At 49.0% G+C, this 143260-nt stretch overlaps 3 protein-coding genes across 6 annotated transcripts; 1 reads left to right on the top strand and 2 right to left on the bottom strand.

Annotated features, from left to right (window-relative positions):
• Positions 1-2810: 2810 nt before the first annotated feature.
• Positions 2811-5355, bottom strand: LOC141981963 (GTPase IMAP family member 7-like). Its single transcript, XM_074943577.1, has 2 exons — positions 5313-5355; positions 2811-3862 (listed from the first exon to the last, which is right to left on the bottom strand). Exons 1-2 carry the CDS (start codon positions 5353-5355, stop codon positions 2811-2813), a joined length of 1095 nt encoding a protein of 364 aa, XP_074799678.1.
• Positions 5356-58194: 52839 nt separating this feature from the next.
• LOC141981962 (GTPase IMAP family member 2-like) lies at positions 58195-109083 on the bottom strand. The gene is made up of 2 exons (XM_074943576.1): positions 108981-109083; positions 58195-58991 (listed from the first exon to the last, which is right to left on the bottom strand). Exons 1-2 carry the CDS (start codon positions 109081-109083, stop codon positions 58195-58197), a joined length of 900 nt encoding a protein of 299 aa, XP_074799677.1.
• Positions 103635-125706, top strand: LOC141983430 (GTPase IMAP family member 9-like). Of its 4 annotated transcripts, XM_074946559.1 has the most exons (4): positions 103635-103822; positions 108485-108520; positions 113108-113157; positions 124585-125706. In XM_074946559.1, the coding sequence occupies exons 3-4, from the start codon at positions 113115-113117 to the stop codon at positions 125493-125495; spliced, it is 954 nt and encodes a 317-aa protein (XP_074802660.1). In that variant the 5' UTR covers positions 103635-103822; positions 108485-108520; positions 113108-113114; the 3' UTR covers positions 125496-125706. The 4 variants fall into 4 exon arrangements, with proteins under 4 accessions (XP_074802660.1, XP_074802662.1, XP_074802664.1 ...); XM_074946561.1 differs by lacking the exon at positions 108485-108520; XM_074946563.1 differs by lacking the exons at positions 103635-103822; positions 108485-108520 and adding an exon at positions 104155-104249.
• The last annotated feature ends 17554 nt before the right edge of the window (positions 125707-143260 follow it).

Here is a 143260-nt window from a genome sequence, read left to right as displayed (position 1 = left end):
GAGGCCTAAGGAGGGTACTGGGGGTTAGGCAAAGGCAGCTGGTCCGAACCCCCCTTGCCTATGATGATTGGCTCTTACCCTGCAGTCTGCCCCAGGGAGCGGGGGCTCGTTGCTGACTGGCAGTAGCTGCAGACTGAGGAAAGGTGGGATTAGAGGGTTGGGGGTTCCCCAGGAAGGGGAGACCCAGAGGCAGAGTGTGGAGGTTGCCAGGGAGCAGCACCCCAGGAAAAAGGGCACCAGGGTCTGGGAGGGACACGGGGCCAGCGGACACCGGCCTGCAGAGAGCGCTCCGAAGGCAAGTGAGCTAATTCCCAGACAGCCATCAGGAGGCGCTGCTGGGTGAGTCGGCGCACCACTACACACCCCTTCCCCAAGTCCCTGCCCTGCCTCTTCCCACCCCTGCTCCGCCCCCACCCACCCTCATTCCACCCCTTTCCCAAGTCCCTGCCCCACCTCTTCCCTCCCTCCTACCCCGAGCGCACCGCATCCCCACTCCTCCCCATCCCTCCCGGAGCATCCTGAGCACCGCCAAACAGTGGGGAGGAAGTGCTGGGATGGAGGGGGATGAGTTGGTCAGCAGGGCCGCCAGTAAGCCGCCAGCATGCGAGCTGGGGGGAGGGGAGCTTGGCTGCTGGTGGGTGCTAAACACCCACTAATTTTTCCTCACGGGTGCTCCAGGTGTACGCACAACCCCAATGGACAGAGCTAGTCAGAAGATTCTGGGCTTGTGCACAGGAGGTGGACATACTACACTGGGGTCTGTGTGGACAAATACTCAAAGAAGAATTCTCCTTGAGCCACCCAAAGAGGACTTTATGACTCTGTGAACTCCCACAAACGTGTCCAGGGGCTGTAGTAGAAGGGAGAATCCCTTCACTCATTTATAAAGGAAAGCAAATATTAATTTTAACTATAAGGGGGCAATCACTGCTCTACAACAAATTATATCTGAGTTAATGTGTCCAAAAATTCAGCATTAAGCTTAGATTGTGTCTACACTGGCAAGTTGCAGCCAGTAAATCAGCTCCCAGCTCTGTAACTCCCGACCTGTCCACATTGGCAAGGCACTTCATGCGCACTAACTCCACAGTTGCTGCGCTCTAGGTAATCCGCCTCAACAAGGGGCGTAGAGCTTTCTGCACCGTGGCTACAGCGCTGGGGCGTCAGTGTAGACTATGTGTTACATTACTGCGCTGTGACTGGCCTCCAGAAACATCCCAGAATCCCTTGAAGTCAAGTGGCCTCTCTGGTCATTGTTTTGAACTCCGCTGCAGGCGTGTGGATATCCCCTTTCAAAGCTCCGTTTCTGACAGCCGGCATGCTTACCTGCTCCGGGACACAAAGCAAACCATTCCTGTGGAATGCTCCTGCTGCAGAGGCAGGTGTCCATCCGTGCGTGTGTGTGTGGGGGGAGGGCTGATGTTGGAGTTTCCTCCTTCCCCCGCTGCTGTCTGACGCTACAAGACAGCGTGCTGACATGCTCTCTGCCCCCCAAAACACTGTCTGTCCCCCCACATACACACAGCACACTCCCTGTCACACTCTCCGCCTCCCCACTTCATTTGAAAAGCAGCTGGCAGTCTCGTAGGGGGCCCTAGAGCAATGGGATTGGGAAACCTGCATCATGTGACGCTGTGCCTGCCCCACAAGGCATTGCAAACCCTTCCCTAAGCACCCTGTCGCCACTTGCACGCTGGGATAGCTACCCACAATGCCCTGCTCTCTGTGGCGTTGCAAGAGCTGCTCATGTGGCCGTGCTCCACAGTCACAAGGAGCACAGTGTGAACACCCAACAGCGCTTTCCCTGCAGCGCTCTGTGAGCAGCGCAGTAACCGCAGCACTGCACACCTGCCAGTGTAGACGTCGCCGCAGTAGAGTCCTCACGTTCGAAACCCCCAAGTGCTGCCATACGGTTAAATACAAATAAGAGAATTTATTTTCATAGCATCATTCATAATTCATGGAAATCATCACATTTCACAGCAAATCAAAAGCTAAACAGGAAAATATAGGAGAACTAATTACATGATTACAGGCAGGCTATATCCATGGGTAAATGTGGGAGCACTGTGGGAGTTACACAGCAGTTAGAACTGGTTGAATATTTTAAAAACATTTAGTCACAAAGAGTTTAGCGAATAGACGTACTGAATTGAATGTAAAAAAATATTTGCACATTGTGAAGGTTTCACGAATTTCCAGATTATTGGTCTGAAAATTGACATCATGGATCATTTGTTATCTTCTTGTTTACAAAATTTCCCCCCAGAAGCAGAAACAATATCATGTGACTTGGGTGGTCAGTCACAACTTACAAATACCGAATACTGACTAGTCTGAATGAACTGCTTGCGAACAACCAATGAGCTGAGAACTGTTCATCCAAACTGATCAGTGAATACTTATGAATGGTTATTTTAATGAACAGATTCTGATGTTTGTAAATGATTCCTGAACAGAAATATGGTCTACATTTACCACCATATTGACAGCAATATTAGTCACAATTAATATAACACATCAACCCCAGCTTATTCCAACTCTTAGTCCAGAAGAGATCTAAGAGCTGTAACCAGAGTCTTCAATGGAAGCAACACACGTTGTTAATAAAGACCAAATGCTCAGAGCTTCATTTACTCATAGTTTGTATGCATTAGCTGTAGGGTATGACAGTACAAAGCTGACTAAGAAGCTGATACAACTGTAAACTTCTGTGAAGAAGAAAAGAGGAGGTGAAAGTGTTACAAAGCACAAACTCCATTCATCATAGTGGCAAAGTGGCAAGAGAAGGAGAAATTATAGTAAGTCAATCATTTAGGAAACCAGCCTTTGATTTCTGAAAATACAGAAGAGAATGCTTCTAAAATAGCTTCTATCAGAGTAACATCCTCAGCAGCTCTTTCCCTGAGTTCACGTAGCTGTTCCTGGTATTGAGTATTTATTTTCTCTAAAGCTTTTTTCTGTTCTTGTCTCTGGGTGTCTCTCTCTTTTTTCCAACAGTTTTCATTATGTAAGACTCCTTTCTTAAATTTCTCATCTATTTTCTTAATTTTTTCATCATACCAAGATTTCACTTCTCTTATATTTTTTTCCCTCTCTTCCTGATAGTATTTTCTCTGCTTCTCGATTTTTTCTTGAAGTTTCTTCTGAGCATATTCATACATCTCATTAGTATAATGTGAGCCTCCATTCTGTTGCACCATCTTATCAGTCATTGCAATCAGCTCTGAAATCTGGTCTTCCTTCTCCTTTCCTTCTGCTTTGTTGTTAAAAGCGCAGCATCGATTCTTGCACTTTTGCATCAACTTCTCAAGATCTTTGTCACCCAAATCTTTTAAATATTTTTCTAAAGTCGTGTCACCTAAGTCATCTTTTCTGGTGAACAAGAAGATCATGTACTGCACAGCTCTTTCCCCAAAAATGTCTTGTATTCTTTTAATTGTATTTTTCTCTTCTTCAGTGAAACGACTCAGCTGCATCACCAGAACTATAGCATGGGGTCCTGGGGCGGAGACTAGGACACAACGCCCTATTTCTTTCATAGTTTCTTTTAAAGGAATTTTTGTGTCAAAAAGACCAGGAGTATCAATGACCGCAATGTCCCTGCCGTTCCAAGCCCTGCTCTCCTTCTTACATGTCGCTGTTACTGATTGTGCTGTGATTTTAGACACAAACAGATTCTCCCGGAGGATGGAGTTTCCTGTTGCACTTTTCCCACATCCAGTTTTACCAACAAGAACAATCCGTAGTTCGGATGTCTCAGTGCACGGGCTGGCAGTTCTTGGGCCTGGAAGAAGTAAGTTTGACAATGTTATTGTAAAGATAATAAAGTAACAATGGGTGTGTTTGGGGATTTCCCTTTCTGTAATTATACCTATTGTAAGGCCTTAGCTAATCGGTGTGGAAACATTTTGCATGTTGGAGCGGAGCAGCAAAGTGGGTGGTTAGCACTGACAGCCTGTCACCTTTGGAGGCCTCAGTTCAGATTTGAGTGAGTTCTAAGCACCCAGCAGGCTTTGGGCTGGAGGGGGCAGCACAGGGATCAGGTGTTGTTTCTGGGAGGGATGCTGATCTGGATCCTTACTGTTCTGTTTTGGAATCACTCTCCATGGTGCGGTGTTGCCACCAGGTCTCATTAGCTCCCTGTCCAGCCTCTACTACACAGAGAGGAGCCGCAGTCACCAGGAGCCAGCCCAGCAATGTGGGAGCAGCAGAAAGAGCCCGGGGCAGGCTATAGAACGGGCTCCCTAGTTGGCAGAAGATGCCCAAGGAGTTTAACTTGGACCTGACTTCCCAGAGAAGTGGAGCATGCCCAGCTCCCCCTGACTTCAGCTGGAGTTTTGGGTGCTCAGCAGCTCTGCAAATCAGTCCCTGCTTTATTTTTTTTGGGCGATGAGGTAAAAAGAGAAAGGAAGGAGACTAGGGAGAGAAAGAATGGAATACAAAAAAGAGGAAAAAGGGAATGGGACAAATAATTGGGAGAGATGGATGAAAGGGGAAAAGAGTGGAGCCTGGGGAGCAGGAGAAGGAAAACAGGAGTGAGGAGGGAAAACAGTGAAGGAAAAGAGAGGAGGACAGGAAGAAAACACTGTAGGAGAGGTACAGACAGTAGAAGTAGATGGAGAGCATGCACCATGCCCACGATAGCAGCTCTTGTCACTCTCAGTTAGGGGAGCTGATGAACACATCCAGGGGAATAAATGCACCAGAGCTGCATTGCCCGGCTTTAGAGCCAAATCCCACTTTCTCCGTGACATGGAGCCCTTAGGACCTCCATGGGTAGCCGGTCTGCACAGCAGCAGAGGAGCAATGGGATCCCAGAGAGGAGCCCTCTCTCGGCAATGGCCACAGCATCCCCCGGCTCTTCCCCTCGCATGGAGTTTGCCTGGCACTCAGCTGGGAGGGGGTTACACCAGGGGAAATGGAGCCTTCCCAACTGTTTCAGCCAGTGAGGCCGTTCATCAGCTGGGTAACAGCCCAGGACACCGAATGGACGAGCAGCCCAGGGAAAGCCGCTCTGGCTGACAGGTGGTAAGTGGAGCTGCCAGCTGGGGAGGGTGGGCCTGGCAGGGTGAAGAACAGCCACCAAGGGCAACTGGCCTGGGAGATGGAGAAAATGGCCCTTTGTGATTTCACTAAAACTCCCCTTCCGGGTCCCCTCTCCCTGTGGTGCTGGGCTGCACTGGGTCATCAGTAACTGCCCTGGCCCCTGCATGGGGGAGAAATGGGGGTAGGATTGGTGGAAGGCTCATTGGAGGAAGGGAGCTAAGTTGCATGGGAGCAGCTGGCCTGCCCACAAGTGACACCCTCACTCTTGATCTGGAGGAGCTTCAGAACCTGTGTCCACATCGGCATGACTGTCCTCAGACCAGTTAGGCGGGTGCAGGGATGGGGTATGCCACAGACACAGACCATCCTTCCAACCCCGCCCAGGAAGCCAAGATTGTCTGTGGAGCTGGTCTAACTCACACACCTCCTGGGGGTGGTGTTCTGTCCCATCTAGTGGCCCTGAGACCACTTAGAGAGAGAGAAAATGAGTCTGCTCTCCAGCCTTAGCTAAGAGCCAACTGGCTTTTAGCTCTTGCGGTAGAGGCTCATACACTAAACTTCAGAGGTCCCCAGTTCGATCCTGCCTATTGACAACTGGGGTCTGTCAGCGTTACACCGGCAGTGCAGCCTGGGAAAAGTTCCCTGTTTGCAAAATCTGGAGAAATGCTGGGAGGGGGTATGGGGAATTTGGTTTTTTTTCAAGGCAGTTGTGGGACTTACTGCAGCCCCCAAAGGGGTGGGATTGAGAGAGAGAAAACCTTTAGCCCAGAACAGCTCTGTTGGGTGGGAGTGTGAACTGTCAGTTCCGGTGTAAGGACGGCTCTTCAGTGAACCACTTTTGGTGTTGTCCTGGACCATAGAAAACAATTTCCCACGTCACAAAACCACTGCAAGATTTGCCTTGGTTGCCAGACCATGTCTACACGACAGTTTACGTTGACATAACATTTGTCACTCAGAGGTGTGAATAAGTCACCCCCCCCCGAGCAATGTAAGTTACCCTGACCTAGGCACTGGTGTAGACGGCGAGATATTGGTGGGAGAAGCACAGCTACCGCAAGGCTGGAGTAAGTAAGTCGACAGGAGAGCTCTCGGCACTAGCAGCGCCATGGAGGCGCAGCTGCACCAATGCAGCTGGGCCGCCGTGAGCTCCGTAGTGGACCCATAGCCTGGGTCTTTGCTCAGGAGAGAACCGGGACTGACATACCAGGGTCTATCACAGGTCAGGACTGAGGTGCATTGGCAGAGATAGGAGGAGGCAGCTTAACACACACCAGCAGTCTCAAACCTTTATCTGCAGGAGCACAGAAATTTCAAACATTATCGTATCTAAAATGTAAGTATGTTCCTTCAACCCAAACAACAGAACCCCACCTGTACTGTCAGAGTAGAGCTGGGTGGAATTTACTGTTACTGAAAAATTTCAAATGTTCATACAAACAAAACACATAAAGTTTTCAGTCTAAATCCAGTTGCCAAAAGACAAGAAGTTCTTGGTTTTCTGATGGAAAGTCAAAACTAGCCATGGAAAGCACCCACTTCTTAGGAAAAGGTTTGTTCAGTAGAAAACCCAATTTTCCAAAAAAACCCAGCATTGACGGAAACTTTTTGACCAGTGCTAGTGAGAATTCCACACACGTGACCTAGCAACGCCTTCTCTTGTTTTTACAACGATTGCATCTGTCCTTGCAGCTGAGCAAAGAGGCCAAATTGGGGAGAGGGAACTACTGATCCCCATGCAAACCTGTTGAGTAAGAAGAGATATTTTGGGATTTTTGGATCAACCCTCCGTGCTAGCGAGGCTCTCAATTTCATTACGGAAAATCACGAGCTGACAATTCATACAGAAAGAAGGACAGCACAGGGGAATTGTCATTTTCTTACCCGTTTCGTCTTCAGTTTGCCTTCCTGGATGAAACTCTGGCTGAAATATTTGATTTTAAAAATGTGAATATTGCAAAATGATTAGAACATAGACATAAAGAACGCATGAAATAGCAACGCATCGACCTGAGCTCCCTTAGGCCACTTTGGGCATCGTTTGATTACATTTGGGAAAGTCACGTTGCAGAGGCAGCAGATCTGCAGACACGGAAGTGGCAGAGGAGTCACATTCAGGGTTAAGGATGATACCAAGGCCAGGGACACAGTAGGGAAATGGACCAAATATCTGGGTCGAGAAGCAGGCTGTAAGAGGGGTGCGGTTGTGGCAGAGGAGGCTTCTCTTGCCTAAGAGAAGCTGCTCTGCCTTTAGATACGTGTTGTTGGCTTCATCTCCTCTCTGCTCAGCTTAGTTTCCTAATCTCCCTGCGAATTATATATATGTAACCCAGAGGTACTGAGACCACTGTGAGAGAGATTAGCAAGTCTGGTCTACAGCCTTAGTTAAATGCCCGCTGGCTTTTGGTTCTTGCAGTAGAGGTTCATGCCTTTAGCGCCAAAGGTCCCAGGTTCAATCCCCCCTGCTGACGACCCAGGTCTCTCAGTGCTATATATACTTTGCACCAGAACATTTCATTTAGCTGGACTCTGAAACGATCCGTTTCTCATGATACTCACTGAACTTTGTTTTCCTCCCATAATGGATTCAGCCGTCTGCTAAAAAACAAAACAAAGCACGAATGAGACTCTCCTGCAGCTATTTACACAAGATACAGCAAGATTCTCCCCTGGCACACGCTGGTGTAAATCAGGAATAACTTCACTGAAGTCAATAGAGTTACACTGAGTAAAGCAACAACGACAGGCTGCCAGAACACAACAGTCAAGGAAATGCGATTTTCCCCTCACCAGAGAGGTTTGACAATGCGGAATGAGGAAGTAATAGTATTTCTAGGAAGTAAACACTAGTTTATTCAATCAATTATTTTGTTTTTATTTAAAAACAGTTACTGAGAATTTTTCATTCGTAATTTATTTTTGCATTCTTTATATATTCTTGAACACCTAATTCAGTAAAAGTCAAGAAAACCAGTTAATAACCATGAGACAGAGACCAAATTTAACACCATTTGTCTCATTGTTTTTGCCTGACCCTGAAACTAGGGATCACCTAATGAAATGAATAGGCAGCAGGTTTCAAACAAACAAAAGGAAGTTCTTCTTCACACAGCACAGAGTCAACCTATGGAACTCCTTGACAGGGGATGTTGTGAAGGCCAAGGCTATAACTAAAAGAGAGCTAGATAAGTTCCTGGAGGATAGGTCCATCAATGGCTATTAGCCAGGATGGGCAGGGATGGTGTCCCTAGCCTCTGTTTGCCAGAAATTGGGAATGAGCGACAAGGGATGGATCACTTGATGATTCCCTGTTCTGTTCATTCCCTCTGGGGCCCCTGGCATTGGCCACTCTCGGAAAACTACTTCCTAATAAAACCGGTCTCTGTGGAACTCCCATTTAACCATTGCACATTAGCCTCATGTAAGCAGGACATAAGGCTATCTGCACATGCTTCCTAGTGCCTCTGCCCCTGTTTTCCAGACCCAGCGAGAAGTAGGGCTTTCTGAGCTGGGCTGTATGAGGCAGGTGGGGGCAGGGGTGAGGTAGGAGGGTGTCATGGGCACACAGGCTCGGTGCCCTGGAACCACTTATGAATGAAGTTCACACAGGACCCTCTGGCAGGTTGACATCCCTCAGGGCACACACTCACTAGGGCAAGCCTCCTTGGCTTCAGCGCCTCTTGGGTCTGATAATGGAGCATTCAGAACCCCTGTTCCCACCATGAGCTCCCTGGATAGGACAGCTGGAGAAGACCTATACATCCCACCCCCTAAGGGGACATGCACCCAAATTCGCAGTCATCAGTGACTCTCAGCAGCGAGGTAAAACAGAAGATTTATTGGTTGACTGGGACACAGAGTAGAACAGATCTTGTTAGCTCATCAACTCAGCAAATTCCATGTTGGGGAATCCAGAGCCCAGAGCCCTAGATCTCCTTCCTGAGATTTAGTCCAGGAGACCGCCTCGCTTCCAGCAGCCCACGCTCAGTCATGCCCAGTTGCCCCTCCTCCATCCTTTGTCTCTTTCCCAGACAAACAGGTCACCTGGCCTCCACTTCTTGTTTTGTTTTCCAACACATCCAGCTGGCTCTTGCAGCGGATGGGCCCTGGTCATCAGTTGCCAGGATACAGTGTGTTGGCCATTGTCCGTGCCCAGGCAACTGGTGGCCTGGGCCCCTCCCTGCAAGGTGCCTACTGAAGGTGTTGGAGAACAAAGAGATCAGGTGGCCTCCTGGCCGGGGAAAGAGACAAAGGCCAGAGGAGGGGCTGGAGAGTTTCAGTTTGGAGCTGGCTGGGGAAAGAGAGGAAGGCCCAGACCTGGGGTCTGGCCTCCCTGGCCCCAAGATGGACCTGACTTAGGGGTCCGGTTTCCTGTACCTACAAGCAGTGGTGAACTGGAGCCGGTTTGCACCGGTTCGCGCGAACCGGTTGTTAAATTTTTAAGCCGTTTTAGAACCAGCTGTTAACCCGCTTCCCTGCAGGGGGCGCTGAGGTTTTGCTGGGCTCCGGCCAGGAAGTGATGTAATTCCTCCTCCGGCCAGCGGGGGTGCTGCGCTGCGGGAGCCACGTGGGCTGCCCCCCGGCCCTGGGCACGAGCCCTGGTGCTGCTGCTGCTCCCCCGGCCCTGGGGCTCCCGCTGCTGCCTGGGGGGTCCCCGGCTGCTCTGCTGGGCCGGGGCTGCGTCCTGCTGCTCGGGCTGCTCTGAGCCGCTCTGCCCGCGAGCACCCACCCCCCTGCCTGCAGCCAGCCCATCTCCAGCCACCCCCGCAACCCTGCCCGCAGCCACCTCCGCACCCCCTGCCTCCAGCCAGCCCCTGCCTCCAGCCACCCCCTGCCCTGCCTCCAGCCACCCCCGTACCCCTTGCCTCCAGCCAGCCCCTGCCGCACACACCCCCTGCCCTGCCCGCAGCCAGCCCATCTCCAGCCACCCCCTGCCTCCAGCCAGCCCCTGCCTCCAGCCACCCCCTGCCCTGCCTCCAGCCAGCCCCTGCCGCCCACACCCCCTGCCCTGCCTCCAGCCACCCCCGTACCCCTTGCCTCCAGCCAGCCCCTGCCGCACACACCCCCTGCCCTGCCCGCAGCCAGCCCATCTCCAGCCACCCCTGCACCCCCTGCCCTGCCCGCAGCCAGCCCCTCCCCTGCCTCCAGCCACCTCCGCACCCCCTGCCCACAGCCAGCCCGTCTCCAGACACTCCCACACCCCCTGCCCTGCCTGCAGCCAGCCCCTGCCGCACCCCCTGCCCTGTATCCAGCCAAACCCTGCCGCACGCACCCCCTGCCCTGCCCACAGCCAGCCCCTGCCTCCAGCCAGCCCCGCACCCACTGCCTGCAGCCAGCCCGTCTCTAGCCACCCCGTCCTGCCCACACCAGTCCGTCTCCATCTGCCCCAGCACCCCCTGCCCACAGCCAGCTGCTGTCTCCAGCCACCACCTGCCCTGCCCGCACCAGCCCTCCACCCCCTGCCCTGCCTGAAGCCAGGCCCTGTCTCCAGCCACCCCCACACCCCCTGCGCGCAGCCAGCCCCTGCCGCACCCCCTGCCCTGCCCGCAGCCTGCCCCTGCTGCACCCCCTGCCCTGTCTCCAGCCAGCCCCACACCCCCTGCCCACAGCCACCCCCGCACCTCCTGCCCTGCCCGCAACCAGCCCCTGCCACACCCCCTGCCCTGCCCGCACCAGCCCCTGCCGCACCCCCTGCCCTGTATCCAGCCAACCCCTGCCACACGAACCCCCTACCCTGTCTCCAGCCACCACTGCACCCTCTGCCTGCAGCCAGCCCCTGCTGCACACACCCCCTGCCCTGCCTGCAGTGAGCCCCGCACCCCCTGCCCTGTCCACACCAGCCCCGCACCCACCACCCTGCCCGCAGCCAGCCCCTTCCGCACCCCCTGCCCTGTCTCCAGCCAGCCCCGCACCCCCGTGCCCTGCTTCCAGCCAGCCCTGCACCCCCTTGCCTCCAGCCAACCCCACACCTTCCTGACTCCAGCCAGCTCCGCACCCCCTGCCCTGCCTGCAGCCAACCCCGCACCCCCTGCCTCCAGCAAGCCCTGCCCCACACCCCGGTCTGCAGCTGGCCCCATGTCCACTGGTGCCCTGCAGTTCCCAGGGCAGTAACCCTGCACACCTACTTCAATGAGGGGGGCAGGGAGCAGCTGGGACCCACACATGTGCACACCCTAGGGTGACCAGACAGCAAGTGTGAAAAATCAGGACGGGGTGGGGGGTAATAGGAGCCTACATAAGAAAAAGACCCAAAATCGGGACTGTCCCTATAAAATCAGGACATCTGGTCACCCTAGCACACCCCCAGGGCGTGGCGGGGACCCACACATGAAACGGAGCTCACTTCTAGCTCAGGCCCATCTTTTTAAAAAAGAACTTTAGGCAGGGTGAACATACATCCGTATTTTCCTGGACAGGTCAGGCTTTTTGGTTCTTCAATCGCCGTCCGGGAGGAATTTTTAAATTTAAAAAATTCCTCCCGGGAAAATACGGACGTATGGTAACCCTCTTGGTACAAAAAATACATACTGGGGCACATCCCTTAAATCAGAACTTTTTATTGGGAACCGGTTGTTAAGATTTTGGCAGCTCATCACTGCCTACAAGCTCTGTTTTGGACTGTGTTCCTGTCATCTAATAAACCTTCTGTTTTACTGGCTGGCTGAGAGTCCCGTCTGACTGCGGAATTGGGGGGCAGGACCCTCTGGCTTCCCCAGGACCCCGCCTGGGCGGACTCACTGTGGGAAGCACACGGTGAGGCAGGGGATGCTGAATGCGCTGAGGTCAGACCCAGGAAGGTGGAGTCGGGTGAGCTGTGTGTCCTGCAGACAGGCTGCTCAGAGAGAGGAGACTTCCCCAGAGTCCTGACTGGCTTCGTAGGGAGCAGTTCCAGAGCATCGCACAGGGACTCCATGACTTGGTAAGTCTCAGCCTGAGTTGACTCTCCACTGTAGTTAAGCCAGGGTTCATACGTCATTGAGAATCTACACAAGGTGAAGACAGGAACCAGATCTCTGATGTGGCAGACCCAAATCCCATCCACTTAACCATGCTGCTCCCCAGAGAGATCCTGCGATATTTGTCCCTACCTATAACATAGTGTTAAGCATCATCCTCTAGTGGCTGGTTCACACAAGATAACAGTCTTCTGCTGTCAGCTAATGTAGTTAGCCCTATAGCTCAAATGCTAGAACTCACTACTGAAGTCCAAGGTTCAGACTCTGATGAAGATGGGGGGTGGAAGGTGGAACTAGTCTATCCCCCCACCCCTCAGTAGCAGGTGCAAGGGGGTTGAGAAAGCCAGGGGCAGCTCAAGGGAGCCACAGTTATGGGAGGGGTTCAGGGAGCCAGGGGGGGCAGGTATCTGAGGGGCAGGGGTTGCTGCTGAAGGAGAAGGAGGGGAGTGAATCTGAGCGAGCTGTTTGAAGAAGGGCAGCAGAAGGTCCTGGAACAGTCTGGAGGGGTGGTGGTGTTTTGTTTGGATCAGCTTAATCCATGCTGCCCCTGTCCTGTTTCAGCCACTGCCCCTTATTCTGCTCCCATGTTCCCCTCTATGCAACTGCCCCTGCTGCTCATCCTGTTCCCCATTCTCTGTCACTCCCCCACCGGCCCCCATGCTCACCCCCTCCTCCTGACCCCAGTGCCTGCCCCTTCCTTCTGCCCTGCTCTCCTTCCTATCGTCCCCCTTGCCAGCAGGGCCCTGGGACAGCTGGGCACGGTCACTCCCCAGCTGCTCTGGGCCAGCTCGGCCCAGCAGGGGAGCAGCGAGAGCAGAGGAAGAGGCAGCTGGCCGGGAATCCGTCCATCACAGCGGACCTGTTAGCAAGGAGACGACCCTGTGCAGTCCCTGCAGCCTGTCGAATGGGAGAGATGCCTGCAGGCGTGGGGGCAGCAGCTGGGAAGGAGTTGTTAGATGTGGGAGGTTAAGCCAAGATGGCTGACACGGCAGTCCTGCCCTCCCACCCCCCATGACTGTACACCAGTGTGTCACACACACACCCCCCTCTGCTACTTCGGCATCAGACCGGGTTGCCCCCATAGCAAGATCTTTGCTCCCCCTGGGTTCCCGACACCCAGGCTGCAGCTCAGGGAAGTGCCAGGGTCGTCTCCTCCCAGCCTGCATGTCCAGACCCTGGCAGGGTGCCCGAGGGATGTGGGCACCCCAGCCTGTCACCCCCTGTCACTCACCTCGACCACAGCAGCCTCACCTTCCTCCCACCACCCCCATGCGACCGTGTGCCACTTGTGTGGTTCTGGGCATTAGTTCTCCAAATATGTGCCCAGGCCAACCAAGCATCCTCTGCTGCACTTTGAGAGTCACTGATCAACTTTTAACATCTCTATTATAAAATTATCAGTGAGTATGAAAAAAATGATACTAGAGATGAAAGCCTTTGTTACTTCTTCACATTAGATTTTTCAGCTTGAAAACCACCAGGCTTTACAGTCAGACCTGGTCATTCACATTTCATTTAGATAAATTAGCTTCAGTTAAACGATGAAACACTAAAAGTGTAATTCTTTTCAAGACTATTTTATTTTCCCCTGGTTTCAGTAAATTCCACAGACTGCAAGGAAGTATATTTGGAGGAAATTTACAAATCTAAATATTAGGCAATGTTAGCTTAAAACAGGACATTAAAACTCATCACTCTCTCTCTCTCTCTCTCTCACACACACACACACACACACACACTACCTCCTCTATGCTGTTGGTTTGTTTCGGCACTCTCCTCCCAGGCTGCTGGTGTCAGATGAGAACAGACACAATTCCCTGGGGTTGTCTCTTTGTCAATAGACTGGACACACTGAGGGCAGAGGTAAAGTTCGGAGGTGCAGATAGGAAGGCAGAGGGTGAGCGCAGTGCAGTTAAGTGCCTGCAGGCCGAGCACACTGAGCAGCAAATTGTGCCAAACAAGCAACCCTGGGAAACTTTTTTACAGAAACTGCCTGTAGCTTGATTGGCTGCTTGCAAAGAGGAGAAACACCTCAGACAAATGCACCCTGCAGCCAAAGCCCCAAACGCTCATGTGAGGAATAACACAGGCCAGGAGCAGCAGCACCAATAAGAGTTACCAGAGGTGCAACTCCAGGGGCAGGGGGAGGGGGTTAGACAAGAGGGACATTCCCCCACTTTCACTCCCCCCACCCAGTGAAGAGTCTGTTAAGAAGATAGCTGCCTCTTGCTCTATTACATGCAGCTAGTGATGGCCCCTGCAGGGATTAGCTGAGGCTGAGAGAAGGAGAGTGGCCAGGGCAGTAGGGTGCAGAGGGAGATTCTTCTCCCTCCTGCTAGCAGCAGCCCCCTCACTATCTCTCCACTTGCTGGCAGCCTCCTCCCCAGCTCCCAGTATCTGCTGCCAAGCTGGGCAAGGAGAGGAGGGATAAGGGAGTGAAGAGAGAGTGATGAGGCTGAATTATGCTGGTGGGGGGAGAGAGCCTGAGGGGATGAAAGAGCAGAGAATGGGGATGGTGAAGGATGCAGATGATACCACTTGCAAAGCAGTGGATTAAGGGGGAGAGAAGTAAAAAGACAATTATTAAACATTACAGGTGAAGTGAATTTAGGCTTTGTGTACACTGGAGTGATCAATCAACTCTTACGTCCCTCAATTGGCTGAAATGAATCTTGCATCTGTAACTCTGCTATTCACTGCAACAGACTTCATTAAAGCAGAGTTCAGGTTCCCCAGCCCTTTCCCAGCATGCCCTTCTAGAAAGTGAATGGTGAAGAAAAGTCAACCTTGAAAATCAGGAAATACTAGTGTCACCCATGGGTGGTGGGTGAACAAACTGTTGGGGGAGGCTAGTCCCTGGTTCCTTCCCCTATGCCTGAGGCCCTGCCCCTCCCGATCCCTTTCTGCCTCCCCCCGTCTCCGGAGCCCAGAGCACCCCCCTCCCACGGCCTCCAGCCTCAGAGCACTGGGCGAGCGGCTTGGCCCCAGTGCTCCCAACCCCAGAGTGTTGGGCAAGTGACACGTTATGGCCCCAGCATCCCCAGCCACGGGCCTTACAAGCACTGGCCCCAGCCTGCCCACCCCAGCCTCTGGGCCACGGAAGAGTGGGAAGGAAACTAGAAGCAGGCAGGAGGGAGTCTGGGGGCAGAGCATGGGCAGGACCATGCCAGGCTCTTCGGAGAGGCACAGCCTCCCCACGCCTATGATACCCACCATCCATGATGTCACCTACATCCCACCATCTCCACATACTCTTAACTCTGTCCCCCTGGAGTTGGCAATAGCCAGTGGGACCACACTGAACCTGTCCTGTCTCATCCCTAATACAATGTGCCATTGTTTCTTCTGTTGTATCCATCTAGTATTGGTCCAAAAATGTTTTCCTAACATGGAAAATGTTGATTTCGTTTATTTAAAAAAATTGACCAAAACCCAGAATAGTTCAGTTTGGCCATGCAGCTGTGGTGCCTCATGGGAGTTGTAGTTTGGATGACTTATGCTCACATTCTCCTCAACCGTCTGGGCTCCTTGGTTGGACTGCATCTCCTATGATGCATTGTGGCTTCCCTTTTTGGTAGAATCCTTGGCCATAGTGTATCCTGGATGATGTAGTCCAGCTGGGGAGCATGGCCTGGGGAGGAGAATGGGGACATGAGGAAACTGAACTACAACTCCCAGAGACCACAGCACCATTTCTGAACTGAAATATTTCAGTTTTCAAAATTTTCAATTTTGAGGTGTTCAGTTTTTTGATGAAAAACCAAAACTTTCAGAGGAAACAAGACAGTTTTCATGACAATTTTGTTCAGTTGAAAACCAAATAGCAGCTGAATAACAGTTGTGACAGGGCATTTTGACCAGTCCTATACCCATCACAATCTATTCTGTCACTCCTTCTCCTGCACTCTCACTGCCCCTCGCTAGGTGAAGCTGTGTTAACTAAGGAATTAGTGACAGCAAGTTGCCAGAGCTCACACCGTCATCTGCAGAGAGGTGCAGATGCAGCTAGAAGAAACAGGGATCCCTTTTCTCCTGGGCTGTGGTATGCAGGAGGTGAGACAGATGATCACACTATTGCCTCCAAGCTCTAAAATCAGAGAATGCATGAGAGCTTTAAAAGTGTATTCACAATTTCAGGGTCGCCAGAAAGGCTAATGCTGTCACCCCTAGAGGCTGATATTCCACTAGGTATGTCAAGAAGATAGGGGGATTTTGATGGGTTGGATCACAGAAACCCCCTTGGGGTTGCCAACTTATGTGCCAAGACTCCTTCTGCCCTGCTTTCCTGCCCTAGCAGCTTGGGACTTCAGTGCCCTACCTGGTATGAGCCAGACCCGCTAGCCTGCTGCAAACCCAGACCCAGATCTGAACCATGTCCCCTAACAGCTGTAGGTTTAACTGCTTCCAGTTAAAGTATTCCTGTCTTTAACACTCAGATGCCCAACTCCCAATGGCGTCCAAACCAAATAAATCCATTTTACCTTGTATAAAGCTTATACAGGGTAAACTCATAAACTGTTCACCCTTTATAACACTGATAGAGAGATATGTGCAGCTGTTTGCTCCCCCTCCTAGGTATTAATACATACTCTGGGTTAATTAATAAGAAAAAAGTGATTTTATTAAATACAGAAAGTAGGATTTAAGTGGTTCCAAGTAATAGCAGACAGAACAAAGTGAATTACCAAGCAAAATAAAATAGAACACGCAGGTCTATGTCTAATACAGTAAGAAAACTGAATACAGATAAAACCTCACCCTCAGAGGAGTTTCAGTAGGCTTCCTTTTACAGACTAGTCTCCTTCTAGTCTGGGTCCAGCAATCACTCACACCCCCTGTAGTTACTGTCCTTTGTTCAGTTTCTTTCAGGTATCCTTGGGGATGGAGAGGCTATCTCCTGAGCCAGCTGAAGACCAAATGGAGGGGTCTCCCAGGGGTTTAAATAGACTTTCTCTTGTTGGTGGACACCCCTCCCTCCCTCCCTCCCCCTGTGTAGAATCCAGCTACAAAATGGAGATTTGGAGTCACATGGGCAAGTCACATGTCCATGCATGACTTAGTTTTTATAGGCAGCAGCCGTTGCCCAGATGCTATCTTGAATGTCTCCAGGAAGGCTTCTTATGTGGATTGGAGTCTTCCAAGATCCATTGTTCATTAAGTGTTTCTTGATTGGGCACTTAATTTGCACATTCCTTTCTCAAGAAGCTGACCAAATGCTTCACTAAGGCTACTTAGAAATCAAGCAAGTACACAGCCAATATTCATAACTTTGGACACAAAAATTATACATGCATACAAATAGGAGGAATAGATTCAGTAGATCATAACCTTTACAGAGATAGTTACATGGCATATGTAGCATAAAACATATTCCAGTTACGTCATATGTATACATTCATAAGCATATTTCCATAAAGCCTGATGGGGTGCACCGTCACAGGGTTATCCAAGTGTTTCATCCCTAACACCCCTTCCCATAGTCTCAGTGCCCAGCAGAACTACACAGTCCTTTCATCTCTGACAGGCATCACTCAAAGCAGGGAGAACTAAGGTTATCTGCAGTGTGGTCTGGGGGACAATACTTTAATAACTCTGCATTTCCAGAGGTTTGCCTTTGTACCACAGATCTTGTGCATCACATCTAGTGCTGCCCAGTAGGGGTCCAGCAACCCACACCTGGAACAGAACGTGCCCTGACCAGGACTCTTGAGCTCATTCTCCTGGAGTCATTTTCATTCTGGCAACAAATTCCTCCTAATGCCCCTATGCTGGGCTTCATGCTGGACACAGAACTGCCCACTGACTCATCTCAGGGTGGGATCCAAGCAGTTGGGTAGATCTGATGGAGGTACAATTATGGGGACCTGAACTCACAAGTCACTCACATTTCCAGAAGGTTCCCCATTGTAGCCCCAGACACTGAGTCAAAGATAGGCTGAGTGCTGTTGTGCGTTGCATGCTAATCGCATAACAAATCATTTTGAACGGATGGTCCTTGAACACAACTGGTAGGACCTTATTCTCTGAACCATCAAGTGAACACACTGGTCGATCTATTCCTAAGAAGGTAACTCACCCAGCAGCGTGTGTGCTAATTACCCTGTAAGGTATCTACCATCCTGATTTTACAGAGGTGATTCTTTTTTACTTCTATTAAAAGTCTTCTTGTAAGGAAACTGAATGCTTTTTCATTGTTCTTAAGATCCAAGGGTTTGGGTCTGTGGTCACCTATGCAAATTGGTGAGGATTTTTACCAAACCTTCCCCAGGAAGTGGGGTGCAAGGGTTGGGAGGATGTTTGGGGGAAAAGACGTTTCCAAACAACCCTTTCTCAGAAACCCGGTTAAACGTTTGGTGGTGGCAGTGGAAGTCCAAGGGCAAAGGGTAAAATAGTTTGTACCTTGGGGAAGTTTTAACCTAAGCTGGTAAAAGTAAGCTTAGGAGGTTTTCATGCAGGTCCCCACATCTGTACCCTAGAGTTCAGAGTGGGGAAGGAACCTTGACAGCAACCGACAGAGCAAAGCAACCTAAAGGGTTACAAGCTGATGGAGAAAAAATGAACGAGGTCGGTGGCGTGGTGGTCGGCATGAGGGCCTGCAGTAGCAGATTGACCTGTTTTCAGGACAAAGCATCTGCGGTGGGGAGGGTTTGGATGGTTTCTTTGGTATCTGGGATTAATGCTGACTCTAATTTTTCGTTTTGAAGTTTTTTTGTTCAGTAAATATTAATAGAGAGAGAGAGCGCATGAGAGAGAGAGAGAGAGAGAGAGCGCGAGCGACCACTTGGAAGCAGAACAGAGCCAGGTTGAGAGCTTCAGGGAGAGGATGCCCCTGAAGGAGGCAGTAGTGAGAGTTCCCTGGTTGAATAGTGGAGCCAGAACAGGCTGGTGAAAGCAGGAGGCAGTTGGGGAATCACCTACAAACCTCCCCAGGCCAGAGAGCCATAGTCAGAGAGGGCTGGAAAGAGTGAAGGCTGAGAGCAGCCGAGGGAGATGCCTGTTGGCTCTCTGAGCTGGAGAGCTGAAGCCAGAGGGTCAGAAAGCTGGGGAATGATGGAGGTTTGAGCCCACTGATGTCTCCCGACAAGGGCTAGAACTAAACCAGAGAAAGAAACAGGACAGAGAAGCACCCTGGTCAGAGGAGCTGGGATGAGGCCTGGTGAGAGCCGTACCTGAGAGGAGAAGGCTGATAGAGATACCAGAGCTGTAGTTGGGGTGGTGATGTATTATACATAATGCATTTACCAGTACAGTTTGTATCCAGATACTCAGATACATCACTCATGAAAAGTTATACTAGGAGTAGCTAGTGGAAAATAAATATAGTAATGAGCGTAAATTGTCTCTCAATTTAGGGTAGGTTGCCCCTGAACAAATATGGTCTATTAAAGAAATATTTTGGCTACTTTCCTGTTTTCACTTCCATTGTCCCTGTAGTTCATTTCTCCTGGTATTGCTGATGTCCAGTGATATGTTAAATAAATGTCCCTTGATCACCTGATGGTGTCCAACACCATAAGGCACCGCATCAGCTGGGCATAGCACTGACCTGATTCTGCATTCCTGTAACACTCGCTGTTATTGGGATCCCCTATGCTCAGTGTGTGTTTGAACCTCATAACTCCTAGCTCTCAAGGCATCACCAAGGGGACAGTATTTCTCCAACTTTCAAGCTCGGGTGTCGCAGAAAACCAGAGTCCTAAAGTAATTTGTAACCTCACATCAGCCAGAATTGTTCACTTTTGCAAAGCAGCTCTGTCTGCTGAACACCTAGGTAGAGTAGCCGTGTCTGTGCAAACACGGCACGCTCCTGATGTCTTTTCACCCACTTCATCATAGATGTCAGGGGAAAGCTTATTTAGACCCTGCTTACACTTAGAAAGTGGGGGGCATGCATGAGACATGAATCTCTGAAGGAGGGTGCAGCAAAAAATGTTTGGGAACCTCTGCGTTAGATCATCTAGTTTGACCTCTTGCATATCAGAGGCTTGTGTTACCAACAGTTAAACTGGAATTTTGTGCCTTGTTGTCTCTGAACTGGGAGGGAGTGCACATACACAGCTCCTTCGTTTCTGCCTGGGCCATGAACATGTGATTTGTTTTCTAGTCTGTGAAGGAACTGGCTCTTTGGTGGCTCCAACCTGGTTCTGCAAGAAGTTTAAGTCAGAGTCACTGTCAAATGTGACAAGGGCCTTGACCTGACCCTCACTCAAATACTCCTGATCCCTCCACCTGACAGGCCCCCTGACTGCCCTCTGCTGCTGAAACCTTCTCACCCTCAGTGCACAGCAGTCTCATTGCAGCCAAAGCTTATGGAATGGATCTGCTGAGCAGAGGACCACAATTCCCTTCAGCCCCCTCCTCACCGCACATTGGTTCCCCTGGCCCAGCCAGTGGAAAGATCCTCCTGAACCAGGAGGTGGCAGCTGCATGGCGACTGAGGAGCTGCAGAAAAGAAGCCCTAGGAACTGTCTGCAGAGCCATGTGTGGAACACGCTGAGTGCTACATGTTACAGCCGGGTGCAGGTCAGTGTGGGGCTTGTGGGGTGCATCAGCAGCTGGGCGGGGAGCCAGTGCAGAGGGGCCCCAATGAGAGACACAAACAGCCTGGCCTGGAAACCTGCAAGCTGCTACTTGCTGAGACAGAGACTGGCATGGAAAGGGCTCCCCAGCCTTGGCCTAGAGAGCTCCAGGCACCAACCAGGAACCACTATTGCTCCCTGTGAACTGTAACTGTTTAAACCTCCATACCTGAGGTGTCTGCTACCTTTCTCTTTCCTGCCAGCCCTAGGAAAATACTCTTTCGCTGAGCTATGTGTCTGAGTGGTTACTGGCACCAACCAGAGCCAGCACCTACACGGCCGAGCTGCTGAAGCACTTACAGTGCTTGCCCCCGAGTTGTGGTACTCCTGACATGCCAGTGGCACTGCAGGGTTTGGTGTACTCTAGTGCAGGGGAGACCAAATAATTACACTTCTGTTATCTCCCTCGAAACAGTCACCCCATCCCACGCTTAGCTGACACCCTGTAACATCATACCCCCTCCCACACACACTCCCAGGGATGTGTGTGCCAATAGGCTGCAGGCTTCCCACCTCAGTGCAGCTTGGAGTCCCTCACTCTCCTGTGCAACCCTGAATCCCTGAGCAGCATGTTATGTGGGAAGGAGGCGCCCTAATCTCAGAAGAGTTCGGGCAGAAAGCTGCCAAATGCAAAGATAAAAGAATGGGGTCAGGATTCTTTTGTTTTCAGCACTAATGATGATGGGATGTTAGGGGTGGGGGTACAAGGTCATTTTGACTCTGGCGTAAGAAGCAGAAATTGTTGGGAGTTTTGTTTTAGCAGATCATTTTAGGAAAATTCCTCATCAGATTTAGGAAAGTTCCAAAAAGTTTCAAAGTGGAAATGTCTAAACAAAAAATGCTGGTTTTCATTGAAATGGAGGAAATGTTGAAACAGAATGATTTGACATTTGGAAACTAAATGGCATTTTAAGTAATATACGTGTGTTTTGCTTCAACGTTTTGGTATTTTTAAACCAATAAATGAAGTGATATTTTAAGTCAAAATGAAATGAAAATTGACATTTCATATCAATGAGTACCTTTCCCAGACCTGAAGAAGAGGTCCGTGTAGCTCAAAAGATTATCTCTTGCAACAATAGAAATCACAGAATCATAGAATCATAGAATATCAGGGTTGGAAGGGACCTCAGGAGGTCATCTAGTCCAACCCTCTGCTCAAAGCAGGACCAACCCCAACTAAATCATCCCAGCCAGGGCTTTGTCAAGCCTGACCTTAAAAACCTCAAATGGTCCAATAAAAGATATTATCTCATCACCTTGTCTTGCTAATATCCTGGGACCAACACAGATACAGAATGTTTTCAATGTTGTAACAGCTATGTCCGTTTGAAAGAAAACTTTTGATTTTGACACTTCTTGCTGGTGAATCACAACTTTTCATTGGAATTGACCCTTTTCCATGCAAAATTTCATTTTCAATGTAAAACTTTCCTCACAAAAAATTTCAACCATCTCAAACACAAGATTTGTTCTTTTGGCTTAATTTTTAGCTTCAGAATCTGGGCCAGGGTCTTCCAGCAGGATCTCCACTGGTTTGTAGGTGCAGTCATCAGCTGCCTCAAAAAGAGAAAGAGACAGCGTGAACCAGTGAGCCAGAACTATTGAACTGAGTCCATCAGGCACAGCCAGGAGAGTGTAGGACCTGTCCGCCATGAACTTACCTAATTCTTTTTGGAACCTTGTTATAGTTTTGGCCTTCAGTACATCCCCTGGCAATGAGTTCCACAGGTTGAGTATGTTGAATGAAGAAAGACGTCCTTTTGTCTGTTTCAAACCTGCTGACTATTAATTTCATTGTGTGACGCCTCGTTCTTGTGTTATGTGAGGGAGTAAATAACACTTCCTTATTCACTTTCTCCACACCAGTCATGATTTTATAGATCTCCAGCATATCCCCCCTTAGTCATCTCTTTTCTAAGCTAAAGAGACCCAGTCTTTTCAATCTCTCCTCATATGGAAGTTGTTCCATTCCCCTAATCAGTTTTGTTGCCCGTTTCTGAACCTTTTCCAATTCCAATTCTTTTTAGATGAGGTGACCAGAACTGCACATGGTATTCAAGATGTGAGCATACCGTGGATTTACATAATGGCATGAGGCTATTTACTATCTGTGACAAAGTTCCTCCTCTACCTTGGTGGGTCTTGCGCTTATTGGCGGATTTGCTCGCCTTGGAGCTTCACAGCAGCCCTCAGTTTGCCGTTTTCGTGAACCCACAGTCCAGGTTGACTCCTCCTGTGTCTGACCAGGAGTTGGGAGGATTTGGGGGAACCCGGGCCCACCCTCTACTCCGGGTTCCAGCCCAGGGCCCTGTGGAATGCAGCTGTCTAGAGTGCCTCCTGGAACAGCTGGGCGACAGCTACAACTCCCTGGGCTACTTCCCCATGGCCTCCTCCCAGCACCTTCTTTATCCTCACCATAGGACCTTCCTCCTGGTGTCTGATAATGCTTGTACTCCTCAGTCCTCCAACAGCATGCGTTCTCACTCTCAGCTCCTAGCGCCTCTTACTCCCAGCTGCTTACACGCGCACCACAAACTGAAGTGAGCTCCTTTTTAAACACAGGTGCCCTGATTAGCCTGTCTTAATTGATTCTAGCAGCTTCTTGATTGGCTGCAGGTGTTCTAATCAGCCTCGCTGTCTTAATTGTCTCCAGAAGGTTCCTGATTGTTCTGAAACCTTCCCTGTTGGAGGACGGACCGTCCCTAGCTTGCTTCCCAGCTATCTGCTTTCTTTTCTTTCCTAAAGCCCCCTGGCCCGGATTTTTCTTACTTTTGGACCCTGCCTTAGTCCCCCCCCCGGACCGGGCTGGACGCTTTGCTGATTTAGTTTGATTCTCCGCCGTTTTTTTTTTTGCTTTTTCTTTTTTTGGATTGTTGACAAGTCGCCATCTTGCAGTCAGCACTACCCCCCCTCGCCTGCTTTCAGGCGCAGCTATTTGTCTTAGCTGAACCCCCGGAGGAGGGGGGGGAAGATTGCCGATTTTGCTGTTTGGAGGGGGAGTGAAAGCCCCCAGACCCAGCCGCTTTGCTGGCAGCTCGGACTATCTTTACAACATTCTTAGCATGCCGGAAGCCTTGGAACACAGCCAACACAGCCGGAGAAGAAGGATTTCAGAAGACAGGAGACATAATTTAAAAAGCTACGAATCATCGTGAACGGGTCGTAAGACTGAGGTTTTTTTTTTCGAATTCTACTCTCGTGGGGGGGAGTTTGACTGTGTTTTAATTGCATTTGTGGCGGCACAGGGGGTGTGGCAATAAGCTGCCCCCCTGATGCATCGGTGCCCGCTCCACCCCCCCCCCACCATTACTACAATTGTCACGACCCCCCCGCCGCTTCGTCCCTGCTGGCAATTTGCCATCCGCCTTCGGATCCAGCTGTTTGCTTTGAACTTTGCCTTTCGGACCGGACATAACAGCTGACCAAACGAGACTCTTTGGACAAACGTGCGTGGGTTTACATCCCCCCCCCCGGATTGCTTAGCTTATAGCCTGCCCCTATTATTGGATTTCCCCCCCCCCCCCCCTTGTTCACCCCATTTGGTATTCCTCTCCCCTCCTGTAGCTTAGTAGGGAGGAGTGTTTATTTTGTTTCCCCCCTCCCCCTTTTTCCTTCCGGTGTCTCTCCGTCCCTCCCTGCTTACAATGGCGGGGAATGAGGAAGGCGAGGCCCCTTTCACAAATTTAGCTGTTTCTCCCCCACCCCCCCCGCCCAACCCCCAATCTTGCCCCCCCCACTACGATTGCCAAAATACCTGCCACCACCCCTGCTGGGGCACCGGCAGCAGGAGGCACCGGAGTGATTACTGCTGCTGCTATGCCCCCTCCCCCCTCAGGTTCTAGGAACCCTCTGCCAGCTGGCCGCAAAAGCCAGGATGGGCAGAGAAGAAAAGGCCCCGCCAAAACATCTGGGCCCTCCATGGCAGGGGCGGCCCCCACAGCCGTGGCCTCGTCATCGACCGCGGCGCCCCTCCCCGCAATTCCCTCCACCAGCGCTACATATGTCCCCCCCCCGGCCCCCAGGACGTATGCCCGGGCGGTGGCAGGCTCCCCCCTGCCTGCCGCCTCGTCATCTCACCCACCCACTGCCTCCGCTACAATCACCAGCAGTCGGGGCCCTTTTTCCGCCTTGACCAGGAAGCACGGTGTCCGTTGCCTCCTGGTGCCCGCCTCGCCCCACTTGGAGACATATGTGCAGGCGTTGGCGAAGGTGGTAGGACCCACGGCTATTGTGGCGGCCTCCAAGATGTATGGGAAGGTCGTTTTTTTCTTAGCTACGGAGGCTGCCGCCCAAGAGGCGGTGGAGAGGGGCCTGGTGGTAGGGGGGGTGTTTGTCCCCCTAGAGCCGCTAGAAGACCTGGGTGTTCGCCTCGTCCTTACCTCCGTTCCCCCCTTTTTACCCAATGCTGCTTTGTTACCCTCTCTCTCCGCCCTGGGGAAGCTTACCTCTGTCATCAGCCCTCTCCCGTTGGGCTGCAAGGACCCCACCCTCCGTCACGTCATTTCTTTCCGCCGGCAAGTGCAGCTTTTACCGCCGGTGGGGGTGCGTGATGGGGAGGCGCTCAAGGGGTCCTTCTTAGTCCCCTACCAGGGAGCCCGCTATCGGGTCTTCTACTCCACCGGAGAGGCCTGGTGCTACCTCTGCCGCTCGGCCAGGCATGTCCGCAGAGACTGCCCTTTGGCCCGGAGGGGAGGGGCACCTGAGACCCCCGAGACCCGGCAGGATATCGGCCCCGTTGTTGCCGACGCCCCTGGCTGCCCAGCACCTGAAACCAACCCTCCTCCTACTCAATCCATTGCTGCTCCCGCCCGGGCCCAGGAGACTCCTTCCCTACTACGCCCGGGCGAGCAAGAGAGTCCCACCCTTGCTACTACCACCTCAGTAGAGCCTATGGAGGAGGGTGCGACAAAGATATTATCGGGCATAGGAGAGGACCCACCCCAAGGAGAACCCCCCCCTCCTCATGCTGCCTCACCGCTGCCCCCCCGAACCCCTGAACCATCACCTCCGCCCCCTGACACGACCCCTGCTAACCAGCCCCCGGACGACGCTATGGAGGACTGGAACTTAGTCCAGGGGAAACGGAGCAAGCGGAAGGCTCGAGCTCCGCTGCATCCATCCGACGCGGAAGCCCCCCGGAAGACCAGGAAGGGAGGCACTGACATTGAGCCCTCCGCTACGACCACGAGTGAGGTCCATCCGCTGGTGTCGGGAGGGGAAGACAGACTGGCTTTGGAGGGCGGAACTCCCCCTCCACGGGAGACCCTCCCCTCCGAGACCCCTGAGGACGCCCTTTCTGCTCAGATACCATCCGAATCCCCCGCGAACCCCGAAGCGACTGCTGAGGCGGGCCCTAAAGGAGAGGCCCCCGGGGTAGCAGGCGTTGGCCTCTCCTCCGTGTACGCGGAGATTGAGGCCCTAGATTTGACCCCGGTCACCCAGGGAGAGGATGATCTACTCCCGGCTGGCCTCGGACTGGGCAACCTCACCCCAGCCCCTTTTTCCCCATATTCCCTCCCCCTGATTGCCTTCCCGGGCGAGCACCCTGCAGAAGGTGGTCCACCACCTGATGCCACGGCCGCCAAGACCAACGCGGGGCCAGCGCCTAGCATTACTGGGAGCCCCCTCCCTTACCCCTTAACCCTCGACTCTGCTCAGGAGGCACCTTCCTTTAGTTGCTTGCCTCCTGAATCTCAGAGCCTTACCTTTGCCCCTGCCCCCTCCCCTAGCCCCACCCAGTTTATCCCCTTCTGCGATGCTCCTGCCGCCCCTGGGGTCGTTTCTTTTCCGCCTTTTGCAGATTCCCCCCAAGGAGCAGTCTTTGCACTTTCTAGTCGCGACCCATTAGGAGTTGCAATTTTTCCCCCGCCATTCCCTTCCACCCCAAGGCATGAAATGGATTTCATAACCCCAGCCTGTCAGACCCCCCGTCGGTGGTCCGCACCCTGCCTACCCGCCTTAGCGGACCTCGAGGCTGTATTAAGAGTCCCACCGGGGAATACCCCGGGAACCGTAACCCCATCCCCCCATGAGCTGCGGCATGCACTACGGAAGTTCTTAGAACACACCCGTGGTGCCCGCAATAAGGTACAGCTAGCTCTTCAGCTCTGGGGAGACTTTGAGCAAATTTTTCGGACCACAAGGGCCCTTATAAAGGAGGGCAAAGGGCAAGGCAGGCGCGGTGCTGCGGCCTACGAGCGGGCCCGCAACTTCCAAAGCGATCTACTCATCAATGAGATGGGTCACGGGTTGGTGTGCAACCCGCCGGGGGCCACAAACACCCCCGCCACCGAGAAACCTCCACCCCACCAGCCCTCCGCATGATGCCTCCTCTTATTGCAACCTTGAATACCAGGGGCTGTAGGATGGCTCTCCGCAGGTCCCAGGTGCTCTCTTACCTTCGGGAAGGAGGGTACTCTGTAGTTTTCCTGCAGGAGACCCATACGGACCCGACTTTTGAGGACAGGTGGCGGCTGGAGTGGGGGGACGGGGTCTACTTTAGCCACTTCACGACTTGGCAAGCTGGAGTGGCGACCCTGTTCTCCCCCACCCTACGGCCCAAGGTGCTAGGGGTCACTGAGGTCGTGCCGGGCCACCTGCTGCACCTTCGAGTCCGTATGGAGGGGCTCGTGGTTAATCTTGTTAATATCTATGCCCCACAACTGAGCCCAAAGCGGCCACAATTTTACCAGTGGGTGTCCGACTTTCTCGGCACCCTAGATTCGCACGAGTGCCTGGTCCTGGGAGGAGACTTTAACACCACCCTCGAGGAACAGGACCGCTCAGGCGCCGAGCCGAGCCCAGCTGCCGCGAATATTCTTCGGGGAATAGTTGAATATCACTCCCTAGTGGACGTCTGGCGTGATCATCACCCAGATGACACCTCCACGTTCACTTTTGTTCGGGTGGAGGCCCATCGGTCACACCACTCTCGGTTGGACCGTATTTATTTATCCCGTTTCCATCTTTCAGAGGCCCACTCCTCCACCATTCGGCCGGCCCCTTTTTCCGACCATCATTTAGTTATTATAACGGTCTCCCTCCGTGCAGAGAGACCGGGGCCGGCCTATTGGCACTTTAATAATAGCCTGTTGGAGGACGAGAGCTTCGTGACGTCCTTCCGGGAGTTTTGGCTCGCCTGGCGAGAGCAATGGCGTGCCTTTCCCTCGGTGCGGCGATGGTGGGATCTAGGGAAGGTCCGCGCCAAGCTCTTCTGCCGTGACTACACTCGGGGCACCAGCCGACGGAGAAATGCGGCGATAGAGCAGTTGGAACGGGAGGTCTTGGAGCTGGAGAGGCACCTGGCCGCCGACCCCGAGGACCCGTCCCTCTGCGGAGCATGCCGGGAGAAGCGGGAGGAGCTTCGGGCCCTCGAGGACCACCGGGCCCGAGGTGCCTTCGTCTGGTCCCGCATCCGCCTCCTTCGGGAGATGGATCGCGGCTCCCGCTTCTTCTATGCCCTGGAGAAAACGAGGGGGGCCAAGAAGCACGTCACCTGCCTTCTAGCAGAAGACGGCACCCCGCTCACGGATCCGGAGGAGATGTGTGGGAGAGCCCGCGACTTCTACACAAGCCTTTTCTCCCCGGATCCGACCGATCCTGGCGCTTGCGGGGTGCTCTGGGAGGACCTCCCCACGGTCAGCGTGGGCGACCGAGAGCGGCTAGAACTGCCTCTCACCCTGGCCGAGTTCTCGGAAGCCCTCTGCCGCATGCCCACCAATAAATCTCCGGGCATGGACGGGCTGACCGTGGAGTTTTACCGCGCGTTCTGGGACATCCTCGGCCCAGACCTAGTTACTGTCTGGGCTGAGTCCTTGCAGGGCGGGATCCTCCCTCTATCGTGCAGGCGAGCGGTGCTCGCCTTGCTGCCGAAGAAGGGGGACCTCCGCGATTTACGAAACTGGCGTCCCGTCTCACTCCTTAGCACGGATTACAAAATCGTAGCGAAAGCAATTTCGCTGCGGCTAGGGTCCGTGATGGTGGACGTGATCCACCCAGACCAGACCTATACTGTCCCAGGTCGCAGCATTTTTGACAACCTATTTCTAGTCCGAGACCTTTTGGAACTCGGGCGTAGAGACGGTCTGTCGTTCGCCCTCCTGTCCCTTGATCAGGAGAAGGCGTTCGACAGAGTAGACCATGGGTACCTCCTGAGCACTCTGCAGGCGTTTGGATTCGGACCTCAGTTTGTGAGTTTTCTCCAGGTGCTGTATGCCTCCGCGGAGTGTTTGGTTAGGCTCAACTGGACCCTGACCGAACCGGTCAGCTTCGGGCGAGGAGTGCGACAAGGGTGCCCCCTCTCGGGCCAGCTGTACGCTCTTGCGATCGAGCCTTTCCTCTGTCTCCTCCGCAGGAGGTTGACAGGGTTGGTGCTGCGGGAGCCGGAGCTGCGGCTGGTCCTGTCGGCGTACGCCGATGACGTACTTCTCGTGGTCCAGGACCCGGGTGACCTGGCGCGAGTGGAGGCATGCCAAGCCATCTATTCGGCAGCCTCCTCCGCCCGAGTCAACTGGGTCAAGAGCTCTGGCTTGGCGGTGGGGGACTGGCGGCAGGTAAGCTCCCTCCCACCCGCGCTTCAGACCATCCGGTGGAGCGCGGGTCCTCTGCTCTATCTCGGCGTTTACCTTTCCGCCACGCACCCTTCCCCGCCGGAGAACTGGCAAAATGTGGAGGGCGGGGTGATAGAGCGGATCCGGAAATGGACAGGGCTACTCCGATGTCTCTCCCTCCGAGGGAGAGCACTGGTGCTTAACCAACTAGTCCTGTCCACGCTCTGGTACCGGCTCAACACCCTGGCCCTGGCCCCGGGTTTCCTGACCCACCTCCGGAGATTGATTCTAGAGTTCTTTTGGTCGGGAATGCACTGGGCCCCTGTTGGAGTTCTTCATTTACCCCTGAAGGAAGGAGGACAGGGCCTGAAGTGTCTGTACACTCAGGTCCGCGTTTTCCTCCTCCAGGCCCTGCAGAGGCTCCTTTACAGTGCAGGTAGTTCGACGTGGAGCATACTGGCGCACGCCTTCCTGCGCCGTTTCCAGGGGCTCCGATACGACCGGCAGCTCTTTTACCTTTGTTCGAGAGGTTTTCCACGAGACCTCTCCGGGCTGCCGGTCTTCTACCAGGACCTCCTCCGGACCTGGAAACTGTTTCTAACGACCAGGTCCGTGGCGGCCACCGTGGGAGCAGATCTCCTCACGGAGCCCCTGCTACACAACCCCCAACTCCGTGTGCAGGCGGTGGAGTCCCGCTCGGTGCGCCAGAGGTTGGTCTTGGCGGAAGTCACGAAGGTCGGAGACCTCCTGGACTATGACCGGAGAGACTGGCTAGATCCCCTGACGCTCGCTCGGCGCATGGGGCTCTCCAGCCCCCGTACTCCCCGGCGCGTACTTCAGGAGGTGAAGGCCGCCTTGACCCCTGCAGCTCGGGCTTATGTCAACCGAGCCTTGCGCGAGGGCGCACCACGCCCATCCTCTACCCCGGGCCCGCCGGACCTTTCCATTGGGCCCCTACCCTGCCGATCCCGACAAACCCTTCACCCTTTCACTGCGAGCCGGCTGCATGAACTGCAACCGGTCAGTTTTCAACTTGCATCACGGAAATATTTGTATACACTCACGCTTCACACCCTTCACGCCCACACCCTGGTGTCCCGCCCCGACACAAAGTGGCGGGACCTCCTGCCACCTTTGGAGGGTGAGCAACCTCGATGGGCCAGCTTGTATTCCACCTTGGTCCCGAGGCCCGTCGGAGACATCAGTTGGCGGCTCCTTCACGGAGCTGTGAGCACGGGCGTGTTTTTGACACGGTTTACTTCCATCCCGGATACTTGCCCTTTTTGTAATGTGAGGGAAACCCTGGCACACGTCTATTTAGAGTGTACCAGATTGCAGCCCCTTTTTCGGCTCCTCACAAATATTCTGTTGCGCTTTTGGCTTCATTTTTCTCCCCACCTCTTTATTTATACACTCCCCATCCACGGCCCCACAAAGTCGCGGGATCTCCTGGTTAACCTCCTCCTAGCTTTGGCAAAAACAGCCATTTATAAAACCAGAGAGAGGAGGTTAGCCCATGAAACGTCCTGCGATTGTAGGGCCTTTTTCCTATCCTCAGTACATTCACGTATCCGGGCGGAGTTTCTTTGGGCGGCGACCACCGACTCCCTTGACACCTTTGAAGAGCGGTGGGCGCTGTCCGGGGTTCTCTGCTCGGTGACCCCATTCAGTTCCCTCCGTCTAACCCTTTGCTAGGAGGGCCCTATAATACGTGGGTGTCTACCCCCCCACCCCCAAACTGCCCACCCCGCAGCCGTGCCCATCTTGCCGAGCACTCTCAGGGGGGGGAAAATCGGTGACACTGGGCGCGGCACTAGGTAACTCGAGGGGGTGGAAGACCACGAGTGTCGAGGAAGCCCCCCCGCTCTAGGCCACCAGGTAACTCAGGAGGGTGGAAGACCAAGCCCCCCGCTCTGGGCCCAGGCTAGCCTGAACACTTCTCCCTCCTGAAAGCTGCTGTGTTATACCTTCTGTTTGCATTGTTTTGTTGCATACTTTGATTTGGTTCTTGATAATTCTTGTAATTGTCACAATAAAATTTTTTTTTCTGTTTCAAAAAAAAAAAAAAAAAACCCTTCCCTGCTCCCTTACCCAAGGAAAAGGGACCTCCTTCGCTTGCTGCTACGCTATCTGCTTTCTATTCTCTCCTAAAGCCCCCTGGCCTGGATTTTTCTAACTTTTGACCCTGCTTTAGTTCCCCCCTCGCGACCGGGCCAGACGCTTTTTCTTCGTTTTGTTTTTTTTTGCTGCCGTTTGAGTGCTGGTCGGTTGCCAGCTTGCTGCCAGCCCCCCCCCACGCCTGCTCTCGGACGCCGCTTTTGCTCCAGCTGAAATCCCCGGAGGAGGGGGGGAGGACTGCCAACCCGCTACCCGGAGGAGGGGAGTGGAAGCCCCCAAACCCAGCCGTTTTGCTGTTTTTTCTAAACCCGTACCAAGCTAGGAAGATTCTTCTTATCTCTGCAACATTCTTGGCCTGCTGAAAGCCTCATTACAAAGCCGGAAGAGAAGATAGCCGACAGAAAAAATCACCCAGGGACGCTACGAACCATCGTGGAGGGGGCCGTAAGACTGAGTAACTTTTGAATTGTACTCTCGTGTGGGGGGAGTTTGGTTGTGTTTTAATTGCGTTCATAGGGGCACGGGGGTGTGGCACGGAGCTGCCCCCCGATCCATCGGTGCCCCCCCAACACTACTACGACTGTCACGGCCCCCCCCGCCGTCTGTCCCTGCTGGCAACTTGCCGTCTGCCTTTGGATTCAGCTGTTTGCTTTGAATTTTGCCGTTTCGGACCAGACACAACAGCCGACCAAACGAGACTCTTTGGACAAATGTGCGTGGGTCCACGTCCCCCCCCCCCGGACTGTTTACCCCACAGTTTGCCCCTATTACCGGACCCCAATTCCTGTTTTCCTCCCCTGTCCAGTCCAACCCCTTTGGCACCCCCCCCACCCCGGCCTGCAGCCCAGCAGGGAGGAGTGGTTAATCTGCTTCCCCCTCCCCCCTCCTCCTTCTGGTGTCTCCCCGTCTCTCCCTGCTCACAATGGCGGGGAATGAGAGGGGTGAGGCCCCTCTAACAACCTCAGTTGCCCCTCCCCCACCCCCCCTGCCCAACCCCCAAGCCCTTCCCCCCACCATTGCTGTCAAAACACCTGCCACCGCCCCCGCTGGGGCATCGGCAGTAGGAGACACCGGGGCGACTACTGCCGCTGCTACGTCCACCGCCCCCCCAGATTCTAGGAAACCCCCCCCAGTTGGCCGGAAAGGCCAGGGGGTGAAGAAAGGAAAGGGCCCCGCTAAAACCACCAGGCCCTCCATGGCAGGGGCTGCCCCCACCGCTGTGGCCTCGTCATCGATCAAGGCGTCCCTCCCCGCTGTTCCCTCCACCAGCTCTGCGAGCGTCCCTCCCCCGGCCCCCAGGATGTATGCCCGGGCGGTGGCACCCCCGCCCCTGCCTGCCGCCTCGTCATCTCGCCCACCCACCGCCTCCGCTACCATCAATAGCGGCCGGGGCCCCTTTCCCACCATGACCAGGAAGCACGGTGTCCGTTGCCTCCTGGTCCCCGCCTCGCCCCACGTGGAGACCTACGTACAGGCGTTGGCGAGGGTGGTAGGACCCACGGCTATCGTGGCGGCCTCCAAAATGTACGGGAAGTTCGTCTTTTTCTTAGCTACGGAGGCTGCCGCCCAGGAGGCGGTGGAGAAGGGCCTTGCGGTGGGGGGGGGTGTTTGTCCCCCTGTAGCCGCTAGAGGACCTGGGCGTTCGCCTAGTCCTCACCTCCGTCCCTCTCTTTCTATCCAATGCCGCCCTGTTACCCGCTCTCTCCACCCTGGGGAAACTTGTTTCTGTCATCAGCCCTCTCCCGTTGGGCTGCAAGGACCCCACCCTCCATCACGTCCTTTCGTTCCGCCATCAAGTGCAGCTTCTACCGCCGCCGGCAGCGCGTGATGGAGAGGCGCTCGAGGGGTCCTTCCTAGTCCCCTACCAGGGAGCCCGCTATCGGGTCTTTTACTCCACCGGAGAGGCCCGGTGCTACCTCTGCCGCTCAGCCGGGCATGTCCGCAGAGACTGCCCTTTGACCCAGCGGGGAGGGGCACCTGAGACCCCCGAGACCCGGCAGGATGTTGGCTCCGTCATTGCTGACGCCCCTGGCCGCCTGGCACCTGAAACCACCTCCCCTCCTGCTCGATCCACCGCTGCTCCCGTCCGGGCCCAAGAGACACCTCCCCTACAACGCCCAGACGAGCAAGGGAGTCCCACCCTTGCTATCAACAATCCAGCAGTGCCTATGGAGGAGGGTGTGGCAAGGATATTACCGGGTATAGGAGAGGGCCTGCCCCAAGGAGAACCCCCCGCCCCTCATGCTGCCTCACCGTTACCCCCCCGAACCCCTGAACCATCGCCTCTGCCTCCCGACACGACTCCTGCTAACCAACCCCCAGACGACACTATGGAGGGCTGGACCCTAGTCCAGGGGAAACGAGGCAAGCGGAAGGCTCAAGCTCCACTGCACCCATCCGATGCGGAGGCCCCCCGGAAGACCAGGAAGGGAGGCACTGACACTGAGCCTTCCGCTATGCCCACGAGTGGGATCCATCTGCCGGTGTCGGGAGGGGAAGACAGAATGGCATTGGAAGGTAGAATCTCCCCTCCACGGGAGACCCTCCCCTCCGAGACCCCTGAGGAAGCCCCTTCTACCCGGATACCACCCAACCCCCCCGCGAACCCCGAAATGACCGTCGAGGCGGGCCCCAGAGGAGAGGCCCCCGGGGTAGCAGAAGACGACCTCTCCTCCATATATGAGGAGATTGAGGCCCTAGGTTTGACCCCGGTCACCCAGGGAGAGGATGATCTACTGCCGGCTGGCCTCGATCTGGGCAACCTCACTCCAGTCCCCCTTTCCCCATGCTCCCTCCCCCTAACCGCCTTCCCGGGCGGGCACCCGACAGAAGGTGGTCCACCACCTGATGCCATGGCCGCCAAATGCACCACAGAGCCTGCGCCTAGCATCCTTGGGAGCCCCCTCCCCCACCCCTCAACCCTCGAATCTGCTCAGGAGGCACCACCTTTCAGCTGCTTGACTCCCGAAGCCCAGAGCCTCGCCTCTGCCCCCGCCCCCACCCCTGTCCCTGCCCAATCCACCTCCTCCTGCAATGCTATTGCCGCCCCTGGGGTTATTTCTTTCCTGTTTTTTGCGGATTCCCCCCAGGGAGCAACCTTTACATTTTCCTGCCATGATCCATTAGGAGCTGCAATTTGCCCTCCGCCATCCCCTTCTACCCCAAGGTGTGAGATGGACCTAATAACTTTAGCCTGTCAGACGCCCCTTTGGTGGTCCGCACCCTGCCTGCCCGCCTCAGCGGACCACGAGGCTGCATCAAGTGCCCCACCAGGGAACAACCCGGAAATCGTAACCCCACCCCCCATGAGCTGCGAAATGCATTGCGGAAGTTTTTAGAAAACATCCGTGGCGCCCGCAACAGGGTACAGCTGGCTCTCCAGCTATGGGTGGACTTTGATCAAATCCTCCAGGCCACAAGGGCCCTTATAAAGGAGGGTAGAGGGCAAGGAAAGCACGGTGCTGCGGCCTACGGGCGGGCCTGCGGCTTCCGTAATGATCTGCTCACTTACGGGATGGGTCACGGATTGCTGCATGATCCGCTGAGGGCCACGAACACCCCCGCCAATAAGGAACCCCCACACCCCCAGCCCTCCGCATGACGCCTCTCATTATCGCAACTTTGAACACCAGGGGCTGTAGGATGGCTCTCCGCAGGTCCCAGGTGCTCTCTTACCTTCGGGAAGGGGGGTACTCTGTAGTTTTCCTGCAGGAGACCCATACGGATCCGACCACCGAGGACAGCTGGTGGCTGGAGTGGGGGGACGGGGTCTACTTTAGCAACTTCACGATGTGGCAAGCTGGAGTGGCAACCCTGTTTTCCCCCAACCTATGGCCCGAGGTGCTAGGGGTCACTGAGGCCGTGCCGGGCCACCTGCTGCATCTCCGAGTCCATATGGAGGGGCTCGTGGTCAACTTTGTTAATATCTATGCCCTGACAACGAGCCCGAAATGGCCACAATTCTATCAGCGGGTGTCCGACTTCCTCAGCACCCTAGATTCTCATGAGTGCCTAGTCCTGGGAGGGGACTTTAACACCACCCTCGAGGAACGGGACCGCTCAGGGGCCGAGCTGAGCCCGGCCGCTGCAAACATTCTCCGAGAAATAGTCGAATATCACTCCCTAGTAGACGTCTGGCGTGACCACCACCCAGATGACACTTCCACGTTCACCTTTGTCCGAGTGGAGGCCCATCGGTCACACCACTCTCGTTTGGACCGTATTTATTTATCCCGTTTCCATCTTTCACGGGCCCACTCCTCCAACATTCGGCCGGCCCCATTTTCCGACCATCATTTAGCCACCATAACAGCCTCCCTCCGTGCAGAGAGGCCGGGGCCGGCCTATTGGCACTTTAACAGCAGCCTGTTGGAGGATGATGGCTTCGCGACGTCCTTCCAGGAGTTTTGGCTGGCCTGGCGAGAGCAGCAGCGTGCCTTTCCCTCGGTGCGGCGATGGTGGGATCTAGGGAAGGTGCGCGCCAAGCTCTTCTGCCGTGACTACACCCGGGGCACCAGCCGACGGAGGAATGCAGCGATAGAGCAGTTGGAACGGGAGGTCTTAGAGATGGAGAGGCATCTGGCCGCCAGCCCCGAGGACCCGTTCCTCTGCGGAGCGTGCCGGAAGAAGCGGGAGGAGCTCCGGGCCCTCAAGGACCATCGGGCCCGAGGTGCCTTTGTTCGATCCCGCATCCGCCTCCTTTGGGAGATGGATCGCGGCTCCCGTTTCTTCTACGCCCTGGAGAAAACGAGGGGGGCCAAAAAACACGTCACGGCAGAAGACGGCGCCCCCCTCACGGATCCGGTGGAGATGTGTGGGAGGGCCCATGACTTCTACACAAGCCTTTTCTCCCCGGATCCGACCGATCCTGGCGCTTGCAGGGTGCTCTGGGAGGAACTCCCCACGGTCAGCGTAGGCGATCGAGACCGGCTAGAGCTGCCTCTCACCCTGGCCGAGTTCTCGGAAGCCCTCTGTCGCATGCCCACCAATAAATCTCCGGGCATGGACGGGCTGACCGTGGAGTTCTACCGCGCGTTCTGGGACATCCTTGGCCCAGACCTAGCCACTGTCTGGGCTGAGTCTTTGCAGGGCGGAGTCCTCCCTCTTTCGTGCAGGCGAGCAGTGCACACCTTGTTGCCGAAGAAGGGGGACCTCCGCGATTTACGAAACTGGCGTCCCGTCTCGCTCCTTAGCACGGACTACAAAATCGTAGCGAAAGCAATCTCGCTGCGGCTAGGGTCCGTGATGGCGGACGTGATCCACCCAGACCAGACCTATACTATCCCGGGTCGCAGCATTTTTGACAACCTTTTTCTAGTCCGAGACCTTTTGGAACTCAGGCGTAGAGACGGTCTGTCGTTCGCCCTCCTGTCTCTTGATCAGGAGAAGGCGTTCGATAGAGTGGACCATGGGTACCTCCTGGGCACTCTGCAGGTGTTTGGATTCGGACCTCAGTTTGTGAGTTTTCTCCAGGTGCTGTACGCTTCTGCGGAGTGTCTGGTTAGGCTCAACTGGACCCTGACTGAACCGGGCAGCTTCGGGTGAGAAGTACGGCAGGGGTGCCCCCTCTCGGGCCAGCTGTACGCTCTGGCGATCAAGCCCTTCCTCTGTCTCCTCTGAAGGAGGTTGACAGGGTTGGTGCTGCGGGAACCGGAGCTGCGGCTGGTCCTGTCGGCGTACGCCGATGACATGCTCCTCGTGGTCCAGGACCTGGGCGACTTGGTGCGGGTGGAGGCTTGCCAGGCCATCTATTCAGCAGCCTCCTCCACCCGTGTCAACTGGGTCAAGTGCTCTGGCTTGGTGGTAGGGGACTGGCGGCAGGTGAGCTCCCTCCCACCCGCGCTTTAGACCATCCGGTGGAGCGCGGGTCCGCTGCTCTACCTAGGCGTTTACCTTTCTGCCACGCACCCTTCTCCTCTGGAGAACTGGCAAAATGTGGAGGGCGGGGTGATAAAGCGGCTCCGGAAATGGCACTCCAATGTCTCTCTTTCTGAGGGAGAGTGCTGGTGCTTAACCAACTAGTCCTGTCCACGCTCTGATACCAGCTCAACACCCTGGTCCCGGCCCCGGGTTTCCTGACCAACCTCCGGACAACGATTCTAGAGTTCTTTTGGTCAGGAATGCACTGGGCCCCTGTTGGGGTTCTTCATCTACCCCTGAAGGAAGGAGGGCAGGGCCTGAAGTGTCTGTACACTCAGGTCCGCATCTTCCGCCTCCAGGCCCTGCAGAGGCTCCTTTACTGTGCAGGTAGTTCGACATGGAGCATACTAGCGCACGCCTTCCTGCCCCGCTTCCAAGGGCTCCGATACGACCGGCAGCTCTTTTATCTCTGTCCCAGAGGTTTTCCGCGAGACCTCTCTGGGCTGCCAGTCTTCTACCAGGACCTCCTCCGGACCTGGAAACTGTTTTCAATGAGCAGGTCCGTGGTGCTCCTCACGGAGCCCCTGCTACACAACCCCCAGCTCCGTGTGCAGGTGGCGCAGTCCCGCTCGGTGCCCCAGAGTTTGGTCCTGGCAGAAGTCACGAGAGTCGGAGACCTCCTGGACTACGACCGGGGGGACTGGCTGGATCCCCTGACGCTCACTCGGCGCATGGGGCTTTCCAGACCTCGTGCCCCCCGGCGCGTACTTCAGGAGGTGAAGGCTGCCTTGACGCCCGCTGCTCGGGCTTATCTCAACTGAGCCCTGCGCGAGGGCGCACCCCGCCCACCCTCTGCCCCAGGCCTGCTGGACCTTTCAATTGGGCCCCTACTCCGTAGATCCGAACAAACCCCTCACCCTTTCACTGCGAGCCGGCTGCATGAACTGCAGCCGGTCAGCTTCCAAACTGCGCCAAGGAAACATCTACACACTCACACTTCACACCCTTCACGCACTCACCCTGGTGTCCCACCCTGATACAAAGTGGCGAGACCTCCTGCCACCTTTGGAGGGTGAGCAACCCCGGTGGGCCAGCCTGTATTCCATCTTGGTCCCGAGCCCCGTCGGGGACATTAGTTGGCGGCTCCTTCACGGAGCTGTGAGCACGGGCGTGTTTTTGACGTGGTTCACCCCCATCCCGGATACTTGCCCTTTTTGCAACGTGAGGAAAACCCTGGCACACGTATATTTAGAGTATGCCAGGCTGCAGCCCCTTTTCCGGCTCCTCACAAATATTTTATTATGCTTTTGGCTGCACTTTTCCCCTTTTTATTTACACACTCCCCATCCGTGGTCCCACAAAGTCGTGGGATCTCCTGGTTAACCTCCTCCTAGCCCTAGCTAAAACAGCCATCTATAAAACCAGAGAGAGGAGGTTGGCCAGTGAAACGTCCTGCGACTGTAGGTCCGTTTTCTGATCCTCAGTACATTCACGTATCTGGGCGGAGTTCCTCTGGGCGGCGTCCACCGACTCCCTTGGCGCCTTCGAAGAGCGGTGGGTGCTGTCCGAGGTTCTCTGCTTGGTGACCCCATCTGGTTCCCTTTGATTGAGGGGAAGAGTGAGAGACCCCAGCCCCAGCCATTGCCACTGTGGATACCATCATCACCGTCATCTAGGAGGGGTCCTATCACACCTGGGTGTACGTCCCGTTCCCCCAAACTGCCCACCCCGCAGCCGTGCCCATCTTGTTGGGCACTCTCAGGAGAGGAATAATTGGTGACACTGGGCGTGGCACTAGGTAACTCGAGGGGGTGGAAGACCATGAGTGTTGAGGAAGCCCCCCCGCTCTAGGCTACCAGGTAACTCAGGAGGGTGGAAGACCATGAGTGTCGAGGAAGCCCCCCTGCTCTGGGCCCAGGCTAGCCTGAACACTTCTCCCTCCTGAAGGCTGCTGTGTTATACCTTGCGTTTGTTTTTGTTTTGTTGCATAGTTTTGTTTTTTCCTTTTTGGTGATTTTTTGTAAGTGTTATGCAAATAAAATTCTTTTCTGCTTAAAAAAAAATTACTCTCCTGTAGCCATCCGGCCTGACCCTGTCACATATCTTATTATCTATCCCTTTCCAAATTGTTACTAACATTCTGTTCGCTTTTTTGACCGCTGCTGCACATTGAGCAGATGTTTTTAGAGAGCTATCCATGATGACTCCAAGATCTCTTTCTTGAGTGGTAACCGCTAATTTAGATCCCACCATTTTGTATCTGGTTGGGATTATGTTTTCCAATGTGCATTACTTTGCATTTATCAATAGTGAATTTCATCTCCATTTTGTTGTCCAGTCACCCAGTTTTGTGAGATCCCTTCTTTGCAGTCTGCTTTGGACTTAACTCTTTTGAGTAATTTTGTACGATCAGCAAACTTTGCCACCTCACTGTTTACCCCTTTTTCCAGATCATTTATGAATATATTGAACAGCCCTGGTCCCAATACAGATCCCTGGAGGACCCCTCTATTCAACTCTCTCTATTATGAAAACTGACCATTTATTCCTTCCCTTCGTTTCCTGATTTTTAACCAGTTACTGATCCATGAGAGGACTTTCCTTCTTATCCCATGACTGTTTACTTTGCTTAAGAGCCTTTGGTGTGGAACCTTGTCAAAGTCCTTCTGAAAGTCCAAGTACACTATATTCACTGGATCACCCTTGTTCACATGCTTGTTGACTCCCTCAGAGAATTCTAATAGATTGGAGAGGCGTGATTTCCCTTTCAAAATCTATGTTGACTCTTCCAGCAAGTTGTGTTTATCTATGTGTCTCATAATTCCGTGCTTTATTAGAGTTTCAACCATTGCCTAGTACTGAAATTAGATTTCCTAGCCTGTAGTTATGAGGATCACCTCTAGAGCCTTTTTTTTTAATGGTGTTATGTTAGCTATCTTGCAGTCATCTGGTACAGAGTCTGATTCAAGCCATAGGTCACATATTACAGTTAGTAATTTTGCAATTTCATATCTGAGTTCATTCAGAACTCTTGGGTGAACACCCTCTGGTCCTGGTGACTTATTACTGTTTAATTTATCAATTTGTTCCTAAACCTCCTCTATTGACCCCTCAATCTGGTACAGTTCCTCAGATTTGTCACCTGCAAAGAATGGCTCAGGTGTTGGAATCTCCTTCACATCCTCTGCAGTGAAGACTGATGCAAAGAATTCATTTAGTTTCTCCGCAATGACCTTGTCTTCCTTGAGTGCACCTCGATCATCCAGTGGCCCCAGGGATTGTTTGGCAGGCTTCCTGCTTCTGATATATTAAAAATGTTTTCCTGTTAGTTTGTGTGTCTTTTGCTAGTTGCTCTTCAAATTCTTTTTTTCCCTGTAGAATTATACTTTTATACTTGACTTGTCAGAGTTTATGCTCCTTTCTATTTTCCTAGTAGGATTTGACTTCTGATTTTTAAAGGATGCCTTGTTTCCTCTAACTCCCTCTTTTACTCTGTAGTTTAACCATGGTGGCATTTTTGTCCTTCTACTATTCTATTTCTTTGGGGTACACATTTAATTTGAGCCTCTATTATGGTGCTTTTTAAAAGTTTCCATGCAGCTGGGAGCATTTCACTTCTGTGACTGTACCTTTTAATTTCCCTTCAACTAGTTTCCTCATTTTTCTGTAGTTGCCCCTTTTGAAGTTAAATGCTGCCATGGTGGGCTTCTTGGTATTCCCTCTCCCACCCCAAAAGGATGGTAAACAATATTATGGTTGTTATTATGAGTGGTTCAGCTATCTTCGTGTCTTGGACCAAATCCTGTGTGTCACTTCAGACTAAATCAAGAATTGCCTCTCCTCTTGTGGGTTCCAGGACTAACTGCTCCAAGAAGCCGTCATTAATGGTGTCTAGAAATTTTATCTCTGTATTCCGTCCTGAGATAACATCTACCCAGTCAACATGGGGATAGCTGAAATTCCCCATTATTACTGGATTTTCTGTTCTTATTGCCTCTCTAATCTCACTGTGCATTTAACAAGCACCATGACCCACCTGATCAGGTGGTTGGTAGTATATTCCTATTGCTATAGTCTGAAATTCAAGCATGGAATTTCTATTCGTAAAGATGCTATGGTACAGTTTGATTCATTTAAGATTTTTACTATATTTGACTCTGCTTTCATTGACATATGGTGCCACACCCTCTTCAGCAAGACATACTCTGTCATTGCTATATATTTTGTACCCTGGTATTACCAACTCCCATTGATTGCCATCATTCCACCAAGTTTCTGTGATTCCTATTGTTAGAGAGCTTATTCCTTCACTCTCCCACTTCCCTGGTCCTTCTCGCATGAACAGAGAGCAACAATACCCGAAGTCCGAAGGTGCAAACAATTCGATGTTTATTGGGGTGAACTTCCAGCAAGCTTAAATACAAGTTCCTTTTTCCTTATTTTCGAATCCCAACTTACTTCCTGTTTGCCCCTAATTTATATAGTAATATTCTTAGCTATACCTTAACCAATCATTCTACTGAAATTTAACTAACCAATCCTAACATATTGTAACATGATTAGCTAACCAATTATATCCCACCACCTTAATTAGATTACACCCAGCAAAATTAATTATACAGCAGACAGAAACAATCACAGAACCAGACAGAGATTATACAGACAAACAATAGCAAAGTTGGAACTCTAATGACAAAACAATACAGAAGTGAGGATTTCACATCCCAGCTATTGATAAGTGAGTTCTTGCCAGACAGGATGCTATCAAACTAAGTTTCCTTTTACATTTTCTAGGCACTTCCCTTTCTCTGGAGGTGATAGGAATTATCAGGACAGGATTGTATTCAGGACAGGATTGTATTCCTAACAGCCCAATAGCACCTTCTTTCAATGTGACTAGTTTGGAATGTGAGGATGTGACCTGTCGCTTCCTGGCTTATGGCTGCCTCTGCTGCTTAGCCAAAGGCCTTAGCCTAAGAACAGGGCCTCAAACAGTCACAGTAAGAGAGGGCCCTTACACCAGCAGACAGTGATTTTGATTCTTTCTTTTATACCTCTAGAACTAGCCAAGTGATAAGAATACCCCTAAATTCTTAAAGTACAGGCTTTTGCAGACAGGCCTGAATATCTATATCCTAACGCCTATTATATCAATATCCTCATTTAATAAAGGCACTCAGATTTACACATATGAATACTTAGACTTCTAGCATTTGTACACAAGCACTTATAACATTTGTCAATATTTACTTGTCTGTCTTCATGTGATGTACTTAAATGGGACTCTTCATTTGACTGTTTCTTTTCAGCTCCCACCTGTACTTTATCAACGTCTATCCTGTCCTCTTTACTTGGATATAACAAATCCCCATGAATAGATCCTCCCCTAAGGGATGTCTCTGTCTGGACCATGTGCTCCTCTGAACCTGTTGGCTTTCCTCCAGCCCTTAGTTAAAAACTCCACTATGACATTTTTAATTTTAAATCAGCAATTTGGTTGTGTTTTGTTTTAGGTGGCATCCATCCTTCCTGTATAGGTGCCTCTGTTCCCAAAAGGTTGCCAAAGTTCCTAATAAATCTAAACCTTTCCTCCCTACACCATCGTCTCATTCAGGCATTGAGATCCTGCAGTTCTGCCTGTCTCACTGGCCCTGTGTGTGGAACTGGAAGCATTTCAGAGGATGTTACCATGCAGGTCCTGGACTTTAATCTCTCACCGATCAGCATAAATTTGACTTCCAGGATCTCTCTCCTACCTTTCTCTATGTCATTGGTAACTACATATACCATGACCACTGTCTCCTCCCCAGCACTGCACATAAGTCTGTATAGATGTCTCAAGAAAGCCACAAATTTCCTACCCGACAAGCAATTTACGATGCGATTCTCTGGGTCATCACAAACCCAACAACCTGTATTTCTAGTGATTGAATCCCCCATTACTATTAACATCTCTTTCTAATAACTGGGGTCCCCGCTCCTGGAGGGCTATCCTCAGTGTGAGAGGATACCATGACTTCATCTGGAAGGAGGGTCCCAACTACAGAATCGTTTCCCCTTGCTCCAGGAGAGCATTGCTCTCTGGAGGGGAAAATGTCTGTAAGAGGGAGTCTGAACTCAGTTGGACTGACTCGTCAGAGCTCATGGTGAGAAACAGTCCGTGCAGTCCGAAGGACCAATCAGTCAACACAAAACTGCAGTTTTTGGTGAACAAACCATTTGTCTAAAAAGTTTCTCCTAGCTCAAGTCAAAATGTTTTGTTTTAGAGTAGCAGCCGTGTACTCCTTTTCTTTTTATGTTTTGTTTTGAAAGTGTCAAAATATGTTGTTTCGATAATGTCATTTGGGTGTTTCCAAAGTGATTGGTTTTAGATTTTCTGTTTCACTAAATATTTTGAAATTTCCATTTTTTGTTGCAGGTCAGAAAACAAATTTTGAAATGTCAAAATTTCCTGTAGGATGGAAAGTCAATTTTTTGACTAGCTCTAGTTCCGATCCTGAAATATGTCATGACTAGACCTGGAGAGAGAGAGAGAGAACCATACAATATCACTACCAGTAATGCCTTCAGCTAAATCATGAGTAACATCTGGAATGTAAGGCTTAGGCTCCTGCTGTCAGGCCCTCCCTCATGTATGGTGCTGGTCAGAAGTTTTCCAGTGGAGTATTTTTCCATCAGAAAATACTGATTCACTGAAATTGAAATGTTCTGTGGGAACATATAGATTTTGATGTGATTCAAGCAGGAAACTACCAGTGCTACCAGCTGGCCATCAGGTGGGCTGCCAAGGACCTACAAACCTGGAAACCCTGGTTCCCAAGCTCCTTGGGTCCTTAGCAGATTGACTGATGGAGTAGCCCAAAGCCAGTGCTCACAGAGCTCTGAGGTTACCAGGTCATCAGCATCTCGCCTGGAGGGGGAGCCCGGTATCCTGGGGATTATGTTTTGTTTTGGGAACATTTTGATGTGTCCAAAATGAAATATCGTGGAATTCAAGTTCCATGAAAAATGTTGAGTTTCTGGCTTTTTGAAGATATGGGATTGTCATAAATATAAAGGGAAGGGTAAACCCTTTAAAATCCTCCTGGCCAGAGGAAAAATCCTCTCACCTGTAAAGGGTTAAGAAGCTAAAGGTAACCTCGCTGGCACCTGACCAAAATGACCAATGAGGAGACAAGATACTTTCAAAAGCTTGAAGGAGGGAGAAAAACAAAGGGTCTGTGTCTGTCTGTATGCTGCTTTTGCCAGGGACAGAACAGGAATGGAGTCTTAGAACTTTTAGCTAGGTATGTGTTAGATTATGATTTCTTTAAATGGCTGAGAAAAGAACTGTGCTGAATAGAATGACTATCCCTGTCTGTGTGTCATTTTTGTAACTTAAGGTTTTGGCTAGAGGGATTCTCTATGTTTTGAATCTAATTACCCTGTAAGGTATCTACCATCCTGATTTTACAGAGGTGATTCCTTTACTTCTATTAAAAGTCTTCTTGTAAGAAAACTGAATGCTTTTTCATTGTTCTCAGATCCAAGGGTTTGGGTCTGTGGTCACCTATGCAAATTGGTGAGGATTTTTACCAAACCTTCCCCAGGAAGTGGGGTGCAAGGGTTGGGAAGATTTTGGGGGGAAAGACGTGTCCAAACTATGTTTCCCAGTAAACCCAGTTAAAGTTTGGTGGTTGCAGTGGAAATTCCAACGGCAAAGGGTAAAATTAATTTGTACCTTGGGGAAGTTTTAACCTAAGCTGGTAAAAGTAAGCTTAGGAGGTTTTCATGCAGGTCCCCACATCTGTACCCTAGAGTTCAGAGTGGGGAAGGAACCTTGACAGTCCCATTGGTACATGTACTTTGTAGGAGCCCTGATCACCTGAGACCACGATATTTTCTGTGCAGCAGCTAGCAATGTGGCTGGCTGGGTTCAGTACACGCCATACGATTCACACATGGGATAAGGTGATAAATCCCTCCACAGGTTTAATAGGCAGCAGGTAATAAAATCCCCAAACCCTGACCCCCTGGCTTGGGGACACAGGGAGGAGGGGATCTGTCAAACAATCTCCCTGACTAGCTAACTAAAGGACAGTGCACTCACAACTCCATGAAGGATCCTGAGTTTCAGAGGTGATTCTGGACTCTGCAGTCACTGCAAATGGGCTGGTGATCACCGTGGGTAGGTGTCCTCTTCATGCAGGGGTCAGGCTGCTGCTGGCCCCCGGATTTCCCCTCACCACAATGGGTGCAGGGCTCAAGGTGCAGATTACAAAAACTACACTAAAAATCCTAACTTTAGCCTCCCACCCCAGCGCTCAGACTCACTCCCAGCAAGCAGCAGTCCTGGACTAGCAGCCAGAGCAGTGGTGCCATGTGGTGACTGATCTTATCTCGGGAGCTAGGGCGCTAACTCCGCCTGGCTGGGGGAAATTTTCCCAGCAAAGTTCTGTAAACTGGGAGTCAGCTTGGAGAGGGAAAGGGCCAAGCTGAGGGGTGTTGCTCCCAGGTGCCCAGAAGGCAGTTCTCAGGGGGTCCCTGCATGCAAGCCTGGGCCTCACCAGCCTCCCGCAAAGCCAGTCCTGCCCTTTCCATGGTTGGCTCCAGACTGTTCCAACATGGCTTCTCCCCCCTCCAGGGCTCTCCGAGGACGGCATCTCACTCCCTATTGGTAAAGGTAGCTCTTCTTCTCGGGCTTTCCCTTGTCAATCATTTGACTCGGCCCCCTCCTCCAAGCAGGCCACCTGCCATCCTCCCCGATGCCATCTCAAGGGAGCCTTCACAAGCATTTTGGTCATACTGTCTTTTCTGTGCAGTCTGGCTTTTTGTGAAGTTACTTTGAACGACTCCCATCATGTCTCTTAACTCCTCTCTGAACTTCTGTATATATTCAGTCACTGGCCCTCCTCTGCCTCAGCGCCTCGCTCTCAGCAGTCCCTGAGGAGAGCCGGGGGCCTCCCCCATTTTTCCCATACAGGAGATCAATGAGCCAGATCTTATGAATTCTTGGGGAACTTCCCTATAAGCAAATAACAGGTAGGGTAACAATACATCCCAGTCACTTGCCCTCTTGTTTGCACACATGCCCAGCATAGATTTCAGCATCCTTTTGAACCTTTCAGCTGAACCATTTATCTCGGTGGGATACGAGTCATCCCTCAGCTGTTTTACATCCTCCATAATTCACTGAATAGCTGATATATGAAATCTGATACAGAATCTGGCTGGTGGATCCTTAGGAAAATCCACTCAGCTGAAAATACTGACTAGAGTTTTTGCTACTGTGTCAGCCTCTGTGTTAGACAGAGCAACTGCCTCTGGGTAAAAAGAAAAGGAGGACTTGTGGCACATTAGAGACTAACCAATTTATCTGAGCATAAGCTTTCGTGAGCTACAGCTCACTTCATCGGATGCGTACTGTGGAAAGTATAGAAGATCTTATTATATACACACAAAAAGCATGAAAAAATACCTCCTCCCACCCCACTCTCCTGCTGGTAATAGCTTATCTAAAGTGACCACTCTCCTTACAATGTGTATGATAATCAAGGTGGGCCATTTCCAGCACAAATCCAGGTTTTCTCACCCCCCCCTTCCCCCCCCCCCACAAACTCACTCTCCTGCTGGTAATAGCTTGTCCAAAGTGACCACGCTCCTTACAATGTGTATGATAATCAAGGTGGGCCATTTCCAGCACAAATCCAGGGTTTAACAAGAACGTCTGGGGGGGGGGGTGGGTAGGAAAAAACAAGGGGAAATAGGCTACCTTGCATAATGACTAAGCCACTCCCAGTCTCTATTCAAGCCTAAGTTAATTGTATCCAATTTGCAAATTAATTCCAATTTAGCAGTTTCTCGCTGGAGTCTGGATTTGAAGTTTTTTTGTTGTAAAATAGCGACTTTCATGTCTGTAATCGTGTGACCAGAGAGATTGAAGTGTTCTCCGACTGGTTTATGAATGTTATAATTCTTGACATCTGATTTGTGTCCATTTACTCTTTTACGTAGAGACTGTCCAGTTTGACCAATGTACATGGCAGAGGGGCATTGCTGGCACATGATAGCATATATCACATTGCTAGATGTGCAGGTGAACGAGCCTCTGATAGTGTGGCTGATGTTATTAGGCCCTGTGATGGTGTCCCCTGAATAGATATGTGGGCACAGTTGGCAACGGGCTTTGTTGCAAGGATAGGTTCCTGGGTTAGTGGTTCTGTTGTGTGGTATGTGGTTGCTGGTGAGTATTTGCTTCAGGTTGGGGGGCTGTCTGTAGGCAAGGACTGGCCTGTCTCCCAAGATTTGTGAGAGTGTTGGGTCATCCTTCAGGATAGGTTGTAGATCCTTAATAATGCGTTGGAGGGGTTTTAGTTGGGGGCTGAAGGTGACGGCTAGTGGCGTTCTGTTATTTTCTTTGTTAGGCCTGTCCTGTAGTAGGTGACTTCTGGGAACTCTTCTGGCTCTATCAATCTGTTTCTTCACTTCCGCAGGTGGGTATTGTCGTTGTAAGAATGCTTGATAGAGATCTTGTAGGTGTCTGTCTCTGTCTGAGGGGTTGGAGCAAATGCGGTTGTATCTCAGAGCTTGGCTGTAGACGATGGATCGTGTGGTGTGGTCAGGGTGAAAGCTGGAGGCATGTAGGTAGGAATAGTGGTCAGTAGGTTTCCGGTATAGGGTGGTGTTTATGTGACCATCATTTATTAGCACTGTAGTGTGCAGGAAGTGGATCTCTTGTGTGGACTGGACCAGGCTGAGGTTGATGGTGGGATGGAAATTGTTGAAATCATGGTGGAATTCCTCAAGGGCTTCTTTTCCATCTGGACCCATGGAAAATGTGAAATATTTCATGTGCCAGCAATGCCCCTCTGCCATGTACATTGGCCAAACTGGACAGTCTCTACGTAAAAGAGTAAATGGACACAAATCAGATGTCAAGAATTATAACATTCATAAACCAGTCGGAGAACACTTCAATCTCTCTGGTCACACGATTACAGACATGAAAGTCGCTATTTTACAACAAAAAAACTTCAAATCCAGACTCCAGCGAGAAACTGCTGAATTGGAATTAATTTGCAAATTGGATACAATTAACTTAGGCTTGAATAGAGACTGGGAGTGGCTTAGTCATTATGCAAGGTAGCCTATTTCCCCTTGTTTTTTCCTACCCCCCCCCCCCAGACGTTCTTGTTAAACCCTGGATTTGTGCTGGAAATGGCCCACCTTGATTATCATACACAATGTAAGGAGCGTGGTCACTTTGGATAAGCTATTACCAGCAGGAGAGTGAGTTTGTGTGGGGGGGGGAAAGGGGGGGGGTGAGAAAACCTGGATTTGTGCTGGAAATGGCCCACCTTGATTATCATACACATTGTAAGGAGAGTGGTCACTTTAGATAAGCTATTACCAGCAGGAGAGTGAGTTTGTGTGTGGGGGGGGGTGAGAAAACCTGGATTTGTGCTGGAAATGGCCCAACTTGATTATCATACACATTGTAAGGAGAGTGATCACTTTAGATAAGCTATTACCAGCAGAAGAGTGGGGTGGGAGGAGGTATTTTTTCATGCTTTTTGTGTGTATATAATAAGATCTTCTATACTTTCCACAGTATGCATCCGATGAAGTGAGCTGTAGCTCACGAAAGCTTATGCTCAAATAAATTGGTTAGTCTCTAAGGTGCCACAAGTACTCCTTTTCTTTTTGCGAATACAGACTAACACGGCTGTTACTCTGAAACCTGCCTCTGGGTAGTGGCAAAGTCCTCTACCACCAAAGTATACTTCTTTCCCCTCTGGGTGGGCCAGTGTATAGAGCCCACAATATCCGTTGCCACCTTAAAAATGCCCATAGGGGAGCTTTGTGGGACCATAAAGGCTTCTTTTGCTTCTGACAGAAGCCATAAGACTTGTAGTCCCTGTTCTGAATATCTGGCCAATAACAATTACTTTTTAACTTCTTGTATGTCCTCTCTGACCCCAAGTGTCCAGCAAAAGGACAGTCACAAGCGAACAACATTATCTCTCCACGATGCATAGCAAGCACATTAGCTGCTTCTGAGGCTTCCTAGGACCTCTACTTTTCTCCAAAGGCGCTTCTCCGGACACCTTTCCTTCCTCTTCAGAAAACCTTCCCCTGTTTTCCTTAACTGGGCTCCCACTGAAGATGATTCCCCTTACGCTTTCTGGAGAGGGGTCTGTTCTCTGCTCTGCTGCGAAGTTGTGGCTGTTGCCAGCTCCGATAGCTGTCTCAGGGATGGGGTGGTGGTGACTCCTCCCCACCCATTCCTTGATGCACACTGCCTTTCTCTCCTGAGCCAGGGCTGGAAATGTCCCCTCCCAACTCAGCGGTTTCTCTTTCTTTGTAGTTGCCATCCGGGACCAAAGAGACATATTCCTTTTGACTGAGTCAACTGCTTCGGATGCAGTCAGTAGATCACTGCCAATTAACACCTCTGCTGGAATGCTACCCAGTACGCCAAGTTTTAAGGTCCCTTTTAGGCCTTCCCACTCCAACTTCACTTTCACTACATGCACAGTGGCTTCAGATTTTCCCAATGCCAGGAGTTTACATTTTACCCTGGGGACATGTTCAGCTTCCCTAACCATGCCCAGAGAAACCTGGGTGCCAGTGTCTCTCGATCCTTGGCTTACCTAGCCATTCACCTTGGCAACTTCATGACCTCCAATGGGTCAGGCCTTACAAAATTTACCAGGATGGCCTCAGGCACCTCTGTGGGTCCTTTGTCCATGACAGCCACATTAACCTGGGCTGGGTGGGGTTCAAATTTGGATTCCTCTTGCTCAGGGACATCTCTTTCCATGTGTTCAGTGGAGCCTCATGAGAAACACTTCCTTGGACTGTCCTCCTCAGATAGAGGTCTGTGAATATGATTAGCAGCAGGGGCTCAGTTTAGAGGTGGTGGGTGCCTGGATTCCAAACCACCTGCTCTTTTCCCAGGGAGAAAACAGCCCCCACCCTTTACACTTGGCTTTTGCCCTTGAGCGATAGGGAATACGGACCCCTCACTGGACAACAAGGGGTTAAGGAGCTGCCCTGGGCTCAGCCAGCCCCCTCCCCCACCACACCTGCAAGACATGCACAAGCTGGAGATGGAGGTAAAAGGGGAGCAGAACAGCTCAGTTGTGGGCAGACCAGGGGAGAGAACAGACCTTCAGCCCTCAGCCCTGAGGACAGGGCTGACTGGAGGCAGGAGCTTCCCCAATATTCTCTGCCTGAAAGCCCCTCCCTCGGAAAATGGGGCCGGAGCCTGGTACATCCTGAGAGGGAGTCTTTCCCCTTTCTCTCTTCACACCTTCTCTTTGAGGCTTCTGCTCCCTGAACAGCCTGACCTGTACGTACAAGTCAGCTAATTCAGCAGCAGCTGGATCCTGTATCGATCCTGGACTTTTCTCCCACACAACTGTCTTCACTTCCTCAGAGCAAACCTCAAAGAACTGCTCTGGAGCAATTAAATCCACCAACTTGTCATGGGTGTTTCCTCTTTGATCATAATGCCCATTTTATGCACAAATTCCCCATGACTTAATTTATCAACCTTTTGAAGGTTCCTGAACCTGAACCATTTTAACAGAGACATTTTAGAAAATCGTATTTCATTGCCTCGTTTCCATCCACGTCATTGAACATCTGTAATGCTTGTAATGCTTTACCCATCAGTTTAGAGAGAAGGACAGTGATTTTTTTGGCTCTCAGGAATGTTCTGAACACTTCAGATTCTTCCAAAGGTGATAAAAAAGACTGCTCAATACAATCACTTTCCTTGTAACTAGCGTAGGCCCCCTTTACTAGTGGGGCCTCTGAATTTAATTGGAGGGTTCCAGTTGGGAAGATCCTGTGAGCTGCAGTCTAGTCTTAGAGCCTACAACTCCCATGATGGCTTGGGGAAAGAGCGAGAGACTCTCTCTGCCAGGCAGTGCAGGGAGAGCAGGCAGTGGGCTCCATTTTGGGGAGAGGAGCGAGGTTGCTTTGGTGGAGCTCTGTCCATGCCAGGAGCTGCTGCTGGGAGCCTGCGGGGGCTTTGGTCGAGGCGGTTGGTGGCGTCACTGGAGCTAAGGCAGAGACTGTTGCTGTGCCTGGAGCTGACTGAGGTGGGCCTGCAGTGAAAGAACTGTGACAACTGAGTCCAGCGAAGGGCAACAAAAATGATTAGGGGTCTAGAGCACATGACTTATGAGGAGAGGCTGAGGGAGCTGGGATTGTTTAGTCTGCAGAAGAGAAGAATGAGGGGGGATTTGATAGCTGCTTTCAACTACCTGAAAGGGGGTTCCAAAGAGGATGGCTCTAGACTGTTCTCAATGGTAGCAGATGACAGAACGAGGAGTAATGGTCTCAAGTTGCAATGGGGGAGCTTTAGATTGGATATTAGGAAAAACTTTTTCACTAAGAGGGTGTGAAACACTGGAATGCGTTACCTAGGGAGGTGGTAGAATCTCCTTCCTTAGAGGTTTTTAAGGTCAGGCTTGACAAAGCCCTGGCTGGGATGATTTAACTGGGAATTGGTCCTGCTTCGAGCAGGGGGTTGGACTAGATGACCTTCTGGGGTCCCTTCCAACCCTGATATTCTATGATTCTATGATTCTATGACTGTACTTTGGGAACGTGCCGGCAAGGGAAGGGGCACGGTAGAGAGATGGAGTCTGAGTCTGAGCAGAGGCAGAGTGATCTTCCCATTGACCCAGGACCCAGAGCTGCTGACATTTGTTGGGGCCGGCTCCAGTCGTCAGAGGGGTTGTACAGCTTGTTGCCTTGGCTGGACTGATCCAGAGAACCTGCACAGGGCAACACAAACAATTAGGGGTATAGACCAGCTTCCGTTTGAGGAGAGATTAATAAGACTGGGACTTTTCAGCTTGGAAAAGAGGCGACTAAGGGGGGATATGATAGAGGTCGATAAAATCATGAGTGGTGTGGAGAAAGTAACTAAGGAAGTGTTATTTACTCCTTCTCATAACACAAGAACAAGGGGCCACCAAATGAAATTAATAGGTAGCAGGTTTAAAACAAACACAAGAAAGTATTTTTTCATGCAACGCACTGTCAACCTCTGGAACTCCTTGCCAGAGGGTGTTGTGAAGGCCAAGACTATAACAGAGTTCAAAAGGGAGCTAGATAGGTCCATGGAAGATAGGTCCATCCATGGCTATTAGCCAGGATGGGCAGAAATGGTGTCCCTAGCCTCTGTTTGCCAGAAGCTGGGATTGGGTGACAGGGCATGAATCACTTGATGATAACCTGTCTGTTCATTCCCTCTGGGGCACCTGCCATTGGCCACTGTGAGAGGACAGGACACTGGGCTTGATGGACCTTTGGTCTGACCCAGTATGTCCGTTCTTATGTTCTTATGTTTTATCTCCAGCTTCCGCTCTTCAAGCGTGCCCACGCAAGCAAGTGTCCAGGACTCTGAAATTCAGAGGTGTGTACACTGCAGGGTGGGGTAAATGGTGGCAGTGTAAATGCCAGTTAGATTAGCTTCATTTATTATTGTATGCCAGGTTGGATTTTTTTTAAATCATGATTTTTCAATTTAATCATGGTTTTCTACATAAAAGTGCATTCTTGTTTGTTGTTGTAACCTTAATACATTTTCTTCACAACTCAGGGTTAGAAATGCTGCTCAAACAGTTTCACTTTTGTTTCTACTGCCTGTCCCTCCCTTCTCACATTTATCTCCAGACTTCTCCTTGTCCAGATCTATTCCGCCCCCAACAATCTTCTATTCACTGAACTTTTTGAAACTTTGCCATTTTCGAGAGGTAAGGGATTGACTCTGTGTACACAAATTTGCAGAGGGACAACAGAGTTGAGGTCTGTTATTTCTCACCTCTATATATTATTTATTTATTTATTTTAAACCATTTTTGCTGTTAACAAGCATGTTACCTCTGGAGACACAAATCCACAGTTTGAGAACGGCAAAACTAAGCATCTCTGATGGTATCTTCTAGTCTGAGCACTGAGTCCTATTGGGTAGATAGAAATATTAACCTAAATAATCTATACAGAAGCCTGTGGAGCCCCATAAGATTGGGTCCCTAATCCATGAACTATTGGAACTCATTTGCAGAACTTTTCTTAAACATTACATGAATATATTGTCTCATACTATAGAATTAGAATTTATTATTCCTATTCCATGATGAGATATCTTTGAGCTATAATGTATCTTAATTAAAAAGTATCTTTAGATAAAATGCTCTTTGAGGAAAAAACTTATCAAGAAATCTGATTTAAATTTAAAAAAAAATCCATTTTTTAAAAAATTTTAAAATCATTGATTTTTATCCACCCCGCTGTATGCTGTATTTGTTAATTGATTGTATTTAACTGCCCCCTGTGGATTTAAATTAATAGTGACATTTAATCTTAGTCGGTTATACCCTGTTTCTTTACATAAGTTGTTCAGTAAAGTAAGTAAAGGTGTTTTAACTCTAATTTAAGTGGATGGGCTGTATATTGATAATTGGTATTTCTGAGTTACACTCATGCCACAGATTATTAATAATTATCATTATTATTATTAGGATGGGTTTATTCCTGGAGGCTCCCAAGGCACACCATTGAGTGTGTATAGGAACCAGCCAGATGGAGGCACTGCCAATTTTAAATTCCTTTAGGAGTAAAAGGACTGCAGCAGAGGGGTGGATAGAGGATTCCCACCTATCCAACGTCACCACTAGGATACCCAGGATCTACTTTGCTATCAGCAACATCAGGCGCCCAGTGACACAGGGGAGTGTTGCCTGCTCCCGAGTAACCCAGGGAGGAAAGTGAGGGTTACACTAGAGCACCCTTTGTCCCACCGGGTTCTGGAAAGGGCTGATTACAGGTTGAGAGTTTTGCGTGTGTGTCAACAGCTTTTTGTGTCGGTGTTCCCTCTCCCTACGCTTCCTGTCTTCCAGTTCCAGAGGTTTCTGGTGTGCTTCCATTTGCTATTGCTTTTCTGCCTCCCCCTTTTTGGCTCCCTCTTCAGCTTCCTATTTCTGGTGCTCACACTCCTCGTTGGCTTTCTCTAATTCTAGTCTGGCCAACTCTAACTTCATGGAGGTTTTGCTGTGGCCTGCCTCGGCCTTGATCATTTTTGCACTTTCTGTTATTCCATTTCTATCACCCAAGATAAACAAACAGAAAATGTCAAAACTGGAACCCTTTTTGTCTCTTTCCAACTTTCTCATTTGTGAATCTTGTAGAATCTACCGGTAATTTACCAGTGCTTGGAGTGTGACCCTCAGCCAACTCTGTGTAAATCCTGCCAACGCTACGTCGCTGTGATGCTTTCTCAGGGTGCCCAGAACTATGAGTCATGTTGTTATCCCTCTGCCTTAGCCTTTACTTGGCCTTGTGGGTAACACTTGGTACAGCCCAGTTCCTGAATCCCCTTTAAGAGCGTTCCCCTGTTGTGCCCAGCCCCTGTCACTGGACACTCCCAGAAATTACCCAGTTTGCTGGCTCCCAAGAGACATTGTACACACCAGCCTGTTTGATTCAACTGAGGATTCACACATGGCTTCATATTACAACACAGAGAGGTACTTGTGATAAACAAGAAGAAGTTTATTAACAAAGCTAGAGATTTAAGTGATACTGAGTAAGGATAATGGAAATAATTGGTTACAAATAAAACAAAATGATAAGCTGCTTTTACAAGACTAGGACTTAACTTCAGCAAGTTAATTTTATGTAAAGCAGTTTCTCATCTAAAGTCACTGGCTCACATGGCCAAGATCCAACTTTCGTGAATGCAAAGAGCACTGTCTTGTTTGCTTCCTCAGTGAAGGATAACCAAGGAGTTTTTCTTCCTCCTTCTTATTATCCAGTAAACCTTGGAAATGGATTCTTTTTCCAGTGTAACCACACCCCCCTCCCCTCCCCGCTTGTTCTCTGGTGTGCTGACATCATGGTGCTTTCTTCATCCTCCGGCTAACCTAATCTTCCTGTTTAGCTCAGATGCAAATGTACCTCCCATTGCATTTGGCTTCACAATACTTGACTTACATCAGAGACCTAGGCAGACAGGTACATAGAATCATAGAATCATAGACTATCAGGGTTGGAAGGGACCTCAGGAGGTCATCTAGTCCAACCCCCTGCTCACAGCAGGACCAATCCCCAATCAAATCATCCCAGCCAGGGCTTTGTCAAGCCTGACCTTAAAAACTTCTAAGGAAGGAGATTCCACCACCTCCCTAGGTAACGCATTCCAGTGTTTCACCACCCTCCTAGTGAAAAAGTTTTCCTAATGTCCAACCAAAACCTCCCCCACTGCAACTTGAGACCATTACTCCTTGTCCTGTCCTCTTCTACCGCTGAGAATAGTCTAGAACCATCCTCTCTGGAACCACCTCTCAGGTAGTTGAAAGCAGCTATCAAATCCCCCCTCATTCTTCTCTTCCGCAGACTAAACAATCCCAGTTCCCTCAGCCTCTCCTCATAACTCATGTGTTCCAGACCACTAATCATTTTTGTTGCCCTTCGCTGGACTCTCTCCAATTTATCCACATCCTTCTTGTAGGGTGGGGCCCAAAACTGGACACAGTACTCCAGATGAGGCCTCACCAATGTCGAATAGAGGGGAACGATCACGTCCCTCGATCTGCTCGCTATGCCCCTACTTATACATCCCAAAATGCCATTGGCCTTCTTGGCAACAAGGGCACACTATTGACTCATATCCAGCTTCTCGTCCACTGTCACCCGTAGGTCCTTTTCTGCAGAACTGCTGCCTAGCCATTCGGTCCCTAGTCTGTAGCTGTGCATTGGGTTCTTCTGTCCTAAGTGCAGGACCCTGCACTTATCCTTATTGAACCTCATCAGATTTCTTTTGGCCCAATCCTCCAATTTGTCTAGGTCCCTCTGTATCCTATCCCTGCCCTCCAGCGTATCTACCACTCCTCCTAGTTTAGTATCATCCACAAATTTGCTGAGAGTGCAATCCACACCATCCTCCAGATCATTTATGAAGATATTGAACAAAACCGGCCCCAGGACTGACCCCTGGGGCACTCCACTTGACACCGGCTGCCAACTAGACATGGAGCCATTGATCGCTACCCATTGAGTCCGACAATCTAGCCAACTTCCTACCCACCTTATAGTGCATTCATCCAGCCCATACTTCTTTAACTTGCTGACAAGAATACTGTAGGAGACCGTGTCAAAAGCTTTGCTAAAGTCAAGAAACAATACATCCACTGCTTTCCCTTCATCCATAGAACCAGTAATCTCATCATAGAAGGCGATTAGATTAGTCAGGCATGACCTACCCTTGGTGAATCCATGCTGACTGTTCCTGATCACTTTCCTCTCATGTAAGTGCTTCAGGATTGATTCCTTGAGGACCTGCTCCATGATTTTTCGGGGACTGAGGTGAGGCTGACTGGCCTGTAGTTCCCAGGATCCTCCTTCTTCCCTTTTTTAAAGATTGGCACTACATTAGCCTTTTTCCAGTCATCTGGGACTTCCCCCGTTCGCCACGAGTTTTCAAAGATAATGGCCAATGGCTCTGCAATCACATCCGCCAATTCCTTTAGCACTCTCGGATGCAACGCATCCGGCCCCATGGACTTGTGCACGTCCAGCTTTTCTAAATAGTCCCTAACCACCTCTTTCTCCACAGAGGGCTGGCCATCTACTCCCCATGTTGTGATGCCCAGCGCAGCAGTCTGGGAGCTGTCCTTATTAGTGAAGACAGAGGCAAAAAAAGCATTGAGCACATTAGCTTTTTCCACATCCTCTGTCACTAGGTTGCCTCCCTCATTCAGTAAGGGGCCCACACTTTCCTTGGCTTTCTTCTTGTTGCCAACATACCTGAAGAAACCCTTCTTGTTACTCTTGACATCTCTTGCTAGCTGCAGCTCCAGGTGCGATTTGGCCCTCCTGATTTCATTCCTACATGCCCGAGCAATATTTTTATACTCTTCCCTGGTCATATGTCCAACCTTCCACTTCTTGTAAGCTTCTTTTTTATGTTTAAGATCCGCTAGGATTTCACCGTTAAGCCAAGCTGGTCGCCTGCCATATTTACTATTCTTTCGACTCATCGGGATGGTTTGTCACTGTAACCTCAACAGGGATTCCTTGAAATACAGCCAGCTCTCCTGGACTCCTTTCCCCTTCATGTTAGTCCCCCAGGGGATCCTACCCATCCGCTCCCTGAGGGAGTCGAAGTCTGCTTTCCTGAAGTCCAGGGTCCGTATCCTGCTGCTTACCTTTCTTCCCTGTGTCAGGATCCTGAACTCAACCAACTCATGGTCACTGCCTCCCAGATTTCCGTCCACTTTTGCTTCCCCCACTAATTCTTCCCTGTTTGTGAGCAGCAGGTCAAGAAAAGCTCCCCCCCTGGTTGGCTCGTCTAGCACTTGCACCAGGAAATTGTCCCCTACACTTTCCAAAAACTTCCTGGATTGTCTATGCACCGCTGTATTGCTCTCCCAGCAGATATCAGGAAAATTAAAGTCACCCATGAGAACCAGGGCGTGCGATCTAGTAGCTTCTGCGAGTTGCCGGAAGAAAGCCTCATCCACCTCATCCCCCTGATCCGGTGGTCTATAGCAGACTCCCACCACGACATCACTCTTGTTGCTCACACTTCTAAACTTAATCCAGAGACACTCAGGTTTTTCTGCAGTTTCGTACCGGAGCTCTGAGCAGTCATACTGCTCCCTTACATACAGTGCTACTCCCCCACCTTTTCTGCCCTGCTTGTCCTTCCTGAACTTTTTATAACCATCCATGACAGTACTCCAGTCATGTGAGTTATCCCACCAAGTCTCTGTTATTCCAATCACGTCATAATTCCTTGACATCACCAGGACCTCCAGTTCTCCCTGCTTGTTTCCAAGGCTTTGTGCATTCGTGTATAAGCACTTGAGATAACCTGCTGATCGCCCCTCATTCTCAGTATGAGGCAGGAGCCCTCCCCTCACAGACGTTCCTAATGATAATATATATCATTAATAAAGAACAAATGTGGATAGCTTTAGTCATATTGTCTGAATGTGCTGCACTGGCATAAGGGTGAGGGTGCCTGAGAAGCTGAGATGCAGGGTTTGGGACGCAGCAGGGTTAGGTTGCAATGAGACTTTATGAATGACTGTCAGTGACGAGGTAGATCAGGAGAAGTACAATAATAAGAACTATTGCAGCAACCCCAAAGGCCAAAATAACTTTCCTATACTTGGTAAAAAGAGTGGTCACCCTGGTTCTTTTATTTATTCCAGTAAGATACCTCACTTTTTGTTCCGTTAAATTAGGTTCCAAATACAGCTCACTGACGTAATACCTGCCCCCATTCTCCTGAACCGTTCTCTGGATCATTTCAGTCTGCTCAGAAACCTGTTCAGCCTGTTCTGCTCCAGTTGCTCTGTTATTGAAAGCACAATATCGGTCCCCACACTTCTGAATCAGCCCCTTCAGGTCTTTGTTATCTGAGTATCTCACATAGTCATGCAGTGAGCCGACCGCTAAATCTTCTTTCCGGGTGAACAAGATGATCATGTACCTCACGGCCTCAACTCCAAAAATCTCCTCTACTCTCCTCACTGCTTCCTTGTCTACCTCAGTGTAACGGCTCAGCTGGGTCACCAGCAGCAGAGCGTGGGGGCCTGGGACAGAGAGCGCGATACAGCGAACAATCTCTCTAGATGTTACTGGCTCACAAGCCTTTTGGTCAAAAATGGCAGGTGTGTCAATAACCACAAGCTCCCTCCCATTCCAGCTCCTTTGCCCCTTTTCACAAGTCAAAGTTACTGACTTTGCCCCGAGTTTGGACTCAAACTTTCTTTCTCCAAGGATGGAGTTTCCTGTTGCACTTTTCCCAGCTCCAGTTTTGCCAACAAGGATGATTCTGAGTTCCGATCTCCTACCGTCATCTGCAGCTGCTGGGGACAGGTTTGACAGTCAGAACATCATTGCACAGATAAAAGTAAATGAGTAGGAGTTACACCTAATTCTGAGGCTGAGAGTCCCAGAGTAAACAACATCCATCCAGTCCCACATCCCAGCTTGTCTCTGTCCTCTGGGATGTCTTGTCACTTTAAACTGAACATGACCAGTACTCCGTATCCTCTCTCCCGTACCTTCTCTGCTTCCTCCTTTTCCTATCACTCCTCAGATCACCACCATTCTCGCCGTCACTCAGGCCAGCAATCCGGGGGCGCTTTTTTACTCCTCTCTCTCCTTTGTCTCACACATCTAGGCTAGATCCAAATCCAACCAGTTCTTCCTCCTCAGCACCTCCAAGTTCTGTCCTTTTCTCTCCAGCCCTACACCTAAGTTCCCTTTCAGAACCTCAGTGTATTCTGCCTTGATTACTGCAACTCCTCCTCTCTGGCTTCTCAAACGTACACATCAGACCCTTCAGTCCATTCAAAATATTACCACTAAATGTGTCTTCCTTGCCTGTTGGTTCGATCATGCAACTTCTCTCTTTCTAGTCTGCCGTTGGCTCCCTGTCTGACAGAATAGGTTCTTACACCTCACTCATCACTGTCGAATTGGAGCACCTCTGTCTCTGGTTTTACACAGATAACCCCTGGACCCACACACAGAGCTGACGCTCTTTGTACTGGATCCTAACATCAGATGTACACCCGAGGCCTATAAAAAACAAACCCTTGTGTTCTGGTCAGACCATTTCCTCCTTCAGATGTTCAAATCTCTGAACATTTGACCATCACATATAAGCTTCTTGTCTCTACCTTCAAATTACTATAGGACTCTGCACCTCATTACATATCCTCGCTTTGCCCCATCTCCTCCACTCTATTAATGCTCCTAACCTGTTTTTTCAGATTCTTGCACAATCACCTGTGTGGTTTCTTCATTGTAGCCCCCCTCGCATGCTATGATCTTGCTAATCTCACCTGCAAAATCCCTACTCTGTCCACATCAAAATCCCTCTTAAAAACTCACTTCTGCTGTGTTGCATACAGTGAATCAGCTTGATTTGTCTATAAATTACTCCTGTTCTTCCCTAGCTCTATATAGCTGGTCAAGCAGGATAACACATTTCATACACATTTGTTTCCATTTTTTGGGTTAAAATTTGAAAAAAGTTGACCGGATCTGTCTGGAAATGATTGGGGGAGCTGGGGAATGGGGTGTGCCTGGTACACAGACTCTCAGTGTCATTGGATTGGAACGAAGCTCTGCCTTGCTTCTACTCTCATGTCTTTCTTGATCAAAAGTGGTATGTTCTTGATTTACAGTTTGCAGCTGCTGTAGCAGCCCGAGATATGGACAAAATTACAGATACTGGGAAAGGGATTTTCTTTGTGGGGGTTGTCCCCAACAGAAGACAAAGTTACAGGGGTAATGTCACTGCCATTCCCCCAGTAACTGCACCCATGCTAGAGCTTCTAAAATAATTTTGGGTGACTAAAGTTATATTCAGAATATGCCTCAATCCCCTAGAGCTTGTGGGGCTCTCTTTTACTTTACAGGAAAACTTGAGCTGAGCAAAATATAGAAGTGAGGCCAGAATAGGGCCTTTTGTGTAACTGTCTTACCATAGGTTTCAGAGTAGCAGCCGTGTTAGTCTGTATTCACAAAAAGAAAAGGAGTACTTGTGGCACCTTAGAGACTAACCAATTTATTTGAGCATAAGCTTTTGTGAGCTACAGCTCACTTCATCGGATGCATAAAACTGGAAAATGCAGTGAGGATGTTTTTATACACGCAGACCATAAAAAAATGGGTGTTTATCACTTCAAAAGGTTTTCTCTCTCCCCACCCCACTCTCCTGCTGGTAATAGCTTATCTAAAGTGATCACTCTCCTTACAATGTGTATGATAATCAAGGTGGGCCATTTCCAGCACAAATCCAGGTTTTCTCTCCCCCCACCCCACTCTCCTGCTGGTAATAGCTTATCTAAAATGGCCAATGAGAGGACAAGATTATTTCAAATCTGGAGGGGGGGGGGAACAAAGTGTTTGCTCTGTCTGTGTGATGCTTTTGCCGGGACCAGAGCAGGAATGCAGGTCAGAACTCCTGATGAATCCAGTTGTGCATTTTGTATTGTTTCTCATGCACATATATCTTCCAGGGTACAATCCTATATTTTGTCCCTTAGAATGGACATATTTACCAAATCATAGAATCATAGAATATCAGGGTTGGAAGGGACCTCAGGAGGTCATCTAGTCCAACCCCCTGCTCAAAGCAGGACCAATCCCCAACTAAATCATCCCAGCCAGGGCTTTGTCAAGCCTGACCTTAAAAACTTCTAAGGAAGGAGATTCCACTACCTCCCTCGGTAACGCATTGCAGTGTTTCACCACCCGCCGAGTGTAAAAGGACTTCAAGGAGCAGAGAATCCTCCAGCAAGTGACCCGTGCCCCATGCTACAGAGGAAGGCAAAAAACCTCCAGGGCCTCTTCCAATCTGCCCTGGAGGAAAATTCCTTCCCGACCCCAAATATGGCGATAAGCTAAACCCTGAGCATATGGGCAAGATTCACTAGCCAGATACTACAGAAAATTCTTTCCTGGGTAACTCAGATCCCACCCCATCTAACATCCCATCACAGGCCATTAGGCCTATTTACCATGAATATTTAAAGATCAATTAACTACCAAAATCAAGTTATCCCATCATACCATCTCCTTCATAAACTTATCGAGTTTAATCTTAAAGCCAGATAGATCTTTTGCCCCCACTGCTTCCCTTGGAAGGTGTCATAAAAATAAAGGGAAGGGTAAACCCCTTTAAAATCCCTCCTGGCCAGAGGAAAAATCCTCTCACCTGTAAAGGGTTAAGAAGCTAAAGGTAACCTCGCTGGCACCTGACCAAAATGACCAATGAGGAGACAAGATACTTTCAAAAGCTGGGAGGAGGGAGAGAAAAAAGGGTCTGTGTCTGTCTATATGCTGCTTTTGCCGGGGATAGACCAGGAATGGAGTCTTAGAACTTTTAGTAAGTAATCTAGCTAGGTATGTGTTAGATTATGATTTCTTTAAATGGCTGAGAAAAGAATTGTGCTGAATAGAATGACTATTTCTGTCTGTGTGTCTTTTTTGTAACTTAAGGTTTTGCCTAGAGGGATTCTCTATGTTTTGAATCTAATTACCCTGTAAGGTATCTACCATCCTGATTTTACAGAGGTGATTCCTTTACTTCTGTTTACTTCTATTTCTATTAAAAGTCTTCTTGTAAGAAAACTGAATGCTTTTTCATTGTTCTCAGATCCAAGGGTTTGGGTCTGTGGTCACCTATGCAAATTGGTGAGGATTTTTACCAAACCTTTCCCAGGAAGTGGGGTGCAAGGGTTGGGAGGATTTTGGGGGGAAAGATGTGTCCAAACTACGTTTCCCAGTAAACCCAGTTAGAGTTTGGTGGTAGCAGTGGATATTCCAAGGACAAAGGATAAAATTAATTTGTACCTTGGGGAAGTTTTAACCTAAGCTTGTAAAATTAAGCTTAGGAGGTTTTCATGCAGGTCCCCACATCTGTACCCTAGAGTTCAGAGTGGGGGAGGAACCTTCACAGAAGGCTATTCCAAAACTTCACTCCTCTGATGGTTAAAAACCTTCGTCTAATTTCAAGACTAAACTTCCTGGTTGCCAGTTTATATCCATTTGTTCTTGTGTCCACATTGGTACTGAACTTAAATAATTCCTCTCCTTCTCCAGTATTTATCCCTCTGATGTATTTATAGAGAGCAATCATATCTCCCCTCAACCTTCTTTTACTTAGGCTAAACAAGCCAACCTCCTTGAGTCTCCTTTCATAAGACAAGTTTTCCATTCCTCGGATCATCCTAGTAGCCCTTCTCTGTACCTGTTCCAGTTTGAATTCATCCTTCTTAAACATGGGAGACCAGAACTGCACACAGTATTCCAGGTGAGCATCATAGTCATCCTATGATCAACCAATACTCCAAGGTCCTTCTCCTCCTCTGTTACTTCTAATTGATGCGTCCCCAGCTTATAACTAAAATTCTTGTTATTAATCCCTAAATGCATAACCTTACACTTCTCACTATTAAATTTCATCCTATTACTATTACTCCAGTTTACAAGGTCATCCAGATCCTCCTGTATGATACCCCGGTCCTTCTCTAAATTGGCAATACCTCCCAGCTTTGTATCATCTGCAAACTTTATTAGCACACTCCCACTTTTTGTGCCGAGGTCAGTAATAAAAAGATTAAATAAGATTGATCCCAAAACTGATCCTTGAGGAACTCCACTGGTAACCTCCCTCCAGCCTGACAGTTCACCTTTCAGTAGGACCCGTTGTAGTCTCCCCTTTAACCAATTCCTTATCCACCTTTCAATTTTCATATTGATCCCCATCTTTTCCAATTTAACTAATAATTCCCCATGTTGCACCGTATCAAATGCCTTAGGGTATGTCTACACTACGGAATAAGGTCGAATTTATAGAAGTCGGTTTTTTAGAAATCGGTTTTATATATTCGAGTGTGTGTGTCCCCCAGAAAATGCTCTAAGTGCATTAACTCGGCGGAGTGCTTCCACTGTACCGAGGCTAGAGCGACTTCCGGAGCGTTGCACTGTGGGTAGCTATCCCACAGTTCCCGCAGTCTCCGCTGCCCATTGGAATTCTGGGTTGAGATCCCAATGCGTGATGGGGCTAAAACATTGTCGTGGGTGGTTCTGGGTACATATCGTCAGGCCCCCGTTCCCTCCCTCCCTCCGTGAAAGCAGCAGCAGACAATCGTTTTGCGCCTTTTTTCTTGAGTTACCTGTGCAGACGCCATACCACGGCAAGCATGGAGCCTGCTCAGGTAACCATCACCTTATGTCTCCTGGGTGCTGGCAGACGTGGTACTGCATTGCTACACACCAGCAGGAACCCATTGCATTGTGGCAGCAGACGGTACAATACGACTGGTAGCCGTCATCGTCATGTCCGAGGTGCTCCTGGTCACCTTTGTGAGGTCGATCAGGAGCGCCTGGGCAGACATGGGCGCAGGGACTAAATTTGGAGTGACTTGACCAAGTCATTCTCTTTAGTCCTGCAGTCAGTCCTATTGAGCCATCTTATGGTGAGCAGGCAGGCGATACGGATTGCTAGCAGTCCTACTGTACCATCTTCCGCCAGGCAGGCAAGAGATGAGGATGGCTAGCAGTCCTACTGCACCATCTTTTGCCGAGCAGCCATGAGATGTGGATGGCTTGCAGTCCTTCTGCACCGTCTGCTGCCAGCCAAAGATGTAAAAGATAGATGGAGTGGATCAAAACAAGAAATAGACCAGATTTGTTTTGTACTCATTTGCTTCACCCCCCGTCTAGGGGACTCATTCCCCTAGGTCACACTGCAGTCACTCACAGAGAAGGTGCAGCGAGGTAAATCTAGCCATGTATCAATCAGAGGCCAGACCAACCTGCTTGTTCCAATAAGAACAATTACTTAGGTGCACCATTTCTTATTGGAACCCTCCGTGAAGTCCTGCCTCATTGATGTAAAGCCACCCCCTTTGTTGATTTTAATTCCCTGTACGCCAACCCTGTAAGCCATGTCGTCAGTTGCCCCTCCCTCCGTCAGAGCAACGGCAGACAATCATTCCGTGCCTTTTTTCTGTGCGGACGCCATACCAAGGCAAGCATGGAGGCTGCTCAGCTCACTTTGGCAATTAGGAGCACATTAAACATCACACGCATTATCCAGCAGTATATTCAGCACCAGAACCTGGCAGAGCGATACCGGGCGAGGAGGCGACGTCAGCGCGGTGACGTGAGTGATCAGGACATGGACACAGATTTCTCTGAAGGCATGGGCCCTGCCAATGCATGCATCATGGTGCTAATGGGGCAGGTTCATGCTGTGGAATGCCGATTCTGGCCTCGGGAAACAAGCACAGACTGGTGGGACCGCATAGTGTTGCAGGTCTGGGACGATTCCCAGTGGCTGCGAAACTTTCGCATGCGTAAGGGCACTTTCATGGAACTTTGTGACTTGCTTTCCCCTGCCCTGAAGCGCATAAATACCAAGATGAGAGCAGCCCTCACAGTTGAGAAGTGAGTGGCAATAGCCCTGTGGAAGCTTGCAATGCCAGACAGCTACCGGTCAGTTGGGAATCAATTTGGAATGGGCAAATCTACTGTGGGGGCTGCTGTGATGCAAGTAGCCCACGCAATCAAAGATCTGCTGATATCTAGGGTAGTTACCCTGGGAAATGTGCAGGTCATAGTGGATGGCTTTGCTGCAATGGGATTCCCTAACTGTGGTGGGGCCATAGACGGAACCCACATCCCTATCTTGGCACCGGAGCACCAAGCCGGCGAGTACATAAACCGCAAGGGGTACTTTTCAATAGTGCTGCAAGCTCTGGTGGATCACAAGGGACGTTTCACCAACATCAACGTGGGATGGCCGGGAAAGGTACATGACGTTCGCATCTTCAGGAACTCTGGTCTGTTTCAAAAGCTGCAGGAAGGGACTTTCTTCCCAGACCAGAAAATAAATGTTGGGGATGTTGAAATGCCTATATGTATCCTTGGGGACCCAGCCTACCCCTTAATGCCATGGCTCATGAAGCCGTACACAGGCAGCCTGGACAGTAGTCAGGAGCTGTTCAACTACAGGCTGAGCAAGTGCAGAATCGTGGTAGAATGTGCATTTGGACATTTAAAGGCACGCTGGCGCAGTTTACTGACTCGCTTAGACCTCAGCGAAACCAATATTCCCACTGTTATTACTGCTTGCTGTGTGCTCCACAATATCTGTGAGAGTAAGGGGGAGATGTTTATGGCAGGGTGGGAGGTAGAGGCAAATGGCCTGGCCACTGGTTACGCGCAGCCAGACACCAGGGTGGTTAGAAGAGCACAGGAGGGCGCGGTACGCATCAGAGAAGCTTTGAAAACCAGTTTCATGACTGGCCAGGCTACGGTGTGAAAGTTCTGTTTGTTTCTCCTTGATGAAACCCGCCGTCCCTTGGTTCACTCTACTTCCCTGCAAGCTAACCACCCTCCCCTCCTCCCTTCGATCACTGCTTGCAGAAGCAATACAGTCATTGTTGCTTCACATTCATGCATTCTTTATTCATTCATCACACAAATAGGGGGATGACTACCAAGGTAGCCCAGGAGGGGTGGTGGAGGAGGGAAGGAAAATGCCACACAGCAGTTTAAAAGTTTACAACTTTAAAATTTATTGAATGCCAGCCTCCTGTTTTTTGGGCAATCCTCTGTGGAGGAGTGGCTGGTTGGCCGGAGGCCCCCCCACCGTGTTCTTGGGCGTCTGGGTGAGGAGGCTAGGGAACTTGGGGAGGAGGGCGGTTGGTTACACAGGGGCTGTAGTGACAGTCTGTGCTCCAGCTGCCTTTGCTGCAGCTCAACCATACACTGGAGCATACTGGTTTGATCCTCCAGCAGCCTCAGCATTGAATCCTGCCTCCTCTCATCACGCTGCCGCCACATTTGAGCTTCAGCCCTGTCTTCAGCCCGCCACTTACTCTTCAGCCCGCCACTTACTCTCTTCAGCCTGCCACCTCTCCTCCCGGTCATTTTGTGCTTTCCTGCAGTCTGACGTTATTTGCCTCCACGCATTCGTCTGTGCTCTGTCAGTGTGGGAGGACAGCATGAGCTCAGAGAACATTTCATCACGAGTGCGTTTTTTTTTCTTTCTAATCTTCACTAGCCTCTGCAAAGGAGAAGATCCTGTGATCATTGAAACACATGCAGCTGGTGGAGAAAAAAAAAAAAAGGGACAGCGGTATTTAAAAAGACACATTTTATAAAACAGTGGCTACACTCTTTCAGGGTAAACCTTGCTGTTAACATTACATACATAGCACATGTGCTTTTGTTACAAGGTCGCATTTTGCCTCCCCCCACCGCGTGGCTACCCCCTCAACCCTCCCCCCTCCCAGTGGCTAACAGCGGGGAACATTTCTGTTCAGCCACAGGCAAACAGCCCAGCAGGAATGGGCACCTCTGAGTGTCCCCTGAAGAAAAGCACCCTATTTCAACCAGGTGACCATGAATGATATCTCACTCTCCTGAGGATAACACAGAGAGATAAAGAACGATGTTGTTTGAACGCCAGCAAACATACACTGCAATGCTTTGTTGTACAATGATTCCCGAGTACGTGTGACTGGCCTGGAGTGGTAAAGTGTCCTACCATGGAGGACGCAATAAGGCTGCCCTCTCCAGAAACCTTTTGCAAAGGCTTTGGGAGTACATCCAGGAGAGCCGCGAATGCCAGGGCAAATTAATCCTTTCACATGGTTGCTTTTAAACCATGTATAGTATTTTAAAAGGTACACTCACCGGAGGTCCCTTCTCCGCCTGCCAGGTCCAGGAGGCAGCCTTGGGTGGGTTCGGGGGGTACTGGCTCCAGGTCCAGGGTGAGAAACAGTTCCTGGCTGTCGGGAAAACCGGTTTCTCCGCTTGCTTGCTGTGAGCTATCTACAACCTCCTCCTCCTCATCATCTTCTTCGTCCTCAAAACCTGCTTCCATGTTGCCTCCATCTCCATTGAAGGAGTCAAACAGCATGGCTGGGGTAGTGGTGGCTGAACCCCCTAAAATGGCATGCAGCTCATCATAGAAGCGGCATGTTTGGGGCTCTGACCCGGAGCGGCCGTTCGCCTCTCTGATTTTCTGGTAGGCTTGCCTCACCTCCTTAAGTTTGATGCGGCACTGCTTCGGGTCCCTGTTATGGCCTCTGTCCTTCATGCCCTGGGAGATTTTGACAAAGGTTTTGGCATTTCGAAAACTGGAACGGAGTTCTGATAGCACGGATTCCTCTCCCCATACAGCGATCAGATCCCATACCTCCCGTTCAGTCCATGCTGGAGCTCTTTTGCGATTCTGGGACTCCATCACGGTCACCTCTGCTGATGAGCTCTGCATGGTCACCTGCAGCTTGCCACGCTGGCCAAACAGGAAATGAGATTCAAAAGTTCGCGGTTCTTTTCCTGTCTACCTGGCCAATGCATCTGAGTTGAGAGAGCTGTCCAGAGCGGTCACAATGGAGCACTCTGCGATAGCTCGTGGAGGCCAATACCGTCGAATTGTGTCCACAGTACCCCAAATTCGAGCCGGCAAGGCCGATTTAAGTGCTAATCCACTTGTCAGGGGTGGAGTAAGGAAATCAATTTTAAGAGCCCTTTAAGTCGAAATAAAGGGCTTCATAGTGTGGACGGGTGCAGGTTTACATCGATTTAACGCTGCTAAATTCGACCTAAAGTCCTAGTGTAGACCAGGGCTTTGTTTTTGTACAACACCCAACGCAATTGAATTGCCCACTCAGAATCATAGAATCATAGAATATCAGGATTGGAAGGGACCTCAGGAAGTCATCTAGTCCAACCCCCTGCTCAAAGCCGGACCAATCCTCTACTAAATCATCCCAGCCAGGGCTTTGTCAAGGCTCACCTTAAAAACTTCTAAGGAAGGGGATTCCACCACCTCCCTAGGTAACGCATTCCAGTGTTTCACCGCCCTCCTAGTGAAAAAGTTTTTCCTAATATCCAACCTAAACCTCCCCCACTGCAACTTGAGACCATTGCTCCTTGTTCTGTCATCTGGTACCACTGAGAACAGTCTAGATCCATCCTCTTTGGAACCCCCTTTCAGGTAATTGAAAGCAGCTATCAAATCCCCCCTCATTCTTCTCTTCTGCAGACTAAACAAGCCCAGTTCCCAGTAATTCTTTGTGGTTTGTGAGTAGCAGGTCAAGAAGAGCTATGCCCCTAGTTGGTTCCTCCAGCACTTGCACCAGGAAATTGTCCCCTAAACTTTCCAAAAATTTCCTGGATTGTCTGTGCACCGCTGTATTGCTCTCCCAGCAGATATCAGGGTGATTGAAGTCTCCCATGAGAACCAGGGCCTGCGATCTCATAACTTCCGTGAGTTGCCAGAAGAAAGCTTCGTCCACCTCACCCCCCTGGTCCGGTGGTCTATAGCAGACTCCCACCACGACATCACCCTTGTTGCTCACACTTCTAAACTTAATCCAGAGACTCTCAGGTTTTTCTGCTGTTTCATACCGGAGCTCTGAGCAGTCATACTGCTCCCTTACATACAGTGCAACTCCCCCACCTTTTCTGCCCTGCCTGTCCTTCCTGAACAGCTTATATCCGTCCATGACAGTACTGTAGTCATGTGAGTTATCCCACCAAGTCTCTGTTATTCCAATCACATCATAATTCCTTGACTTTGCCAGGACTTCCAGTTCTACCTGCTTGTTTCCCAGGCTTCTTGCATTTGTGTCTAGGCACTTGAGATAACTTGCTGTTTGTCCTGCTTTCTTAGTATGAGGCAGGAGCCCTTCCCTCTCAGGCTCTCCTGCTCGTGCTTCCTCCCGGTATCCCACATCCCCACTTACCTCAGGGCTTTAGTCTCATTACCCCAGTGAACCTAGTTTAAAGCCCTCCTCACTAGGTTAGCCAGCCTGCTTGCAAAGATGCTCTTCCCTCTCTTCGTTAGGTGGAGCCCGTCTCTGCTTGGCACTCCTCCTTCTTGGAACACCATCCCATGGTCAAAGACACCACCTGCGTAGCCATTCGCTGACTTCCATGATTCGATGGTCTCTACCCAGGTCTTTTCCTTCCACAGGGAGGGTGGACGAGAAGACCACTTGCACCTCAAACTCCTTTATCCTTCTTCCCAGAGCCACGTAGTCTGCAGTGATCCACTCAAGGTCATTCTTGGCAGTATCATTGGTGCCCACATGGAGAAGCAGGAAGGGGTAGGGATATGAGGGCTTGATGAGTCTCGGCAGTCTCTCCATCATATCGTGAATCTTAGCTCCTGGCAAGCAGCAGACTTCTCATTTTTCCCAGTCAGGGCAGCACATAGATGACTCAGTCCCCCTGAGGAGAGAATCCCCGACCACCACCACCCGCCTCCTTCTCTTGGGAGCAGTGGTCGTGGAACCCCCAACCCTCGGACAGCGCATCTCATGCCTTCCAATCGGCGGAGTCTCCTTCTGTTCCCTTCCCTCAGATGTATCATCTAGTCCACTCTCTGCATTAGTACCTGTGGAGAGAACATGAAAACGGTTACTTACCTGTATCTGCATTGCTGGTACATGGACGCTCCCCTTTCTTCTTCTGGAGGTCACATGCTGCCAAATTTCTTCACCGTCCTCCTGTCCCCGATGTGCAGCCTGCTCTGAATCTTCAGAACATTGTGCCCGTAGAAGCATATCCTGACGTCTGTCCAGGAAATCTTCAGTTTCTCTTATGCAACGCAGGGTCGATACCTGTTGCTCCAGACCTTGAACCTTCTCTTCCAATATGGAGACCAGCTTGCACTTTGTACAGACAAAGTCACTTCTGTCCTGTGGAAGAAAGACAAACATGGCACATCCAGTGCAGGTCACAACAGCTGAACACCCCCCATCCATATTACCTTCCTTCTACGAGCTTCCTCAGGAGTTGTAGTAACTACTCAGAGAAGCCAGCAAGATGTCAGCCTCAGTGGGCTCTCCCCAGGCAAACTCCCAGGCAAACTCCCTCTGTTAGCCTCTCTGCTGTTCACCGCTCAGCTGGTACCATGTTTTATAACAGTCTGGGCCACTCAAGGCTCACCTGGAACAAAGCACTCTGAATTCACACTGTTCAAACAACCAATCAAGCAAGCAACACACGGTCAAACTGTCAAACTGTCCCCACAACAGACACTTGCTTCATTAGAGCCTGAATTTGTGGCTTCTTAGGAGATGATGCAAAAGCAGGCTCCATTCTCTTGGCGTTTTTAAAGGGAATATTGATTAATGAGAGTGTAATAGGGGCAGGGCTTGGATGGCTAGCCAGCCATCTGGTTTGATTGCCTGGCTCTCAGCTAGGGTTGCCAACTCCCTTGATGCTGACACCATTTTGTGGCGATGGTGTCTGGTCCAGGACAGCTGGCAACCCTCCTCTCAGCCCCCCGCCCCATAATGGCTGAGTGGCCTCAGTCTTTCAGGCTGAGAGATGGGTAGGGGGACTCAAGCCCTTCCTCTCCACCGAGCCTCAGCCCAGGACCATGTGCATGTCAGCCCCTGAACAGGGGGTTGGTGTCCCTCCCAGCAGGAAGTCAGAATCCGCTGCCTTGGGCTACTTTCTACCAGTCTGTTAGTCCATTCACATTGGGGCAGAGCCCCCTAGTCCAATATACCAGGCAGTTTGTTACCTGCAAGATTCCCCCGGGGGTCCAGACAGCACCTTGCTGCATTCCCAGGCTCCTCTGGGCTGGGCAGCTGCAAGCCAGTGAAGGCGAGCCCCACAATGTCTCTGGGGCTCACTCAGTTAGTAACCTGCAGTTCTGGGGATTCCTCCACAGTTGCCCTTGGTCAGGAAACCAGTGCTTGCCTGCAGGGCTGTGCTCTGTGCCTTCAGAAAGGGACCTCCTGCCTCTTTGCCATGTATGCCACTTTATGTCAGCTGAGAGCTTCCCCGCACCAGGGAAGTGTTACCAGATTTGCCCATTACTTTGGGGTACACTCATTTATGAGGGTTACTCTTCGGGGGGGAGGGGTTCTGTAATTCTATCAATGTACTGCTTGTGTCACTTGTGTTTTCACATGGAGCTCTACTTCTCCTTTCTGCAAGTCAACTCCCAATGGAGCTATCCTGCAGGACCGAGGTTCCCCAGGACTGGGTTCCTCCAGCCCCAGAACCAGATGAACACACACACACACACTAATAAAGCGAGTCTGAGTGGACCGGGTCAATCAGCTCTCTCAAGTTGACCTCCTATATGTCCCTGGACTCAGTGGGCTGGGTCAAACAGCACTTCCAGGCTGCCATCCTTATATGCCCCTGGACTCAGCAGACTGGGTCAAGCAGCACTTTCAAGCTGCCACCCTCGTATGTCACAGGTTCATCACGTCCCTATCCCCACTTTCATGTTACAATTGTTCTGGTCGTAACCCACTCGATGAGCAAACCCCACAGGATTTGGGGGCACTACAGGGATCTTTATCTTAGGTAAAAGAAGTGTTGCTGCAGAGTAAATGGGGAAGCCAAAAACACAAGAGAGTAAAGTTCGGGCGGGGCGGGGGGGAAGCAACCAGCTTAACCATAAATGTTATTTATTGAATAATAGTGATAACCACACATGGAGAGCCTAAATAAACATGACAGTCACATTATTAAAGTTTACAGAAGTCATATATAGAAAACTATACCTGATCAAACAAGTCAGGGTTAAAAGTTATACCTGAGGTAGAAAAGAAAACAGAGAGAGAGAGAGAGAGAGAGAGAGAGAGAGCTGGGGTCTCACCACTCCATGAAGCTTGAACTGGTTGGGGTTCCCGATGATGGTGGTAGCTCGGGGTCCTGAGTACTGGAGACAGGCAGAGCCCCCAGCACAATCAATCAGGAGAAGATGAAGTCCCAGTGGGACTGATGCGGAGTTTGGACCCAGGCATCAGAACATGTACTTGAGTGTGGGTAGGGGTTTTTTGTAGGGCAACAACAGTGGTTCTAGGGAGAACACTAGATTTGTTTATGGGTAAACTGATGACTCAAGGGTTTTCTTTAGGCTAGACAATAGGAACTGATCATTCCTGGCTATGGGTGGTGTTCCTTCAAGGGAGCTCACAATGCAATTAGGCAGCTTCAGTATTTTGGATATCAGTCAAGGATTCATTACTAGAATTGGTCTGATAACTGCTGAGTTGGGTGTGTGCAGGCGTGGGTTCATTGACATCTGGAGAAGAGATCCCCCATGATGCATTGCTTCCCTGCTTTTCTGGTCCCGGAGTTCAGAGTGGTTCTTGCCTTGGAATCTCTGTTCTCCATTCTGTATGCTAATGGAGATGCCTCCCTGTCCCATCTTTGATGCAGATGAGGCTTGGGGAGTTGCCTTAATCCTGTCACCCTTGTCAGGAGGGGTGTCATAAATAGGGGTTTAGGTTTGTCTCCCACGGCCTTTTCGTTGCTTTCTGTAAGTCTTTCTTCTGATTGGTTTTGGTTCAAGCAGAGCCTGGGGTGTGGGGTGTCCTTCATGAGTCAGACAGGCTGGATACTGTGCCCTGGTTCCCCAAGAACACAGAGCTGACTGGTGTCAAGTGTCCCAGACACAACCCTCAGAACCTCCATCTTGCAGTCTCCAGTTATGCCCACTGGACGCTGCAAGCTTATATGAGTTTGTCAATTTAACAAAGAAATTGATATGTACCAGGCTTGTTATCCCAAGGGGAGCCTCTGACACGCTTCAAACCAAACGCACTGCTTCAGATAGAATAAACAAACTAATTTATTAACTACAAAAGATAGCTTTTAAGTGATTATAAGTCAAAGCATAACAAGTCAGATTTGGTCAATGAAATAAAAGCAAAACACATTCTAAGCTGATCTTAACACTTTCAGTGTCCTTACAAACTTAGATGCTTCTCACCACAGTCTGGCTGGTTGCCCTTCAGCCAGGCTCTCCCCTTTGATCAGCGCTTCAGTTGCTTGGTTGTGACTGGTAGAATATAGATATTCAGGCCTGTCTGCAAAGGCCTGTACTTTAAGAATTTAGGTGTATTCTTATCACTTGGCTAGTTCTAGAGGTATAAAAGAGAGAATCAAAATCACTGTCTGCTGGTGTAAGGGCCTTCTCTTACTGTGACAGTCTGAGGCCCTGTGCTTAGGCTAAGGCCTTTGGCTAAGCAGCAGAGGCAGCCATAAGCTGGGAAGCGACCGGTCACCTCCTCACATTCCAAACTAGTCACATTGAAAGAAGGTGCTATTGGGCTGTTAGGATACAATCTTGTCCTGATAGTGCCTATCACCTCCAGAGAAAGGGAAGTGCCTAGAAAATGTAAAAGGAAACTTAGTTTGATAGCATCCTGTCTGGCAAGAACTCACTTATCAATAGCTGGGATGTGAAATCCTCACTTCTGTATTGTTTTGTCATTATAGTTCCCACTTTGCTATTGTTTGTCTGTATAATCTCTGTCTGGTTCTGTGATTGTTCCTGTCTGCTGTATAATTAATTTTGCTGGGTGTAAACTAATTAAGGTGGTGGGATATAATTGGTTACATAATCATGTTACAATATGTTAGGATTGGTTAGTTAAATTTCAGGAAAATGATTGGTTAAGGTATAGCTGAGCAGAACTCAGGTTTTACTATATAATCTGTAGTCAATGAGGAAGTGAGTGGGTGTGGGTGGGAGGGGGTGCATGTGTGTGGGAGAGATGGGAAGAGGGAATGGGGGTGGAGAAATTGGAATCATGTTTTGCTAAAGAGGAGAGATGGGAACAGGGAATGGGGATAAGGAAATTGGAATCATGTTTTGCTAAAGGGGGAAATGGGAACAGGGAATGGGAGTAAGGAAATTGGAATCATGTTTGGCTAAGGGCAGGAATGGGAACAGGGACACAGGTGTAAGGCTCTGTGGTGTCAGAGCTGGGAAGGAGGATACTAAGAAAGGAAACTGGAATCATGCTTGCTGGAAGTTCACCCCAATAAACGTCAAATTGTTTGCACCTTTGGACTTCGGGTATTGTTGCTCTCTGTTCATGCGAGAAGGACCAGGGAAGTAAGTGGGTGAAGGAATAAGCCCCCTAACAGTGACGTCTGTAGATGGAGGTGGAAGAGAGATGAAGAGCGTGACAAATGTCTCTCCCTTTTATCATGTTCTTACTTCCCTCTTAGTTTTGTCCCCCACTCCTGCTTCAGGGTCAGGTGAACATTATCTCATCGTAGTCCCTGACTGACCAAGGGAAGGGGGGTGGCTCACTGGACAGTCCAACAGATCCTTTATTGCTGCCTAGGCCAGCGTCCTTTGTTCCTGTGAGGCTGGGCGGAGTTTGTCCCATACATGCCCTGATGAGATGTGAACTGCCCCTTTGGTCCTGGAGAGTTTTGCCTGGGCTTGTTTTAAGCCGTGAGGACACATTTTCAGCCTCATAACTATAAACATGAAATTACAACTTATAACATTACTACAACAACAATGCTCTGTGCATCATGAGCCTTCCAAAGTCACCCAACATGACAAACTTTGCATTGGATACCACACAACCATACTATGAGGATGAACATGGGGGTGCAGGGTGTTCCCCCGAGATAGAGTGTCACACCTGCCCCCTTAGTTTACTGCAAGAGGGTTAGCCACTGACTATCTCAAAGGCAGTTTGTGTTATAGTTCTCTTGGCATCCAGCCATTAAGACCATGAGGCAGCGTGCCTCAGTTTCCCCATTCAGCAAACCAGGTTTTTTAGGGTTTCTCTGCTGTGATAAGCTTTAAACCTGTTTACAGGTATTAACTGAAAAGTAGCATTATCATAACGTTTAACTTCCATGTCAAAATTCTTATCCCCAAAACTTAACATTAATACCAAAATTTTTATCACAGATGCGTATTTACAAGTATCTTTATGATACAACACCCTCTGTTCAGATAGTGTAGTTTGAGGTTAGTTTGTTCATTACCCATGGCGTCCTTTGACTCATGCCCATATAATCAGTCACTGGCTTTTCTTTCCCTCCACTGTCCCCTCTGTGTGGACTCTTCATTTAATCATGTTTCTGGAATTTTAGTATCTCAGGATCTGGCAAGATAAGAGTCTAGGGGGATCCTGCACATTGGCTGGCCCTTTGGGGAGCAGTCTCCCAACCCCAGGACTGTACATATACCAAAAATCCAGCTCCCTTTTGGGGGATACTTTGGGGCTGTGAACACGTGTCTGAACCACCAGGGTTCCAAAAGGTCAGTTTTGCATTTGCATGAAAGGTGCCTTTGGGGCTCTTGCTAACGCTCCGTTCCTGTCCCGTATCCTGCAATCTCAGTCAAGAACCAGTCACCTAATGTCTGATCTCATTTCCCAGAGTCAGTTGGGAACCTGAGGGACAGGGGGCTGCTCTCAGCTGAGAGCCATTAGCATGAGGCAGCTAACACACGTGTAACACTAGTCCAGGATCTCCACACACATGGCTACAGCACACAGGTGATTGTGGTTCAGCCTAGGCTGAGCCCTGGGGCACACATGTTACCTAATCCCCATCTAACACGAGCTTTTCCCTAATCTAGACACAGGTGAACACCTGGTACCTCGATTTCACTGGTCCAGGTCAAGCTTCAGGGAACCTGGAGCCAGCATGGACCAGTGAAATTGAGGCAGGAGGTGTTGGCCTGCATCTAGACTCGGGCTAATGTTGATATTAGGCCAGGTTTAGCTAACCCTGACCTATCCTTGACCTATTCTCCACTGCTGACCCCCAAATGGGGCACCCTGACCGAGGGAGGGAAACATCCACCTGCAGAGGCAAGAGGCAGAAAGGGAGATTTGCAGAGGCACAAGGGGCCACTAGGCTCCTAACTCCCATGGAAAGTCAATAGGAGGCATCTAAAAGCAATGGTGGCCTTTCACTCTGCCCCAGATTGCCCAGGCAGCCTGCTCACAGCTCCGCCTCCATCCTCCTGAGCCTTCCTGGCCCCTGCCTGGCTCTGCCGGGTCTCCAGGATTTCCCCAGAGTTCCCCTGTGCAGTGTATTGAAGGGAGGTTGCTGAAGCTTTGGGGCCTCAGACTGGGGTTATTTATAACGGGGTTTTGCTCGTGCTGCCCTCTTCCCCCCACATCTCACCCCCCCCAGGCACTCGCTCATTCACTCACCTGCCCACGCAGGCGACACCTGCTTCCAGGTTTGCGGGACCAGCCTGGTTTGGAGGATCTGGACAGTGAGCTGACGAGGGCAGAACCAGCACCTGTGTGCGCTGCACCCCCTGCCTGTGACATCACCGTGGGGCTATTGCTGGTGCAGCCCCTCCTGGTGCGGGGTCCATCCTGGGGGACTAATACTCACATGGCAGCTCCATGTCCCATCACTGCCCCAGTGTGGGGGCTGCAGCATGCGCCTGGGCTCACACTGTGTCCTCACGTGGGGGTGTGACACACCACCCTGGTACCCTAGCATTGGATGCTGGGTGCTGAGGCCAGTCTCATGTATGGAGTCGTGTGGTCCTGACACAACACGGCACCTCTGGAGACTCAAAGCACTGGGGACCCTGCTTGCAAGAGGCGGACAGACCCATAAAAACCAGGCCTGTCCCCGGATCTCAGAGGGGCTGGAGCCCCCACTCGGTGCCTGGCTAAAGGACGTGTTCACTTCTCTGCCTGGCCAGAGTGTGCTGCGGGGGGGGGGGGGGGCGGTCAGGGGATGGGGAAGGGGTGTTATGGGGGGGAGCGGCTAACAGCAAACCCTAGCACTGCAGCTCTGACGGCATCAGGCTGACAGCGCACCTCGGGCTCCCTGGCTCCCATGGCCTTTCTGCAGGTGCCTCTGCAGCACAGGGCGTGTGGCAGGCAATGGCCCAGCTGTACCCCCCTCTCCTGGCATGGGACAGTTGGAGGGAGCGAGGAGCAGCCAGAGAGGTGATGGTGCCACCCAGCCACTGAAACACAGATGCCATCAAACCTACCAACCCCAGCTACCGCCTGAAACGTGCTCCCAGAGACAGAGCCAGAGAGCACCTTCAGGAGCTGCGGAGGAGGAGAAATGCCGGGGTGAAATGGGGGAGCAAAGGGAAACACACTGCCCAAGTTTGAAGGGTCACAGCGCTGGGCTCGGTTCAGTTTGCTGGGCAATAGAATATTAGCTGGGCTCTGGTGCAGTGTTTCCAGGTCACTCTGTGCTGCAGGGAGCAGCCTGCTCTGGAGATGGGCAGGCGGTTGGACAGGCCTTTCCCACCTCTAAGGGCTGGGACTACAGCGAAACCTCTCCAGAATCATCTCTCCCCACGGAAGGGAAGGCAGAGAAGCCAGGGCTCTTTGTGTTGTGGGCGGCTGCTCACCCACTTCTGGGATTTGGCGCCATTGTGTGTCCTTTTGCTTCCCCAATTCATGATGTGGCGTTAGTTGTCATTGTTTATCCAGGCTGCTGTTACGATACTAACAGTGGGAAAGACAGAGGCGTTATTCACAGATTGTATCTTGCTCCACTGCTGGATCTTGGGCTGTTTCACGTAACAGCAATAATACAGACAGGAGACAAAGACAAAACAAGTAGCTCCGTAACTTCAGGGTGAGCTTCAGCCTGCATAAGTGGCCAGGTGACTCCAAGTGCAGCCACACACACAGGAGAGCAGAACTTGGCTTCCCGTTGTCTCTTTCCTTGTACAACGTCCCCCTGGGGGAATCATCAGCAAGGATTGAACCCAGGGTGCTGACATCTAAAACCAGGAGCCGCAGCACTTCGCCAAGCAAGCATAGACACAACCAGTCTTCTAGGCAGGGCTGGATTTATACCTTACGCGCCCCTAGGCCCAGCATCGTCAGCGCTCCCCCCACCCCCAGCTGACCTTTGTGTTTTCCTTAAAAAATGAAACTTTTAACCCACTTTTAACTTTTAGGTGCCAGTAGAACACCGGCGCCCCAGGCAGGTACTTACTGTGCCTGACTGGAAATCCGGCCCTGGTTCTAGGCCTGTACTGGACACACCAATACCGTCCGGCAAGCAGTGGCTAGCACTGGTTGGAGACGTGGGGCTCAGCCGTTATACTGAGGAACACGCAAATCAACAAATTTCTTATTACAGCCACTTATGATCATTAGTCATAGTCCCTCTATTCTGACAAGCCGAAATCCCTGATAGTTCCTCTAAACCCTGCATTCAGCAGACATAGTCTGGCCGTTGACCATGTCTAAGAGTTTTCACTTCACCTGTTCCGAGGGGTATCACAGGATGAGGCATTTGATTGGCGGAACAAGACCGATCGTTGACATTTAGAGCCCTAGGTCTCATTTATAAGACAAATGTACAGTTTGGGGTGATGGCCAGGCAGGTTGGGTTTCTTGGGGAATAGGCAGTTTGCCCCATTTGACCTTCGCTTTTCTGGGTCTCACAGCAAGTTATTCCAAACTCGTTTAAACTTACATTTTCTACCCCATTAAAGCTGTAGCTTAATTAAGGCTCCTCGTTGGGATGGGCCTGTTGACTCTCATTGTCTTTTCCTCCAAGAGGAAGCCAACGGTTTGGAAGATGCATAAAGGTGATTGATGGCAATCTGAGAACAGACTGAGACAGAGTGAGAACCACCACTCTTAGTAATGTATTTTCAGAAGAGACAAGGTGAGGGAGGTGACATCTTTTATTGGACGAACTTCTGTTGGTGAGAGAGACAAGCTTTCAAGCTACACAGAGCTCTTCTTCAGGTCTGGGAAAGATACTCTGAGCAATCACTCTGTATCTGACCTATCAGTCCTCACCCTCATCCTCAAAGGAAACCTGCACAACACTTTCAAAAGATGAGCCTGGGAGCGTAAATTCACAACTCTGCTAGACACTAAAATCATGGGCTGAACAGAGACACGGGAGTCCTGGCTTATTACAACCATCTGTAACCCACTAACCCCTGCTGTTTTACCCCATGACTGCAGAGTTGTTAATGGGCCACTCTGCCTTGAATGGTCCCTTGGAAGGTGTGTTAACTACTGATGCTAAACAATTTGTTCTACCTGGCATTTAGCTGTGATGCTCGGGGTACCCTTTTAAAAAAAGCGTTGATATGTTGAACATTTTAAGATCTTGTTGGATTGTATCTATGATCATTGTCGGTGACGTTATGAAGTATTGCGATATGTGCTACTGAAATATGTTGCGAGGCTGGGAGATGCCCACAGCTGGCCTTTCCGTAGGGACAAAGGAGCAGCCATCACTGGCCAGACAGGTGTTAGAAGTGTGTGCAACAAGAGTGATGTAGTGGTGGGAGTCTGCTATAGACCACCGGACCAGGGGGATGAGGTGGATGAGGCTTTCTTCCGGCAGCTCACAGAAGCTACTAGATCGCACGCCCTTATTCACATGGGTGACTTTAATTTTCCTGATATCTGCTGGGAGAGCAATACAGCGGTGCATAGACAATCCAGGAAGTTTTTGGAAAGCGTAGGGGACAATTTCCTGGCGCAAGTGCTAGAGGAGCCAACTAGGGGGGGCGCTTTTCTTGACCTGCTGCTCACAAACCGGATAGAATTAGTGGGGGAAGCAAAAGTGGATGGGAATCTGGGAGGCAGTGACCATGAGTTGGTTGAATTCAGGATCCTGACGCAGGGAAGAAAGGTAAGCAGCAGGATACGGACCCTGGACTTCAGGAAAGCAGACTTCGACTCCCTCAGGGAACGGATGGGTAGGATCCCCTGGGGGACTAACATGAAGGGGAAAGGAGTCCAGGAGAGCTGGCTGTATTTCAAGGAATCCCTGTTGAGGTTACAGGGACAAACCATCCCGATGAGTCGAAAGAATAGTAAATATGGCAGGCGACCAGCTTGGCTTAACGATGAAATCCTAGCGGATCTTAAACATAAAAAAGAAGCTTACAAGAAGTGGAAGGTTGGACATATGACCAGGGAAGAGTATAAAAATATTGCTCGGGCATGTAGGAATGATATCAGGAGGGCCAAATCGCATCTGGAGCTGCAGCTAGCAAGAGATGTCAAGAGTAACAAGAAGGGTTTCTTCAGGTATGTTGGCAACAAGAAGAAAGCCAAGGAAAGTGTGGGCCCCTTAATGAATCAGGGAGGCAACCTAGTGACAGAGGATGTGGAAAAAGCTAATGTGCTCAATGCTTTTTTTGCCTCTGTCTTCACTAACAAGGTCAGCTCCCAGACTGCTGCGCTGGGCATCACAAAATGGGGAAGAGATGGCCAGCCCTCTGTGGAGATAGAGGTGGTTAGGGACTATTTAGAAAAGATGGACGTGCACAAGTCCATGGGGCCGGACGAGTTGCATCCGAGAGTGCTGAAGGAATTGGCGGCTGTGACTGCAGAGCCATTGGCCATTATCTTTGAAAACTCGTGGCGAACGGGGGAAGTCCCAGATGACTGGAAAAAGGCTAATGTAGTGCCAATCTTTAAAAAAGGGAAGAAGGAGGATCCTGGGAACTACAGGCCAGTCAGCCTCACCTCAGTCCCTGGAAAAATCATGGAGCAGGTCCTCAAAGAATCAATCCTGAAGCACTTACATGAGAGGAAAGTGATCAGGAACAGCCAGCATGGATTCACCAAGGGAAGGTCATGCCTGACTAATCTGATCGTCTTTTATGATGAGATTACTGGTTCTGTGGATGAAGGAAAAGCAGTGGATGTATTGTTTCTTGACTTTAGCAAAGCTTTTGACACGGTCTCCCACAGTATTCTTGTCAGCAAGTTAAGGAAGTATGGGCTGGATGAATGCACTATAAGGTGGGTAGAAAGTTGGCTAGATTGTCGGGCTCAACGGGTAGTGATCAATGGCTCCATGTCTAGTTGGCAGCCAGTGTCAAGTGGAGTGCCCCAGGGGTTGGTCCTGGGGCCGGTTTTGTTCAATATCTTTATAAATGATCTGGAGGATGGTGTGGATTGCACTCTCAGCAAATTTGCGGATGATACTAAACTGGGAGGAGTGGTAGATACGCTGGAGGGGAGGGATAGGATACAGAGGGACCTAGACAAATTGGAGGATTGGGCCAAAAGAAATCTGATGAGGTTCAATAAGGATAAGTGCAGGGTCCTGCACTTAGGACGGAAGAATCCAATGCACCGCTACAGACTAGGGATCGAATGGCTAGGCAGCAGTTCTGCGGAAAAGGACCTAGGGGTTACAGTGGACGAGAAGCTGGATATGAGTCAGCAGTGTGCCCTTGTTTCCAAGAAGGCCAATGGCATTTTGGGCTGTATAAGTAGGGGCACAGCGAGCAGATCGAGGGATGTGATCGTTCCCCTCTATTCGACATTGGTGAGGCCTCATCTGGAGTACTGTGTCCAGTTTTGGGCCCCACCCTACAAGAAGGATGTGGATAAATTGGAGAGAGTCCAGCGAAGGGCAACAAAAATGATTAGGGGTCTAGAACACATGACTTATGAGGAGAGGCTGAGGGAGCTGGGATTGTTTAGTCTACAGAAGAGAAGAATGAGGGGGGATTTGATAGCTGCTTTCAACTACCTGAAAGGGGGTTCCAAAGAGGATGGCTCTAGACTGTTCTCAATGGTAGCAGATGACAGAACGAGGAGTAATGGTCTCAAGTTGCAGTGGGGGAGGTTTAGACTGGATATTAGGAAAAACTTTTTCACTAAGAGGGTGGTGAAACACTGGAATGCGTTACCTAGGGAGGTGGTAGAATCTCCTTCCTTAGAGGTTTTTAAGGTCAGGCTTGACAAAGCCCTGGCTGGGATGATTTAACTGGGACATGGTCCTGCTTCAAGAAGGGGGTTGGACTAGATGACCTTCTGAGGTCCCTTCCAACCCTGATATTCTATGATTCTATGATTCTATGATTCTAATGGCTCATCAAGAAGAATTACTCCTGGGAGAATTCTGTGCCACTGCCCATGTGCAGAATTCATGTGTCCCGCAGAAAATATATTCTGCCCAAGCAGTGCTGCAGTTCTGCCTTTCACCCACCACAGGCTGCTTTGGCACCAGAACAGCCGGCAGCATGAAGACAGCCATTCCTCTGCCTCTTTGTGAGCTTTGTCCCCAGTCCGGCACAGAGACAAAGCAGGATATGATTTGTCTGTTACCAGACAGGGGATGCCATTGTGAAGAGCGCACCGCTCCACCCCGGCTGCCATCACCTTCCTTGCACAGTGTGGGCGAGGTCACACCGGCTGGGGTGGGCCAGCGAGCTCTTCAAAACAGCGTCCGCCGTGCAGTTTAATGGTGCGGGCGAGGTCACGCCAGTGGGTGGGATCGCATCAGAGGGGGCAGGGTCACGCCGTTCCCAGAAGTACCAGAACGTCCGGTATTCCAGGAATGCATGAGTAGGGTGACCAGATAGAAATTATGAAAATTGGGACAGGGGGTGGGGGTAATAGGTGCCTATATAAGAAAAAGGTCCAAATATCGGGAGTGTTCCTGTCAAATTGGGACGTCTGGTCACCCTATGCGTGAGTGGCCACCCTACTTGGAGCTTCCATTTGAGTTACCCGACCCCAGGCACCTGACCACTCCTTGACCCTTCCCAGCTGTGTCTAATTACCCCAAACACCTGTCTGGGGCAGCTGGGAGAGGGGGAGAATTGCCCCACTCATGCTACAAGGTTCCTGGTCCCAGGCCTTTGCAGGAACTGTGGTCTGGGTTTTTCTATACCTTGATCTCCCAGACACAGACTCTTCCTTAGGACGAATGTCCTCTCTCCCAGTGGCTGCTTCCAGGCCTCCTTCTGCTTTTCCCTGGACACATGGAATGAGTAACTACGTCTTCTAGCCTTAAAGGGCCAGACCCCCATTACAGGCTGCATTGCTGGAGAGTCTTTGTGGGGCAGGAGAAAGCTGATCCAGTGGTCAGTGCGAATTCCCTTCTCTGGCTTCAGCATCCTCGACATTGGGTATTTGTCAAAATCTGAACCTACCTCTAGTAACCCCACCCCCCACTATTAGCTATGGTGTGTTTGACAGCTGCTAGTAACCTGTGCAGAGCCAAGCCTTGAGTTGAGACCCTTTTGCTTTTTATCTCTCTAGCTTTGTGAGGTGTCAGACAAACTAGCTGCCATGCTGTGGGATTCGTCACAAACCTGAAACCCCAGGGGCATGTCTCTGCACTGAGCATTGTACGTGCAAAGGAGGAGATGGGGTGCTGCTTATAGACAACAGTCTGGCCTCATCTCATCTATCGATCTTACTTGCTTGAAAACTCCTGGCCTCAGTCCCAGGACTCTGGGTCGCACTGAAGGCAAGCTGTTTGCAGGTCTCTGATGTGGAAAGAGCAGAGAAAACATGTGTATTGTTTGGGGTGGGTTTCTGGCTCAGGTTTGGAGCCAGGCCTTTTGGTTTCTTGATCAGGGTCAGGGGAAATGATCTTTGCTCTTTTCTGCAGAGGGCGATGCTGTACGAGTGTCTGGCAGAAGCTCTGCCTGGGTCTGTCTGGGTGATGCTGTTCCCCTGTTCACACCACAGAACGTGTCGTGTAGTCAGCAGAGCTGGAGTGAGCAGATGCAATTTTTATTTGGCGGTGTCCCTCCGTAGAGCAGTTTGCCTCCTGCAGAGGAAGCTTCTGCCCCCTTGCCATGGGGCTGGCACAGGAGGTGTCCCAAAGCTCCTTGTGTCAAAGCACCGGAGGGGTGATAGACAGAGGAGTGCTGCACTGTGGGTTCATCTCTCTTTTATATCACTGATCGGAGCTGAGGTGCTGAGGGGAGAAGGAGCTGGGAGCCCGTTCAGATCTGGAGTGGGGAGCTGGGAGCACCAAGAAAGGCAACAGATGAACCCCTTAGTTTGGGGGTTTGTTTCACAATCTTCTTCTGTGAACAGACTCTTTAGGGTATGAGGATATATAATCTCAGTAGATACATGTGTATAGAAAAAGCTTTACCAGCACAGGGTGAGTTCTGTCTACACTGCTGTATCCAGTTGTACTGACCTAGTTGTATTTTTTACAGTTATTCAGTAACTATCACTATTCTGGGAAGATTTCAGGGGTTGCTTGCAATGGAGTTTGGTCACTCAAAGAGAAAAAAGCAGCATCAATAGGGTTTAGGTGAATGAGGCATCAGGTAGCTCTTGTATAATCACATGAACTGGTGATGTTATAATAAAAAACTGCTGGATATCGTCTAGTGTTGTCGGGCTCAGCAACACAAATAATACAAACCTTCTTCATTTCCTGGAGGGAGGGTGTTGCACTTCCCAATGAGACCATCACTGAACTCCAGCAGCTGCCAACCTGCCTGAGGTATTACCGCACAGCCTTGCAGTGGTGCGATTCCTGAATCCAGACGTCAAACAGGGTTTTTGCTTTCATTTAGGCTAAGTTTTCAATTCTGTTTCAGAGGAAAAGAAAGCATCAGGTAATCTGCACAGGTAGGATATTTATTCCCTACCGACGGGCAGCTGTCTGATTTGTTCTGAAGCCAGATGGTATCATCCTCACTCCTACAAACCGAGACAAAACTGTGTTGTTATTAGGGCACTGTCTCATGAAAGGTTTAACTTGAAAACCGTACTTAAACACATTTGATCTGTGCTCCATTTTAAAATGTGTGTAAAGACCCCGTCCCTGACGGAGCAATTGGGGAAAATTTCCCCTCATCCTGCCCCAGCTTCTTCCCCCCTCACCTCCTGCAGGGCATTTATCCCCACTCTCCCACCCCACCAAAACATCCCTGTTTTCCCTTAAATCTCATGTGGCTTCAGGGGACGTTGTGGGAGGTTCTGCACCAGCTCTGAGGGCCTTTCCTGGTTTGCCAGAAGCTGGGAATGGGCAACAGGAGATGGATCACTTGATGATTCCCTGTTCTGTTCATTCCCTCTGGGGCACCTGGCACTGGCCACTGTCAGAAGACAGGACACTGGGCTAGGTGGATCTTTAGTCTGACCCAGTCTGATGGTTCTTATGTTCTTAAGAACATGGGCAAGGGGACGGGGCCAGATAAAGGGGTTTCCCCAGCCTAGGGAATGCCGGGTTCGGGAGTGGCACCGTTTGAGCAGCGGGCAGATTGTGGCTAGAGCTTGTGATGGATCCTGCTACCTGCAGCAGCCACGCACCATTCAAGATGATACATTAATATTGTCACCAGCTTTCATTTGAAAACCCCATTTTAGCCCCCCTATAACTTTAGCCTGGAAAATGTGTTAGGCCCAAAAAATCCCAGCTTGACTTTGTAAACCAAGAGTTTCTGAGGAGTCTGACAATGACTCGTGAAATGGTGTTTGAATTACGGAACATGAAAACATTCCCCCGATTTGCTATTTTCACATTTGAATGTTTCTTTGGCTCTCTCTAGCTCAAAGAGCCGCTTGTTTGTTCTTTAAACTTCCTGTATTGTTAAATCGCCCTGAGAGCTCATGCACTGGCGATATCTGGTAACAGGAGATTGTACTTAGGCTGTTATTTAATATTTTTTGTTGGGTCCCAGCCTAATTCCTGCTGATAAAAAGAGGAGTCATTTCTCCTGGGCTTCGATGGGACCAGGACTGGGCTCTGTATGTGTGTGTGCTCTGTAATGGGGTCCCTCCTTGGTCCCCTCCGCTTCTCCCTAAACACACTGTTTTTGGGCGATCTCAGGCCTGCCAATGGGGGTGGGGTGCAGGGGGCAATTGCCCAGGGGTCTGGGAGATATCAAAGGCCCCGGGGACCCCAGCCATGTAGGAATTATTCAGGTAGGGTGACAAGATGTCCCAATTTTATAGGGACAGTCTCAATATTCAGTGCTTTTTCTTCGCATAGGATCATAGAATATTAGGATTGGAAGACACCTCAGGAGGTCATCTAGTCCAACCCCCTGCTCAAACCAGGACCAACACTAACTAAATCATCCCAGCCAGGGCTTTGTCAAGATGGACGTTAGACACCTCTAAGGATGGAGATTCCACCACCTCCCTAGGTAACCCATTCCAGTGCTTCACCACCCTCCTAGTGAAATAGTGTTTCCTAATATCCAACCTAGACCTCCCCCACTGCAACTTGAGACCATTGCTCCTTGTTCTGTCATCTGCTACCACTGGGAACAGTCTAGATCCATCCTCTTTGTAACCCTCTTTCAGATAGTTGAAGGCTGCTATCAAATCCCCCCTCACTCTTCTTTTCTGCAGACTAAACAATCCCAGTTCCCTCAGCCTCTCCTCATACGTCAAATGCCCCAGCCCCCTAATCATTTTTGTTGCCCTCCGCTGAACTCTCTCCAATTTGTCCACATCCTTTCTGTAGTGCGGGGACCCATACTGGATGCAGTACTCCAGATGAGGCCTCACCAGTGCCAAATAGAGGGAAATAATCACTTCCCTCGATCTGCTGGCAATGCTCCTACTAATACAGCCCAATACGCCATTGGCTTTTTGGCAACAAGGGCACACTGTTGACTCATATCCAGCTTCTCATCCACTGTCACCCCTAGGTCCTTTTCTGCAGAACTACTGCTTAGCCAGTCGGTCCCCAGCCTGTAGCGGTGCACGGGATTCTTCCGTCCTAAGTGCAGGACTCTGCACTTGTCCTTCTTGAACCTCATCAGATTTCTTTTGGCCCAATCCCCAAATTTGTCTAGGTCACTCTGGACCCTATTCCTACCCTCCAGCATATCTACCTCTCCCTCCAGCTTAGTGTCATCTGTGAACTTGCTGAGGATGCAATCCATCCCATCATCCAGACCATTAATAAAGATGTTGAACAAAACTGGCCCCAGGACCGACCCCTGGGGCACTCCGTTTGATACCATCTACCAACGAGACATCAAGCCATTGATCACTACCTGTTGAGCTTGACAATCTAGTCAGCTTTCTATCTACCTTATAGTCCATGCATCCAGCCCATACTTCTTTAACTTGCTGGCAAGAATACTGTGGGAGACCATACCAAAAGCTTTGCCTAAGTCAAGATATATCATGTCCATGGCTTTCCCCATATTCATGGATCCAGTTATCTCATCATAGAAGGCAATCAGATTGGTCAGGCATGACTTGCCCGTGGTGAATCCATGTAGACTGTTCCTGTTCACCTTCCTCTCCTCCAACTGCTTCACAATGGATTCCTTGAGGAACTGCACCATGATTTTTCTGGGGACTGAGTTGAGGCTCACCTGTCTGTAGTTCCCTGGGTTCGCTTTCTTCCCTTTTTTAAATATGAGCATTATATTTGCCTTGCTCCAATTGTCCGTGACCTCCCCTGATCGCCACGAGTTTTCAAAGATAATGGCCAATGGCTCTGCAATCATATCAGCCAACTCCTTCAGCACGCTCAGGTGCATTAGATCTGGACCCGTGGACTTGTGCATGTCTAGCTTTTCTAAATAGTCCTTAACCTGTTCTTTCACCAATGAGGGCTGCTCACCTTCTCCCCATACTGTGCTGCCCAGTGCAGTAGTCTGGGAGTTTGTCTGTGAAGACCAAGGCAAAAAAAGCATTGAGGGTTTCAGCTTTTTCCATATCATCTATCACTAGGTTGCCTCCCTCATTCAGTAAGGGGTCCACACTTTCCCTGACCTTCTTCTTGTTGCTAACATACCTGTAGAAACCCTTCTTGTTACCCTTCCCATCCCTTGCTAGCTGCAACTCCAATCGTGCCTTGGCCTTCCTGATTATACCCCTGCATGCTCTAGCAATATTTTTATACTCCTCCCTAGACATCTGTCCAAGTTTCCACTTCTTGTAAGCTTCCTTTTTGTGTTTAAGCTCACCGAAGATTTCACTGTTAAGCCAAGCTGGTTGCTGGCCATATTGGTTATTCTTTCTGCACATCAGGATGGTTTGTTCCTGCACCTATAGAAAGGCTTCTGTAAAATACAGCCAGCTCTCCTGGACTCCTTGCCCCCTCATATTAGCTTCCCAGGGGATCCTGCCCATCAGTTCCCTAAGGGAGTCAAAGTCTGGTTTTCTGAAGTCCAGGGTCCGTATTTTACTACTCTCTTTTCTTCCTTTTGTCAGGATCCTGAACTCAACCAGCTCATGGTCACTGCTACCTAGGTTGTCACCCACTTCTACTTCCCCTACCAATTCTTCCCTGTTTGTGAGCAGCAGGTCAAGAGGAGCACGACCCCTAGCCGGTTCCTCCAGCACTTGTCAACAGGTCATCACCGAGCTGTCTACAGTGATGCTCAAGACCCTTTGATGAGTCAGTACAATTACCCTTAGGAACCTGCAAAGTATTTGAGGAGTTTAAATCTTTCCCTCCAGTGAGCAACACTTTGCATTTATCAACAGTGAATTTTACTCACTGCCTGTTCCTAGAACTTCTTTAGGTCTCTCTCAAGTTCCTTACAGCCCCCTCTGATCCTGTTTAATCTAAATACCTTGTTGTCAGCTGCAGATTTTGCTCCCTCCCTGCTCACCCCTCCCACCAAGCAGATCATTAATAAATATCTTAAACAACACAGGACCTAGCATGGAACCTTCTGCCATGACGGAAGTTGGCCTTTGGTCCAGCATGGATTGGGAGTGTGGACTCTGCGCACTAGCCCCTCTGGAGGCTGCACTGTGCTGTTTACACAGCGATTGTTACCTGCACTTGCTGGCGTCAAGCTAAATCAGCCATAAAAATGTTGGCATACTGTGGGGCCATGCGGGTACCCATAGCAGTGCCGCTGATCTGAAGGTATACATTGTCCCCAAATGTAAAATAGTTATGGGTAAGGACAAAGTCACAAAGTTCAGCCACCAGGTTAGCCGTGACATTTTCGGGGATAGTGTTCTTGACGGCTTGTAGTCCATCTTTGTGTGGAATGTTGGTGTAGAGGGCTTCTACATCCACAGTGGCCAGGATGGTGTTATCAGGAAGATCACCGATGGATTGTAGTTTCCTCAGGAAGTCAGTGGTGTCTCGAAGGTAGCTGGGAGTGCTGGTAGCTTAGGGCCTGAGGAGGGAGTCTACATAGCCAGACAATCCTGCTGTCAGGGTGCCAATGCCTGAGATGATGGGGCGCCCAGGATTTCCAGGTTTATGGATCTTGGGTAGTAGATAGAATATCCCAGGTCAGGGTTCCAGGGGTGTGTCTGTGCGGATTTGATCTTGTGCTTTTTCAGGGAATTTCTTGAGCAAATGCTGTAGTTGCTTTTGGTAACTCTCAGTGGGATCAGAGGGTAATGGCTTGTAGAAAGTGGTGTTGGAGAGCTGCCGAGCAGCCTCTTGTTCATATTCCGACCTATTCATGATGACAACAGCACCTCCTTTGTCAGCCTTTTTGATTATGATGTCAGAGTTGTTTCTGAGGCTGTGGATAGCATTGTGTTCTGCACGGCTGAGGTTGTGGGGCAAGTGATGCTGCTTTTCCACAATTTCAGCCCGTGCACGTCGGCGGAAGCACTCTATGTAGAAGTCCAGTCTGCTGTCTCGACCTTCAGGAGGAGTCCACCTAGAATCCTCCTTTTTGTAGTGTTGGTAGGGAGGTATCTGTGGATTAGTATGTTGTTCAGAGGTGTGTTGGAAATATTCCTTGAGTCGAAGACGTCTAAAATAGGATTCTAAGTCACCACAGAACTGTATCATGTTAGCATAAACTGATTTATGCTGGAAGTGGCCCACCTTGATTGTCATGCACAGTGTGGGGAGAGTGGTCAGTTTGGATGAGCTATTGCCAGCAGGAGAGTGAGTTTGTGTGGGGGTGTGTGTGAGAAAACCTAGATTTGTGCTGGAAATGGCCCACCTTGATTATCATGCACATTGTAGGGGGAGTGGTCACTTTGGATGAGCTATTACCAGCAGGAGAGTGCGTTTGTGTGTGTATGGGGGTGGGGGAGTGAGAAAACCTGGATTTGTGCTGGAAATGGCCCACTTTGATTTTCATGCAGGTTGTAAGGAGAGTGGTCACTTTGGATATGCTATTACGAGCAGGAGAGTGAGTTTGTGTGTGTGGTTTTTGGAGGGGGGTGAGGGGGTGAGAGAACCTGGATTTCTGCAGGAAATGGCCCACCTTGATTATCATACACATTGTGAAGACAGTGGTCACTTTTGATGGGCTATTACCAGCAAGAGAGTGAGTTTGTCTGTGGGGGGGCGGAGGGTGAGAAAACCTGGATTTGTGCTGGAAATGGCCCAACTTGATGATCACTTTAGATAAGCTATTACCAGCAGGAGAGTGGGGTGGGAGGAGGTATTGTTTCATGGTGTCTGTGTATATAATGTCTTCTGCAATTTTCACAGTATGCATCATATGAAATGAGCTGTAGCTCACGAAAGCTCATGCTCAAATAAATTGGTTAGTCTCTAAGGTGCCACAAGTCCTCCTTTTCTTTTTGCGAATACAGACTAACACGGCTGTTACTCTGAAATTCTCCCAGGAGTAAGTCTTCTTGATGAGCCATTAACACCTGTCTGGCCAGTGATGGCTGCTCCTTTGTCATAGAATCATAGAATATCAGGGTTGGAAGGGACCCCAGAAGGTCATCTAGTCCAACCCCCTGCTCGAAGCAGGACCAATTCCCAGTTAAATCATCCCAGCCAGGGCTTTATCAAGCCTGACCTTAAAAACCTCTAAGGAAGGAGATTCTACCACCTCCCGAGGTAACGCATTCCAGTGTTTCACCACCCTCTTAGTGAAAAAGTTTTTCCTAATATCCAATCTAAAGCTCCCCCATTGCAACTTGAGACCATTACTCCTCGTTCTGTCATCTGCTACCATTGAGAACAGTCTAGAGCCATCCTCTTTGGAACCCCCTTTCAGGTAATTGAAAACAGCTATCAAATCCCCCCTCATGCTTCTCTTCCGCAGACTAAACAATCCCAGTTCCCTCAGCCTCTCCTCATAAGTCATGTGTTCCAGTCCCCTAATCATTTTTGTTGCCCTCCGCTGGACTCTTTCCAATTTTTCCACAGCCGCCTTGTAGTGTGGGGCCCAAAACTGGACACAGTACTCCAGATGAGGCCTCACCAATGTCGAATAGAGGGGAACGATCACATCCCTCGATCTGCTGGCTATGCCCCTACTTATACATCCAAAAATGCCATTGGCTTTCTTGGCAACAAGGGCACACTGCTGACTCATATCCAGCTTCTCATCCACTGTCACCCCTAGGTCCTTTTCCGCAGAACTGCTGCCTAGCCATTCAGTCCCTAGTCTGTAGCGGTGCATTGGGTTCTTCCGTCCTAAGTGCAGGACTTGTGCACTTGTCCTTGTTGAACCTCATCAGATTTCTTTTGGCCCAATCCTCTAATTTGTCTAGGGCCCTCTGGATCCTATCCCTACCCTCCAGTGTATCTACCTCTCCGCCCAGTTTAGTGTCATCTGCAAACTTGCTGAGGGTGCAATCCACACCATCCTCCAGATCATTTATGAAGATATTGAACAAAACCGGCCCCAGGACCGACCCCTGGGGCACTCCACTTGATACCGGCTGCCAACTAGACATGGAGCAATTGATCACTACCCGTTGAGCCCGACAATCTAGCCAGCTTTCTATCCACCTTATAGTCCATTCATCCAGCCCATACTTCTTTAACTTGCTGGCAAGAATATTGTGGGAGACCGTGTCAAAAGCTTTGCTACAGTCAAGGAACAACACATCCACTGCTTTCCCCTCATCCACAGAGCCAGTTAAGTTGTCATAGAAGGCAATTAGATTAGTCAGGCATGACTTGCCCTTGGTGAATCCATGCTGACTGTTCCTGATCACTTTCTTCTCCTCTAAGTGCTTCACAATTGATTCCTTGAGGACCTGCTCCATGATTTTTCCTGGGACTGAGGTGAGGCTGACTGGCCTGTAGTTCCCAGGATCCTCCTTCTTCCCTTTTTTAAAGATGGGCACTACATTAGCCTTTTTCCAGTCATCCGGGACTTCCCCCGATCGCCATGAGTTTTCAAAGATAATGGCCAATGGCTCTGCAATCACATCTGCCAACTTCTTTATCACTCTCGGGTGCAGCACATCCGGCCCCATGGACTTGTGCACGTCCAGCTTTTCTAAATAGTCCCGAACCACTTCTTTCTCCACAGAGGGCTGGTCACTTCCTCCCCATGTTGTGTTGCCCAGTGCAGTAGTCTGGGAGCTGATCTTGTTCGTGAAGACAGGCAAAAAAAGCATTGAGTACATTAGCTTTTTCCACATCCTCTGTCACACTTCTAAACTTAATCCAGAGACACTCAGGTTTTTCTGAAGTTTCATACTTGAGCTCTGAGCAGTCATACTGCTCCCTTACATACAGTGCAACTCCCCACCTTTTCTGCCCTGCCTGTCCTTCCTGAACAGTTTATATCCATCCATGACAGTACTCCAGTCATGTGAGTTATCCCACCAAGTCTCTGTTATTCCAATCACATCATCCCTATGTCTCTTGGGAAAGGCCAGCTGTGGGCATCTCCCAGCCTCGCAACGTATTTCAGTAGCACATATCGCAATACTTCATAACATCACCTACAATGATCATAGATACAATCCAACAAGATCTTAAAATGTTCAACATATCAACACTTTTTTTAAAAGGGTACCCCGAGCATCACAGCTAAATGTCAGGTAGAGGATGGTGCTGCTGGCTGGGAGAGCAGCCTGAGCCAGAAGCCTCCAGCTAGCAGGAGAGCAGGACAACAGGAGAGCAGAGTTGCAGCAGAAGTGGTGGAGCTGTACACTATGCCCTGGAGGTTGCTAAGAGCTGGGCAGGGAAGACGTTCCCAGAACCCCCGGCCAAGCTACATGTCCGATGAGGACTGCTACCAGTCCTACTGCACCATCTGCTGCGGAGTTGTAGGAGAGCAGGAGAAGAGAGTTGCAGCGGAAGCGGTGGAGCCATACACCATGGACGAGGACGGCTAGCAATCCTACTGCACCGTCTGCTGCGAAGGCACCCAGGAGCTGCTGCTGTGTAGCAATGCTAGCTGTTGCAGGTGCTTCTGTGTCGAATGCTTGGAGATCCTGGTTGGGCAAGGTACCTCGGCCAAGGCAAAAGAGCAAAAGCACTGGAGCTGTTACATGTGTTAACCACAGAAGTGCTATGGGGTGTTACAGCACTGACCGGACTGGAATGTACGGCTGCAAGACTTCTTCACCAGCGACAAAGGACAGGAATATGATGCATCTAAAATCTAAAAAGGCCCGCACATTTCCCAGAGTCACTACCCTTGATAACAGAATGTCAATGATTGCATTGGCTACTTGGATCACAGCAGCCCCCACAGTAGACTTGCCCACAACAGCAGCGGTGACGGTGAGCTGAGCGGGCTCCATGCTTGCCATGGTATGGCGTCTGCACGGGTAACCCAGGAAAAAAGGCGTGAAACGATTGTCTGCCGTTGCTTTCACGGAGGGAGGGGCGACTGATGACATGTACCCAAAACCACCTGCGACAATGTTTTTGCCCCATCAGGCATTGGGAGCTTAACCCAGAATTCCAATGGGCGGCAGAGACTGCGGGAACTGGGATAGATACCCACAGTGCAACGCTCTGAAAGTTGATGCTAGCCACGGTAGTGAGGACACACTCCGCCGACTTAATGCGCTTAGTGTGGACATAAGCAATCAACTATATAAAATCGAATTCTAAAAATCAACTTCTATAAAAAGGACCTAATTTCGTAGTGTAGACATACCCTAAGAGTGGTGGTTCTCACTCTTTCTCAATCTGTTCTCAGATTGCCATCAATCACCTTTATGCATCTTCCAAACCTTTGGCTTCCTCTTGGAGGAAAAGACAATGAGAGTCAATAGGCCCATCCCAACAAGGAGCCTTAATTAAGCTACAGCTTTAACAGGGTAGAAAATATAAATTTAAACTAGTTTGGAATAACTTGCTGTGAGGTTCAGAAAAGCGAAGGTCAAATGGGGCAAACTGCCTATTCCCCAAGAAATCCAAACCGCCTGGCCATCACCCCAAACTGTACATTTGTCTTATAAATGAGTTCTAGGGCTCTCAATGTCAATGATCGGTCTTGTTCTGCTGAGGAAATGCCTCATCCTGTGATATGCCTTGGAACAGGTGAAGAGAAAGCTCTTAGACATGGTCAATGGCCAGACTATGTCCGCTGAATGCAGGGTTTAGAGGAACTGTCAGGGGTTTCGGCTTGTCAGCATAGAGAGGACTAAGGAAGTTGCCCCAAGGAACTCTGGGATACATCCAGAAGACTTCTGGGACCTGTGTCAAGCTGGGGCCATGTGCACACAGGACAGCAATAGGGCTCGGACCTTAGGTCTCAGCTTAACACCCTCCAGACCCTGCAGGGCCCTGGGACTCTAGGCTCAAGCTCTTGGTTAACACAATTGGTGTGTGGACGCAATGGGGGTTAGGGTTGAGCCTCACATTGCCATGTGGACAGACCCAGCGAGATTGGAACCATAATGTTAAGCAATTACTTGTGATATTTTAAGCTTGTCCATTTCATGTTACAGCGTTCAGACAGCAGGGACCACGCTCCTAGAGGTGCCTTAGAGACAAGTGCACTCTTCCTCCTGGAGGAAATACTGGAAATGTGATGACGGGGTTAGGTGCTAAGAAACTGATGATTGATGATAGGTGTCTGTAATAAGAAATTTGGTGATTTGCGTGTTCCTCAGTATAACGGCTGAGCCCCACTTCTCCAAACACTGCTAACCACTGCTTGCCGGACGGTATTGGTGTGTCCAGTACATGCCTAGAACCAGGTCCGGATTTCCAGTCAGGCACAGTAGGGACCTGCCTGGGGCGCCGGTGTTCTACTGGCACCTGAAAGTTAAATGTGGGTTAAAAGTTTCATTTTTTACAGAAAACACAAAAGTCAGCTGGGGGTGGGGGGAGCGCTGAAGATGCTGGGCCTAGGGGTGCGTAAGGTATAAATCCAGCCCTGCCTAGAAGACTGGTTGTGTCTATACTTGCTTGGCGAAGTGCTGCGGCTCCTGGTTTTAGATGTCAGCCCCCTGGGTTCAATCCTTGCTGATGATTCCCCCCAGGGGGACGTTGTACAAGGAAAGAGACAACGGGAAGCCAAGTTCTGCTCTGCTGTGTGTGTGGCCACTTGTGCCGGCAGAAGCTCACCCTGAAGTTACGGAGCTTCTTGTTTTGTCTTTGTCTCCTGTCTGTATTATTGCTGTTACGTGAAACAACCCAAGATCCAGCAGTGGAGCAAGATACAATCTGTGAATAACGCCTCTGTCTTTCCCACTGTTAGTATCGTAACAGCAGCCTGGATAAACAATGACAACTAACGCCACATCATGAATTGGGGAAGCGAAAGGACACACGATGGCGCCAAATCCCAGAAGTGGGTGAGCAGCCGCCCACAACACAAAGTTTTGTGGTTTTTCTGCCTTCCCCTCCATGGGGAGAGATGGTTCTGGAGAGGTTTGCCTGTAGTCCCAGCCCTTAGAGGTGCGAAAGGCCTGTCCAACCGCCTGCCCATCTCCAGAGCAGGCTGCTCCCTGCAGCACAGAGTGACCTGGAAACACTGTACCAGAGCCCAGCTAATATTCTATTGCCCAGCAAACCGAACCGAGTCCAGCCCTGTGGCCCTTGCAGGGGAGAACATGGAGGGAGAGCACAAGACTCAAACTTGGGCAGTGTGTTCCCTTTTGCTCTCCCATTTTACCCAGCGTTCCTCCTCCCCCTGTGGCTGCTGAAGGTGCTCTCTGGCTCTGGCTCTGGGAGCATGTTGCCGGCAGTAGCTGGGGTCGGTGGGTTTGATGGCATCTGTTTTGTGTTTCAGTGGCTGGGTGGCACCATCACCTCTCTGGCTGCTCCTCGCTCCCTCCCTCTGTCCCATACGAGGAGAGGGGGGTACAGCTGGGTCATTGCCTGCCACACACCCTGTGCTGAGGAGGGACCTGCAGAAAGGCCATGGGAGCCAGGGAGCCCCAGGTACGCTGTCAGCCTGATGCTGTCAGAGCTGCAGTGCTAAGGACTGCTGTTAGCCGCTCCCCCCTGTAAAACACCCCATCCCCATCCCCTGACCGCCCCTCCCCCCAACACACCCTGCCCAGGCTGAACAGTGAGCATGTCCCTTGCCCAGGCACCGAGTGAGGGCTCTAGCCCCTCTGAGATCTGGGGACAGGCCTAGTTTTTATGGCTCAGTTCTGCCTCTTGCAAGCAGGGTCCCAGGTGCTTTGAGTCTCCAGAGGTGCCGTGTTGTGACGGGACCATGTGGCTACATACATGAGACTGGCATCACCACCCGGCAGCCAGCGCTAGGGCACCAGGCTGGTGTGTCACACCCCCACGTGAGGACACAGTGTGAGCCCAGGCGCATGCTGCAGCCCCCACACTGGGGCAGTGACAGGACACGGAGACTCAGAGCTGCCGTGTGAGTATTAGTCCCCCAGGACGGACCCCGCACCAGGAGGGGCTGCACCAGCAATAGCCCCACTGTGATGTCACAGGCAGGGGGTGCAGCGCACACAGCTGCCGGTTCTGCCCTTGTCAGCTCCCCGTCCAGATCCTCCAAACCAGGCTGGTCCCGCAAACCTGGGAGCAGGTGTCGCCTGCGTGGGCAGGTGAGTGAATGAGCCAGTGCCTGGGGGGGGGTGAGACGGGGGGGGCAGCAGGAGTAAAACCCCGTTATAAATAACCCCAGTCTGAGGCCCCAAAGCTTCAGCAACCTCCCTTCAATACACTGCACAGGGGAACTCTGGGGAAATCCTGGAGCCCCGGCAGACCCAGGCAGGGGCCAGGAAGGCTCAGGAGGATGGAGGCGGAGCTGTGAGCAGGCTGCCTGGGCAATCTGGGGCAGAGTGAAAGGCCGCCATTGCTGTGCGGTGCCTAACCCCTATTGACTTTCTATGGGAGGTAGGAGCCTAGTGGCCCCTTGTGCCTCTGCAAATCTCCCTTTCTGCCTTTTGCCTCTGCAGGTGGATGTTCCCCTTCCCCGGTGAGGGTGCCCCATTTGGGGGTCAGCAGTGGAGAATAGGTCAAGGATAGGTCAGGGTTAGCTAAGCCTGGACTAATATTCACATTAGCCCGAGTCTAGATGCAGGCCAACACCTCCTGCCTTGATTTCACTCGTCCATTCTGACTCCAGGTTCCCTGAAGCTTGACCTGGACCAGTGAAATCGAGGTACCAGGTGTTCACCTGTGTCTAGATTAGGGAAAAGCTCGTGTTCGATGGGGATTCGGTAACATGTGTGCCCCAGGGCTCAGCCCAGGCTGAACCACAATCACCTGTGTGCTGGAGCCGGGCGTGTGGAGATCCTGGACTAGTGTTACACGTGTGTTAGCTGCCTCATGCTAATGGCTCTCAGCTGAGAGCAGCCCCCTGTCCCCCAGGTTCCCAACCGACTCTGGGAAATGAGATCAGACATTAGGTGACTGGCTCTTGACTGAGATTGCAGGATACGGGACAGGAACGGAGCATTAGCAAGAACCCCAAAGGCACCTTTCATGCAAAGGCAAAACTGAGCTTTTGGAACCCTGGTGGTTCAGACACGTGTTCACAGCCCCAAAGTATCCCCGCCCTCCAAAAGGGAGCTGGATTATCTGTATATGTATAGTCCTGGGGTTGGGAGATTGCTCCCCAAATGGCCAGCCAATGTGCAGGATCCCCCTGGACCCTTATAGAATCATAGAATAGAATCATAGAATATCAGGGTTGGAAGGGACCTCAGGAGGTCATCTAGTCCAACCCCCTGCTCAAAGCAGGACCAATCCCCAACTAAATCATCCCAGCCAGGGCTTTGTCAAGCCTGACCTTAAAAACTTCTAAGGAAGGAGATTCCACCACCTCCCTAGGTAACGCATTCCAGTGTTTCACCACCCTCCTAGTGAAAAAGTTTTTCCTAATATCCAACCTAAACCTCCCCCACTGCAACTTGAGATCATTACTCCTTGTTCTGTCATAAGCTATCACTAAGAACAGTCTAGATCCATCCTCTTGGGAACCCCCTTTCAGGTAATTGAAAACAGCTATCAAATCCCCCCTCATTCTTCTCTTCCGCAGACTAAACAATCCCAGTTCCCTCAGTCTCTCCTCATAAGTCATGTGTTCCAGTCCCCTAATCATTTTTGTTGCCCTCTGCTGGACTCTTTCCAACTTCTCCACATCCTTCTTATAGTGTGGGGCCCAAAACTGGATACAGTACTCCAGATGAGGCCTCACCAATGTCGAATAGAGGGGAACGATCACGTCCCTCGATCTGCTGGCAATGCCCCTACTTACACAACCCAAAATGCCATTGGCCTTCTTGGCAACAAGGGCACACTGTTGACTCATATCCAGCTTCTTGTCCACTGTAACCCCTTGGTCCTTTTCTGAAGAACTGCTGCCTAGCCATTCGGTCCCTAGTCTGTAGCGGTGCACGGGATTCTTCCGTCCTAAGTGCAGGACTCTGCACTTGTCCTTGTTGAACCTCATCAGATTTCTTTTGGCCCAATCCTCTAATTTGTCTAGGGTCCTGTGTAATCTATCCCTACCCTCCAGTGTATCTACCTCTCCGCCCAGTTTAGTATCATCTGCAAACTTGCTGAGGGTGCAATCCACACCATCCTCCAGATCATTTATGAAGATATTGAACAAAACTGGCCCGAGGACCAACCCTTGCCAGGCCTTGAGTTACCAAAATTCCAGAAACATGATTAAGCCCACACAGAGGGGACACTGGAGAGAAAGAAAAGCCAATGACTGATTTCATGGGCGTGAGTCAAAGGACGCTATGGTAATGAACAAACTAACCTCAAACTACACTATCTGAACAGAGGGCATGGTATCATAGGGATACTTGTAAATACCCATCTGTGATAAAAAATTTTCATGTTGGGTGTCTTCGGAAGGCTCATGATGCACAGAGCATTGTTGTTGTAGTAATGTTATAAGTTGTAATTTCATGTTTATAGTTATGAGGCTGAAAATGTGTCCTCATGGCTTAAAACAAGCCCAGGCAAAACTCTCCAGGACCAAAGGGGCAGTTCACATCTCATCAGGGCATGTATGGGACAAACCCAGCCCAGCCTCATAGGAACAAAGGACACTGGCCTAGGCAGCAATAAAGGATGTGTTGGACTGTCCAGTGAGTCACCCCCCTTCCCTTGGTCAGTCAGGGACTACGATGAGATAATGTTTACCTGACCCTGAAGCAGGAGTGGGGGACAAAGCTAAGAGGGAAGTAAGAACATGATAAAAGGGAGAGATGTTTGTCATGCTCTTCCACTCTCTTCCACCTCCATCTACAGACGTCACCACCAAGTGACAGAAGCGCTGATCAAAGGGGAGAGCCTGGCTGAAGGGCAACCAGCCAGCCTGTGGTGAGAAGCATCTAAGTTTGTAAGGACACTGAAAGTGTTAAGATCAGCTTAGAATGTGTTTTGCTTTTATTTCATTGACCAAATCTGACTTGTTATGCTTTGACTTATAATCACTTAAAAGCTATCTTTTGTAGTTAATAAATTAGTTTGTTTATTCTATCTGAAGCAGTGCGTTTGGTTTGAAGCATGTCAGAGGCTCCCCTTGGGATAACAAGCCTGGTACATATCAATTTCTTTGTTAAATTGACAAACTCATATAAGTTTGCAGCGTCCAGTGGGCATAACTGGAGACTGCAAGATGGAGGTTCCGAGGGTTGTGTCTGGGACACTTGATACCAGTCAGCTCTGTGTTCTTGGGGAACCAGGGCACAGTATCCAGCCTGTCTGACTCATGAAGGACACCCCCACACCCCAGGCTCTGCTTGAACCAAAACCAATCAGAAGAAAGACTTACAGAAAGCAACGAAAAGGCCGTGGGAGACAAACCTAAACCCCTATTTATGACACCCCTCCTGACAAGGGTGACAGGATTAAGGCAACTCCCCAAGCCTCATCTGCATCAAAGATGGGACAGGGAGGCATCTCCATTAGCATACGAATGGAGAACAGAGATTCCAAGGCAAGAACCACACTGAACTCTGGGACCAGAAAAGCAGGGAAGCAATGCATCATGGGGGATCTCTTCTCCAGATGTCAGTGAACCCACGCCTGCACACACCCAACTCAGCAGTTATCAGACCAATTCTAGTAATGAATCCTTGACAGATATCCAAAATACTGAAGCTGCCTAATTGCATTGTGAGCTCCCTTGAAGGAACACCACCCATAGCCAGGAATGATCAGTTCCTATTGTCTAGCCTAAAGAAAACCCTTGAGTCATCAGTTTACCCATAAACAAATCTAGTGTTCTCCCTTGAACCACTGTTGTTTCCATACAAAAACCCCCTACCTACGCTCAAGTAAGTGTTCTGATGCCTGGATCCAAACTCCGCATCAGTTCCACTTGGACTTCATCTTCTCCTGACTGATCGTGCTGGGGGCTCTGCCTGTCTCCAGTACTCAGGACCCCGAGCTACCACCATCACCGGGAACCCCAACCAGTTCAAGCTTCATGGAGTGGTGAGACCCCAGCTCTCTCTCTCTCTCTCTCTCTCTGTTTTCTTTTCTACCTCAGGTATAACTTTTAACCCTGACTTGTTTGATCAGGTATAGTTTTCTATATATGACTTCTGTAATCTTTAACAATGTAACTGTCATGTTTATTTAGGCTCTCCATGTGTGGTTATCACTATTATTCAATAAATAACGTTTATGGTTAAGCTGGTTGCTTCCCCCCGCCCCGCCCGAACTTTACTCTCTTGTGTTTTTGGCTTCCCCATTTACTCTGCAGCAACACTTCTTTTACCTAAGCTAAAGATCCCTGTAGTGCTCCAAAATCCTGTGAGGTTTGCTCATCGAGTGGGTTACGACCAGAACAATTGTAACATGAAAGTGGGGATAGGGACGTGATGAACCTGTGACATACGAGGGTGGCAGCTTGAAAGTGCTGCTTGACCCAGTCTGCTGAGCCCAGGGACATATAAGGGGTCAGCTTGAGAGAGCTGATTGACCCGGTCCACTCAGACTCGCTTTGTGTGTGTGTGTATGTGTTCATCTGATTCTGGAGCTGGAGGAACCCAGCCCTGGGGAACCTCGGTCCTGCAGGATAGCTCCATTGGGAGGGGACTTGCAGAAGGTAGAAGTAGAGCTCCATGTGAAAACACAAGTGACACAAGCAGTACATTGATAGAATTACAAAACCCCTCCCCCCTCCCAAAGAGTAACCCTCATAAATGAGTGTACCCCAAAGTAATGGGAAATCTGGTAACACCTCCCTGGTGGGGGGAAGCTCTCAGCTGACATAAAGTGGCATAGATAGCTCCTGTATCATCTGTCCCATCCTCCCACAGGAAGGGCTGAGGCAGGAGGTGGTGTTTTGAGGGTAGAGCAGATGCCCTCCACTGTTCTCACTGATGCACAGTTCCATAAGGATCAGATCTGGATGGTGTAAATTATAGCAGCCCTAGGCTTGGGGCAGCTTGAGACTCAGGAAGATGTAACTAGCTCCTCCATGGCCTCCTTCTGTGCTACATCCATCTTGGCACAGAACAGCATGAGTCAGTTCCCAGCTGACTGGCAAAGAGGCAGGAGGTCCCTTTCTGAAGGCACAGAGCACAGCCCTGCAGGCAAGCACTGGTTTCCTGACCAAGGGCGACTGCAGAGTAATCCTCAGCACTGCAGGTAACTAACTGAGCGAGCCCTAGAGACATTGTGGGGCTCGCCCTCACCGGCTTGCAGCTGCCCAGCCCGGAGGAGCCTGGGAATGCAGCAAGGTGCTGTCTGGACCCCCGGGGGAATCTTGCGGGTAACAAACTGCCTAGTATATTGGACTAGGGGGCTCTGCCCCAATGTGAATGAACTAACAGAATGGTAGGAAGTAGCCCAAGGCAGCGGATTCTGACTCCCTGCTGGGAGGAACACCAACCCCCTGTTCAGGGGCTGACATGCACATGGCCCTGGGCTGAGGCTCGGTGGAGAGGAAGGGCTTGAGTCCCCCTACCCATCTCTCAGCCTTAAAGACTGAGGCCACTCAGCCACTGGGGGTGGGGGGCTGAGAGGAGGGTTGCCAGCTGTCCTGGACCGGACACCATTGCCGCAAAATGGCGTCCGCTTCAGGGGAGTTGGCAACCGTAGCTGAAAGCCAGGCAATCAAACCAGATGGCTGGCTAGCCATCCAAGCCCTGCCCCGTTACACTCTCATCAATCAATATTCCCTTTAAAAACGCCAAGAGAATGGAGCCTGCTTTTGCATCATTTCCTAAAAAGCCACAAATTCAGGCTCTAATGGAGCAAGTGGGCAACTGAGTTGCGTTGGGTGCTGTACAAAAACAAAGAGATGATTGCCACAGTGTTTAGATCCAGTTTACCCCAGAGAGCACAGGCCCTTGGTTCGGTATCTAGCTGTGTATGTGGTTAATGTCTAATCTCAGTCGTTCCTGCGTAATTGCAGCTCTGTGTTTGCATATGGAATTCTCCCCTCTGCTTCTGAAAATTTGGCTTTAGTTGTCTGAATGCAGACTTTGGCTTCAGAGATCCCTCCAGTTTTTACACTGTACTTCCAGGATGCTGCTGTTCTGCCAAAACTACTAGGATTCACCTGGTTTTTTTTCTTTTCCTGTCAATAAAATAGTTTAGAAATGTCTGCAAAATTATAGTGACAAACTGATGTTGCCTCCCTAAAAGGATGCACCGCATGCCTCCCACATGTTGCAGTTTGTATGTTTTCTGTATGGGGAAATCTGGCACATTTTTAGTACATCCCAATTCTTCACCATATTCTTTTGTTTGTATGTTGTATCCCAACCCCTTGTCTTCATTTCTGGTTGTGTCTTTATACTGTAAGCCCTTGTGGGCAGGGAGTGTGTCTTTTCTGTGGTTGAACACTGCTCAGAATGATGGGGTTCAACTGGAGCCTTCACATGCTACCAAAATAATAATACATATAGAGAGATGATTATTATTAATCGTTAATGGCTACAATGTGTCATCAAAGAAAAATATCACAGCCCAAGATTTCTGACCTTTACTTTTGTCAGAGCATCAAAAGGTTTTTATATAGATAGATACACACACAAATATTGTATAGATCTCTGATGAATCTGGTTGTGCATTTTTCTTTGTTTCTCACACACATACATCTTCCTGGGTACAGTCCTGTATTTACTCACTTAAAATGGCACATATTTGCAAACTCATAGGATATAGAAGGGACCCCAAAGGTCATCTAGCGTAACCCCCTGCCAAAATGCAGGATTTGTCGTGTCTAAATGGTTAGATCTGTTGCATGCTGTTCATATAATCTTTGTGTGGCTTTCTTTATGGCTGTTGATGTTGTTCTGTCCTTAAACACAGGGTTGGATGCAGGCTGAATGTTCTCATACGTTCAGCCCAAACCCACTTCCTGTAAAATTCAGACTTCTTCATTTAGCAAAAGGTATTTCCTGGTCAGTGGCAGCAGCTCATCACACTGCATTTAGTTAGAAAGAAATTTGAATCACTGAGTAGTTCGTTTTCATTTTCACAACAGTTTCATCAACTATTAATATGAAACTACCGTCAAAAAGAGAAAACAGAAGACTTCAGACATTTTTGAGTAATACCACAAGCTGGGAGGACTGTGCAGAAGTTGTAAATATCTGCTTCATCTGAAGAAATATCACAGATTTGATCTCGAAGCTCAGCTGACACCGAAAAGGTTGTATGTATAGGAGGGACTGGGGTTGGCGTGGGGGAGTATTTTAAACTGCCTACAAAGAATGAAAAATGAAAATGTGTCTGAGTTAGGCAGGTGGATATGCAGGGAACAAGCCGGTTTCTCTCTGGCATTTGGGTGCCTAAAGCCTGCCTGAGATGGGAGAATGTGGGGGGCGGGAGTGAGGGGAACAAAGTTCGGACAGAGAATGCTTGAAATGCACAGACGACTTAACTTCTACTCTACCCTGTGAGAGAGTCCAGCCCTCCCCCCGCTCCTGCCTTTGTCCCAAGTTAGAGGAGGCATAAAGGTGTTGTAAAGCCACCTTCCTCCCTACTCAGTCGCTGTGCTGAGCTCAGCTGGGTGCAGAGATGCCCAGTTCCCGCAAACCTTCTCTGCAGGCGCTCAGCACCTCAAAGAATCAAACCTGGTATGTATCTAGGATACCTTGTGGGGATTTGGTTTAACATACTGTATGTCGAATCATTGCCACAGGTGATGAAAGTACAATGGAAAAGTGAGATTTTCAATGATTCCACCAAATCCTGGGTAGAACACGATTTTCTCACTTCATGCAGTACCAGCTAGATCCTACATTTTTGTCTGCTCACATTTTTACAAGAAATATTTGAAGCATTTTAAGCACTTTCGTTAATTTCAGTGGAACTTAGGCACCAAACCTGCTTAGGTGCTTTTGCAAATTCCACTAGGTGGCTATCTGTACCTTTAGGCACCGAAATACCTTTAAAAACCTGGATTTTGGTGCCTAAATTATCCCTGAACTTCAAAGAAAGAGAGATTCCCTTGGAAATTGTTTGATAGTAATGAGCTTTAGATAAATAATTGTACATTAGATATTGAATTCCAGGAGAAGAACTAGGTGGTTGACAGTGAACATATAAATCAGAATGGACACAGCAGGTTTCTGAGGAACTCCTAGTGCGTTTCAAGCTTCCCAGACTCTGCCCTCTTGTGATGCCAGTCACAGACTATGAAGATGTCCTAAATATGAGCATGTGTGTGCTGCAGGTGCTTGGTCCCCTCTCAGAGGGATTGGAACCCATCCCAGGGCTCTCCTGGGCTACTTAGACTTTGTTCCCTTTTGGTGGGGCTTTAGAAAAATATCCATTCTTGAGTTAAAATTTTCCATTGAGAGAAAATTCACCACAACTCTTGGTAACTTAGTCCAGTGTTTAATTACCCTCCCTATTGTAAACATGTGCCTTATTTCCGGACTGAATTTGTCTTGCTCAAACATCCCGCCATTAGATATTTTTATACCTTTGTCTGCTAGATTAAAGATCCCTCTATCAAATTCTTGTTCCCCACATCGGTACTTAGAGGCTATGATCAAGTCACCTCTTCACATTCTCTTTGTTAAGATAAGCAGATTGACCTTGAGTTTCTCACTCTAACGCAGGTTTTCCAATCCCTTAATCATTCTCATGGCTCTGCTCTGAACACTCTACAATCTTTCAACATCCTTCTTGAAATGTGGATGCTAGTTTTCAATCCATTTAATGTCTGCTGTTTTAATTTTGCATCATTCTAGTTTCTTAATCAAAACGCTGTGCAGTATCAAGTATGGAAATATAAGAATACTATATCGACCCTGTTATCTTTATCATCCAAACTTGTAATCTCATAAAAAAGATACCAACTTATTTTAAGAGGATCTGTTTTCCATAAATGCATGTACATTGGTCTTAATTATATTACCCTCTTTTAATTTTTTATTAATCGAGTCCCATATCAGCCACTCTATGGCTTTACCTGGGATAAACATCAGACTGACAGATGCATAACTATTGGGGTCATCTCTTTTACTGTTTTTAATACTGATACAGCATTAGTTTCTTCCAGTCTTCTGGAAATTCCCAATGTTCTAACACTTACTGAAAATCAATATTAATTTTTCAATTAGCTCCTCTGCCAGCTCTTTTAAAACTCGTGGTTGCAAGTTATCAAGATTTGCTGACTTAAAAATGTTTGACTTTAGTAGCTGCTGTTTAACAGCCTCCTCAGATACTATGGAATGGAAAGAGTCTTATCAAATGACAGGAGTACATCATCTATTTTTTCCCCAGTGCCAGAACAGAAATATTGTTGAAAACTCCTGCCCTTTCACCACCATTACTGATAATTCTACCATTCACATCTAGTAATGACTAATACCATTGTTAGCATTCTTTTGCCCCCATATAATTTATAATTTCCTTGTTATTGACTAACTCTGTTGACCACAGATTTTTCCTTGTGTCCCTTTGCTTCCCTTATCAATTTTCTACCACTCCTAGTTTCTGAATTAGACCTTGTCTACACTACAAAGATAAGTTGACTTATGTTAGGTCGACTTATAAGTTGACTTATGTTAGGTCGACTTACAGCCACTGCATTAATTACTGTGGTGGCTGATGTCCACAATACCTTCCTTGGATCAGTGGTGCGTGTCCTCACCAGGAGCATTTCCTCCAACCTAACAGGGACAGTGAGGGGATCTGTCATAAATATAAAGGGAAGGGTAAACACCTTTAAAATCCCTCCTGGCCAGAGGAAAAACCCTTTCACCTGTAAAGGGTTAAGAAGCTAGGATAACCTCGCTGGCACCTGACCAAAATGACCAATGAGGAGACAAGATACTTTCAAAGCTGGGGGGGGGGGGAGAAACAAAGCCTCTCTCTGTCTGTGTGTTGTTTTGCCAGAAACAGAAAAGGAATGGAGTCTTAGAACTTAGTAAGTTATCTAGCTAGATATGTGTTAGATTCTGGTTTGTTTAAATGGCTGATAAAATAAGCTGTGCTGAATGTAATGTATATTCCTGTTTTTGTGTCTTTTTGTAACTTAAGGTTTTGCCTAGAGGGATTCTCTATGTTTTGAATCTGATTACCCTGTAAGGTATTTACCATCCTGATTTTACAGTGGTGATTCTTTTACTTTTTTTCTTCAGTTAAAATTCTTCTTTTAAGAACCCGATTGGTTTTTCATTGTTCTTAAGATCCAAGGGTTTGGGTCTGTGTTCACCTATGCAAATTGATGAGGATTTTTATCAAGCCTTCCCCAGGAAAGGGGTTGCAGGGGTTGGGGAGGATTTTTGATGGTGGGGGAAAGACATTTCCAAGTGGGCTCTTTCCCTGTTATATATTTGTTAGATGCTTGGTGGTGGCAGCAATAAAGTCCAAGGGCAAAAGGTAAAATAGTTTGTACCTTGGGGAAGTTTTAACCTAAGCTGGTAAAAATAAGCTTAGAGGGTTTTCATGCAGGTCCCCACATCTGTACCCTAGAGTTCAGAGTGGGGAAGGAACCTTGACAGGAGCTGAGACCCCAGTCTCTCAGCTCCGCTAACAGCTCCCTGCCTGGCTGTCCCACAGGCTCCCAGCAATCTGCTTCCTCCATCCAGCTCCTTGTTCCCTGTTGGGAGCGGGGAGAAGTCACCCTGGTTTCTTGTCTCCGCATTCCCTGCCAGGAGTGGTGGGGGGAAGATGTCCAGTGCTTCTCACCTCCCTGTTCCCTAATGGGAGCAGGGGTGGGAAGCTGCCCAGGGCTTCTTGCCCCCAGGGAACAGGGTCCAGCTGCTCCAGCCTTTTATCCCCCCACCTGCTCACTGCTGGACAGCCTTGTCAATTGGCTCCAGAGCCATGTCTTCTCTCCCCGGCTGTTAGCCAGGAGTGGGGTCCAGCCGTCTGGGCTTCTGACCCCCAGCCGGAAGTAGGGTCCATCCATCTGGGCTTCTCTTTAAAGCTCCCAGCCATGAGTGGGATCCAGCTCCCCAGAGGAGTGGGGGTCATTTGGGCTCTAGCTACCTGACTTTCTTGTCAATTTCACTGAATAATGACAGCCAACAGCTGATGTAAGGAATGCAGTCTCTACACAAACACTGCCTCACCCTAACTCCACCGACATAAGCCTCTCGTTGAGATGGCTTTATTATGTCGGCCTAGCAGAGGAGATACATTGGTGAGAGGAGCATTTCAGTGTGTAACCCTCTACTCTTTTGTCAACAAAGCTGTAGACTAGGCCTTATATTGATTACTATCAACTTCCCCTTTATTATTATTTGTATAGCTGCTTCACTTGCCCTCTAAACCAGGTTGGCATTTTAACGAATATGGCTTTCTTCCTCGATTGTGGCTTTTTGGGCTTCTAGTAAAGCGTTCTTAAACAATTCCTAATTATTATTCACATTTTTTTCTGATTAAATTCTTCCTTCCAGCTGCATTGGCTCTAATTGTTATCAGCTTTGTGAAATTGGCCTTTTTAAAGCACCAAGTATATATATCACTGGTCTGGATTTTATTCGGTTTCTGCATTATAAATGTCATGAGCATTTGTACCCAAGTTACTATAAATATTCAGTTGTGTGATCAGTTCGTCTTTATCCACCAAGATGAGGGCTAATGTAGAATTCCCCACCACACTTTCTGCAATGTTCTTTGAATTCGGAAATTGTCATGTATAATATTTAGAAATTCCACGGGTGTTTTAGTACTGGCAGCGTGAGACCTCTGGCATTTGTCATTCAGAGTGAAGTCCCCCGTGATCATGCAGCTTTCTTCCTACACATTATAGACAGGTGCATAAGGAGCCAGTTATCCTGTTCCCTAGTGTGATTTGGTGGCTAGTAACAGACACCAACTAATACCTTATCTTGTGCTTTTTATCTCTTAGGACATTGATCCACAAGCATTCAAGATCATTAAAAAGGTAATGCAATATTTCATCCTATCACCCCCATTTGCACTCAATCCTTCCTAAATAGGATATAATGATTTATTCTAATATTCCAATCATGGAAATCATCTCCCAGGTTTTAGTCATACCAACTAGATAGAATTTATGGTCATAAATGAACTATTCCAGTTCCTCTTGTTTGTTACTTATGCTCCTACCATTGGTGTATAGGCAATTCAAGAATGTTTTTATTCATGTCCTTTGGTTCCTTGATTATTTTTGTTCTCAAGATATTAATTCTGTGATGAGTACTCATCTTTCCTCTTCTTACCCTCTTGTTCTATTGATGGTTTAATGCCCTCCTGACTACTGTAACCAACCTGTCCTGAGAAAATTGGTCCCTTTTCTATGGAGGTGTAGGCCATCCAAACTATACAATCTCCACACCCCATAGAAGGTGGACCGATGTATTCTTTCTCCCTACATCACTTACCTAGCCAGTGGTTCACTTCCATAAACTTCTGCCTTCTGTCTTCCTTTGCTTGTGGGACAAGAAGGATCTCACGGAAGATTGCTTGGACATTCTTCTTCAACATGCTTCCGAGGTCCCTAAAGCCATTTACTATCTGCAAGATATCCCTCGACACAGTGTCATTAGTGCCAATCTGAACCACCACCAGTGGATCCTTTCCTCTTGACTACAAAACCTATTTAATCTTAGTGTGACATCTCCTGGTTAGGGCACTATGACCCCTACACCTGTCTCAGAGTCACTGCTGTCCTGGATACAATCCCCCTCTTTCAACTGGGACTTGCATTCTTTTTTTATGAATGGGTGACACTAAATTTGGCTGTGTTAAAAGACATATTGGTCACTGAGCCCATTTGTTACATTAATTTAACAATTAAATTGTTTTGAAGTATGGTGTGGTCAGCTTGATTTATTTTGTGCCTCTGGAACTGGCTCTGTTTCCTGCTCACATGGAATTACAGAGAAGACCTTTTCCTCTCATTGTTCATTCAGTTTAGATAATGCACAGTTCATGCAAATCTTTTTTTATCCACCTCAGAGTGTTCTTTGCTAATTATTAACTTTTAACTATTACCATTATTATTAATCCTTAACCCTTTCGTATTAGCCTCTGTTTAATTATTACTGTACCTTAGACAAATTTCTCTTTTTAAAAATGTTATCCCTTTTAATACTTTTTTTTCTCAGTTTTTCTCAGTTTCTATATGAATTATTTCAAAAGTGCCTAAAGCTAAGATTCTTCAAAATGACTGGAGAGTTAGACTCATAGTCTTTAGATCAGAAGGGACCATCATGATCATCTAGTCTGACCTCCTGCACAACGCAGGCCATGGAACCTCACCCACCCACTCCTGTAATAGACCCCAAACCCCTGGCTGAGTTATAGAAGTCCTCAAATCATGGTTTAAAGACTTAAGTGACAGAGAATTCACCATTTACACCAGTTTAAACCTGCAAGCGACTCATGCTTCATGCTGCAGAGGAAAGTGTAAACCTCCCAGGGTCTGCCAATCTGACCCAGAGGAAAATTCTTTACAAACCTCAAATACAGCAATTGGTTAGATCCTGAGCATGTGGGCAAGACCTGCCAGGGTAGATACCTGGGAAAGAATTCTCTGTAGTAACTCAGAGTTCTCTCCATCTAGTGCCCCATCTCTGACTGTTGGGGATTTTTGCTACTGGGAGTCACTGTTGAGCCACATGCCATTGTAGGCAGTCCCATCACACCATCCCCTCCATAAATGTATCAAGCTCAGTCTTGAAGCCAGTTAGGTGTTTTGCCCCCACTTGCTCCCCTTGGGAGGCTGTTCCAGAACTTCATTCCTCTGATGGTCAGAAATCTTCATCTAATTTCGAGTCTAAACTTGTGGCTGGCCAGTTTGTTCTTGTGTCCACATTGGCACTTAACCTAAATAACTCCTCTCTCTCCCTGGTTTGTCCCTCTGATGTATTTGTAGAGAGTGATCATATTTCCCCTCAGCCTGTGCTTGGTTAGGCTAAACAAGCGAAGCTCCCTGAGACTTCTATCATAAAGTAGTATCAGAGGGGCGGCTGTGTTAGTCTGGATCTGTAAAAGCGGCAAAGAGTCCTGTGGCACCTTATAGACTAACAGACGTATTGGAGTGTGAGCTTTTGTGGGTGAATACCCCCTTCGTCGGATGCATGTCATGTATTCACCCATGAAAGCTTATGCTCCAATACGTCTGTTAGTCTATAAGGTGCACAGGACATTTTGCCACTTTTATCATAAAGTAGGTTTTCCATTCCTCGGATCATCCTAGTAGCCCTTCTCTGCTTGAAGTAGCCCTCCAGTTTGAATTTTGATGACTCAATTTTGAGGACACTACTTGAGACCCCTAAAAGGTGCCTGATTTGCAGAAATTATTGAGCACCCGCTCTCTGAAAATCTGTCCCCTTCAAGGTGTCTTAGGTGTACGCCCAAAAATATAAGCATCTAAATCAGGGGTCAGCAACCTTTCAGAAGTGGTGTGCCGAGTCTTCATTTATTCACTCTAATGTAAGGTTTCGCGTGCCAGTGATACATTTTAACGTTTTTTGGAAGATCTCTCTCTATAAGTCTATATATTATATAACTAAACTATTGTCATATGCAAAGTAAACAAGGTTTTCAAAATGTTTAAAAAGCTTCATTTAAAATTAAATTAAAATGCTGATCTTATGCTGCCGGCCCGCTCAGCCCGCTGCCAGCCTGGGGTTCCGTTCACCTAGGCCAACAGCAGGCTGAGCGGGGCCTGCGGCCGGGACCCCGGCTGGCAAGGGACCAGCAGCCAGAACCCCAGACCGGCAGTGGGCTGAGCGGGGCCGGCGGCTGGGACCCCAGACCAGCAGTGGGCTGAGCAGCTCAGCCCGCTTCCGGTCTGGGGTTCCATCCGCCGGCTCCTGCCAGCCATGGTCCCGGCTGCTGGCTCCACTCAGCCTGCTGCCGGTCTGGGATCCCAGCCCTGTCCACACAGAGTGGGTACCTACCTTCTCCCTGGTTCTAGCCATTCTCTTCCTCTCTCTGCACTGAGCTGGGGGTGGGAGTGTGCTGAGAACAGGGCTGGGGTGAAGGAGCCGGCTAGGGGTTGGGGTGCAGGGTCTGGCCAGGAGCTAGGATGAGGGAGGGGGTTCAGGGTTGGGGCAGGAGGTTTGGGTGTGGAGCGCTTACCTGGGCAGCTCCCATTTGGTGCAAGGGGTGCAGGTGGGAATGTGGGTGTGTGTGTGCAGGAGCTCCTGTTTGGTGCTCAGGTTGGGGGTGGGGGTGGGGGGGGTGCAGGATTCAGGGCAGGGGGCTGGGGGTGTGTGAGGAGGGTGCAGGAGTCAGGGCAGGGGGGGGCTGGTTATGTTGGGGGATGCCGGAGTCAGGGCTGGGGTTGTGGGGGGGTGCAGGGGTCAGGGCACGGGGCTGGGGTGTATGGGGGGTGCAGGGGTCAGGGCAGAGGACTGGGTGGGTGTGAGGAGGGTGCAGGGGTCAGGGCAGAGGGCTGGGTGGGTGTGAGGAGGGTGCAGGGGTCAGGGCAGAGGACTGGGTGGGTGTGAGGGGGTGCAGGGGTCAGGGCAGAGGGCTGGGAGTGTGTGAGGGGGGTGCAGGGGTCAGGGCAGAGGGCTGGGGGGGGTGGGCTGGGGTTGGGGGTGTGTTCTTAGCCCCCTGCCCTGAGCGGCTCACGGCAGGGGGCTGGAGGGGATATGCCGATTCCACCCCCTTCCCCAAGGTTTGGCTTCGCTTTTCCCTCTCCCCCTCCATAGCAAGGGCCGTCAGCTGATCGGCAGCAGGGAGGGAGAGGAGGAGGGGCGGGAACCCGGCAAGCTGGGGGAAGAGGCGGCGGGAGGGGGAAGCTCGCCTGCCCTGCACGGAGAGAGCCGGGGGTGAGGGGCGGAGAAGAGCGGGCCAGGCCGGGCCTGGCAGGATTTTTAATGGCATGCTGCTGACTGCCAGGGTCCGCAACGTGCCATTAAAAATTGGCTCACGTGCCATAGGTTGCCGACCCCTGATCTAAATTAATGAGTCACTTTTGAAAATCCTGGCATGTGACTTAGGAACACAAGTCCCATTGATTCTTAAGCCACCTAGATGAGTTTGAAATGTCCCCACACACACACACACTTTTCCATGTGTTTTTCATTGTACAGTAGCTCTGAACTAGAGGTCAACAATCATTGTAGCAGTGTGAAGGGCTCCGCTTGTACTTCCTCATCTCCTTGTGTTCAGACTTTATGCAGAAGGGGCAACTGATTTCATGGGTCCCCGATGGCCTGGAAGAACCAAAACAAGCTGAGTCAGGGCTTTGATTAACCTTCACGGTCTCCATGCAGAATTTTCACACAATATTTAAATAATTCCATGAAGGCAGGATCCCTGAGCCCCTCAACATCGTAAAAATAACTAAATAAAAAAAAGGAGAGAGAGAAAAAAATACTCTTCAGACCACCTTTGATTCTCCCACCAAATCCTTCTCAATTTCTGGTGATCAATACTGCACAAATGTATGTAAGGAGATACTGTGTGTTTTAGCTCTCCATTTGTATTTGCTACACTTCTAGGTAATTATAAATTTCTAAATGGTGCTGTTTTTCCATTAATATTTCAGAAAAAATATGGTGAGAAAACAGCAGGCAGCAGACGAAGAAGCTCCCCATGGTAAGAAAACAATATATCGTATTTTGCCCTCACTTGTGCCATAGGGCTCATTTCAGATTTTCCTGTGTTCTAGATAAAAGAGCAAACACACATGCTAATAATTATACCAATAATGGCTCTGGCGGGGTTAGTCCTTCAAACCCCACACAGGGATTTTTCTGTAGTTACAAATTCATAACACCTTTTCCTCAGAACAAGCACGCTCATGAAATGTTTATTCCCTCCCCTATACAGCCTTGGACTTTAATCTGGGAATGGGTAAATCATAGACAATGGTTCTCTCCTCAGGGAGTAGCTTCAAAAGGTTGGGTCTTTGCATAAACGAGGAAGGTATTTGCATTCACCTCCCCCTAGATACTTCCCAGGAATTCCACTTCACACATATTGTCCCCAAAGACCATTCTTCTCTGGCACATCGTTTGAAGGAGTCCTTTGAAGCTCAGAACACTTCCCTCCTAGAGAAGCTGCATACAATCTCACAATAATAGATAGTCTTTGCATTTTTTAAAGCAATGGACTCCAAAGCTACTTAAACGTAATTCAGTAAGGTTTGTTCAGGTTAGTACAGCAAATTCCCATATCTGTGACAACAGAAAACAAAGGGGAGTGGAAAGAATATGGTTCAGGCTATGTCTCGTCATCTCACTTGCAGAGGAGAGCAGGAGCCCTTCACATACTATCAAACGCTGCCCCTTTAGCTATGACTCAGCTCCTGTTAATTTGCCAGATTCAAAAGTTTACAGCTCCTTGCCCAGCACCCACCTTCCCTTCCCCTCCTGCAGGGCTAGTCCAGGAGCACATGAAGCCGGGTCTGTGTGCTCTTAGCTCCACCTTACTCTCCTCCACATCCTCACCCCAACAACAAACACATAGGACATAGGGAGAACCAAAACTGGAAACGTATTCTGGGCTGAGCAGGATTTGCCCTGCAATTCTTCAATCTGTGGGAGACCAGGGCTCCCATTTCAATGGGAGTTAGGTGACCTGTGGGGACCTTGGCCTTAAGACTTAGATTCTCTGATACTCCAGTGATGGGGCTTTATGAGTACCTCAGTGGACAGTGGCATTATATAGGGAATAGCAGGTGTGGAAGAATCGACATTGGCAAAGTGAATGCAGTTCTGGATTCCAAGGACAGCAGACCCTGGAGTAAGTCCCACATCTGTCAGATACCCTCTGTAGCAATGACAATCCATGTCCTCCTCTAAGTTGTCCTGGAACTTGTATTGCAGAGGACACCCCTTGTTCTTCATGCCCGAGAGATGCCTGACAGACACTCCAACAGCTTGAGCCCTGATTGAAATTCTGACCGACAGTATTTGTATGGGAAAGCAGTCAGCTAATCCACTCCCTTAACAGCGCCTGTTTGACCCAACTCTATTTGTTAAGGCTGAAGGTCCAGAAATCTGGACATTTTATCCTAACGATGGAATTCTCTCATTTGTACACTTTATGAATATGCATCACACCATGTGAATGTTTTGTCTTTCTTTAATTAACACCTATATTCTTATTACTCCTATTCTCTCCTCTTACCATGGGATCAGTTGCTCTGCTACAGTGATAGGCATGCTATCAAAATAATAATTTTCATTTAAATAATTTAATTATAAATAATTGAAATAATGTAAGTAGACATTTAGGTGCCTTTAAATCCTAGTGAAACAAGCATAAGAACGAACTGAAGTTAAACACTTACCGTTTAAAAGGCATTATTGCCTGTCAATCTGATGGGGTCTCACTCAACCAGGAACCTCCCATGGCCACTTACGCTATGTCCAGGAGACATACCCGTACACATTGACTGCGCTAGTGTGCTACATATAGCGTGTAGTCACGGAGATTTGAGTGGTGCAACGGGCTAGCAGCCCCAGGTAAGTACCTGTCTAAGACGCTAGGTATGTACGTGGGTGGCTAGCCTCTTCTGCTGCTATGGCTACACACTACTTTTAGTGTGCTAATGCTATCGGAACTCGTGCAGGTGTGTCTCCTTGAGGTTAAATTTACCCCTCCAGCTGGAAGTGCAGACACATCCTAGAAGAGGAGGAGCGAGGAAGCCCAGACCCCCCAGTGAAGGGGAAGACATGTGCTGTGTCAGTCAAGCCAAGGAACATGCCATGCTAACTCTATTCATGTTACTGACTCCACAGGGGTCCCCTAGAGCAGGAACTCTCAAGATCCTGATCCCCGATCCCCAAAGTTACATAGGTGTCTGAGTCTCACTTTTAAGGCCCACTGAGATCCACAAGTCCTCCTAGGCGCCTACATGTCTGTGTCTGGTCATTCACAGGCTGCCTCACCCTAGGCATGTGGATGCCTGAGCCCCAGCGCAATCCACGAACTGGGACAGGGCAGGCAGAGGAGCACCTTCTTACCTTCTTGCTGCAGGGCCCAGTCCAGGATACACACTCGAACATGCCTGCTAGATCAGGTCCCATTCAGAATCCAGAGGGAGGAGACAGTGCCTTCTAACTGTTAGCCCAGTGGTTGGAACACTCACCCCGGCGGCAGGAGACCCAAGTTCACTTCCCCCCTTCTGCTTGACAGAGAGAGGATTTGAACAGGGGTCTCCTGCACGTCTTAGTAGCATGCGTTAACCACCAGAGCACAGGATAGTCTGGTATGAGCTCCCTCAGCCCCTCCTGCTGAAGTTGCTCCACTGTGTATAAATACTTAGTCACCGGGCCAGAGAGAAGGAGAATGATTCTATAGTCCCATGGTTAGGGCACCCACTAGGAGATGGGAGACCCAGGGTCCATTCCCCCTGCACCAATGATTACTTAATTACTAGCTGAAAGCCTGTTGTGTTGCCTGGCTGTAATTTGTAAAGCCAGGTGAAGTAACAGTGACTGCTGGGAGAAAACATGCGGCAATAAACAGAGAGAGACTGTGAATGCGAAACATGCACATTGTCAAATTGCAATGCAGGCACATGTGACAGCTTTGCCTCCTATGACCTAACTCAAACACTCCCACCTCCCAGTTGTCTCTTAGGTTACTAAGGATGATTGTCCATGTTTTCACACAGTTTTGAACCAAGATCTGTTTCCCCAGGCTCAGTGTAGTTCTGCACTTATACCATACTTACTGCGTTCATCCTAGTCTGGCTTTGGACATTGTAACTGCCCTCTAGTCCTCTGCTGAAAAGTCAAACTTTAATGTACACAGAAATGCAGGCCTCTTCCTGGCTGCTCAGCTGGAGACGCCAATTGCCCTTTCCTCACCCCTAGCAGAGGGGAACTGCCAGCCATTCCCTAGTAGTATCCGGACCCAGCAGAAACACGTCTCTCCCTCCTGCTGCTCTGGGGCATCTCTCCATGGGATCAAGGAGCAGTCCTTCCCTGTTTCCTGCTCCCGCTCCCCTTCCTCCAGCTGCCTGGGGGCTTCTTCTCTTCCCAACTCCCAGCAGCACAACTTTGCCAATTCCCCCCTTTCCTGCCTCCCACTGCCCAAGGACCTTCTCTTTGCTCTGGGCCATACATGCAGGTAGGGCTCAGGGAGTGGCAGGGCAGGGCTCTGCCTTCAGCCCCGAGACTCTTGCACACAGCCCTGCCAACATGCCTGAAAACCAGAGAATCAGAGGAGCTTTTGGTGTCATTGTTACAGCTTCTCCTGCACATGCCAAGATCCTGTGATTCATGATCAGTTCCTGAGAGCTGGCCACACTACCTTCTCTGGCTGCTCAGAAAGGATCCCCTTCTGCACCACCTCCCCACCCCCAGGCTGACAGTAAGAGCTGATGGTGGCCATTTTAAATAAGGGACAATTTATGAGCTGAAAATCACTGAGCACTTAACTAGTGGGCAGTGTCATGCTGCAAACCCCAGTAAGGATTGAACCTGGTGCTACTCTGAACAAAAAGAGCCCCCAGCCATGCTTGTAGCTGTTTCCAGTGTGTCACGTTGATTGTACAGACATTCTAGGCTTCAGAGCAAGACACAGACAGAGTGACAATCCTGGAACCTTCTTCTATAGATTTATCCACAGTGGAACAGCTTCAACAGGAGGGACTGAGGAGCCCCACATCAGAGTATCCCATCGAAGGAGGCCCAATGTTCTTGGGGACAGGCTGGCTACAGTATTCAGCAGGGCATTAAACTAGTAACAGAATGGGAGGTAAAAAGAGGAGAGATCTGAGCACTCAATCTGTACAAAAATGAGATGGTGAGAAAAAACAATAATCAAGGAACCACAGGACATGAAGACAGGAAATTCTTGAATTGCCTGTACACCAATGCTAGTAGCCGGGGTAACAAAGAAGAGGAATTGGAATTGTTCATGAGCATATTGTTCATGAGCATAAATTTGAGTTAGTTGGTATTACTGAAACCTGGTGGGATGATTCCCATGATTAGAATGTTAAAATCAATGGTTATAACCTTTTTTAGGAATGATCAAATGCATAGGTGTCGACTTCCCCTCTGCCCTGTGGTTGCTCAACACTCCTGCCCTCTGGCCCCGCCCCTGCACCGCCTCTTCCCACCCCTGCACTGCCCTTGCCCCGCCCCCATTCCACCACTTCCCCAAAGTCCCTTCCCCTCCCCACCTTTTCCCACCCCAGCCCCACCCCCTCCCCGCCCCATTCCACCCCTTTTCCCCAAGTCCCTGCCCCTGCCCCTCCTCTTCTCCGCCTCCTCCCCTGAGCATGCCTGTAACAATGCTGGTTCTGGCGGGACACAACTGAGAGTGTCAATTCAGGACAAACTGCTTAAAGCCGGGCAGTTACAGCCCAAGGCTGGGGTTCCTTTACTATTAAGGCAAACCAAACCAGGCAAACAGAGAGGACTTTGGTTTTACCTCACTGGCTAACCGAAAGTCATACAAGCAATTCCCTTAGACACTCCAGTTTCCCAGTATCCCCACCAGCGCCACTTGTTATGGGGACAAATGGTTATGAAAACCAATACCCCAGTAAAAGAAAAAAGGTTCTCTCGATCCCAAAGGACCAAACCCCAGACCCAGGTCAATACACAAATCAGATCTTACCCACAAATTGCACCGTTGCCAATCCTTTAGAATCTAAAATCTAAAGGTTTATTCATAAAAGGAAAAAGATAGAGATGAGAGCAAGAATTGGTTACATGGAATCAATTACACACAGCAATGGCAAAGTTCTTGGTTCAGGCTTGTAGCAGTGAAGGAATAAACTGCAGATTCAAAACAAGTCCCTGGAGTACATTCACAGCTGGGATGGGTCATGAGTCCTTTGTGTAGAGCTTCCCTTTGTAGCAAAGTTCCTCCAGAGGTAAGGAGCAGGATTGAAGACCAGATGGAGATGAGGCATCAGTTTTTTATAGACTTTTCCAGGTGTAAGGACCCCTCTGTGTTCTTACTGTGGAAAATTACAGTAAAATGGAGTTTGGAGTCACATGGGCAAGTCCCCGCATACTTTGCTAAGTCACAAGGCATATCTGCCTTCTCTCAGTGGGTCAGTTGTGTCGCTGATGGTCCTTAATGGGCCATCAAGCAGGCTAGGCAGAGCTGACACCAACTTGTCTGGGGTGTCACCCAGAAGCAGAGCATAAGTTTGAACTACAGACAGTATACAGCCAATATTCATAACTTCAGCTACAAAAATGATACACATATACAGATAGCATAATCATAACCAGCAAATCATAACCTTCCAGCAAATCATAACCTCACACAACAACCTTTGTACAATATTTACAGCAAATATATAACAGTGATTGCAACAGCGATCTATACGGTTAGAGATTCTGTCAATAACATCACAACACCATGTCCCTGCTCCTCCCCCTCCCTCTCGGAAAGTCCTAAGCACCACCAAACAGCTGTTAGGCAGCTGGCAGGCAGGAAGTGCTGGGAAGGGGGGGGAGGAGCGGGGATGCGGCACGCTCCGGGGAGGAGGAGGCAGGGGTAGGGTGACCACATGTCCCAATTTTATAGGGACAGACCCGATTTTTGGGTCTTTTTCTTATATAGGCTCCTATTTTACCCCCATCCCCTGTCCCAATTTTTCACACTTGCTGTCTGGTCACCCTAGGCAGGGAAGAGGAGGGGCCAGGGGGAGCTTGTCTGCCGGTGAGTGCAGAGCACCCGCAAATTTTTCTCCATGGGTGCTCCAGCCCTGGAGCACCCACGGAGTCGGTGCCTATGGGCACAAGTGGTGAAAGAGTTACGTTCCGTGTCAAAAATGGCTGCGCCAGTGCCAAATACAGAGGTAAAATAACCTCTTTATTCTTACTTGAGATACCACTGTTTATGCATCCGAACAGCCCTTTGGGCCACAGCATCACAGTGAGAGCTCATGTTCAGCTGATTAGCCACCATGATTCCCAAATTTTTTTCAGAGTCACTGCTTCCCAGGATAGAATCCCCCATCCTGTAGGTATGGCCTCCATTCTTTGTTCCTAGATGTACACATTTACATTTAGCCATAATAAAACACATGTTGTTTTCCTCTGCCCAGCTTACCACACAAGCAAGATTGCTTTGTATCAGTGACCTGTCCTCTTCGTTAGTTACCACTCCCCCAGTGATTGTGTCATCTGCAAATGTTTATGTTTTCTTCAAGGTTCTTAATCAAAATATTAATCAAAATATTAAATAGCAGAGGGTCAAGTATGTAATGACCCATCAACAAACTAAAAACTATTTCCCCATGCTAATTTTTCCCCCTACTGTTACTCCCACCTTCTTGTCAACTGTTTGAAATGGGCCATCCTGATTATCACTACAAAAGTTTTTTTTCTCCTGCTGATAATAGCCCACCTTAATTGATTTGTCTCGTTAGAGTTGGTATGGCAACCCGCATCTCTTCAAGTTCTCTGTATATATATATCTTCCTACTGTATTTTCCACTGCATGCATCTGATGACGTGGGTTTTAGCCCACGAAAGTTTATGCCCAAATAAATTTGTTAGTCTCTAAAGTGCCATAAGGACTCCTCTTTCTTTTTGCTGATACAGACTAACTCGGCTGCCCCTCTGAAACCTTCCCCCTGTCTGTTTCCCCTATGGGAAGAAGCACAGCCTCTCCTTTCGGAGATGCTCACTTCCCTGCCACCACTAACATAGTAACAGCTTGTCTCCCTCTCTTTCTTCTCTTCTCTCAAATTAAATCCCTTAATTGGATTCAGGTGTTTCTCATTGACCTCAGGTAACCTCTTTTCAGCTGATCCTGACTGACCTGAAGTAATCCTTTCTCAGATGATAGGGAAGAGGGCCTTTAACATTCTAGGGCTTATATATCTGAACCCTCTCCAATTTATCAACGTACTTGAGTTACGGACACTGGAACTGGAGGTGTCTGACCAGTGGGTCTTGCTGACATGTTCCAGGGTCTAACTGATCACCATATTTGGGGTCAGGAAGGAACTTTCCCCCAGGTCAGACTGGCAGAGACCCTGGTGGGTTTTTAGCCTTCCTCTGCAGCATGGGGCCTGGGTCACTTGCAGGTTTAAAGTGGAGAGTGGGTGATGAGGTTTGTTGACTGCAATGTGCAGGAAGTCAGACTAAATGATCATGATGGTCCCTTCTGGCCTATGAGTCTAATACATGAATATAATCCTCAGAGGGGTTCTCCTTCTTTTCTTGTTCCTTCTGCTCTTGTGCTGGTCAGACAAGACCTGGTTGGAATGTTTAAAACATTTAAAATTAAAAAACAAACTGAATTTTCTCCCCTTTCTTTCCACCCCACTAGTTCAGACCCATCCTTACCCTGAGGTTGCTACCCAGCATTTCCAGCACCTTGTGCATCAAGGTGTGTGTGTGTGTGTGTGTTGTAGGACACTGAACACAACTCTGAAAACAACCCTCTTTGGGTTCTAAGCACTTCCCTGATCACAAAGACATCATTAACATGACAATGTCCTTATTTCCTTATGCTAATGAAATGCTGGTGGCTGTCTGTGCTTCATTGTGGGTTTGGGTCATTTGTATATCCTATTTTGAAAATTGTCCCTCTCCCTCATTGTTCTGGCCTGCGTCAGCTCCTTCCAGCCACAGAACCCTGGCCCTTTTAGAATCAGGTGAGGAGCATGAGTCATGACTGTATGAGCCTAACTGGTCTCCAGAGTCTTTTATCTTCCCTCTAGTAAATCAATGCTATTTTCCTTTACAAAACTTCCAAAGTAAGCCCTGGTCTACATTAGAGTTAGGTTGATGCAAGGCATCTTACATCGACTAATTCTGTAAGTGCCTACACGAACATTTCACTCTCACTGACGAAACTCTCCCACTGCACTGACTTAATAACTCCACCTCCGTGAGCGGCGTAGAGTCAACATCGCTGTAGTTAGGTTGATGCAGTGTCCGTGTAGACACCGCGTTGCTCACAGTGACAGTTGGTGGCTTTCGGAATCCATCCCACAATGCCCCTCACTGACAGTTCACTTGGTGCAAGCACTCTTAGTGAGGATGTGCTCCGCCAACACAAGGAGCTAAGTATAGACACGCACAAGAGATCTAATTACTGTAGACGCTTATACCAACGTAAGTTAGGTCAACTTAATTTTGCTGCATAAACATGCCCTAAAATTGGAGTCTGCACATGGATTTTAGAGCACTTTAAAATATGTTCTTAAACCAGAAGCGTTCAGATCCAATGACCACAGCATGTCACCTGGAGCCAGCAAGCTGCAGTGACTACAGAGCCTGCAAGCTTCTGGCTTGCAACAGAGCCCAACCTATGGCACGCGCACCAAAGACGGCACGCGAGCCAATTTTTAATGGTACGCTGTGGACCCCGGCAGTCAGCAGCATGCCATTAAAAATCCTGCCTGACCCGGCCTGGCCTGCTCTTCTCCTCCCCCCACCCCCGGCTCTCTCCATGCAGGGCAGGCAAGCTTCCCCCTCCCCCCGCCTCTTCCCCCGGCTTGCCGGGTTCCCGCCCCTCCTCCTCTCCCTCCCTGCTGCTGATCAGCTGACGGCCCTTGTGAGGGAGGGGGAGAGGGAAAAGTGGAGCTGGACCTTGAGGAAGGGAGTGGAATTGGCATATCCCCTCCAGCACCCTGCCATGAGCCGCTCAGGGCAGGGGGCTGTGAGCACCCCCCCGACCCCAGCCCTCTACCCAGACCCCTGAACCCCTCACGCCCCCCAGCCTTCTGCCCTGACCCCTGCACCCCCCTCACACACCCCAGCCCTGTGCCCTGACCCGTGCACCCCACACACACCCCAGCTCTGTGCCCGGACCCCTGCACCCCCCACAGCCCCAGCCCTGACTCCAGCACCCCCATCCCCCCCCACATAACCAGCCCCCTCTGCCCTGACTCCTGCACCCTCCTCACACACCCCCAGCTCCCTGCCCTGACTCCTGTACCCCCCACACATACCCAGCCCCCCATACCCCATGCCCTGATTCTTGCACCCCCCATATCCCCATCCCCACCCTGAGCACCAAATGGGAGCTCCTGTACACACACACACACCCACATTCCCACCTGCACCCCTCGCACCAAATGGGAGCTGCCCAGGTAAGCGCTCCACACCCAAACCTCCTGCCCCAACCCTGAGCCCCCTCCCTCATTCTAGCTCCTGGCCAGACCCTGCACCCCAACCCCCAGCCTGCTCCTTCACCCCTAGCCCTGTTCTCAGCACACTCCCACCCTCATCTCAGTGCAGAGAGAGGAAGAGAATGGCTAGAACCAGGGAGAAGGTAGGTACCCACTCTGTGTGGACATGGCCGGGACCCCAGACTGGCAGCAGGCTGAGCGGGGCCGGCAGCCGGGACCCTGGCTGGCAGGAGCCGGAGGACAGAACCCCAGACTGGCAGCAGGCTGAGCGGCAGCGGGCTGAGCCGCTCAGCCCACTGCTGGTCTGGGGTCCCAGCCGCCGGCCCTGCTCAGCCCACTGCCGGTCTGGGGTTCTGGCTGCCGGCCCCTTGCCAGCCGGGGTCCCGGCCGCAGGCCTCACTCAGCCTGCTGTCGGCCTAGGTGAACGACTGGCAGCGGGCTGAGCGGGCCAGGGTGTAAGATCAGCATTTTAATTTAATTTTAAATGAAGCTTCTTAAACATTTTGAAAACCTTGTTTACTTGACATATAACAATAGTTTAGTTATATAATATATAGACTTATAGCGAGAGACCTTCTAAAAAACGTTAAAATGTATGACTGGCACGCGAAACCTTAAATGAAAGTGAATAAATGAAGACTCAGCACACCCCTTCTGAAAGGTTGCCGACCCCTGCTCTAGAGCATCAGTTTGAGTCAGCCCATATTGGAGTTCTACACTTTAGCCGCAATAGCTGGTTCAGTATTCCTTCCCCAAAGGAGACCTGGGTGGGTGCACTAGCCGAGATCAATCCTGAATGGGTTATATCCCCATTTAGGGAGAATCAGCATCACAGTCGGAGCCCCAGCTGCAGGCAAAACAAATCTTAGAAGAATCAAAAAGTGTTGATGTCACATGATATTTTTAGGGGGGCTTTCTGTCAGGAACCCCTGGCTCAAATTACCCCAAATGTAGATCACCGATCCTGCCCTAGATCCCCAGCAGGAACTGCAATGTTGAGACAATCCGAGTGGGTTTTAGAGGATTTAGAAAAGTCATCCTTTAAACAATAAGTGACTCTCAGCCTTAACTATAGCAGTACTGCCTCTCTTCTGAAAGGTTGCCGACCCCTGCTCTAGAGCATCAGTTTGAGTCAGCCCATATTGGAGTTCTACACTCCAATACGAGTTACATCCGAGACGAGTTACATCTCGGACGAGTTACATCCGAGAGTGCTGAAGGAATTGGCGGCTGTGATTGCAGAGCCCTTGGCCATTATCTTTGAAAACTCGTGGCGAACGGGGGAAGTCCCGGATGACTGGAAAAAGGCTAATGTAGTGCCAATCTTTAAAAAAGGGAAGAAGGAGGATCCTGGGAACTACAGGCCGGTCAGCCTCACCTCAGTCCCTGGAAAAATCATGGAGCAGGTCCTCAAAGAATCAATCCTGAAGCACTTACATGAGAGGAAAGTGATCAGGAACAGTCAGCATGGATTCACCAAGGGAAGGTCATGCCTGACTAATCTAATCGCCTTCTATGATGAGATTACTGGTTCTGTGGATGAAGGGAAAGCAGTGGATGTATTGTTTCTTGACTTTAGCAAAGCTTTTGACACGGTCTCCCACAGTATTCTTGTCAGCAAGTTAAAGAAGTATGGGCTGGATGAATGCACTATAAGGTGGGTAGAAAGCTGGCTAGATTGTCGGGCTCAACGGGTAGTGATAAATGGCTCCATGTCTAGTTTAAACTTTAAACAATAAGTGACTCTCAGCCTTAACTATAGCAGTACTGCCTCTCCATTACGGGGTGGTGGTACTGAGACACAGGGAGGCCACACAGCAAAGCAGCAGGAGGCAAGATTGCACCCAAAATATCCCTGTAATATCGTTGCTGTAATGTCAAAACATCAATCTCTCCCCCATTGCTGAACTTTGTTATCTCTGAAGTGACATTACCATTTTTGTTCTGAACAGATTCGTGTTACCACAGCCAATACGGGGAATCAGAACTGAGAATCGTCCTTGTAGGTAAAACAGGAGCTGGGAAAAGTGCAACAGGAAACACCATCCTTGGTGAGAGAACGTTTGCATCCATACTGGGAGCAAAGACAGTAACTAAGATTTGTAAAGCTGGCAGTAGGATCTGGAATGGGAAGACGGTTCGAGTGCTTGATACTCCTGCAATTTTTGATCCAAAGATCTGTAGCACAGACACTTATCAAGAGATCAGTCGCTGTATCGCACTCTCTGTCCCAGGCCCCCACGCTCTGGTGCTGGTGACCCAGCTGGGCCGTTACACTGAAGAAGACAAGGACGCGGTGAGGAGAGTAGAGGAGATTTTTGGAGTTGAGGCCATGAGGTACATGATCGTCTTGTTCACCCGAAAAGAAGATTTAGGGGATGGTTCACTGAGTGACTATGTGAGACACTCGGATAACAGAGATCTCCAGACGCTGATTCAAAAGTGTGGGGACCGATACTGTGCTTTCAATAACAAAGCAACTGGAGCAAAACAGAAAGAGCAGGTTAGTAAGCTGATAGAAATAGCTGAGAGAATGGTGTGGGAGAACGGAAACTCATATTATACTAGCGAATTATATTTTAAGGCAGAGGTGATGCTCAGTGATGTTAATGGAAACTTTGAAGAAAAATGCAAAAACTTTGGAGAAGACGTGAAACAGCACATAACAAACCAAAAAGACATGGCAGAATCTGAGCATTGTGGGGTATTAAACAGAATTGGGAAAGCATGTTGTCATATAATTACAGTTTATCTATGGAGACCTGTGATATTTGTGATGTATGCTATATGTAGGATAGGATGTGCTATATGTAGGAGAGGATGGAGGTGCATTCTTTCATTGTATAATTACTGGTTTGGTTAATGACGATAACTCAGTTTCCTATTTGTTTTTCTCTTGGAGTTGAAATGTAGTTTATTAATAATCATGGACAGAATTTCTCTTCATTCTAATCCTACAGCTTCCTATGTTCTATGGCTCAGCTTCTTACCACGAGTACAGCAAAAGACAAACGTGCAAATTATGATTAGATGAAGTCATTTAGATTTGTTTTACAATAACTTCACACAAGAGATTCCATTAAGGATTGTATACAGATGTGTCAAATCTGTACTTTTTTTATGGAAAACCAAATGGTGGCAGTATAATAAACATGGCAGCATTTCCATTAAAATCTCATTGTATCAAATTTTGGTCATTTCAAACAACACGTAATTTATAGCGATGAAGAGTCAGCAAGCCCAGTGTAGATTTAAACTCTCCCCTCACACCGGACTCTCTCCCCAGTAGAGCAGCCCCCTACAACTGCTTCTGTCTTTTAGAATGTGAACTTTGCAGGGTGTGCAGAAGGTGAGCAGTGCCAGGCTGTTTCAGACCAGCGTGTGGAAGGCGACATTCCAAAGGTCAGAGCCCCTCGCAGAGAATGCTCTGTAAGAAATAACGCTCTACACACACCGAAGTCCTGTTACTGCACAGTCACTTTAAAAGATGCTGATCCAGAAGCTGATGGCTGCTTCCCTACACAGTCACAGGTGTGAATCAATTTTAAAATATGCAAAATGACTGGGCCACAGTTTTGCTGACGAGTGAAGGATGCAGTATAACATGCTCTCAGGAGCTTCACTGTAACATGCCAATAGAGGGGGAAACTTCAATAAGACCCTTGTCTGAAGACCTCTCATGTTGCTTGCTTCATTGATGACCTGTGGTCATAGGCTTGGGATGAATGGGTGGGTAAGAGAATGAGGTAGAAGTGTGGGAAGGAAGGAACATGGTTGGCAGCATGGCTGCTGGGGAGACAAGGGAATGGTATTGTTGAGGGAAGGACACATTGCCGCCTTGGGTGTCTGGAGACATTAGGTCAAGTAGTCTGAGTCTGTGTTATTGGAGAGGTGGATGGATCACAGAGTTGTACAACTTGTGACTTGTTGGTGGCTGCATGTGCAAAAGAGATTGAGGTTCAAGTGAGGGTTTGGAGGGAGTACCATGAAGAACTGTGGGAAGTTGTCAACAAGTTCATGTTTCTCCTTTGAGAATGCTGCTGAACACCAGTTAACTACTTAGTTCAGTCCAAAACTTCCAAAAAGATCACAACAAAAACTTGAATCTGCTCATGAACACACATCATTTCACAGAATCATAAACTCGAAGGACTGGAAGGGACCTCAAGAGGTCTTTTAGTCTAGTCCTGTGCATTCAAGACATGACTAAGTATTATGTAGATCATCCCTGACAGGTGTTTGTCTAAGCTGCTCTTAAAAATCTCCCAAAATAGAGATTCCACAACCTCCCTAGGCAATTTATTCCAATGCTTAACTACCCTGAAGTTTTTTCTAATGTCCAACCTCAACCTCCCTTGCTGCAATTTAAGCCCATTGTTTGTTGTCCTATCCTCAGAGGTTAAGGATAACAATTTGTCTCCCTCCTTTTTGTAACAACCTTTTATGTAATTTAAAATTGTTATCTTGTCCTCCCCTCAGTGTTCTCTTTTCCTGACTAAACAAACCAATTTTTTTTCAATCTTCCCTCATATGTCATGTTTTCTAGAACTTTAATAATTTTTGTTGCTCTTCTCTGGACTTTCTCCAATTTGTCCACATATTTCTTATGTCCTTATTGAATTTCATCCTATTTCCTTCAAACCATTTCTCCAGTTTGTCAAGATCATTTTGAATTTTAACCTCATCCTGGAAAGCACTTACAACATCCCCCGGCTTAGTATCATCCACAAACTTTATAAGCATATTATCTATGACTTTATCTGAATCATTGATGAAGATATTGAACAGAACTGGACCCAGAACTGATCCCTGCAGGACCCCATTCAATATGTCCTTCCAGTTTGACTGTAAACCACTGATAACTACTCTCCGGGAATGGTTTTCCAACCAGTTATGTACCCACCTTATATTTCCCTAGCTTGTTTATGAGACGGTTGGAGCTGGGGCATGTAAAGGCCAACTGCCCCAAGAACCTCAACAGATTACAGTTCATTGCACCGGAATCACACCAAAGATCCGCAGGCCCAGATACCTCCCAGATACCCTTGGAGTGGAGGGAAACTGTGAGTGTGGGTGGGAAGAAGGTCACTGCATGGAGGGACACCGGAGCACAAGTGTCAGCTATCCATGCTTCCTTAGTGGACCCCAATTTAATCAACCCAGAGATCCAAGTGACGATTCAACTCTTCAAGTCCAACTCTTTCAATTTGCCTACAGCCAAGTTGCCTGTCCAGTACCAGGGCTGGTCAGGAACGTGGACTTTTGCAGTCTATGATGATTATCCCATCCCCATGCTGTTGGGGGAAGACTTGGCCAATCATGTGAAGTGGGCCAAGAGGGTGGGAATGGTCACCCGCAGCCAGGCTAAACAAGCCGTGAGGCCTAGCTCTATTCTGGAAACTTCTATCAGGACCCAGTCAGAGGTGATGGACCCGGACCCCAGGCCAATGTCTGCAAGAGGAGTAGTGGATCCAGTCCCAGAGACCCAGACGGAACCATTCCCAGAACCGGAACCAGCGGAACAACCAGCACCAGACCCATTGCCAGCACTGAATCCAGTACTTGCAACCTCAACACCAGAGGGCCCCACCGAACCTGAACCAGCAGCAGCCCATAACCCTACACAAGAGGCTCAGCCGGAGCCTGAACCCCAACATAGTGTCCCTGTGGAGAGTGGTTCACAGTCAACGGAAACAGCCCCATCCCCTACATCGCTTCCAGAGGGACCAAGCATAGGTCCACAATTCAGTGAGGAACTGATGTCTCCAGCATCAAGGGAACAGTTCCAGACCGAACAGGAAGCAGATGAAAGCCTCCAGAGAGCTTGGACAGCGGCACGGAGCAACCCACCGCCTCTCAGCTCTTCTAATCGATCCAGGTTTGTTGTAGAAAGAGGACTTTTATACAAGGAAACTCTTTCTGGTGGACACCAGGAAGACTGGCATCCTCAGAGACAGTTGGTAGTTCCAACTAAATACCGGGTCAAGCTCTTGAGCTTAGCCCATGATCATCCTAGTGGCCATGCTGGGGTGAACAGGACCAAAGACCGTTTGGGGGGGTCATTCCACTGGGAGGGAATTTGCAAGGATGTTTCTACCTATGTCCAGTCTTGTGAAGTATGCCAAAGAGTGGGAAAACCCCAAGACCAGGTCAAAGCCCCTCTCCAGCCACTCCCCATCATTGAATTTCCATTTCAGCGAGTAGCTGTGGATATTCTGGGTCCTTTTCCGAAAAAGACACCCAGAGGAAAGCAGTACATACTGACTTTCATGGATTTTGCCACCCGATGGCCGGAAGCAGTAGCTCTAAGCAACCCCAGGGCTAAAAGTGTGTGCCAGGCACTAGCAGACATTTTTGCCAGGGTAGGTTGGCCCTCCGACATCCTCACAGATGCAGGGACTAATTTCCTGGCGGGAACTATGGGAAACCTTTGGGAAGCTCATGGGGTAAATCACTTGGTTGCCACTCCTTACCACCATCAAACAAATGGCATGGTGGAGAAGTTTAATGGAACTTTGGGGGCCATGATACGTAAATTCGTAAATGAGCACTCCAATGATTGGGACCTAGTGCTGCAGCAGTTGCTCTTTGCCTACAGAGCTGTACCACATCCCAGTTTAGGGTTTTCCCCATTTGAACTTGTATATGGCCGTGAGGTTAAGGGGCCATTACAGTTGGTGAAGCAGCAATGAGAGGGATTTACACCTTCTCCAGGAACTAACATTCTGGACTTTGTAACCAGCCTACAAAACACCCTCCGAACCTCTTTAACCCTTGCTAAAGAAAACTTACAGGATGCTCAAAAAGAGCAAAAAGCCTGGTAGGATAAACATGCCAGAGAGCGTTCCTTCAAAGTAGGGGACCAGGTCATGATCTTAAAGGAGCTCCAGGCCCATAAAATGGAAGCATCGTGGGAAGGGCCATTCACGGTCCAGGAGCGCTTGGGAGCTGTTAATTATCTCATAGCATTCCCCACCTCCAACCGAAAGCGTAAGGTGTACCATATTAATTCTCTAAAGCCCTTTTATTCCAGAGAATTAAAGGTTTGTCAGTTTACAGCCAAGAGGAGACAATGCTGAGTGGCCTGAAGGTGTCTACTACGAAGGGAAAAGTGCTGGTGGTGTGGGAGAGGTGAACCTCTCCATGACCCTTGGGCGTATGCAGCGACAGCAGATCAAGGAGCTGTGCACTAGCTACGTTTTTCTCAGCAAAAAATTGTCTGAGAGGGAAAGCAACTGGTCAGTCAGTGAAAAAGAATGTTACACCATTGTCTACGCCCCGGAAAAGCTACGCCCATATGTTTGGGGACGGCGTTTCCACCTGCAAACCGACCATGCTGTGCTACAGTGGCTTCATACCGCCATGGGAAACAACAAAAAACTTATTCGGTGGAGTTTAGCTCTCCAAGATTTTGATTTCGACATCCAACACATCTCAGGAGCTTCTAACAAAATGGCTGATGCACTCTCCCGTGAAAGTTTCCCAGAATCCACTGGTTAAAATCCTCCTTGAGATGTGGAAAATATTGTTAGTCTTTATGTACTTGATAGTATATTTAGAGATGCATGTGTCTTATTAACTCTGTTTTTCCTAGAGCTCCAGGAAGAAATCCCAGCCAGTGTTTCACCCTATCTGAGATTTGGGGGGCATGTCATAAAAATAAAGGGAAGGGTAAAACACCTTTAAAATCCCTCCTGGCCAGAGGAAAAATCCTCTCACCTGTAAAGGGTTAAGAAGCTAAAGGTAACCTCGCTGGCACCTGACCAAAATGACCAATGAGGAGACAAGATACTTTCAAAAGCTGGGAGGAGGGGAATTGGTGAGGATTTTTACCAAATCTTCCCCAGGAAGTGGGGTTCAAGGGGTGGGAGGATTTTGGGGGGAAAGACGTGTCCAAACTACGTTTTTTCAGGAACCCAGATAAAGTTTGGTGGTGGCAGTGGAAATCCAAGGGCAAAGGGTAAAATAATTTGTACCTTGGGGAAGTTTTAACCTAAGCTGGTAAAAGTAAGCTTAGGAGGTTTTCATGCAGGTCCCCACATCTGTACCCTAGAGTTCAGAGTGGGGAAGGAACCTTGACAACTCATATCCAGCTTCTCGTCCACTGTAACCCCTATGTCCTTTTCTGCAGAACTGCTGCCTAGTCCCTAGTCTGTAGCGGTGCACGGGATTCTTCCATCCTAAGTGCAGGACTCTGCACTTGTCCTTGTTGAACCTCATCAGATTTCTTTTGGCCCAATCCTCCAATTTGTCTAGGTCCCTCTGTATCCTATCCCTACCCTCCAGCATATCTACCTCTCTTCCCAGTTTCGTGTCATCTGCAAACTTGCTGAGGGTGCAATCCACACCATCCTCCAGATCATTTATGAAGATATTGAACAAAACCGGCCCCAGGACTGACCCTTGGGGCACTCCACTTGATACCGGCTGCCAACTAGACATGGAGCCATTGATCACTACCCGTTGAGCCCGACAATCTAGCCAGCTTTCTATCCCCCTTTCCCAACCACTGCTGGTTTCTCAAGCCCAGAAATGGCACTGCATTGTGTGATGCTGCTCAGACAAAAGTTTCTGCAGGAACAGTTGCTTGATATCATCCTCTTCCTCATTCCCCAGCTGCTGCTGTAGCTGCATAAACCACTCTGTGATGCTTCAGCTGAAAGCCAAACCCACCTGGAACCAAGACCTCAGATAATGTCCCAAAAGCCTCTGTGTATTTGGAGTTGCCAGCTTCACAGTGTGGAGCATTGTTTTATCCATGCTGGTTGACAGCAGTCTGAAAATGATGCAAGCTCTCAAAGTGGCTCTAATACACCCATAAAGAGAAGTGCCATGGGACAGAGGGAGGAGAATCATGGGACTTTGGAGTTTGACCCCAAATCCTAGAATTCTACAAGCATCTGCGTGGCTTGAGCAATGTGCAGACAGAAAAATCCTAGAATGCACAGAGACTGGCAGTGAGGCAAAGGACCTTGGGATACCTGCCCAGAAAGCCATGAGCTCACTGGCACCAAGCCGCTGTCATGTGTACGCAGTTATATCAATTGAAACAGGAAACAGCTGTCCATGCACATGCTATCCCTGTGCCATACGTACTGTGCCCCAGATAGTGCAGTTCATCTCAGACATTTGTTCCTAGTAGACATTGTTTTTGCTAATGGCATGGAGAAACCAGCTGTCTTTCCATCATGAACTCTCCCTACTTCTGAGTTGAACTAGGGACAAACAGATTCAGAATCTCTCAGGATTATCTTCAGAATTTGGAAATTCCGTACTTAGCTGTGTGGTAGACATTTTACCCTGCTGACAGATCATTGCCTGCTTCTTTCAATTTCTGGACAAACATTGAACTCCAATCCACTTTGCCCACCTCCTTTTTTTCGCTCCCGAACGCGCAGAAGCATTTCCCCTATGGTCTCCACAGCAATCTGTTAGCTGCTAGTCAAAGATTCAGTGAGTTTTGTTTCCTGTTGGCTTACAAATCATAAATTAAAAGCACAGTGACTGTCAGCCCGGCAGAGTACAAGAATTGGGTTACAGTATCTATGAACAGTGGGGGTGGGGGACTGAGCTTTCAGTACTTTTGGTAAGTAAAGGGTTTTTCTTTTTCCCTTTGAACATTTTATTTAACCATTTCTATGCAATTTAGTTTCCTGGATTGTTAACAGCCGGCTTTGGTGGAAGTGTGGCTCATGCTTACAGCAGCACGTAGAGTTTCCATCTCTTCTCATTACCCCTGATGAGCGTTAGCTGTATGTGATACTTGTAAATACAGTTTTCTGTACTTTCCCGGACTATAGCATCTTGGGGGGTAGAAGTGAGAGAGAAAGGAAGGATCGACTCTGGAGGCATGGACCGTTCAGCCTATGATCGCTGTTTAATTGCATCAGAGTTGTTACAAGCTGTATCGCTCGTTCACCTCCCCCACATCCTGAGGAGTGAGCCCAGCTTCTGGTTTCAGGCTTCTGTAGGCAGCTTTACTCAGGCAGAACCAGTTCCCCACATCCTGTGTTTGCCTTCTGCAGTTTACCAGATGGGGCTGAGGTTCAAAAAAATCAACCCCCCACATAGCATACTACATATGAAACATTACATTAAACATACAATCAAACCCCACAAAATAGCCTGGCTGTATTGCATTCATACTAAACCTCCTTTGTGATTTTTAATGTATTTTTATGCTATATTTTGATTAACCACAACTGGGTTTCCAGAAATTTTGGGTAACTCTACTTAATTCATCTTCAACTCCCTACTTCAAATGAACTCAATTAAATTCTGCTGGCTAGTCTAATTAGCTCTTCAAGCTATACATGTGTGTATAGAGATACATACCTAGAGGCATCCCTCCTTAAATAATTAACCCATTAACCGGTTTCAATGATTACTTAAACAAGTCCCAAGAAACAGCAGAGAGAAGAGGGGTCAGCTCCATCTCTTTTCACTTGATGGCTAATGTGCTCTTAGCTGATCGAGAGGTTGTTACCCAGTCGGGACCTACCAAGAAGCAAGGGGGAGGTTGCTGGTAGACGGATCTAGTCACAGGCCGGGAGAGTTGAGGGAACTGAACTAAGGTAGCTTGAACCGTACAAGTTCTGAGTTACTGCAGCCTTTTGGCAGCAATAAAAAACAGAGATTAATCAACTCCCCTGCCATCACAGAGTATGGATTACCGAGCCCTGTGCAGCTGCCTTTTTTAACTTCAGGTACCGTTATATCACAATTCAACTTACAAAGCCCCCTTTACATGTTTATAAAGGAATCTCCTTGTGAGATTCTAAACCCCAGTGATTAGTCAATAATACCCAGTAAGGATGCCCTTGGAGTGCAATGAGGGGTCCTTCCACAATTACAATATCCACAGAGACCTAATGGTGAGAGACAGGGGGTCACCCGCAAGGCATACCAAGTTAGTCCGATGGTCAAGACCACGAGCACTCCTTTGTGTCTATGTCTACTATTTCCCCCCTGGAGGACATATTCCTCCCTCTATTGCAGAATTTATCAGTTACGAAAAGTAGAAATAATATACTACAGGCAAAGAAATAGAAAGGATTTCCATAAAACGGAAACTCTTTGTTTCCCTGTTTGATCCTCACCCTTGCTAGTGGAAAAATACCAGCAGTTCAAGATGGAGTTTAGGACCAGGTGACATGGTCACTTGCGTCTGTAGTGTCATGGCCGCTATGAGGCAGAGGCTGTTAGAGTGTCAACAGGAAGACTACGCTCTTTCACAGTCCATTGTCCTTGCAGATGGGCCATCAGCCCTGTCTGACTTTTTCTTCGTTGTACCTGAAGGGTTAGCTGTGGGTGTCACCCAAAGTAGCACATTTGAAATACAGATACATAGTCAATATACCTAACTTCAGATACAAAAATGATGCATGTGTATGTAACCTTTGGGTGGGCTAGAGTTCACTTCATTGCCCTTCTCCAGTGCCTAAAAGAAACTCCAACTCCTACAGAAAAGTAGCTGGAGACCCAGAGTTCAGTCTCAGGATTTTCAGCAAGGATTGCACAGGGTCAACCTCCCCACATTCAAGTCCTGAAAGGAACTAAAGAAATGAATTTAATTAAATAACTTTATAAAAACTTCTGATGAAGAAACAAATAATACTAATTTTTACAGCATGACTATTTTATAACCCACAGACATTATCTTCAGAAAACAAACTAAAATCTGAACAGTTCAGTCCCCACAGAAACACACAGTGAGAAGAAACTGAGAGCCCCAAAAGCTTAGGTTTAGTTCACCTGAGTCTCAGTTAGAGTCTTTGATCACCAAATCTGTACAGTCTGCTGAGTCTCAAACAGAATCTTCTACTGGAATCCACGTAGGGTCTTCCTCTTCCTCTGCTGAAATCACAGCTAACGCTAACAGCTAACGGATTAACCAACTACTAGGTTAAGTGTATAGATTGTGAAAAAAACGGTCATAAGAAAATACAAAAATGGAGAATAACAAAATATAAATGACTCTTTCCCCATTACTACATTTAAAGCAGAGTTGGTGAATCACACTAGTTGAGAAAGTAACTAGAACCATTTGGCTAAAATCAAAACAACATTCAATGCATATAATTAAAATAGAAGAAGTTATTTTCCCCTCCCAGTTTCTCATTGCTATCATTTCCCCTCCCAGTTTCTCCTTGCTATCAAGATTCGCGATGTGACGGAGAGACTGCCGAGACTCATCAAGCCCTCGGATCGCTACCCCTTCCTGCTTCTCCACGTGGGCACCAATGACACTGCCAAGAATGACCTTGAGCGGATCACTGCGGACTACGTGGCTCTGGGAAGAAGGATAAAGGAGTTTGAGGCGCAAGTGGTGTTCTCATCCATCCTCCCCATGGAAGGAAAAGGCCAGGGTAGGGACCGTCGAATCGTGGAAGTTAACGAATGGCTACGCAGGTGGTGTCGGAGAGAAGGCTTTGGATTCTTTGACCATGGGATGGTGTTCCATGAAGGAGGAGTGCTGGGCAGAGACGGGCTCCACCTAACGAAGAGAGGGAAGAGCATCTTTGTGAGCAGGCTGGCTAACCTAGTGAGGAGGGCTTTAAACTAGGTTCACCGGGGGAAGGAGACCAAAGCCCCTAGGTAAGTGGGCAAGCAGGATACTGGGAGGAAGCACAGGCAGGAACGTCTGTGAGGGGAGGGCTCCTACCTCATACTGAGAATGGGGGGTGATCAGCAGGTTATCTCAAGTGCCTATATACAGATGCACAAAGCCTTGGAAACAAGCAGGGAGAACTGGAAGTCCTGGCAAAGTCAAGGAATTATGATGTGATTGGAATAACAGAGACTTGGTGGGATAACTCACATGACTGGAGTACTGTCATGGATGGTTATAAACTGTTCAGGAAGGACAGGCAGGGCAGAAAAGGTGGGGGAGTAGCACTGTGTGTAAGGGAGCAGTATGACTGCTCAGAGCTCCGGTATGAAACTGCAGAAAAACCTGAGTGTCTCTGGATTAAGTTTAGAAGTGTGAGCAACAAGAGTGATGTAGTGGTGGGAGTCTGCTATAGACCACTGGACCAGGGGGATGAGGTGGATGAGGCTTTCTTCTGGCAACTCGCAGAAGCTACTAGATCGCATGCCCTGGTTCTCATGGGTGATTTTAATCTTCCTGATATCTGCTGGGAGAGCAATACAGCGGTGCACAGACAATCCAGGAAGTTTTTGGAAAATGTAGGGGACAATTTCCTGGTGCAAGTGCTGGAGGAGCCAACTAGGGAGAGAGCTTTTCTTGACCTGCTGCTCACAAACTGGGAAGAATTAGTAGGGGAAGCAAAAGTGGATGGGAATCTGGGAAGCAGTGACCATGAGATGGTCGAGTTCAGGATCCTGACACAGGGAAGAAAGGTAAGCAGCAGAATACGGACCCTGGACTTCAGGAAAGCGGACTTCGACTCCCTCAGGGAACTGATGGGTAGGATCCTCTGGGGGAATAACATGAGGGGAAAAGGAGTCCAGGAGAGCTGGCTGTATTTCAAAGAATCCTTATTGAGGTTACAGGGACAAACCATCCCGATGTGTCAAAAGAATAGTAAATATGACAGGCGACCAGCTTGGCTTAACAGTGAAATCTTTGCTGATCTTAAACATAAAAAAGAAGCTTACAAGAAGTGGAAGATTGGACAAATGACCAGGGAAGAGTATAAAAATATTGCTTGGGCATGTAGGAATGAAATCAGGAAGGCCAAATCGCACCTGGAGCTGCAGCTAGCAAGAGATGTCAAGAGTAACAAGAAGAGTTTCTTCAGGTATGTTAGCAACAAGAAGAAAGCCAAGGAAAGTGTGGGCCCCTTACTGAATGAGGGAGGCAACCTAGTGACAGAGGATGTGGAAAAAGCTAATGTGCTCAATGCTTTTTTTGCCTCTGTCTTCACGAACAAGGTCAGCTCCCAGACTGCTGCGCTGGGCAACACAGCATGGGGAGTAGGTGGCCAGCCCTCTGTGGAGAAAGAAGTGGTTCGGGACTATTTAGAAAAGCTGGACGTGCACAAGTCCATGGGGCCGGATGCGTTGCATCCGAGAGTGCTAAAGGAGTTGGCGGCTGTGATTGCATAGCCATTGGCCATTATATTTGAAAACTCATGGTGATTGGGGGAAGTCCCGGACGACTGGAAAAAGGCTGATGTAGTGCCCATCTTTAAAAAAGGGAAGAAGGAGGATCCTGGGAACTACAGGCCAGTCAGCCTCACCTCAGTCTCTGGAAAAATCATGGAGCAGGTCCTCAAGGAATCAATTGTGAAGCACTTAGAGGAGAGGAAAGTGATCAGGAACAGTCAGCATGGAATCACCAAGGGAAGGTCATGCCTGACTAATCTAATTGCCTTCTATGATGAGATTACTGGTTCTGTGGATGAAGGGAAAGCAGTCGATGTATTGTTTCTTGACTTTAGCAAAGCTTTTGACACGGTCTCCCACAGTATTCTTGCCAGCAAGTTAAAGAAGTATGGGCTGGATGAATGGACTATAAGGTGGATAGAAAGTTGGCTAGATTGTCGGGCTCAATGGGTAGTGATCAATGGCTCCATGTCTAGTTGGCAGCCGGTATCAAGTGGAGTGCCCCAAGGGTCGGTCCTGGGGCCGGTTTTGTTCAATATCTTCATAAATGATCTGGAGGATGGTGTGGATTGCACTCTCAGCAAGTTTGTGGATGAGACTAAACTGGGAGGAGAGGTAGATACCCTGGAGGGTAAGGATAGGATACAGAGGGACCTAGACAAATTGGAGGATTGGGCCAAAAGAAATCTGACGAGGTTCAATAAAGATAAGTGCAGGGTCCTGCACTTAGGACGGAAGAACCCAATGCATCGCTACAGAGTAGGGACCGAATGGCTAGGCAGCAGTTCTGTGGAAAAGGACCTAGGGGTGACAGTGGACGAGAAGCTGGATATGAGTCAGCAGTGTGCCCTTGTTGCCAAGAAGGCTAATGGCATTTTGGGCTGTATAAGTAGGGGCATAGCCAGCAGATCGAGGGACGTGATCGTTCCCCTCTATTCGACATTGGTGAGGCCTCATCTGGAGTACTGTGTCCAGTTTTGGGCCCCACACTACAAGAAGGATGTGGTTAAATTGGAGAGAGTCCAGCAAAGGGCAACAAAAATGATTAGGGGTCTGGAACACATGACTTATGAGGAGAGGCTGAGGGAACTGGGATTGTTTAGTGTGCAGAAGAGAAGAATGAGGGGGGATTTGATAGCTGCTTTCAACTACCTGAGAGGTGGTTCCAGAGAGGATGGTTCTAGACTATTCTCAGTGGTAGAAGAGGACAGGACAAGGAGTAATGGTCTCAAGTTGCAGTGGGGGAGGTTTAGGTTGGATATTAGGAAAAACTTTTTCACTAGGAGGGTGGTGAAACACTGAAATGCATTACCTAGGGAGGTGGTAGAATCTCCTTCCTTAGAAGTTTTTAAGGTCAGGCTTGACAAAGCCCTAGCTGGGATGATTCAGTTGGGGATTGGTCCTGCTTTGAGCAGGGGGTTGGACTAGATGACCTCCTGAGGTCCCTTCCAAGCCTGATATTCTATGATTCTATGATTCTATGAATTCTAACGTCAGTACTGGACAAATTAGTTGAAACAATAGTAAAGAATAAAATTGTCAGACACATAGAAGAACAAATTGTTGGGCAAAAGTCAACATGGTTTCTGTAAAGGGAAATCATGTCTTACTAATCTATTAGAGTTCTTTGAAGGGGTCAATAAACATGGGGACAAGGGGGATCCAGTGGACATACTGTACTTAGATTTCCAGAAAGCCTTTGACGAGGTCCGTCACCAAAGGCTCTTACATAAATTAAGCTGTCATGGGATAAGAGACAGGGAACAAAGGAATAAATGGTAAATTTTCAGAATGGAGAGGGGTAACTAGTGGTGTTCCCCTAAGGTCAGTCCTAGGACCAATCCTATTCAACTTATTCGTAAATGATCTGGAGAAAGGGGTAAACAGTGAGGTGGCAAAGTTTGCAGATGACACTAAATTGCTCAAGATAGTTAAGACCAAAGCAGACTGTGAAGAACTTCAAAAAGATCTCACAAAACTAAGTGATTGGGCAACAAAATGGCAAATGAAATTTAATGTGGATAAATGTAAAGTAATGCACATTGGAAAAAATAACCCCAACTATACATACAATATGATGGGGGCTAATTTAGCTACAACTAATCAGGAAAAAGATTTTGGAGTCATCGTGGATAGTTCTCTGAAGACGTCCACGCAGTGTGCAGCAGCAATGAAAAAAGCAAACAGGATGTTAGGAATCATTAAAAAAAGGTATAGAGAATAGGACGGAGAATTTCTTATTGCCCTTATATAAATCCATGGTACACCCACATCTTGAATACTGCTTACAGATGTGGTCTCCTCATCTCAAAAAAGATATACTAGTATTAGAAAAGGTTCAGAGAAGGGCAACTCAAATGATTAGAGGTTTGGAATGAGTCCCATATGAGGAGAAATTAAAGAGGCTAGGACTTTTCAGCTTGGAAAAGAGGAGACTAAGGGGGGTTATAAAATCATGAGTGGTGTGGAGAAAGTGAATAAGGAAAAGTTATTTACTTGTTCCTATAATATAAGAACTAGGGGCCACCAAATTAAATTAATGGGCAGCAGGTTTATAACAAATAAAAGGAAGTTCTTCTTCACACAGCATACAGTCAACCTGTGGAACTCCTTGCCTGAGGAGGTTGTGAAGTTTAGGACTATAACAGGGTTTAAAAGAGAACTGGATAAGTTCATGGAGGTTAAGTCCATTAATGGCTATTAGCCAGGATGGGTAAGGAATGGTGACCCTAGCCTCTGTTTATCAGAGGGTGGTGACGCATGGCAGGAGAGAGATCACTTGATCATTACCTGCTAGGTTCACTCACTCCGGGGCACCTGGCATTGGCCACTGTCGGTAGACAGGATACTGGGCTGGATGGACCTTTGGTCTGACCCAGTACGGCCTTTCTTATGTTCTTATATTCATCAAACAGTGAAATCAACTGCATTGAATCAGCACAGTGAGGTGATATGACCACATCCCTGCCCTGCCTAAGGAGAAACACCCAACCAGATGATATCCCTGACCAAAAAGTTAACCAGGGTTCAAGCAATAGCTGTCACAGTTGACCTGTCAGCCAAAGCCTCCATTTGTGACTGACCAGCCATCTAGTGTTCCAAAGACAGCAACAAAAGCCATATTTCCCTCACCTTTACTAGCCTCTCTCTCCTCCACCGTGTGTCTGTTTGTAAGAACATAATAAGTGAATGCCCTTCTCACATCAGGACTAAGAGTAAAATTAGCCTTTTCCTTTTCATCAAAAGAAAGGTTATTCTAAAAATCAGGGTCCGAACTAGGCATTTTAGCACCCAGGATGCAAAGCCACGGGGGCAGATAAAATGGATTGGTGGGGAGCACACGCGGTCATGTGCCCCTCCCTAGATTTCTGCTGCCAATGTCGGGGGGGAGGCATGTGACCCCATGTGCTTCCCCATGCCATTTTCCCCATTTTAGCACCCCTGTGGCTTTGCTCCCTGGGCAGCTGCCCTGCTCACCCTGCCCTGGTTAAGACGGTGCTAAAAATAAGAAACTCTAATATTTGTCTCCAAAAGCAGAGGGACTTTATGCAAAAAAATAGTTAGAACCTATTAATCAATCAACTACAGTTTCAATATAAGTGCCTGCTTTCATTTTCTGTTCTTTCTTGTATTCAATCAATACATTTTCAACTTAAATAAATGCTTTTAAGTCTTTGCCAAGTAACCAGGTAAAACCAAGGACTCTGTCTGAGACCACAAATGAGTATTTCACTATTTTGACATTGGACAATGACAAAATTTATAAACTCCTTTCACCTCAGGCCCTATATAAAAGATCTACCCCCAGAATATCCCATAGCCCAGGGTTGCATTGTGGGTAAGCATCCCAGAGTCCTCTGCACCACAATTAAGAGCATTACCTTGGGGGAAATTGTGTCTATATATTCTGGGATACCCACACTCATCTCAGGAATTGTGGGGTTTTGGGGTCAAATAACAATTCCCTCTGTTCTATCCTGTAATTATAATCTATCCTCCTCCATGCCATTTATGAACTCTCCACCCCAAGTATGGATGTGGCACAGAGGAATGTAGTGCTCTTTTCCACTGTAAGTTCATGGCGCACAATAATGTTGATTTGCAAGGACTTGACACTCAGATTCAACTGAGGATGGCTTGACAGAAACGCAGAAGCTGCACTGTTACACCTATTCATGGAATAACTGTACTAGGGAAGAGGGGAGTGTGCTGGTTTCTGGATCATCATCCAAATCTGAGACAACCGGCAGTGGCTCTAGAACTTTCACATGTGGAAATCCATATTCCTGCAGTTGTGTGCCGTGCTCACCCTGGCCCTACAGTGCACAAAAATGAGAGCTGGTGAAATATGTGACAATCACCGTATAAAAGCATGCAACCCCAGATTGCTATTGCTTAGTGGAATATCAATTTGGCACCGGGGGAAAAAAAACAACAGTGGGTGTGGTTGTCATCTAGTCATTAAGGTGATGAAGTATGTCTTGTTGTTATGGGTTGTCATAAATATAAAGGGAAGGGTGACAGCCTTTGTGTGTGCAGTATTATGGAATCACTCCTGGCCAGATGTACTGAGGGGGTTAAGAAGCTTAAATAAACTGGTTGGCACCTGACCAAAAGGACCAATAAGGAAAGATGATACTTTCAAATCCGGAGGGATGGGACGTTTTGTTTGTGCTCTCTTTGTTTGTTCCCTATCTGAATAGAGAGAAAGAGAGACCAAGCAGGTAAATAACCTCTTGAAAAGATACCTGAAATGATACATCAAAAAATTACAGAAATTGTAAGTAAAGGCAAGGAAATGCATTAGATTATCTTATGTTTTAGCTTGTGAATTTTCCCTATGCTAAGAGGGAGGTTTATTCCTGTTTTTTGTAACTTTGAAGCTGAGTCTAGAGGGGAATCTTCTGTGTTTAAATCTTTTTATTTCCCTGTAAAGTTACATTCCATCCTGATTTTGCAGGTGTGATTCCTTTACTTTTTTCTTTAAATAAAGTTCTTCCTTTAAGTACCTGTTTTATTTTCAGTGTCCTAGAGACAAAGGGTCTGTTCGGTACTCACATTATTCTCAAGCCTCCCCAGAAAAGGGAGTGAAGGGGCTTGGGGGAATATTTTGGGGGAACAGGGACTCCAAGTGATCCTTTTCCTGAATTTTTGTGTAAATCACTTGGTGGTGGCAGCAATACCGTCCAAGGGTAAGGAAAGGAATTGTACCTTGGGGAAGTTTTAACCTAAGCTGGTAGAATATAAGTTTAGGGGGTCTTTCATGTGTGTCTCTACATCTGTACCCCAGAGTTCAGAGTGGGGAGGGAACCCTGACATGGGTCATCAGACTGGGCAATGTGCAGGAAATAATAGATGGATTCCTTGACTATGCTGCCACAATAGATGGAGGACATTTTTTGCCTTTCCCCCACTTCCCGCTTAGTCCCAGAATATATACACCAAAAGGGACACCTGGTGGTGGTTATGCAGGCCTTGGTGAATCCCTGTGGACATTTTCACTGCAGAAGAGTCCACGATGACTGGGTTTTCAGAAATGAAGGACTTTTTTGACTAGCTGAGAGCAGAGACTTTTTCAGAGATTATAAAGCCAGAAGGGACCATTAGCTCATCTATTCAGACCTCCTGCATAACACAGGCCAGAGAACTTTATCCAGTTATCATTAGATCGAGCCCCATGATTTGTGTTTGGCTAAACAATCTCTTCCAGAACAGTCTGCAGTCGTTATCTGAAGACACCAAGAGATGGAGCCTCCACCATCTCCCTGGGTAGTTTGTTCCAATGGTTAATCACCTTCATTGTTAGAAATTAGTGCTGGATTTCTATTTTGAATTGCTTTGGCTTTAACTTTCAGCCACTGGTGCTTGTCGTGCCTTTCTCTGTCAGAGTAAAGTGCCCTTTAGTATCCAGTACTTTCTCCAACTGAATATACTTGTACCCTGTAATGAAGGCATCTCTTGATCTTCTTGTTTATAAGCTAAACAGACTGACCTGCTTTAGTGTCTCCCTCTAAAGCATTTATTCCAGCCCACTAATCATTTGTGTGTGTGTATTTTTTCTGTACATCGTGCTGCTTATTTCCAAATGCAGAACAGAAATCTTTATTGAACACTTCTCCCTTTTCTGCATCATTTTGAGAATTTTACCTTCTCTATCAAGCAATAAGCCTGTATCATTGTTAGGATTTCTTTTGTTCCTGATATATTTAAAAAAAACTCTTTATGGTCCTTAGCGCTGCCAGCCATGTGCTTTTTCCTAATGTCTTTGCCTTCCGTAGAAATGTTTTACTCTTCATAACTTCCAGTGTATAGATATTGCTGTTTACTTCTCCTTCTCCCCTTTTTGTTATACATGCTTTTTATACTTCTTACCAGACCATCTAATTGACATTAATTGGGTTTCTGTACCAAACATGATTCTAGGTGACCCTGTCTATCCTTTGTTTCCCTGGCTTATAATGTTAGGAAGTGGGGAATGGGCAGTCAGGGCTAGTGGTGAGAGCAGGAGTCAGGCCTAGAGGTTGGAGCAGAAGTTGGGAAATAGAACCAAAGGTCAGA

The sequence above is a fragment of the Natator depressus genome, chromosome 2, assembly GCF_965152275.1.
Source record: "Natator depressus isolate rNatDep1 chromosome 2, rNatDep2.hap1, whole genome shotgun sequence".
Taxonomy (NCBI): Eukaryota; Metazoa; Chordata; order Testudines; family Cheloniidae; genus Natator; species Natator depressus.
Note: the sequence above shows the minus strand (reverse complement) of the source record. Positions and strands in the feature narration are given on the sequence as shown.

Coding starts and splice junctions, on each gene's coding strand:
- LOC141981963 (XM_074943577.1), bottom strand. CDS start 5,355: ATGCCGATGTGGACACAGGTTCTGAAGCTCCTCCAGATCAAGA. Junction 3,863..5,312: donor GAAGCTCCTCCAGATCAAGA/GTGAGGGTGTCA, acceptor GTATAATTACAG/AAAGGGAAATCCCCAAACAC.
- LOC141981962 (XM_074943576.1), bottom strand. CDS start 109,083: ATGTTGAAGAAGAATGTCCAAGCAATCTTCCGTGAGATCCTTCTTGTC. Junction 58,992..108,980: donor GGAAGTGAACCACTGGCTAG/GTAAGTGATGTA, acceptor ACCTGTCCCCAG/CAGCTGCAGATGACGGTAGG.
- LOC141983430 (XM_074946561.1), top strand. CDS start 113,115: ATGGTGAGAAAACAGCAGGCAGCAGACGAAGAAGCTCCCCATG. Junction 113,158..124,584: donor AGACGAAGAAGCTCCCCATG/GTAAGAAAACAA, acceptor TGTTCTGAACAG/ATTCGTGTTACCACAGCCAA.